At 40.8% G+C, this 144,179-nt stretch overlaps 1 protein-coding gene across 1 annotated transcript; it reads left to right on the top strand.

The window, feature by feature from the left end:
- Positions 1–74,883: 74,883 nt before the first annotated feature.
- Positions 74,884–141,883, top strand: LOC126473328 (protein Skeletor, isoforms B/C). The gene is made up of 13 exons (XM_050100314.1): positions 74,884–75,133; positions 75,708–75,936; positions 81,221–81,495; positions 89,521–89,593; positions 92,487–92,661; positions 92,743–92,848; positions 99,797–99,933; positions 110,370–110,505; positions 110,691–110,880; positions 119,849–119,949; positions 129,628–129,882; positions 135,632–135,739; positions 140,673–141,883. The coding sequence occupies exons 1-13, from the start codon at positions 75,082–75,084 to the stop codon at positions 140,882–140,884; spliced, it is 2,049 nt and encodes a 682-aa protein (XP_049956271.1). The 5' UTR covers positions 74,884–75,081; the 3' UTR covers positions 140,885–141,883.
- The last annotated feature ends 2,296 nt before the right edge of the window (positions 141,884–144,179 follow it).

The raw sequence follows: 144,179 nt of genomic DNA, 5'->3' as shown, positions 1-144,179 counted from the left end.
CCCATCTTGCTTTAAGGAAACAGGGCACTTTTCCGGTACAATATTATATAAAAATCAACATCTATTTCTTTCAGGCACTGTTTATAACGTATATGCTTTACAAATTTTTTTTGTTGATATCAGGTAATGCAGCACACTTTCTATCAGGCACTCTTTATAACGTATGTGTTTCAGGATCTGTTTATAATATGTATGTTTTACAGATTTTTTGTTGATATCAGGTAATGCAGCACACTTTCTAAACAAATTAGAAGTATTTTGAACATTTTTGAACCTGCTTAGGGTTATTAAAAATTACAAAGAACTTGATGCAATTTTTTTTACAAAATGCTTCCTTAAACTGAGGTACCATTTAACCCAATGTTATACATTTGAAGGAGACCAAATTTTTCCCAGATATGCATGACACCATGGCTGAGGTACTAGACCTATTTAATTCCACCTATTGTGTATATTACAAGGATAAAAAATATCATATCTTACATTTTAAGATTTATAATTTATTCCTAATAAAAATGTTATTTTTTCTATAATTTAGTTGATTCTCCAATGAAGTTTAGGTCTACTACATAAGTATGGACTATTGCAAGTTACAGAAAAAAATTAGAGCAATGCTTTATAAACTTTAGGAAATACTTGTACATGAATACTGAAAAATACAATTTGCGGGAAATTGCGAATGAAGATATGAGTCCAATTACACTGTGCCTCAGAACATTCCTGAAGCATAGTCTTCATCCTGCAGCATTTATTCAGCTTCAAGCTGCCTTTTGGCATTCCTTTTAGAACTTCTTGCTTCTTTGGTAACTTGAAGAGCGAATCTTTCAGCTTCATGCACCTGTTGTCTGTCACACGCAAGCAATTGATCTTCCATTTAGAGCCACATTTTATGCCTAAATTTCCCAGGACTTCCAACCTTCCTATCAACCCATCATTGAAACATATCACTGCATCTAGTGCACCAAATTTTAATGTATTTAGTCCTACAAAAAAATTCTTGGGTAATCTTTACGATATGCAATGGTTGAAACTTTCATTTGTATTCTGTGTGCTCCCATGAAGACATTTACTAAGCAAACCAGGGTCACTCAGGTCTCTAAAAATTGGCTTCATTTCATTCATAACAGGCTCAGGAAGAGAATGCTTATGATAGTATATTGGACCACTTTCTTTTGCTTTTTAGTAACTACACCAAGAATTTGCTCCTTTAGGGCAAAGTCCGTGAACAGGGTGGTCATCTGTGGACAACTTATGAAGTAGATGGCCCATACAGCTTTTCTCATTGCTGTAACATCATTCAGTGGTGCAGTTCGTCTAACGGCCAGTCCATTATAACTCTGAAGAAGGTCTGTTTCAGTTTCTGTCAATCTGCCTCGGCCAGATAGAGGTTTTCCAACAGACAGCAACTTTCCTTTCATTTCTCTTCGTAGCTTCCTCAATTTAGCACCCATCCTCTTTTACACATGTCCACAAGACTCCAGTTTTGTTACCTAGGCATCACCATAAACAGTGAACTCATTAATTTTATTGAAAGCTTTAGAGTCCCCGTCGCCTAGGTACTTCGTATATCTAACGTTATAAACTGGCACCGGCCACTGAAATATTTGTAGAGCTCCATCACACTCCATACCTCCACTGTAACCATCATAATTCTTAGAACAAAAGAAAAAGACAAAACCGTAACATGCACATTGTGTTCTAGAAGAAACAGTGAGAGTTTGAAATGAAAAACTAAATTAATATATTATTTAACCAATAAGATTGGGAAGAGGAAAAAAATATTGGAATATTGTGTCTCGCATTTCCAGATGACTTGGCCATACGTTCTGAAAATATGACATCTGCTGTAACACAAATCAATCTTTTAGAAGAAACAGTCGGACCAGTTTAAGAATTTCTGTAGAAAAAACATATTTTTTACAAAAACATTAAAAACCCACCGAAATTTCTGAAAACAGATTTTGCTCAAATTAAAACGTTTGAAAAAATTTAGTTATCTTGGGGAGATAACCCAAGAAAATGGTTTGGGAATTGCTACTATAGAGGAAAGGATACATGAAATGGGAAGAGGACATGGTACAACTGAAGACTTTTGGCAGAATAAATGCCGGTCTAAAAATGAAAACATAAGGCATATCAGTACAGTAGTGAAGTCAGAATGTCAGTATGCAAGCAAATATCCAACAGCAAACTGTATTTAGGTAAACTAGAAATAGTAGGAAGGCGGATAATTAGGAATATATGAAGTGCACGTAAGGCTGTAGAAAGTTGGTAATTATGTAGTAATGATGAAATTTATCGAAACATAGAAAACTTACCAGAAATAATGAGAAAAAGACGGAAGGTATTTTTTGGACGTTTAATCGAATGCATGACAGTAGAGTAACCAAAAAGATTTTCAAATATTTCTGGTATAAGAGGTCAACAACAAGTTGGAGGTTCTCAGGCTTTCCCAGCGATGCGGTGTCCACTTGAAAAGTCGGTTTTCTGCCGGTAATCCGCGTCTTACTTGCACTATGTTTCGATCAAGTACGACGCGGATTAATGGCAGAAAACCCGATTTTCCAGGATGACAACAAGTTCCATCCGTGAAGTAAGAAAGGACTTAGAAAAAAATGGTAGCATAGCTGAAGCAACAACTGATAGAGACGTACTTAGAGGAAAGGTATTGAATATGAAAGGATTACAAGATAGAAATTAATAAAGAATGGTATGAAGTGATCAGAAGTCAGAATCAAAGAACATAGCGAACAGAAGAAAGGTACTGGTAGAAAATAAGAGAATTACGAATGAGGAAATTAAATTGGCACCTGGTCCTTAATTGGCCCACCTTAGAAGAAAAAAAATGCATATGTATAAAAATAATAATCATCTCACATTCCAGGATCTTATTTGTTCCTTCAGTGTTACCATGGCAGGTGTGCCAGTACTTAGATAAGCACTCAAATCAACAATTTTTCCATTCTCCAGAGAAGTAGCACTTACAACACCATTCAAGGAACGGTCCTCGACGCTGCCATGTCCATCAAGTGCTTTAAACACAACCGTCAATACACCTAAAAGTATTTTTATATACTAGCTGAGCCTACTGAGAGAAGGAGGGAAGTCCATCAAACCATAAAACGTTCCAGCAGTCTTTTTTCCTTTTCCTATCGCACACATTGCATACACTAACTTCAAATTCACATCATTTGAATTATGCACAATGTCCGAAGTCATTTTCGAGGTAAATTTACTGCAGGATCTATACAGAACAACTAATTTTGACGCTAAACCCTCCTGCTACTTTGTTGTTCAGTTATTTACAGACAGCCTACACCATCACATTGTTTACACTTCGCCACTTCTTTTCTCAAAGAAGACAAGATGCCCACATCAACAACAACAAATCCACTACAAACAGCGTCATTTTTAACACAAAAATTTGAATCACCAGGAGGCGTACCATGTGGGAGTTTCTTCCCTGAAGAACTGATACACAGGTTACTTTCAACAGTGTGGCTTGCTTTGTTTGTGAACTGATTACCATGGAATTTCCATTTATTGAATTTCTTGATGCGTGGCATAGTTCGTATTTATTGCACACTAATGGATACGTACTTCCACAAATATATGTAGCACTTGGGCAACAAACAGTCAGACTTAGAACTGCTTCAGCGAAACAAAACTAAATACTAGCAAAGGTAATCATTTGCAGACACTAAAAACCTGCACTGTTACCAACATATACAATGTATCATACGTATAATCGCTGAAAACAGAAAGTTCACAGTTCTTTTCGAAATAATACTGGTTTCTGTAACAGAAATAAAGGGGACGTGGCGGTATACAAGACCGTAACTTTAAAACTTGGTATACATAGGTCATTTTTCATTTGAAACCCTGTTATGTATATATCAATGTGATCAGGAAACTCTATAGAATTTAATAACGTCACAAAAAATTTCGATTTTCTCACCATTCATAAGTACCCTGTATCCTTAACAACTCGGTGCCTGGTCGCGTCTCCAGAGCTTGCTGTATGGTGACAAACAGTTCCAAATTTACAACTTAACGTTCACCACTTGTCGATTCTTGCATGGATGCATTTTTTCGGGTGTTGCTGAATAAATCTGGCGATATTTTCAGCAGTACCTACAATTGGCTAGGAGCCAACATTCCTCAACAGATCATTAGCAACATTTCTTATCGGTTCGATTTTTGTGAAGAACTTGGCAAATGGTTTTCGCATTAAGTCATTTTAGAACATTAAATCGTGACACTTGGGCATTGTTGCCGTGATACTGTATTCTACTCTGTGATATTCTGTTACCAGAAAACACACACGCCCAATGAAATACACGATTGCATACTCTTACTTCGGTAAGCTACTTTCACGTTTCTAAGTTGGAAATGACCGTTCAGAACTTCGGAGTACTATTTACGGGCATTGAGTACTGCGATTACAACGATATCCTTTAGCAGTTTTCGAAACTACTACTTTAACAACTGTGTATACATTGTACGCATTGTACTAACAACATACTATTTGTTCCAATCTTCTATCGATCTTTATTTTCATACTGTTTAAATCTGAAATCAGGGCACCCTGTGTAAAGTCTATTCCACTGATATGATGTGTCTGCGAAAAACTATTGTGGAGACATTGTAGTGTACCGGTACGAGGGATGACCTGGAGAAGTAAGGGAAAGCGTCTCGCCAGACAACGAATCCTCAGATGGTTTCTTGAGAACTCTGTTGAAGATCCGGCTCTGACGGACTGAATCTTGTTGTTGGCTTGCCTGTCAGCAAAATTACTCACTCGACGAGCGTGTGGCCGAGAAGATTTGCGACACAACAGGAACACAGAGACTGTAGGTTCGAGGCGTATCATGAAACTTATTCTGGTATGCCTTTAGAATCAATATCGAAATGGAAACTGTATGTTTCTCTTAGCATGGGAAAAGAGTGTTGCACACAAGGGCAACAATAGGTACTGAGAAATGATTCGTTTGGTGAACAGACTTAAAAAACGTAAGGAAACGCTCTCAACGAAGTTAAAGCAACTTATTTTCTGAGAATAAGCAACGATTAACATCGGAATAGCTGCTGTAAATGTCTGATCGATCTCCATCCGAAAGCCGCTCCTACTTTTTACCCCTGACTGCATAATGGGCACTATCCAAGGCTGACACCATTTTAAGATTGATCACCACATGGTAACCCGGTGCACTATAACCCTGCTGGCACCAGCTGCTAAGTAGCAAACAAATAAGATCCTGGAATGTGACTCTGAGATGATTATTATTTTTATACATATGCATTTTTTTTCTTCTAAGGTGGTCCAACTAAGGACCAGGTGCCAATTTAATTTCCTCATTCGTAATTCTCTTATTTTCTACCAGTACCTTTCTTCTGTTCGCTATGTTCTTTGATTCTGAGTTCTGATCACTTCATACCATTATTTATTAATTTCTATCTTTGTAATCCTTTCATATTCAATACCTTTCCTCTAAACACGTCTCTATCAGTTGTTGCTTCAGCTATGCTACCATTTTTTTCTAAGTCCTTTCTTACTTCACGGATGCAACTTGTTGTCATCCTGGAAAATCGGGTTTTCTGCCATTAATCCGCGTCGTACTTGATCGAAACATAGTGCAAGTAAGACGCGGATTACCGGCAGAAAACCGACTTTTCAAGTGGACACCGCATCGCTGGGAAAGCCTGAGAACCTCCAACTTGTTGTTGACCTCTTATCCCAGAAATATTTGAAAATCCTTTTGGTTACTCTTACTGTCATGCATTCGATTAAACGTCCAAAAAATACCTTCCGTCTTTTTCTCATTATTTCTGGTAAGTTTTCTATGTTTCGATAAATTTCATCATTACTACATAATTACCAACTTTCTACAGCCTTACGTGCACTTCGTATATTCCTAATTATCCGCCTTCCTACTATTTCTAGTTTACCTAAATACAGTTTGCTGTTGGATATTTGCTTGCATACTGACATTCTGACTTCACTACTGTACTGATATGCCTTATGTTTTCATTTTTAGACCGGCATTTTTTCTGCCAAAGGTCTTCAGTTGTACCATGTCCTCTTCCCATTTCGTGTATCCTTTCCTCTATAGTAGCAATTCCCAAACCATTTTCTTGGGTTATCTCCCCAAGATAACTAAATTTTTTTAAACGTTTTAATTTGAGCAAAATCTGTTTTCAGAAATTTCGGTGGGATTTTAATGTTTGTAAAAAATATGTTTTTCTACAGAAATTCTTAAACTGGTCCGACTGTTTCTTCTAAAAGATTGATTTGTGTTACAGCAGATGTCATATTTTCAGAACGTATGGCCAAGTCATCTGGAAATGCGAGACACATTATTCCAATATTCTTTTCCTCTTCCCAATCTTATTGGTTATATAATATATTAATTCAGTTTTTCATTCCAAGCTCTCACTGTTTCTTCTAGAACACAATGTGCATGTTACGGTTTTGTCTTTTTCTTTTAGTGAGCAATAGAAATATGCTAGCAATAAAAAGCATAAATGTTTTGTTAATTCCTACAGTGACGTTCGTAAAGGGTAATTGCAATCAGTCTAAGTAGAATCCAAAATAAGACAAGTTTTACGGAAAATAAACGTAGTTGTAATACACATTAATTACATTCCTGCAATTGGCAACCTAATACTTTTGTTTGATATTTGCTACACTTGAATGCAGTTTTATAAATAATAAATTTAGTTGATGTACGTTATAAATTTAAGCTGGATGGTTAAAAAATCCTTCGTCATATAAATTAGCTTCCCAACAGGCATTTAAGAAATTTAAGTATGTAAATTAGCTTAATAAAAGTTCACCTAACTGAATGTGACTACAAAAATTGGGCCAATAGCAACTCCACCAGTAAAACGATTCAATCTTTCGGTCTGTTGTTGATCCTCTGCCTAATTGCCCAGGCATGAGCTATGAACTTCCCAGTTGTTCATCTACCCCCAACCGCAGCCTATTAATTGTGGTAGCGTGTCTACTCGGTTCTGTCAGTTCGTGATGGAGAAGGTAAATATTTGCTACCCGTTCATCTTGAGGTGATTTTCTTCAGAGAGTTCACTAGCTATTTGTGTCTATGTTTACTTGAACAATAAATGCATCTTGAGGATCCTGCCTTGAGCAATACACAATTTCTCCTGTTCATTATTTACTCATACATGTATCATTACAGCACCATCAGTGCGATTCTCTTTATTTTGCTGAAATTGTTGAATGTATGGTAAACACCAAAACTGTGCATGCTATGAATAGAGTATACGAAGGTGATCCCAAAAGTATGGTCTCCTATTTTTTTATAAGTAGATAGACCTGTTTATTTCTACAATGGTTTCAGTTTACAGCTTGAACATTTAGCTATTTTTCGACATAATCACCATTTCTGTCGATGCATTTTTGTAGACGATGTGGCAGTTTTTGTATGCCCATGTCATACCAGCTCGCCGCCATGCTGTTCAGAAAGTTACGAACCTCTTCTTTCACCTCGTCACCTGAATCGCTGGGACCACAATTAACGCTGACAGGTACTGTGAGACTCTAAAAAAACTCAAATGGGCAATTCGGAAGTGGAGAAGAGGAATGTTGAGCAAGCGCGTACACATTTCGCATGACAACGCTCGCCCACATATCGCTCGGCAAGCCGTTGCTCTCCTGCAACAGTTTCAGTGGGACATAATCACTCACCCACCCTATAGTCCTGACTTGGCGCCCAGTGAGTATCACCTGTTCCCTAGGTTAAAAGAACATTGGGCCGGAAAGCGATTCAGCTCCGACGACAAGATGAAAGAAGAGGTTCATAACTTTATGAACAGCATGGCGGCGAGCTGGTATGACATGGGCATACAAAAACTGCCACAGCGTCTATAAAAATGCATCGACAGAAATGGTGACTGTGTCGAAAAATAGCTAAATGTTCAAGCTGTAAACTGATGTAAACCATTGTAGAAATAAACAGGTCTATGTACTTATAAAAAAATAGGAGACCTTGCTTTTGGGATTACCCTCGTATAAAGCTATGTTACCGCGAAAACCAACATCAACATCGACAAAAATTAGTTAAAGTAACAACTAAAAATATTGTCTCAGACTAACTTACTTAACTTGTATAACGAGATATCATCTCACTGACAGGTACGTTTTTGCAAACAGCTTCAAAAATCTTGGAATAAATTAGACAAATGGTAAGAAACATAATAAGTACGTGGTAGAGGGTAGTTAGCGTGGTACTAAATTTCAGGGTTTTTCGCGTACCAATCGCGTGTCGGGCGCGGGAAGAATGAATGCCAAAATGCCTAACGCTACGTGAGAGATATGTTACTCTTCCCGGAAACCTCGGGCCATACGCACGCAAATTCTCACTCACAACTGTTTCGGAGATGTTACAGGGCGGCCGCGAAGAGTTAGCAAAGCGGTCTAAGGCGCTGCAGTCATGGACTGTGCGGCTGGTCCCGGCGGAGGTTCGAGTCCTCCCTCCGGCATGGGTGTGTGTGTTTGTCCTTAGGATAATTTAGGTTAAGTAGTGTGTAAGGTTAGGGACTGATGACCTTAGCTGTTAAGCCCCATAAGATTTCACACACATTTGTACTTTTTTTTGTTACAGGGCAACCCGACGTTTGGCGCGATTTAGTGAGATGCAGTGTGGGCATTGGGCAGGCAGCCACGTAACGGTAAACGGCGGGCAGAGCTTCGACTGACCTTGTGCGTGGCCGCAGTCCAGTTCTCGCAAGGCGACCACGGTCGGACACGCCCGTCGCCGCCGACACCTACGGAGCAGCCGCTCCACTTGCTTGCTGGTCGCTTCCTTCGCGTATCGGCCGCTGGATAATCTCCATAGCAACGCTGGCCGTTGAATCGATTGCGTGCCCTGTGCTGTGCTCGCACTCATAGCTGTAATCCGTTGCATCATGTACTGTGTTTTACGTACGGGCGCAGATCGTAGGGTCTTACAGGGCATGGTGTTCACGCGTTCACCCACCTTCCCACCACCCCCGCCCCTTCCTCCAGGTTTGTCATATTTAGTTGAGACCTCGTGAGGACACTCTGAGATAGAGTGTACAAACGAAGTAAAAAATTTATTTGATATAATTAATTTTTATTTAGAACACTATTACACTACTGACCAGTAAAATTGCTACACCAAGAAGAAATGCAGATGATAAACGGGTATTCATTGGACAAATATGTTATACTAGAACTGACATGTGATTACATTTTCACGCAATTTGGGTGCATAGATCCTGAGAAATCAGTACCCTGAACAACCACCTCTGGCCGTAATAACGGTCTTGATACGCCTGGGCATTGAGTCAAACAGAGTTTGAATGGCGTGCACAGGTACAGCTGCCCATGCAGCTTCAACACGATGCCACAGTTCAACAAGTGTAGTGACTGGCGTATTGTGACGAGCCAGTTGCTCGGCTACCATTGACCAGACGTTTTCAATTCGTGAGAGATCTCGAGAATGTATCCAGAATAGCCCGTACAGGACCTGCAACATGCGGTCGTGCATTATCCTGCCGAAATATAGGGATTCGCAGGGATCGAATGAAGGGGAGAGCCACGGGTCGTAACACATCTGAAATGTAACGTCCACTGTTCAAAGTGCCGTCAATGCGAACAAGAGGTGACCGAGACGTGTAACCAATGGAACCCCATACCAACACGCCGGGTGATACGCCAGTATGGCAATGACTAATACACGCTTCCAATGGGCGTTCACCTCGATGTCGCTAAACACGGTTGCGACCATCATGATGCTGTAAACACAACCTGTATTCATCCGAAAAAATGACGTTTTGCCATTCGTGCACCCTGGTTCGTCGTTGAGTACACCATCTCAGGCGCTCCTGTCTGTGATGCAGTGTCAAGGGTAACCGCAGCCATGGTCTCCGAGCTGATAGTCCATGCTGCTGCAAACGTCGTCGAACTGTTCGTGCAGATGGTTGTTGCCTTGCTCACGTCCCCATATGTTGACTCAGGGATCGAGACGTGGCTGCACGACCCATTACAGCCATGCGGATAAGATGGCTGTCATCTCGACTGCTAGTGATGCGAGGCCGTTGGGATCCAGCACGGCGTTCCGTATTACCTTCCTGAACCCACCGATTCCATATTCTGCTAACAGTCATTGGATCTCGACCAACGCGAGCAGCAATGTCGCGATACGATAAACCGCAATCGCGATAAGCTACAATCCGAACTTTATCAAAGTCGGGAACGTGATGGTACGCATTTCTCCTCCTTACACGAGGCATCACAACAACGTTTCACCAGGCAACGCCGGTCAACTGGTGTTTTTGTATGAGAAATTGGTTGGAAACTTTCCTCATGTCAGCGCGTTGTAGGTGTCGCCACCGGCGCCAACCTTGTGTGAATGCTCTGAAAAGGTAAACCTTTGCATATGACAGCATCTTCTTCCTGTCGGTTAAATTTCGCGTCTGTAGCACGCCATCTTCGTGGTGTAGCAATTTTAATGGCCAGTAGTGTAGCTGAGACCTCGTCTGGACACTCTGAGATGGAGTGGAGAAACGAAGTAAAAATATTATTTATATAATTAATTTTTATTTAGAAAACTATTACATGGAACTTGTTGTGGCAGAAGTAGTGAGTACACCAAATTTTTCGGAAGATTTCATGTTCTTCAGCAAGTCTTTCTTCCCTTTTATTATTTACAAAACTCCGTGCAACCCAGCCTGTCGTTAAACTGGCACTGTAAGTTTGATTCTACAGTTCCTGGCAGCTGTCGATTTCTTTCGTCAGTCCACTGGGTCGACATCAGAGATAATACTCTTTCCATAGTGGCATTGTGTTCGAGAATAGAAAACACATACGCGCATAATTTTAGCAGTTGGCATTTGCGTTCAGGGTTTTCGTTTTTCTTAAGAAAGTAAATCCACCTTTCTTCCACGGAGTGTTTAGACATACTTTCTTCCGAGTCACGTTTAGTTTCTAAAAAGCTTTTCAGATACATATCTTCCTGAAAACAATTGTAGCCGAAGATCTTCACACATTTTGTAGTGAGGTACATAATAGTGTTTTCAGTCGTCACCCAATCTGCGGTTACAGACAGCGTCATCCAATCAAATACTTGATATTTATTAAAAGAAATAACCCATTTCTGTGAATAATCAAATGCTATGGTATAGGAAGCTATTGTTTCTTCCTCAGATTTCGAAATCAAATTAATTATTTCTCGGTTATGGTTCTCATTCTTCAATTTATTGAAATTCATCTTGGTTTGCATGCTAATAAAACTTTGATTCTTTGACTGTTGATTAAATATATTTCTTATTTCAGTTATAGAGACTTTATTCCTTTCCACGCTTTTGATATATGTATAGAGCCGAGTTTGACTGCAGAAACATGAAGTGAATTTCACTGACTGGGCTACTGAAAAAAATCTGAAATCATTTCAGGTGACCTGTCTTCGACATCAAAAAATTGTTTTAATGGAATCTGGAACTTAAGAATTCTCTCAACTGCGGGCGTTAACAACAGCCATCTTGTTTTTGAGTGAGGTAGAAGAGTCTGATGATTGACATCAACGTGTAAGCAGAACTCTTTCAGCTTCTCTGTTCTTAGCGCGTATATTGAAAATAATTAAGTATTTCAATGTCGACTGTTAAGATTCCAGGAGCGTTTGATATAGTGTTGTGAAGAATACAGGCACGGCATACAATTCCTGCTACAGTTTTTCCTAGTTCTTCTTTAATTTGATGAAACACATTCCGCTGGCCACGTTGATGAAGCCCTCCGAAGTTGGTATTGATATTGTCTCCACAAAAAGCGATGATGAGATATGAAGTTGTCTTAAAATGTCTAGTTAAAATTTCGCAGTTGTTTCCAATGTTTCCTTATACAGCAAATCAGACTTCAACATTTTATGTTGGATTCCGACAGTTTCAGTAAAGTATTGAACATCTAAAGGAAATATCTTCTGAGCCTTGTGGTTCGATGCGTCGGTGCCTATGCCCTAAAATGAAAATTCTTGCCATCGTTTTATGCATTCGGGCACGGTATATTTTTAACAACCGCTGTAACTTAGGTCCTGGCTGTAGACTGTTTATCGGCGACTTGGAAGGCAGGACACACAGCGGCGTTAAACGGTAATGTCAAGAGAGCTGCAGGATTGATGATGCTTTGCAACTTTATAAGTTGTTAATTATGCACCAGCAACAAGCAGTTCTTCCTGGCTATCTTCTTTAATCATGAATGTAGAAATAGGCTTTGATGTCTATGCTACCGCGAATCTATCATCATCATCATCATCATTTAAGACTGATTATGCCTTTCAGCGTTCAGTCTGGAACATAGTCCCCCTTATAAAATACCTCCATGATCCCCTATTCAGTGCTAACATTGGTGCCTCTTCTGATGTTGTACCTATTACTTCAAAATCATTCTTAACCGAATCCAGGTCTACCCCGACTCCTCCTACCCTCTACTGCTGAACCCATGAGTCTCTTGGGTAACCTTGCTTCTCCCACGCGTGTAACATGACCCCATCATCTAAGCCTGTTCGCCCTGACTGCTACATCTATAGAGTTCATTGTGGACACCCTCCTGCCATTGTTCCCATCTGCTAGTACCTGCAATCATCCTAGCTACTTTCATATCCGTAACCTCAACCTTATTGATAAGGTAACCTGAATCCACCCAGCTTTCACTCCCATACAACAAAGTTGGTCGAAAGATTGAGCGGTGCACAGATAACTCCCATACAACAAAGCTGGTCGAAAGATTGAACGGTGCACAGATAACTTAGTCTTGGTACTGACTTCCTTCTTGCAGAAGAGAGTAGATCGCAGCTGAGCGCTCACTGTATTAGCTTTGCTACACCTCGCTTCCAGTTCTTTCACTATGTTGCCATCCTGTGAGAATATGCATTCTAAGTACTTGAAACCGTCCACCTCTTCTAACTTTGTTCCTCCTATTTGGCACTCAATCCGTTTATATCTCTTTCCCACTGACATTACTTTCGGTTTGGAGATGCTAATCTTCATATCATAGTCCTTACATTTCTGAACTAGCTCTGAAATGTTACTTTGTAAACTTTCAATCGAATGTGCCATCACAACTGAGTCATCCGCGTATGCCAGACTGCTTATTTTGTGTTCACATATCTTAATCTCACCCAGCCAGTCTATTGTTTTCAACATATGATCCATAAATAATATGAACAACAGTGGAGACAGGTTGCAGCCTTGTCTTACCCCTGAAACTACTCTGAACCATGAACTCAATTTACCGCCAGCTCTAACTGCTGCCTGACTATCTATGTAAAGACCTTTAATTGCTTGCAAAAGTTTGCCTCCTATTCCATAATGTCGTAGAACAAACAATAACTTCCTCCTAGGAACCCGGTCATATGCCCTTTCTAGATCTATAAAGCATAGATATAATTCCCTGTTCCACTCGTAACACTTCTCCATTATTTGCCGTAAGCTATAGATCTGGTCCTGACAACCTCTAAGAGACCTAAACCCACACTGATTTTCATCCAATTTGTCCTCAACTAATACTCGCACTTTCATTTCAACAATACCTGAGAAGATTTTACCCACCACGCTGATAAAGAGATACCTCTGTAGTTGTTACAATCTTTTCCGTTTCCATGTTTAAAGATTTGTGTGATTACTGCTTTCGTCCAGTCTGATGGAACCTGTCCCGACTCCCACGCCATTTCAGTTATCCTGTTTAGCCATTTAAGACCTGACATTCCACTGTATTTGATGAGTTCCGACTTAATTTCATCCACCCCAGCCGCGTTATTGCACTGCAATCTATTGACCATTTTCTCCACTTCCACTTCCTATTTCCATCATCATTCCTATCCCATTGTACATCGAAATCTGAAGCATTACTGATCGTATTTTCACCTACATTGAGCAACTCTTCAAAATATTCCGTCCATCTGCCCAAGGCATCAACAGGATTCACCAGCAGTTTTCTTGACCTGTCCAAAATACTTGTCATTTCCATCTTACCTCCCTTTCGAAGACTGCTAATTACACTCCAGAATGGTTTTCCAGCAGCTTGACCCAAATTCTCCAACCTGTTTCCAAAGTCTTCCCAAGATTTCTTCTTGGATGCTGCAATTATCCGTTTGTATGATTATTCGTAGAAATGCGACAGCTCCAAATCTCACACATCACTTCCTGACACGTACGTCGTTTCTTGACAAAATATCATTCTTTTATGTAATCATCCGAAAAGTGACACTTTCTTCTTCCATCCTTACACATTTTAGTAAGCTATGATAAGTTTACTAGTCAGTAAACAGTCGACAGTAACATTTTAGTCATCGAAGTACACGTCACTATACATTTCACGCCCTATATAACCGCGGTAAACACTTTAAACATTATTTACTTGCACTCGTAGTCTGTATTAGGTTTAGAAAGAATTGTCTTATGAGACCGCTACTGAAATGGGAACTGCCCGATTCTTCCACATATCGCTGCTTTAATACTTCCATTCCCGTATGCCGACGCCAGCGGTTTTCCTGGATCTGCAAAACGGGTACGACAAGATTTGGCAGGACAATCTCGCGAACAAAATGCTTATACAGACGACCATCCGAGACACACATCAAGATCGTGGATGATGTCCTCCACGATAGAACCTTCTTCGTTGCTCAACAAAGAAAACGCTCGAGCTTACGCCATATGTCGATGGGTACTCCTCAAGGCTCTGTGTTGTCTCCCATCCTCTTTAACATTTACGTCAATGATATACCAATCATCCCACATTGCCATCTGGCACAATACGCCGACGATACGGCGCTCTATACGACCGGCCGCAACACGGACCAGCTCATTGCTCGTCCCCAGAGGCAAGTGGACGCAACAATCAACCGATGTCGTTCCAACAAGATTGCCCTCAAAGCCGCCACAACTACGGCGGTCCATTTCACCAAACGGCGCCCAGTCCTCCGCCACAATATCACTATTGCAGGCGTCCAGGTCCCATGGTCCCCGTATACCAAATATCTAGGTGTCCAGACGGACAAAAAACTGCAGAATACGTCACCCAAAAAGGACGGAAGCTGATTAAAGTGTTGTACCCGCTCTTCAGGGCAGGGAACTGACCTTAGACAAAATGGCTCTGAGCACTATGCGACTTAACTTCTGAGGTCATCAGTCGCCTAGAACTTAGAACTACTTAAACCTAACTAACCTAAGGACATCACACACATCCATGCCCGAGGCAGGATTCGAACCCGCGACCGTAGCGGTCGCTCGGCTCCAGACTGTAGCGCCTAAAACCGTACGTTCACTCACGCCGGCTGACAGACACCAAGCTCCGGTTGTACTGGACAGTTGTCTACCCCTCACTCACCTATGGCTCCTTCGCGTGGGCCACGATTACTTTCTCCCGGATGCAGACCCTCGAGCGCCTGCAGAATAAAGTGCTTCGGTGGACCCTGCATGCCCCTCCAATCACGAAGTGTGTTACCCTCCATGAGAAGACAAACATGGTAACTCTAACGACGTCCATTCGAGAGAAGGCAAGGCTTCTCTATGACAAAATGCAACACAGTCGCTGGCTTACACCACATTGCCACCACGAATCCCCGGCACTGGAACCACCACCCTGTTACTCTTACCATCCTTGAAAAATCAGACTCGGACCATGGCTAACGATAACCCTATTACAGTAACTAATAATGTATCAGTCTTGATACGACCACTTAATATGTGACGCCCATGGTACGACCACCAGTATGTAGTTGTGTTCCTTGTTGCCCGCTACCTTGAACTTCCACCGTCAGAGGGTGGTTCTGGACTTCAAGACCCAGCGTCACACCTTCATCGTGCACGCCAATGATGTCATTGCAGTGGTGTGACTGTACGATAGAAAAATTTTACCCTCACACCAAGACAGTAAGACCGCCATCAATTGGTGACGCTATACCTCAAACTACCGCAAAAAAGAAGACTACTGAAAAAGTCTGATATTTTCTCGAATGATGGCACTAGATCTAGAAGGTGCTTGCATTGTCAATACAGGATACGCAACATGCAACGCCGTCTGTGAGACGACCTTGTCAAGATAAACTTGTTGACTTCAATAAGAGTAACTGTGGCTGCATTTACATTTTGCGCTAACAGATGGCGTTACTTCAGTACCTAAGTCAAGCTCGTAACGGTATTTTGCAAAATCGGGGCAAATTTGGGTCTTGGTTGGAATGTCAGAACAAGAAGGTCCATAACGGTGACGATCCGGATACATCGGGACGGTGGGACGGTTGGCAACCCTCCCACCCCCCCCCCCCCTCCCTTCCTCGCCACCCAAAAAAAGGCATTTACACATACATACATAAATTGCATATTTCCCACTAACTTTCGGAGAATAAGTAGCACGAAAATGGCAAGAATTTATAGAGATTGTAGTAATAGTAGTAGTAGTAGTAGTAGTAGTAGTAATATTTGTTGCTGTTGTCGTTGTCGTCATTGTTGTTGTTGTGGTTGTGGTCCTCTGTATGAAAGCCTGTTTGATGCAACACTCCACGCTAGAACCTATATCCATCTGAACCTGGTTACTTAGTTCAAACTGTGGTTCCTCTCTACAATTTTTATCTCCTATACCACCCTCCGTTACCAAACTGACGATTCCTTTCATCCACGCCCTTTTATACTACAGTTGTGCCAAGATTTGCATTATCTGATCAGAATCGAAATGGCAAGAATTGTAAGGTTACTTGTTTTTGGTCTTCAGTAGAAGAGATGTGAGCTCTCTTTTTATTCTATGTCTCCCACCTCATATTTGTACAGTGGATATTTTTCAAACAGAAGTCTACAATGGTTCAAATGGCGCGAAGCACTATGGGACTTAACATCTGAGGTCATCAGTCCCCTAGACTTAGAACTACTTAAACCTAAGTAACCTAAGGCTATCACACACATCCATGCCCGAGGCAGGATTCGAACCTGCGACCATAGCAGCATCGAGGTTCCGGACTTAAGCACCTAGATCCGCTCGGCCACAGCGGCCGGCGAAGTCTACAATAGTCGATATCTCACGCCACAGAGGTTCTGAGTACAAACAGTCATTTTAGTTCGTTAGTAGCAATGTCGTTCCCAGCTAAGCATTCGGTGTGAAGTAAGAGAGATAGTCGAGTGTCAGTCACGTTGTTGAACGGTCTGGGAATAACCAGCAGAACAGAGATGCAAACGCAGAGGATGTCGCTTCTTGGAAATATGATTTTGTAAAGACTGATTCGGGAAATGTGAAAATATTCAGGTATGTTATCGCTGCATTGCTTGCCCGCACCTTAACTTGTCCTTAGTTAAAGGCAAATATTTAGCACGTTTTTTTCCTTCATTGATTCGGGTAGGTTAGTTTGATTGTCGAGACGAGATTAAACAAAGTTATCTGCTCAAATAGCTTGGACTCACTCTTTTACCATTCCAGTAATGTATTATTTGGCAGAGTAATGTTTTTATAAGAAGCGAATTTTGTAAAGATTGTTGTAATTCTCAAGGAATGAGTTTCGTTATTTACAATACAATTTTTAATGCTATCATTCGGTATATCAGTTTCTAACACTGTCGCCTCACGGAAGTGTTATTTTGTAATCGTGTGTTGCCGCATTGCATTTAGCGGAACACACTTACTCAGGCTTAATGTGTGATGTCAGCATAGCTGACTTTCCTTGCATTGCACTTAGGCAAAGTTTTTCTTCTTTCGAACACAATTTACGCTTTCTAATTATTTTTGGTAAAAGTTAATTGAAAAACTGTTATACAGTTTCAGATGGATTTGGCGACTCTTTTTTATCAGATAGCGTTTACGTAACACACCTCTTACATTGTTCAGTTTAACGTTACAACACAGACATACGAAAGTTTAAGGATAGGAAACCAGCTTACATACACAATAACAATAATAAAACAGTTTCAGAATTTGCAGAGATGTAGTAGTAGTAGTAGTAGCAGCAGCAACAGTTGTTGTGGCTCTGATCCTCAGTATGACAACCAGTTTGATGCAACACTCCACGCTAGTTATTACGGAGACGCTTCGGTAAATCAAATGGGAATCCCTGAAGGGAAGGAGACGTTCTTCTCGAGAAACACTACTGAGAAAATTTAGAGAACCGGCTTTTGAAACTGACTGCAGAACCATTGTATATGCCACCAACGTACACTTTGCGTGAAGACCACGAAGGTAAGAGAAATTAGAGTTCGTGCGGAAACTTATGGACCGTCGTTTTTCCCTCGCTTCATTTCCTTGTTGTGAGTGGAACAAGGAAGGAAAATTAACAGTAGTGGTGTAAAATACCTTCCATCATGCACCATACGGTGGCTTGTGGAATATATATGTAGATACAGATGTAGATGGAAGTATCCGAACAGCTATATGTAAAGAGGAATCGATCACTAGGTGTTACGAGGCGGAACCGACAATATATACGAAGGCGGGGACGAGTATTGTGTTGTCAGTAGAGAGGCACTAACAACAGAGTGGATCGGTGAGGAGAGCGTGGGATTGTCATTGAATGTCACCTGAGTACCAAATCTATCAGTCACATTTCAGCTCTTCTAGAGTAGGCCACGTCGACGATTGGTGATGTGATTACGGGGTGGACAAGCGTCGAAACAACCACAACTAAACCAAGAGCCAGGCAGACCCCATGTACAGGGACAGCCGAACATTGTTGCGGGTAATTTTTAAAAAATCGCGTCAAATTAGCGAAAAGAATCACTCGTGAGTTCCAAAGTGCTACCAACAGTCCAGCTAGTGCAGTGATGTGCGTAGGGAATTGAAAACTCACTCATCGTCTCCAAAATCCGGTTCTTCATAAATTAATTAACCAATAAAGCTTCAGGTTGGCCTTGTGAACACTTCAGTACCGATTCTGGAAATGCAGGTTTGCCTGGCGGATTTCACTTATCATAATCTGCTTTCGCTCCATGTAAAGGCACCTAAACATCACGGGAGTAATACAGTTTCGAATACATTAACTGGCGTGGGTAAATTTTTTAAAAATCTCTCCTTAACAGGCCGAATTAGCTGCGTAGTAAGAGTTAGCAAAATGCTACGGGCCACGCGAATTAAGGGACCCCGGGCCTCGGTGTAAAAAATATATCAGATATGAAATATATTCTACCTACCCTCCATTGGGAAGACGGTGGTGTCTGAATCTTCAATTAGTAGTAACAATTTCAGCTTATTTCTAAAAGTGAGAGCTGGCCACACCATAAACTGTGTCGTAAGTTGACAACGCAGCAAAACCTACGAGGGAAGTACCTAACGTTTTCCGGGCGAGTCGTAATAAGCCGCTGCGGAACAGGATTCTATTGATTACCCATGAGGAAGTAATTCATGGATACCATTTTTGTTTTTGTAAGTCTACTATTGCAATCATTCATCATCCTTTCTACAATGTATTGGCTTTTCTTACTTTGATACGAGCCGTCTAGAAGGAAGGTTGCTTTCTTGTTGGTGGACTGTTGCATAACATGTTGTAGTTTCGCGATCCCTGCGTTCCTTTTGTGTCGATGATCCTTTGGCGGTCGGTGTTGACTAACAGGATGCTGTACCACTGAGTAACAACAGTGTAAGATATTAGGAGACAGAAATGTAATTTTATCTAGTGATTGTGGAATTAGCCGATAGGAAAACGAAAAGCACTGAAGAATAAGAGAAGATAACTTTTTTATATATGATCCCAAAATTAAAAGAAAAAAAAACAAATAGGTTCTACATGCAAAGTATGTAACACCGTAGGTATCAATTATTGGTGGTTGATCTAAATGCTATCATTATAACGATTTATTTGACACTGCGACACCAGTGGAGGAACAGTGAAAATACAGGGAGTACATAAAGTCCGGGAACATTTTCAATTATTTATCGCACAACAACTAAACATTCTACAGATGTCATACAAACTGCATTTTGAAGAGAAACTCTGAAAGTTATTTATTTATTTTTTTTACAAATATGCGATATGTGAACCATGAATGTCCCGGTAGACATCAGTACGGTAATGGAGTTCTTGCCATACCCATCCCAGCATGGCATCGTCGACTGTGGCAGTCGCTTCCCCGGAGCTCTGCTACACCACGTGGTAGAGGGGTACATACACCAGATCTTTAATGTGTCCCCACAGAAGAAAGTCACACGGAGTGAGATCTGGTGATCGGGGACGCCATTTCATGAAACAGCTGTCCCTTTCTGTAGCACGGCCGCCATGTTTGCAAATTACCAAACTACGATGGCGCTTTATACATGAAACAAACAAAGTTTCAGGATTTCTCTTCAAAATGACATATGTATGATATCTGTACAAAGTTTGGTTCTTGTGCAATAAATAATTGAAAGCGTTGCCGGGTCGGCCAGCTGTTCTAGGCGCTTCAGTCTGAAACCGCGCGACCACTACGGTCGCAGGTTCGAATCCTACCTCGGGCATGGATGTGTGTGATGTCTTTAGGTTAGTTAGGTTTTAGTAGTTCTAAGTCTAGGGGACTGATGACCTCAGATGTTATGTCACATAGTGCTCTGAACCATTTGAACCAGTGTTGCCGGACTTTATGTACACCCTGTGTATGTAAGGTTCTTGGACATGGAAAGCCATATTGCTGAGGCACTCACGCACAGCTTACGAGGTGTTTTTCTTTTCTTTTTCCTTCCGTGAGAATTACGAATGGTTCAAATGGATCTAACCACTAAGGGACTTAACATCTGAGGTCATCAGACCCGTAGACTCTAGACTAAGAACCACTTAAACCTAACTAACCTAAGGATATCACACATGACCATGCCCGAGGCAGGATTCGAACCTGCGACCGTAGCGGTGGCGCAGATGCAGACTGTAGCGCCTAGAGCCGCTCGGCCACTTCGGCCGGCTGAGAATAACGCTTATATCAAAGATTGTCGTGGGCAAAGCTATGACAATGCCAGTGAGAAGTGAGAAGTACAGCGGCTTAGAAGCACGAATTAAGAAGATAAATACAGACGATGAAAGAGTCTCCACTTTGTACATTCATTAAATCTGGTTGCTAAGTGTGCTGGAGAATTGTGCACAGTCGCGCGGGATTAGCCGGACGGTCTCAGGCGCTGCGGTCATGGACTGTGCGGCTGGTCCCGGCGGAGGTTCGAGTCCTCCCTCGGGCATGGGTGTGTGTGTTTGTCCTTAGGATATTTTAGGTTAAGTAGTGTGTTAGCTTAGGGACTGATGACCTTAGCAGTTAAGTCCCATAAGATTTCATACACATTTGAATTGTGTACAGGAATATTTTTTCTTCAAATTTGTTGAAAGCCTCTATACATTTTTACCGCTTCTACCTGTCACTGGGGTCTTCATTTGAAAGCATTGAAAGAAATTAGATCAAAATTTCTACTTTGAAAAGGTTGTCGGACATTAAGTGGTCGGTCCGAGAAAATGCTACGAAGGCACATGCATGTGGTTTTAACGCTATCAAGTAAGTCTTGGGTAACATCTAACAACATGGATCAAAAGGTAGTGTCGTAATCAAGCTTACGGACTACCGGTACTTTCGAAAGTAGAAGAGTTGGAAATGGGAATAATGGCTATCGCTTCAAGTCCTAGAACGTTTGAAAGCGATTAGCGTTTCGCTGCAGTCGTCTGATCAAGACCTTAACCGGTATACGACCATCATATATCGTTAGACGTATAGGTCCAAGCAATGCGGACCACATTTTCAGATATCGAAGCAAAACCGAGAGTGTTGACCAGCTGTAAACAGTATAAACAACAGACTTCAAGACGACGCCAACGAAATACAAAGTACGACCATTTCAGCTCTACAACCTCGATGAAGTCGGAGGAAATAAAACACCCAAACGACATTTGAAATTCAATTGTTAATTGTCATAACTGATAAAGTGCTGTCCACATTAGCTAAACGCATAGAAGTGTACCATCAGTGACTAGTGTATATGGACTACTTTGGCGGTTAAATTCTTTAACAGTAGAAGAGATCATCAATCATCGTCAGTGCTCATCCAGATGATTTGGAAGGAAGTCCGAATAGCTCAATGATTTCGAACATGGACCAGTCATTGGTTGTCACCTGAGTAACAAATGTATCAGGGATATTTCAACCTTCCTAAAGCTGGCCAGCTCGACTGTTGGTGATGTAGTTATGATGTGGAGACGCGAAGAAACAACCACAGCTAAGCCAAGGCCAGGGAGAACTCATGTGCTGATGGACAGGGACCGTCGAACAATGCGGAGGGTGGTTGTCAAAAATCTTGTGAATTCAGCGTAAGGAGTCACACGTGAGTTCCAAAGTCCTACCAGCAGTCCAACTACACTCATGCTCATAAATTAAGGATAAATGCAAAATGTGGCACTACACACAACGTGGCACTACACAAAACTGGCGCTAATCGCACAGGCACATAGGGAACACACACGACACAGATCTGTAAGTCCACGGTATTGGTGATAAGTTGAGAAAACCGTCCCGAAACACATGTGCTACAAAACGCCACTGTTTCCAGCGCATATACCCCGACATCAATATGGAATATGATCACCATGCACAAGTACACAGGCCGCACAACGGGTTGGCATACTGTGTATCAGATGGTCGAGCAGCTGCTGGGGTATAGCTTCCCATTCTTGCACCAGCGTCTGTCGGAGCTCCTGAAGTGTCCTAGGGGTTTGAAGACGTGCAGTGATAAGTCGACTGAGAGCATCCCAGACGTGCTCGATGGGGTTTAGATCTGGAGAACAGGCAGGCCACTCCATTCGCCTGATATCTTCTGTTTCAAGGTACTCCTCCACGATGGCAGCTCCGTGAGGCCGTGCGTTATCATCCATCAGGAGGAAGGTGGGACCCACTGCACCCCTGAAAAGGCGGACATACTGGTGCAAAATGATGTCCTGGTACACCTGACCTGTTACAGTTCCTCTGTCAAAGACATGCAGGGGTGTACGTGCACCAATCATGATCCCACCCCACAGCGTCAAACCACAACCTCCATACAGGTCCATTTCAAGGACATTAAGGGGTTGGTATATGGTTCCTGGTTCACGCCAGATGAAAACCCGGTGAGAACCACTGTTCAGACTATACCTGGACTAGACTGTGAACATAACCTGGGACCACTGTTCTACTGACCATGTACTGTGTTCTTGACACCAGGCTTTACGGGCTCTCCTGTGACCAGGGGTCAGTGGAATGCACCTTGCAGGTCTCTGGGCGAATAAATCATGTCTGTTCAGTCGTCTGTAGACTGTTCCAGTGGCTGCGGTGAGGTCCCAAGCAAGGCCACCTGCAGTACTCCGTGGCCGTCTGCAGGCACTGATGGTGAGATATCGGTCTTCTTGTGGTGTTGTACACTGTGGACGTCCCGTATTGAAGCACCTGGAAACGTTTCCCGTCTGCAGGAATCGTTGCCATAATCTTGAGATCACACTTTGTGGCACACAGAGAGCCCGTGCTAAGACCTGCTGTGTTTGACCAGCCTCCAGTCGCCCTAGTATTCTACCCCTCATAACGTCATCAATATGTGTTCTTAGAGCCATTTTCAACACACAGTCACCATTAGCACGTCTGAAAACGTCTGCACACTTACTCGCTGCCCCGTACTCTGACATGCACCAACACACCTGCGCGTATGTGGACTGGTGCCAGCGCCACCGTGCGACGACCGCAGGTCAGATGCACCACATGGTCATACCCCGAGGTGATTTAAACCCCCAAACCGCCCACCAGAGCATTGGTTCAGCATGTATCAGCATTTTCCTTAATTTATGAGCAAGAGTGTAGCACAACGACTGTGCTTAGGGAGTTTTAAAGAATGGGTTATACGGTCGAGCAGCTCCTCATAAGCCGTACATTGCTATGGTCAGTGCTAAGCGACGCTTGAGGTGTTACAATGTGGATGACTGGAAACGAGCGATTTGAAGTAGCAATCCGATTGAAGGGACTGAGTGCCACGAATGCCTGGAGAACGCTATCATCATGTGTAGCGTCAAACAGTGAAATACAGGGGACGTGGTGCTATGATATGCGTGTGGTTTTCGCAGTTAAGGTGTGGATCCCTTGTTGCGTTTAAGAAAACGCTAAATGCGAAGGCTTATGGAGACATTTTACAGAGCTGTGTACTGCTTACAGTAGAGGAACGCTTCGGAGACGATGAAGTTTGTATCGGCTGTCATAAAGCAATATTTGTAAGGCAGTGACAGTGGTTTCTGGAGAACAACTTTCTTGAAATGGAGTGGTCTGCCCAGAGTCCCGAACTGAAAGCAATGAAACGCCTTACAAGGGGAGCTCTCCATCGCAACCCCCCCGCCCAGATTTAGTAGTAAAATGGCCCAGTGGATAGCCTGTCAAAAACTAAACAGAGATCAAGCATGAAAACAAGAAGAAGGTGAACTGAACTATGAAAAAAGAAGCAAAATAGAAACAGTTAAAAATGGTTAAAATGGCTCTAAGCACTATGGGACTTAACATCTGAGGTCATCAGTCTCCTAGACTTAGAACTACTTAAACCTAACGAACCTAAGGACATCCCGCGCCCGACCACCCTGATTTAGGTTCTCCGCGATTTCCCTACGTCGCTCCAGGCAAATGCTGGGATGGTTCCTTTGAAGGGGCACAGCCGACTTCCTCCCTCGTCCTTCCCTAATCCGGCGAGACTGATGACCTCGCAGTTTGGCCTCTTCCCCCAAATAACCCAACTCAATCTTAGGATAGCACACACATCCATTACCCAAGGCAGGATTCGAACCTGCGACCGTAGCAGCAACGCGTTTCCGGACTGAAGGGCCTTGAACCGCTCGGCCACAGCGGCCGGCCATAGATACAGTGAACAGTCCAAATTCAAGATGGGCAACATCGAGCTACTCGCGAGAACCATGGTGTCGTAGTTGTATGGTCATGGTGTCGGACTAACAAAACGGGAGATCTGTGTTCAAACCTACCTCGGACTCCTTTTTTTTACCTCACAAATTTATGAACTGCCCATCCTGTCATTGATGTGTCTTTTCTCCTTCTGTACTCTTGGCAACTGTCTACTATACATTGGTTTAGCTTATAAATCATGTGGTAAGAATACATTACCGTCGCAAGTAAATGTGATGAACAGTGAGAGCAGGCGAGATGCCTCATAGACCACTCACAGAAATAAAAACAACAAATAAACGGGTGTGAACTATGTTACAACGAAGGAATTCAAGAGTCGAAACTTCCAAAACGGAGCGCAAGAGTCATAACATGTGGTTCTTAGGTAGGACAAATAGGTGATACGTACGTCTGGAAGTCCCTTCGTTACACGTCAATGTTGTCAACGGACATTACACCACGATGCAGACACAAATTTGAATACAGCGAACAGAAACGTCAATGAGCGGACGGACAGTTCATAATTTGGTGGGAAAAAAAGTTGGACTTGAGGGAGATTTGAACCCGGTTCGGTCCAACACCGTGACCACAATGTCACGGCCATTCATAGTCGCTCAGTGTTGCACATGTTGATCTTGGGCCGTTCACTGTTTCTATTTTGCTTCTTTTTTCCACAGTTTAGTACACCTTCTTCCTGTTCTCATGCTTGATCTGTGTTCAGTTTTTGACGGACTATCCAAGGGGCCATTTTACCACTAAATCTGAGGAGGGTGCGATGGGGAGTTTCCCTTGTTACAACGCCGACTTTGCTCCAGACCCCAGCTTTCACGGTCACATCCTTCTCTGGTTTCGCTCTTTAGGAAGAATGGGCTGCCATTCCTACACATGCATGCACAAACATCACTGATAGTGTCCCCAGCAGATTTCAAACCGCCATAAAGGCGAAGGCCCGACGCATCCTATACTGATGTTAATTAATAGCTGTCTGCATACTTCTTATCGGATGTGCATTCTGAATATTCATAAATCAAATCAGTGCTTCATAGCACAGCATTTACTTCGTAAACTTTAGAACCCCGCCTGGAAGGCGGCGCATGGGTCTGCTCCTGTAAACCGAAGGGTAGGCCAAATGTAGGAAGCGAGTAGGAGCAGGAAAAGGTGAAATGCTTCGGTACAGCATGTAAATTGAAACTCATTTACTACGGTATGAACATATACAACGGATAATACTTAACTTTGCGTGCAGATGAGCACGTAGATGCGAAACCGTACAGGTATCAACGCTAACTGCTACTAGTAGTTGTACAAACTATCACTGAACAAACTGAAGTAACAAAGTCTGTAATGGCTAGCCCCCTATGAAGTAGAAACAATGTTGGTAGGTCGTCTCCTCGGAATGAAATGGGTAGAATCAGGAGCGGCGCTTGTACAGCTGCACAGCGCCGGCTAGAGGGCGCTGTCGTCGGTGTCGGTGTCGTAGTGCCAACCTAAGAACTTGTACCTACTCCGTGGCATCGTAGCTATCGATTCGACATAAACAACCGACGTTCACAGTCACAACTGACATTGTTCATGTTTTTGCACTGTTGCCAATCTACATTTTGCTGGCGTTCACAAAAGTTAGAGGTATCGCAGATCTACTTGATCTACTAAAACATCAATTCACTGTGAAGTGACACTTGGCATGTAGCAAAATCTTCATCTTTTGGATTTGCAGCTCTTGTATTTCTTCCGTGTTTGCAGTTAAAATTATTGGAAATAAGTTCCGTCTTTTATGCAAAACACTGTATTTTCTTGCCATCCAAACATGTTTCAGCGCCTCTGTGACATCATCAGTGAGTTTTGTTTATTGGACAACTGTAACTGATCTGTTAGTTTTTGTTCTTACCTTGATTTCTCATTGTATGATTTTGCAGCACCAGCTGTATAGTGTGCTGCACTGATAGCTTGCCATCTGCAAACCACATTTAATATGTGTGTGCAGTGCCCTCTGAATGAGAAAGAAGAAGTATCGGCCACAATAAAACGTGACTAATAACAAATATGTACACAAAACATGTTGCCACGCCAAAATCACATCTGTAAAAAAACTAGAGATAGGTTAAGTCTCTGTTAAAATTCACATATACATCGTCTGGAATGTATATGGCAAGCCATCAGTGCAGGGCACCAAGCAGATGGTCCTGCAAAACCATTTAATGTAAAATCAAGGTAAGAACAAAAACGAACAAGAACTGCCTTTAGGCCTCATTTTGTTAAATCAGTTACAACCTAAAATATGCTCACGTTTACAGTTGTTCAATAAGCAAAACCCACTGATGGTGGCACGGAGGCGCTGAAACATATTTGGGTCTCAAGATAAAACATTGTTTTGCATTAAACGTGGACCTATATTCAACAATTTTAGCAAAATCTTATATGAATATCCATCCAATTTAAGGAGCATGTATTTAAAAACAGAATTAAAGTAAATGATGGCTAGTGTCTTACATTCTTATTATATTAAAAGAGTTTTCTGTTGTATATTAGATTTGTTTGGATTTATGGTGACGTTGTAGCAACCATACTTCAGTCTGTAAGTAATTCCATGAAGTTTTCTGCCATCTTAGCAAAATAAAATAAATGAATTTTTTACGAAATTTAAAACGACTGAGAATTGATGTTCTAAGTGTCTCATCTTAAAGAAATTTTCTTGCTGATTCCTAAACTTGTCTCAGATTTTGTGAGACTAATATTTCCGAAGTGGGGAGGAGAAAGTAATATTATCATTTAAATTTTGCAAGTATTATTTCAGTGGATGTGTTTGGGTTTTAGCTGTCTGTGTATGTTTTGTACACCAGCATCTCGTGAGTAAATGTAACTTTTCAAAATCTTCGTTTAATTGAATTTTGATATTTTTCAACCAGTCCCTTCGTTAACACGTGATTCAGATTTGGAATTAGCAAATGCGTCAGTCACCCATGAAACCTATTATTCTGTTATGGTCTTTAGTTGTTATTAAGCCTATGGCTGTTTCGATCCTAAGTTCATGGTAACGAAATGTGGGGTAACGTATAACACCCGTTTCACAATTCGAAATATGGATTTGTTCGAGGAGTCCTAAAGCACAATTTCGAAAGAAAAGTAATGTATCAGTTGAACTATCATGTTGTTATAAATGCGTCTTAAATATAAAAAACTGAATTCGCTTGATATAAATTTTGGTTAGGGTCAAATGGTTTGTTATTATCTTGCAATCGACTTCACTTCGATAATCGATAACACATTGTTAAGCAACTTTTGGTGTCTGACATGGACCCTGCGGCGGCTTTCATACAGTCAAAAGAAAAAAGGGTGAAATCATCAAATGGAAATTTAATGGGATAATATAAGGATGGAGGAGACAATTTTCTGAACACCGTCACCATTGATTAGACGTTGTGTAACCACTACAAGCAGGAATCCAAAAGATAGTCAATGGAGTGACGACAAATGTGTTCTCCAACAAAGAAGCCGACTGATACAGCCAACTGGTTGTGGTTTCTTTGGATATCTCGGAGCATTCAGCAATTTTCAATTCAGCACGCTACGAGACGAACTGACTAGCCGAAATAGCTAATTTCCAGATTTAGATCAAAGAAGAACACAAACTTGCGATTGCAGCATGAGAGCGCAAGGACCCACAACGGTTTTGTGACAATGGAACTCACTGTCAAATGTGGTTGGACTGTCGTACCGCATTCACCGTAATGTCTCAGAATAAAGAGTATTCTGAAAGGTAAGCAGAAGGTGGCTCCTCCGATTTGTATGAAGTTGTGCTCGACGCCACATTGAAACCGACTAAACGTGAGACGACAGCTTCCGACCTCTACGACTCGAAGTGGACATTCTTACGAAACGGGATTAATCTAACAGTCTAAATGAAAACTTTTACGAAAGAAAACGTCACGGAAGCAAGTTGTGATAAATTTGTAGTTAAAAACTTATCAAATAAGCTTTTAAAATCATTACTTTTCACATGTGTGAGCTGTGAACGGTCACTGCTTTTAGCTTCAGACAACAATGAAGTTACTTTGTGCTGTAAATACCGGTTCTATCCTTGTGTCAATTTTCTTTTACTTCTTAATTTTTCTTATATGGGACTTCGAGCTGGTAAATAAACTTCATTTCCAACAGAAAAGCAGTTAAGGGACATCGCAGGAATTTCAGTATTCGTATCAGAACTGTAACTTTCATTCACATTTTCAAATTGAAGGTAACACATAGGTATCACATCTGGATGAATAGTCATTAATGACGATTGACAGCCACTCAAATTAGTTCGAAACAAAGTGGTGTGCATAGACAGAAGAAGTTAAGGCGACCGCTCGCGATAAGGGAAAATTCGAGTTCGAAACCCAGTCCAGCACAAATTTTCACATCTCAGTCACAGGGAGTATATCTACACCTAGCACAGCTGATGCCAAGATATTAGCATTAAGCAAATTTATTTCGAATTAACGTAGGTATTACTTTAAGAGAAGACAGTAGGCTGCATTAAAATTTTATTCATTCAAATGTTTTTTGTTAGACCCAGACCTGTAAGTTCACACTATGCAATATGAATCACATTTGTTTAATAAATGGCGACTGATAAGTGTCGCAAAGAAACTTTTGTTAAGCTTTGTCCTAAAATCGTGATTACTACACTCCTGGAAATTGAAATAAGAACACCGTGAATTCATTGTCCCAGGAAGGGGAAACTTTATTGACACATTCCTGGGGTCAGATACATCACATGATCACACTGACAGAACCACAGGCACATAGACACAGGCAACAGAGCATGCACAATGTCGGCACTAGTACAGTGTATATCCACCTTTCGCAGCAATGCAGGCTGCTATTCTCCCATGGAGACGATCGTAGAGATGCTGGATGTAGTCCTGTGGAACGGCTTGCCATGCCATTTCCACCTGGCACCTCAGTTGGACCAGCGTTCGTGCTGGACGTGCAGACCGCGTGAGACGACGCTTCATCCAGTCCCAAACATGCTCAATGGGGGACAGATCCGGAGATCTTGCTGGCCAGGGTAGTTGACTTACACCTTCTAGAGCACGTTGGGTGGCATGGGATACATGCGGACGTGCATTGTCCTGTTGGAACAGCAAGTTCCCTTGCCGGTCTAGGAATGGTAGAACGATGGGTTCGATGACGGTTTGGATGTACCGTGCACTATTCAGTGTCCCCTCGACGATCACCAGTGGTGTACGGCCAGTGTAGGAGATCGCTCCCCACACCATGATGCCGGGTGTTGGCCCTGTGTGCCTCGGTCGTATGCAGTCCTGATTGTGGCGCTCACCTGCACGGCGCCAAACACGCATACGACCATCATTGGCACCAAGGCAGAAGCGACTCTCATCGCTGAAGACGACACGTCTCCATTCGTCCCTCCATTCACGCCTGTCGCGACACCACTGGAGGCGGGCTGCACGATGTTGGGGCGTGAGCGGAAGACGGCCTAACGGTGTGCGGGACCGTAGCCCAGCTTCATGGAGACGGTTGCGAATGGTCCTCGCCGATACCCCAGGAGCAACAGTGTCCCTAATTTGCTGGGAAGTGGCGGTGCGGTCCCCTACGGCACTGCGTAGGATCCTACGGTCTTGGCGTGCATCCGTGCGTCGCTGCGGTCCGGTCCCAGGTCGACGGGCACGTGCACCTTCCGCCGACCACTGGCGACAACATCAATGTACTGTGGAGACCTCACGCCCCACGTGTTGAGCAATTCGGCGGTACGTCCACCCGGCCTCCCGCATGCCCACTATACGCCCTCGCTCAAAGTCCGTCAACTGCACATACGGTTCACGTCCACGCTGTCGCGGCATGCTACCAGTGTTAAAGACTGCGATGGAGCTCCGTATGCCACGGCAAACTGGCTGACACTGACGGCGGCGGTGCACAAATGCTGCGCAGCTAGCGCCATTCGACGGCCAACACCGCGGTTCCTGGTGTGTCCGCTGTGCCGTGCGTGTGATCATTACTTGTACAGCCCTCTCGCAGTGTCCGGAGCAAGTATGGTGGGTCTGACACACCGGTGTCAATGTGTTCTTTTTTCCATTTCCAGGAGTGTAATTTGAGGAATGTGCGTCTACTTGCACGAACTTTTCATGACTGTGCTGCAAGCTTGTGGCATGTTGCGCCGTCAGTCATCGCACTCAAATAAAATTAACCTCCATCTTCTCCATACTATAATGAGATATGGCTGTCCTGCCATCTTTAAAAAAAATTTCGATATGTAAGCTATATTTAGTACGGAGCAACGTATCAACGAAAGAGAACCAAACGCTAAGTAGCCAGCGGCCACACTTTTCACTGCAAACCCTTCAAATTTTATGCTGCTAAATACCATGAAATTAAGTATCACAGTAACTGTGACCAATCTCATTATCGAGCTGTGATATGAAAATTTAGAATAGTTTCCTCAGAATCGATAAACTAGTGAAGAAAACGAGCAAATGCCAAACAAATCATTTTTAATTTGTTACAGGAAAAGAAGAAGAAGCTCTACCGAAACTTACTGCAACGGCTCCAAGGAAGAAGTGCACAATAGCTGGGTTGGAATATTTTAAGTGTTGAAGGAAAAATGCATAAAAGTAAAACACCTACCTAAAATCGTGCAACTTGCTGTATGTGTCCCAGCTTTGAATGCAGGAACTGAGTGTCTGTTCTCAGAAATGAATCAATATTGGATATGCGATAAAGCAAATGTTTTATATAGCACAATTGCAAGTGCACTGATTGTCAAGTGTTAACTCAAGTATTTTATGTGCAGCCTTGTTTGACAGATTCTTATGCAACAAGAAGTTACCTCAGCAAATTCACTCAGGTGAAAAATACAAACAAAATTCTAGTAACATGAAAGATGTAAGTTCACTTCACTTAGGGTACTAATAAACATTGTTCTGATGCAAAGCGCATTTATTTAGTATCATGTTTCCATCGTCCTAATGTTCTGTTAACAAAGTACTTCAGAAATTATGGGCCAATTAATCACAGCTTTTTCAGATGTCCAGTATTTTCATGAGGCTTAATAAGAGTGCAGTTTCAGAAACCTGTACATTAGGAACAAGTGTAAGCATACTGGTAATTCACGTTAAATAGAGTACAACGAAGTCTCTACAACCATGTTGTTGTGGTCTTCAGTCCCGAGACTGGTTTGATGCAGCTCTCCATGCTACTCTATCCTGTGCAAGCTTCTTCATCTCCCAGTACCTACTGCAACCTACATCCTTCTGAATCTGCTTAGTGTATTCATCTCTTGGTCTCCCTCTACGATTTTTACCCTCCACGCTGCCCTCCAATGCTAAATTTGTGATCCCTTGATGCCTCAAAACATGTCCTACCAACCGCTCCCTTCTTCTAGTCAAGTTGTGCCACAAACTTCTCTTCTCCCCAATCCTATTCAATACCTCCTCATTAGTTACGTGATCTACCCACCTTATCTTCAGCATTCCTCTGTAGCAGCACATTTAGAAAGCTTCTATTCTCTTCTTGTCCAAACTAGTTATCGTCCATGTTTCACTTCCATACATGGCTACACTCCATACAAATACACTCCTGGAAATGGAAAAAAGAACACATTGACACCGGTGTGTCAGACCCACCATACTTGCTCCGGACACTGCGAGAGGGCTGTACAGGTAATGATCACACGCACGGCACAGCGGACACACCAGGAACCGCGGTGTTGGCCGTCGAATGGCGCTAGCTGCGCAGCATTTGTGCACCGCCGCCGTCAGTGTCAGCCAGTTTGCCGTGGCATACGGAGCTCCATCGCAGTCTTTAACACTGGTAGCATGCCGCGACAGCGTGGACGTGAACCGTATGTGCAGTTGACGGACTTTGAGCGAGGGCGTATAGTGGGCATGCGGGAGGCCGGGTGGACGTACCGCCGAATTGCTCAACACGTGGGGCGTGAGGTCTCCACAGTACATTGATGTTGTCGCCAGTGGTCGGCGGAAGGTGCACGTGCCCGTCGACCTGGGACCGGACCGCAGCGACGCACGGATGCACGCCAAGACCGTAGGATCCTACGCAGTGCCGTAGGGGACCGCACCGCCACTTCCCAGCAAATTAGGGACACTGTTGCTCCTGGGGTATCGGCGAGGACCATTCGCAACCGTCTCCATGAAGCTGGGCTACGGTCCCGCACACCGTTAGGCCGTCTTCCGCTCACGCCCCAACATCGTGCAGCCCGCCTCCAGTGGTGTCGCGACAGGCGTGAATGGAGGGACGAATGGAGACGTGTCGTCTTCAGCGATGAGAGTCGCTTCTGCCTTGGTGCCAATGATGGTCGTATGCGTGTTTGGCGCCGTGCAGGTGAGCGCCACAATCAGGACTGCATACGACCGAGGCACACAGGGCCAACACCCGGCATCATGGTGTGGGGAGCGATCTCCTACACTGGCCGTACACCACTGGTGATCGTCGAGGGGACACTGAATAGTGCACGGTACATCCAAACCGTCATCGAACCCATCGTTCTACCATTCCTAGACCGGCAAGGGAACTTGCTGTTCCAACAGGACAATGCACGTCCGCATGTATCCCATGCCACCCAACGTGCTCTAGAAGGTGTAAGTCAACTACCCTGGCCAGCAAGATCTCCGGATCTGTCCCCCATTGAGCATGTTTGGGACTGGATGAAGCGTCGTCTCACGCGGTCTGCACGTCCAGCACGAACGCTGGTCCAACTGAGGTGCCAGGTGGAAATGGCATGGCAAGCCGTTCCACAGGACTACATCCAGCATCTCTACGATCGTCTCCATGGGAGAATAGCAGCCTGCATTGCTGCGAAAGGTGGATATACACTGTACTAGTGCCGACATTGTGCATGCTCTGTTGCCTGTGTCTATGTGCCTGTGGTTCTGTCAGTGTGATCATGTGATGTATCTGACCCCAGGAATGTGTCAATAAAGTTTCCCCTTCCTGGGACAATGAATTCACGGTGTTCTTATTTCAATTTCCAGGAGTGTACTTTCAGAAACGACTTCCTGACACTTAAATCTATACTCGACGTTAACAAATTTCTCTTCTTCAGAAACGATTTCCTTACCATTGCCAGTCTACATTTTATATCCTCTCTACTTCGACCATCATCAGTTATTTTACTCCCTAAATAGCAAAACTCCTTTACTACTTTAAGTGTCTCATTTCCTGATTTAATTCCCTCAGCATCACCCGATTTAATTTGACTACATTCCATTATCCTCGTTTTGCTTTTGTTGATGTTCATCTCATGTCCTCCTTTCAAGACACTGTCCATTCCGTTCAACTGCTCTTCCAAGTCCTTTGCTGTCTCTGACAGAATTACAATGCCATCGGCGAACCTCAAAGTTTATACTTCTTCTCCATGAATTTTAATACCTACTCCAAATTTTTCTTTTGTTTCCTTTACTGCTTGCTCAATATACAGATTGAATAACATCGGGGAGAGGCTACAACCCTGTCTTACTCCTTTCCCAACCACTGCTTCCCTTTCATGCCCCTCGACTCTTATAACTGCCACCTGGTTTCTGTACAAATTGTAAATAGCCCTTCGCTCCCTGTATTTTACCCCTGCCACCTTCAGAATTTGAAAGAGAGTATTCCAGTTAACATTGTCAAAAACTTTCTCTAAGTCTACAAATGCTAGAAACGTAGGTTTGCCTTTTCTTAATCTTTCTTCTAACATAAGTCGTAAGGTCAGTATTGCCTCACGTGTTCCAACATTTCTACGGAATCCAAACTGATCTTCCCCGAGGTCCGCTTCTACCAGTTTTTCCATTCGTCTGTAAAGAATTCGTGTTAGTATTTTGCAGCCATGACTTATTAAACTGATAGTTTGGTAATTTTCACATCTGTCAACATCTGCTTTCTTTGGGATTGGAATTATTATATTCTTCTTGAAGTCTGAGGGTATTTCGCCTGTCTCATACATCTTGCTCACCTGATGGTAGAGCTTTGTCATGACTGGCTCTCCCAAGGCCATCAGTAGTTCTAATGGAATGTTGTCTACTCCTGGGGCCTTGTTTCGACTCAGGTCTTTCAGTGCTCTGTCAAACACTTCACGCAGTATCTTATCTCCCATTTCGTCTATATCCTCTTCCATTTCCATAATATTGTCCTCAAGTACATCGCCCTTGTATAAACCCTCTATATACTCTTTCCACCTTTCTGCCTTCCCTTCTTTGCTTAGAACTGGGTTGCCATCTGAGCTCTTGATATTCATACAAGTGGTCCTCTTCTCTCCAAAGGTCTCTTTAATTTTCCTGTAGGCTGTATCTATCTTACCCCTAGTGAGACAAGCCTCTACATCCTTACATTTGTCCTCTAGCCATCCCTGCTTAGCCATTTTGCACTTCCTGTCAATCTCATTTTTGAGACGTTTGTATTCCCTTTTGCCTGCTTCATTTACTGCATTTTTATATTTTCTCCTTTCATCAATTAAATTCAATATTTCTTCTGTTACCCAAGGATTTCTATTAGCCCTCGTCTTTTTACCTACTTGATCGTCTGCTGCCTTCACTACTTCATCCCTCAGAGCTACCCATTCTTCTTCTACTGTATTTCTTTCCCCCATTCCTGTCAATTGTTCCCTTATGCTGTCCCTGAAACTCTCTACAACCTCTGGTTCTTTCAGTTTATCCAGGTCCCATCTCCTTAAATTCCCACCTTTTTGCAGTTTCTTCAGTTTCAATCTGCAGTTCATAACCAATAGATTGTGGTCAGAGTCCACATCTGCCCCTGGAAATGTCTTACAATTTAAAACCTGGTTCCTAAATCTCTGTCTTACCATTATATAATCTATCTGATACCTTTTAGTATCTCCAGGATTCTTCCAGGTATACAACCTTCTTTTATGATTCTTAAACCAAGTGTTAGCTATGATTAAGTCATGCTCTGTGCAAAATTCTACAAGGCGGCTTCCTCTTTCATTTCTTCCCCCCAATCCATATTCACCTACTATGTTTCCTTCTCTCCCTTTTCCTACTGATGAATTCCAGCCAGCCATGACTATTAAATTTTCGTCTCCCTTCACTACCTGAATAATTTCTTTTATCTCGTCATACATTTCATCTGTTTCTTCATCATCTGCAGAGCTAGTCGGCATATAAACGTGTACTACTGTAGTAGGCATGGGCTTTGTGTCTATCTTGGCCACAATAATGCGTTCACCATGCTTTTTTTAGTAGCTAACCCGCACTCCTATTTTTTTTATTCATTATTAAACCTACTCCTGCATTACCCCTATTTGATTTTGTATTTATAACCCTGTATTCACCTGACCAAAAGTCTTGTTCCTCCTGCCACCGAACTTCTACAGCCATATAAACAATTATTAGGGACACCGAAAGGTGTGAAAAGCAAAGCTTTAAAAGTGGTTAAAGGATAGACCACTTCAAGGACATACTGAAAGTACACAGGAAATAAACACAACTTTTGAAAATTATATCACATTTATTTTTAAATTCTTTACTCACTCTGGGAAATTACTGGTATTGTGACGAGACATTCACATCTTTTTACATAGGCTTCATCATTTTTATGCTACAACTGCAGTACTCTTTATTTATTAATATAACTTAAAATCAGAGCTGATAATGCTTCTTCAGTACAGTTAATAATTTTAATTAAGTGATATGGAAGGACTCAATGGCTTCATAGAAAAGGGCAAAGAGATGAACGAGGGCCGCCCTTTCATATACCGAATACTTTCGGCAGGGTTTAATCCTCTCCAAGCATAAGCTAGAGGACTCCTGAAAAAGTACACGGGAGTTGAAAGCATCAGTTTGAAAAATAAAAGGAATCCAAAATTTGGAATCCTCAGAACGAGAGGATTTGTTTAAGCTTCCTTAATACACAACAACGAATGGCAGCACGATTGTTTTCTATTTTATGCCAGTTAACTTGGAAACGGCCAACGCATTTGTGTCAGAGTCGTATCTAGACGTATCAAGGGTCCCATATCACTTCAACTGCACAAGCCCACACCGTACAGAGCCTCCACCAGCTTGAACAGACCTCTGCTGACATGCAGGGTCCATGGATTCATTCGGTTGTTTCAATACCCGTACATGTCCATCCACTCGATTAAATTTGAAACGAGACTCATCCGTCCAGGCAACATGTTTCCAGTCATCAACAGTCCAGTGTCGGTGTTGACGGGCCCAGGCGACGCGTAAAGCTTTGTGTCGTGCAGTCATCAAGGGTACAGGAGCGGGCCTTCGGCTCCTAATGCCCATATCGATGATGTTTCGTTGAATGGTTCGCCCGCTGACACTTGTTGCTGGCCCAGCACTGAAATCTACAGCAATTTGCCGGAGGGTTGCACTTCTGTCACGCTGAACGATTCTCTTCTGTCGTCGTTGGTCCCGTTATTGCAGGATCTTTTTCCGGCCACAGCGATGTCGGACATTTGATGTTTTAGCGGATAACTGATATTCACGGTACACTCGTGATATGGTCGTATGGTAAAATCCCCACTTGATCGCTACTTCGGAGATGCTGTGTCCCATCGCTCGTGTGCCGACTACAACACCACGTTCAAACTCACTTAAATCTTGATAACCTGCCCCTGTAGCAGCAGTAACCGATCTAAGAACTGCGCCAGACACGTTTTGTCTTATATAGGCTTTGGCGACTGCAGCGCCGTATTCTGTCTGTATACATATCTCTGTATTTGAGTACTTAGGGCTATACCACTTTCTTTGGCGCTTCAGCGTATATTCTGCTGCAAGATACATTACATTCTCTTCAGAAACACCATCGCTGACGCAACTCGTGCCAACAACAAAAGTTCATTTGCAAAACAGCACACCGATGCTCTCTGTGCTGCTAGCGTAGAGCATGAGGAACGCCATCTTCCTTTGACAGTTCGCTGAAAACGGAGAACCAGCGGAAGACGAATGAGCACGTGTGAATGCGAACCAAACACGACCAAATGGTGTCCCCTCGCTCTGGGCTACTGCTTACACCAGAACAATTACTTGTTCACTGGTGCTGTGTAAACCATACTTTAGAACTAGTTTTCGCTTACTGTAGTTCGATCCACGAACGATGGCGGTTCGCGCAGGTCGACAAACGAACGGGGATAGCACTGTTGCCAGTTCCAAGTGAAAGGTACTGTAGGTGCATAAACGTGCTTTGCGCTTGATGTAACTGTGTATCACGTAAATTATATCTGTCACTTGCTTGTGTAGAATTTGTCGCTTACCATGATAACTCGCAACAAATGGAATAAAAATTCACTAAATAACTTGATACGAACAGGTTTAATGTTCACATTAGGCAGAGCGCCCAGAACATTACTGAACACTCATTGGCTGTCGGAGGATGCGTGTTGTAGGTGGCAGAAAAAGACTAAACTCGACCGCCATTGTTGGTGACTCCAACTATAACGCAACATCTAACTGCAAAATCTAATGGTTGAAACATTGAATCTGATTCAAAGGAAATCCTCAGTAATGCCACATGTGAAAATTCATACCTATGCGGGGGAGGGACGAACTCGCGACCTTCGCTAGGCTAATTTCTTACGCTATCCCCTTTCTTTTCTTTTCTTTCTTTTTATTTGTTTAGTTCCTCCTTTCACTCAACATATTTTGCCTTCTAGACCCGGTTTCATTGCCGTTACCGGATTTGTGTGTTTTCTCTTTCTAGTTTCAAAATAATGACCTCTTTTTATAATAATAAAATAATGGTGCTCTGCCAAAAATAAAAAGTTTTCTTCAGTCCTTGAACGGAAAAAAACTGTACGACTATAAATAAACTTAGCTCCTTTGTAGTAGGCTGCAATATATTTGAAGCCCTCTTCTGCCTTTGATAAACATCTCCTTCTTGCTCTAAAATAATGTTATTTTCTGAGCTCTACTAAAATTTCTTTGTGTCAGTAAAAATGCCAGTCTTCATGTATATCTTCTCTGTTTGCTAGTTATTGTAGCCTTCGTCTTTTGAATCAGCGATTTATAAATAGTAAATAACAGAAATTTCCTAGTGTGAAATATCTCAGAAAAATCATAGAAATAAATGGCGCCTACATAATTAGGAAATTAACATCTGTATTCTTAATCGAAGCTTCTTGGCCCAATTATTTTGGATTGTTGGCCTTTTGCAAACAAACTTGGGCTGAAATACTTCATGTGGGCCTTGGGTTTACAAGGTGAGAGAGTGATTGCTAGGAAGTTTTGACGCCATTTTCTGTATACTTTTCCCGCAGAAAGTCTTAGATGTTGTTCTCTGATGTATAATTTGTAGGGGTCTAAAGATCGTGTCACATTAAATATTATGCAATAAAAGCCGTGCCCCATTTTTTGATTTTGTAAACTGCAATCTGGTAGTAGTGTGTGATTTGTGTTAATCGTATGTTCCGCTTTTCTGTTTGCTACTGCCAGTGTATTTCGGGTGCAGTCCCATGTTTCTATTTTGTTCCTGTATGTGAATAAGTGCTCTAAACTGTTCTCGATTTGGCAGTTCGTGGAGTTCGGCGCGGGTATCAGTTTTATTGTATGTACTTTTTCGCCAGTCTTTATGACGTCGTACACCGCATCGTTCCAGATGGAGCGTATTTTTGTTAGGAGTGTCAGGTTATTGATGTTTTGCCAGATATTTGTCCAGTTATTTGTGAGGCACCTTCGGGTAATGACATTCGGGAAGTCAAACGCCATGAGTGTGATATGTATCTTTTTAATCTTTATGTTACGTAGGCTCGTTAGCTTAGCTTCAGTATAACTGACTTGACTGTAATATCTTCTCATGTAATCCATGTTTTTATTTATATGATACGCATGTACGGGGATTTCTTTGTTTCCTGGTTCGAGGCAGTTGAATAATTTGCTCGTTATCAAATTAGGACAGCTTTCAATTATCTGTAATGTTCTGTTAATGACTAAGCACTGCATTGTGTGGTGTCACCGCCAGACACCACACTTGCTAGGTGGTAGCTTTTAAATCGGCCGCGGTCCATTAGTATACGTCGGACCCGCGTGTCGCCACTGTCAGTAATTGCAGACCGAGCGCCACCACACGGCAGGTCTAGAGAGACGTCCTGGCACTCGCCCCAGTTGTACAGCCGACGCTCATAGCAATGGTTCACTGATAAATACGCTCTCATTTGCCGAGACGATAGTTAGCATAACCTTCAGCTACAATTGCTACGACCTAGCAAGGCGCCGTATTCAATTGATAATTAATATTATGAAGCACGTACCGTAACGAGAGATGTTCTACAATTGTGGATTAAAGTTAAGTATTATATCATCAACGTACTTTATTTGCAATTCTCAAGATATTGTCCTGTTCCAGACCTCACGCCAGTCAGCGTGTAATTAAACGCGTGCGTTTCGGCCTCCTCTAGAAACACAGTGTTGGCTCTTCTGCCAACACTACACATTGTGCTTGCGCTTGTACGTTTCGTAGTCCATCTTTGTGGCGGTGTAGACGGTCCATCTGGTATGGGATCTTAAATATGTTACCTCTCCATTTATACAATCCGGCGCGTTGGCCATAGGTAGCGTTCGTACGCCTATACCACAGATCTCTGCACAGTTGACGACTGGGGACTCATGGACCGCAAGTGACCCAACCCCTGTTTGCTGGGCACCCACACAGATTGTTGCCGCTTCCTATATCATTAGTCGTACAATAACTTCATTATTTTCATCGTAGCAGAATACACTGTAAGACACAACTACGCACCGCGAAGTAGTTGTGCAAATTGGTCACAAACTGATTTTCACACAGGTATCAACGACAACAGTTGGACAGTAACTATGCCTCTCAGACAGGTGCGTGAACAATATACGCATATATATCATCATCTGAGAGAGGATGTGTGGTTGGGCTCAAAGAAGCTGGTTGGAGTAAACGTCGAATTGCTCGACATTTTAATGGGAACGATGCCACTCTTCGACGATGTTGGCAGGAATGGGCGAACCATGGTCTAACACAGCGTCAAGAACGAAGCTGTCGACCTACATAGACGACAGAACGTGAAGACCAAGTAATCCTCCAATGGAAATGGAAATGAGCGTTTGGCGTCATTGGCCGGGAGGCCCCTTGCAGGGCAGGTCCGGCCGTCTTGGTGCAGGTCTTATTACATTCGACGCCACATTGGGCGACCTTCGCGCCGGATGGGGATGAAATGATGATGATGAAGACAACACAACACCCAGTCCCTGAGCGGAGAAAATCCCCGACCCAGCCAGGAATCGAACCCGGGTCCCTTAGGACGGCAGTCCGTCTCGCTGACCATTCAGCTATCGGGGTGGACAATCCTCCAATCAGAGTCACCGATTCATCATTGTCATCGATCCGATGTGCAACTCGTGCTTCAGTGCCATAAGGACTATTAACAGGTGCCTGGCACAAAGGGAGCTGAGTTCACAGCGCCCCTTGTGCCAACAATCAGTTATCTCTGTACATCAACAAGCCCGTTTTCAGTGATATCGGGCACATTCAGCCTGGAGTCTCTTCAGTTATGAGTCCCGCTTCTAACTGAACCCCGATGACCAGCGAAGACATGTCTGGAGACGCCCGTGATAGCGGAGGGGTACCAACCGGACTGTTGCCCGCGATATGGCCCGACAACCACGACTGATGGTCCGGGGTGCCATTTCATTTCATTGCAGTAGCTCTTTGGTTGTCATCCGCGGCACCGGTACCTCGGCGATATTCTACGCCCCTTTTGTTGTCCTTCGTGGTGAGCAATCCTGGGCTTACATTTCAGTAAGATAATGCTATCCCTCACATGGATGGAATTTCTATTGCTTGTCTTCGTGCTTGCCAAACCCTACCTTGGCCTGCAAGGTCGCCGAATCTCTCCTCAACTAAAAAAAAATTGTTCAAATGGCTCTGAGCACTATGGGACTTAATATCTGAGGTCAGCAGTCCTCTAGAACTTAGAACTATTTAAACTAACCTAAGGATATCACACACATCCATGCCCGAGGCAGGATTCTAACCTGCGACTGTAGCGATCGCGCGGTTCCAGACTGAAGCGCCTAGAACTGCTCGGTCACACCGGCCGGCTCTCCTCAACTGAGAACATTTGGAGCATTATGGGGAGGGTCCTCCAACCAGCTCAGGATTTTGACAATGTAACGCGTCAATTGGACAGAATTTGGCATGATATCCCGCAGGAGGACATGCAACAAATCAACCAATGCCAGGCCGAATAACTGCTTGCACAAGGACCAGAGGTAGACTAGCGCGTTATTGACTTGCCAGAGATGTGAAGCTCTTTCTCTTGAATAAATCATCCAAATTTTCTTAAATTTATGGTCATTTGTGAAAATTCCTGACCGCTTAAAACTGTGTGCTGGACTGAGACTCGAACTCGGAACCTTTGCCTTTCGCGTCAAGTGCTCTAGCAACTGAGCTACCCAAGCACGTCTCACGACCCGTCCTCACAGCTTCAATTCTGCCAGTACCTCGTCTCCTACCTTCCAAACTTCACAGAAGCTCTCCTGCGAACCAGAAGAGCTTCTGTGAAGTTTGGAAGGTAGGAGACGAGGTACTGGCAGAATTGAAGCTTTGAGGACGGGTCGTGAGACGTGCTTGGGTAGCTCAGTTGGTAGAGCACTTGCCCGCGAAAGACAAAGTTCCCAAGTACGAGTCTCGATCTGGCACACAGTTTTAATCTGTCAGGAAGTTTCATATCAGTGCACACTCCGTTGCAGAGTGAAAATCTCATTCTGGCATGATCATTTGTTGTCTGCACATCACATCTACCTATTTTCCTCCCATGCGGATAATTCCTTAGTGGTGCGCCGCATTTTGTTTTTAGAGTGTATTTTACCCACTTCCATTTTCACAATCATCTTTGAAATATAACCGAATGTTACGTTCGTAGTTTTATGTTTTTATTGTTGCAGATAGTCGTATTTCAATTCAGTGTTTTAATTTGTTTAAGGAATGATGAAACCATAACGTTGCCCAAATCCCCGTAGTAAAAGGCAGCAAGCACGAAGTGGAAACAAATGCAAATCTGTGAAACCGCAAACTTTGGTCTCGTTTTGGTCAACGGGAACGAATACATAGCCGAGAACTGAAAAGAGATAACCAAGAAGAGAGGACAAAAAACGAAAGTTGAGAAGCTAGACTATTATTATTTCATCAAGTGCTAGCAGGATTGTCTCGATACGGCAGTGGCCAGGGACGGTACTGTTGACTGTGTTGGGTCGGTATTTTGTTTTTCTGTTGTTTCTTTAGAGCACTCTGTAGCCTTTTCAAATGCTGTTGGCAGTGTCTGATCTGTATACCCGCCTCAACTAATGGTACCTCCTACTGACTGCTTCTCCTGTGTTATCAGAGTGGTCTCATACTCAGCAAATTACCGTAGGGAAGCAGATGCAGGAATCCTGCACTGCCGTTCTAAGCGAGATCCTAGTGGAGATGACTTGCTGTTCCCGGCCTCCGCTTTCTGTACAGTGTTAGGCGCGTATCTGTGTCCTGTGGATGGCCGCTTCTAGAGTGTAGTGTTGGTTATGTTGTTATGGTTGAAGCAAAGTTAAACGTTGAAACCCGGTGCCGGCACATAGCCTAGCCTACTCCTCGTGAATAGCGCCAAGGGGTCCACCCAAATGATGGACGACGGTTCAAACCCGCGGGTGGCCATCCAGATTCAGGTTTGCACTGACTTCCCTAATTCGCTTAATGGGGGAAGTTGATGAAATTGACCAAAAATGTCAACTTTCGATTTATTTTTTATTTGTTAGTACAACTCATGGACAATAAGTTCCCAATGTTTCAATGTTGAACTCGCATCCGAAGTGCCTGAAAATTAATTAAAAGTGTGACACGGCCTCCCTACCACGTCAAGCTCAGAGGGATAACAACCCCTACATTCACAAGGAGAGGCTTCCAAATAGTATCCTGGATCTTGTCAAGCCCACTTACAAGTTTCTGGCCGATCCTGCACTTCTCAAAAAGTGTGTTCATGGCAAAACTCAAAATCCAAATGAGTCTCTAAATTCACTCACATGGAAACGGTGCCCTAAAAACACATTTGCATCTGCTACAGTTGTCAGAATTGCAACTTATGATGCAGTTATTGTATTTCATCATGGGAACGTCGGGAGGATGAAGGTAGTAGAAAGCATGGGCTTCAAGATAGGAAAATTTACTCAAGACATCCTGAGAAAAATAGATTTACAGCACGTCTCTGCAGCTTAAAAGTCAGTTTAAGACCTAGTACAGGAAAGAAGACAGACAACAAGAAACCAGAAGAGAAGCCTTGAAGGGAAAGACGACCCAGAGTACAAATGTGGTGCCTTCTGAAGAAGTGACATAAGGGAAAATGTTAGGTTGAACTTCAAATTGTGTTTCCTGAAAAGTTTGTTTTTTAAAGTTTATGTACCTTTTACTCAGATTCTATAAATGCTAGAATTATGAAATTTTGTACACATATTTCTGTGAACCTAATAAATGTTGTCTCAAGAGCAAATTTTGAAATTCTGATTGAAAGCTGAGATATGGGGCAAAGTACTTGGAATTTTACATGAATTTAAAATTGTACTTGTGGAATTATAATGAAAAAATTATGAAAATTCTCCTATTTTACCTATTCCAAAAACCTCATGAGAGAAGCTTATAACATATAAAGAGATGAAACAGAAATTTTTGTAGAAATCTCTTGAATACTTTCTGAGAAAAGGAACATGCGCTATTTTTTGAAAATAAAACTTCAGATTTCATTCAAAAAAGGTTGAATATGCATAATCAAAGGATTTTATTTGTAAATGTGTTACTTTCATGTAAAGTGTGGTTCAAAATTTCATCGCGATATCTCCAAAACTGTGGATTTGGTGCATTTTTGAAATAGTGTGTATTTTTCATCAACGTCCCCCCTTAAGGGAAACGCTGTGGTGGTTCCTTCGAAAGGGCGCAGCCGCTTCCATGTCCCATCCTTCCCTAATCCGAGCTTGGGCTCCGTACCTAATGACCTAGTTGTCGACGGGACGTTAAACACTAATCTCCTCCTACTCTGACGGATGGATCGCCATCAAACAGCGTCACATGGCCTCACTTCATTAAGACACTGCAGCGAGGTTTGGCATTTAATCCTTGACATTGACGCAAAGACAAGGTATCAGTAACCACTTCTCCTCCTGATGCCGGCCAAATACTGGTTGTGAAAACTTTCCACCATCAAGATTCGAACCGGCTTATTTCTGAGTCTAGTGCCACCGCGCAGGCGTGAGTTTTAGCGACGTGGTCTACGTGGGCGGGTTTCGTTTGTTACAGTTACGGGCAATTAAGATACCGTAGGCAGCGAAATGACAAATAATGAACTCCTTATGGGTGTCAGCAGAGACTGAGAACTATCTAATATAATTAAGAAGAAGCACACTGTGCAGTCACGATCATGTGGCCATCTGTCCAAAGCCTGAACAATCACCTTTTGCACCGCGGATCGCTGTGAGAAGTGGAGGAAGAGACTCATTGAGGTTGTGGAAGGTACTGACTGGGATGTGCAGCCATGCCGAAGACGAAGCAAATATTCCAGGATTCGAATCGAGAACAGCTGCCAACGTGAGTAACGTAGAAGTAAATATCCTCGGAGTAGTGAAGCAACTTAAATCACTCAATAAAAGCAAGTCTTCTGGTCCAGACTGTATACCAATTAGGTTCCTTTCGGAGTATGCTCATGCATTAGCTCCATACTTAACAATCATATACAACCGTTCGCTCGACGAAAGATCCGTACCCAAAGACTGGAAAGTTGCCCAGGTCGCACCAGTATTCAGGAAAGGTAGTAGGAATAATCTACCAAATTACAGGCCCATATCGATATGCAGCAGGATTTTGGAACATATATTGTGTTCGAACATTATGAATTACCACGAAGAAAACGGTCTATTGACACACAGTCAACATGGGTTTAGAAAACATAGTTCCTGTGAAACACAACTAGCTCTTTATTCACATGAAGTGCTGAGTGCTATTGACAAGGGATTTCAGATCGATTTCGTATTCCTGGATTTCCGGAAGGCTTTTGGCTCTGTACCACACAAGTGACTCGTATTGACACTGCTTGCTTATGGAATATCATCTCAGTTATATGACTGGATTTGCGATTTCCTGTCAGAGAGCCGGCCGCGGTAGCCGAGCGGTTCTAGGCGCTTCAGTCTCGAACCACGCGGCTGCTGCGGTCGCAGGTTCGAATCCTGCCTCGGGCATGGATGTGTGTGATGTCCTTAGGCTTAAGTAGTTCTAAGTCTAGGGGACTGATTACCTCCGATGTTAAGTCCCATAGTGCCTAGAGCCATTTGAACCTGTCAGAGAGGTCACAGTTCGTAGTAATTGACGGAAAGTCATCGAGTAAAACAGAAGTGATTTCAGGCGTTCCCCAAGGTAGTGTTATAGGCCCTTTGCAATTCCTTATCTATATAAACGATTTGGGAGTAAATCTGATCAGCCCTCTTCGGTTGTTTGCAGATGACGCTGTCGTTTATCGACTAATAAAGTCATCAGAAGATCAAAACAAACTGCAAAACGATTTAGAAAATATATCTGAGTGGTGCGAAAAGTGGCAGTTGACCTTAAATAACGAAAATTGTGAGGTCATCCACATGAGTGCTAAAAGAAACTCGTTAAACTTCGGTTACGCGATAAAATAGTCTAATCTAAAGGCCGTAAATTCAACTAAATACCTAGGTATTACAATTACGAACACCTTAAATTGGAAAGAACACATAGAAAACGTTGTGGGGAAGGCTAACCAAAGGTTGCATTTTATTGGCAGGACACTTAGAAAATGTAACAGACCTACTAAGGAGACTGCCTACACTACGCTTGTCCGTCCGCTTTTAGAATATTGCTGCGTGATGTAGGATCCTTACCAGATAGGACTGACGGAGTGCATCGAAAAAGTTCAAAGAAGAGCAGCACGTTTTGTATTATCGGGAAATATGGGAGAGAGCGTCACAGAAATGATCCAGGATTTGGTCTGGACATCATTAAAAGAAAGGCGTTTTTCGTTGCGACGAAATCTTCTCACGAAATTCCAATCACCAACTTTCTCCTCCGAATGCGAAAATATTTTGTAGACACCGATCTACATAGGGAGAAACGATCACCACGATAAAATGAGGGAAATCAGAGCTCGTACGGAAAGATATAGGTCTATAGGTCTTCGTTCTTTCCGCGCGCTATATGAGATTGTAATAATAGAGAATTGTGAAGGTGGTTCGATGAACCCTCCGCCAGGCACTTAAATGTGATTTGCAGAGTATCCATGTAGATGTAGATGTAGAAGAGGTCCCACAGATTCTCGACTGGGTTTTAATCTGAAGTGTTTGGCGACCAGGGGGGGGGGGGGGGGGGTGCGCTAAACTCATCTTGGTGCTCTTCCAATGACCCATGGGTCTCTTATAGCATCACTTTGTTGTCCATTTGTCTGTCTGTCCAACTGTTAAACGACATTTTTCTCAGAAACGGATTGATATATCAAGTTGAAATTTATGCCACGTACTAAAGTCTACGGTTCCTTAGTGGTGTAAAGAAAACAAATTCAAGACCTGTATGTATCTTGGACTAATAACACGGAATTTGAGCAGAGCTCAAATGCTGTCAATTTCCTTAGAATCTCAATTGATTCAAAATTATACTAGGGCAGCCATATAGAAAAACTGGGAACCAACATTAGCAAATGAATATTTGCTCTAAGGAAGCTTCGTCTTTGTCTAAAAGTGCCAGTACTTAAAGTGGTTTATTTTGCTTTAATACACAGTCACATTTCCTACGCCACAATACTGTGGGGACATCAAAGTAAGGCAGCTAATGTCGTCAAACTACAAAAGAAGGCAATAAGACTGATATGTAGCTTGGCACCCAGAGCTCACTGTAGGCCAAGCTTTAAAAAATTACAGATTATAGCCCTACCATCAATATTTACACTAGAGTGTGTAATTCATATTAAGGAAAACTATTCCAGTTATCAACAGTATGACATGCGACATAATTATAACACAAGAAACAAGCAGGACATAGTTTCTTTCCAATGTAACTATAAAAATACACAAAAGTGCTTCCTGTACAAGTCCATAAAATTTTTAGTGCCATACCCCAACATATCAGGGATCTTCCAATTCAACGATTCAAAAAAAAGTATAAGAATTTCTTCTTGAGCTCAGCATTTGTGAAACTGATGAATTTTTAAGAGAGGCAAAGAATGCCTTTATATGATCAGTGCTTCTATATCTGAGTAAGTCTGTAATTGGCTAAATTTACTATGCAATATCAATTTGTACCAGAAGTTTCTCTGTTTTGTATTTGTGTGAAGGTACTATAATTATTTGTGTAATATTTATATTGTGTAATATTTTTCTGCCGGCCGGAGTGGCCGAGTGGTTCTAGGCGCTACAGTCTGGAACCGCGCGACCGCTACGGTCGCAGGTTCGAATCCTGCCTCGGGCATGGATGCGTGTGATGTCCTTAGGTTAGTTAGGTTTAAGTAGTTCTAAGTTCTAGGGGACTGATGACCTCAGAAGTTAAGTCCCATAGTGCTCAGAGCCCTTTGAACCATTTTTAATATTTTTCTTGTTTTTGTAATTATTTGTGTAACATTTATACTGTGTAATATCGACTTTCGTAATGTCTCAGATGATCTCTGCGGTCTCTACAACAATAAAAATCAAATCAAATAAAATCAAATCAAACTCACTCATCGAAACCTAGAGAATAGGTCTCGTTGATCTGGAGTAATGAGATTTAGCAAGAAACAAGATTTCATAGTACAACCAAAGGAAAAAAAATTGATAAAATCGTTGATCCCGTCTGTTAAGACCCCTTTTTCTCAAGAATGGGATGACGAATCAAGTTGAAATTTATGTCACATACTGAGGTGTAAGGTCTCTTGGTATCGCAATAAATTGCACCAGCTTCAAAGTCAGTGCAGTTAAAAGATACGGCGATTTATGTCACATATTATTCACAGTGGAACCAAAGGAAAAATCTAAAAATTGTTAATCTGTAATTATATCACACGAAAAAAATATTTCTTTGTCATCCAACTAACTGTCTCTACGTTTGTTAACACCCTTTTTTCTTAGGAGCGGGTGGATTTATCAAGTTGAAGTTTGTCACTTACTGAGGCCTGTGAGAAATTTAAGCTTCTAAGTCAATTATGATACTCGCAAACTCACTCACAAAACCTCTAGTGTACTTCCCGTTGACTTAGAATCATGAGATTATGCAAAACGTAAGGTTTCCCAGCTCAAGTAAAGTAAGAAATCCGAAATAATCCATTTGTAATTATACTTATATGGATGTGGTGTCTGTTCTTTTGGACTTCGGACATGTCGGAAAGCACAGACACCATTGATGACCTGCAGCCATCTAGAACGAAATTAGAATCATATTAATACCTTCACCTGCTGACGGGAGACTCGAACTTGGGGTCTCCTACTTACGTGACAGACGCTCTATCCATCTTTCCTTTTTTTTTTTTTTTTTTTTATCCGTGTGAGTCACCGAGGGCACGGAGGACAATGCGACTTCAGGGACTATCTTATGCACGCCTCCCGCGAGACGCACATTCTCACCTTGCATGTCCACACACTACATTCGTAGTGTCCCACCCCAACACACTCATTACTCGTGGCAGACAGTCTTACCAAGTCCCGTAAAGAGTTCGGGGAATATGTGTGCATCCGCACAGAAGAAGAAGGTCATGGCCGGAATTGCCAGAACTATATACTTATATGGGTATGGTGTCTATTCTTTCGGACATGTCCGACAGACAGACACCATTGAAGACCTGCAGCCGTCTAGAACGAAGAATGGTGTCTGTTATTTCGGACATGTCCGAAAGAACAGACACCATATCCATATAAGTATATAGTTTTGGCAATACCGGCCATGACCTTCTTCTTCTGTGCGGATGCACACGTATTCCCCGAACTCTTACGGGACTTGGTAAGACTGTCTTTCACGAGTAATGAGTGTGTTGGGGTGGGACACTACGAATGTAGTGTGTGGACATACAAGGTGAGAATGTGAGTCTCGCGGGAGGCGCGCGCGAGATAGTCCCTGCAGTCGCGCTATTCTATGTGCTCTCGGAGGGTTGCAGGAATTGTCGGCGCGGTAGCTCAGCGAGTTCGGTCAGAGGGACTGACAATTGCAACGAACTATAACGATCAAAAATGAGATTACAAAAAAGAGATGGTAGAGCGTCTGCCATGTAAGCCTGAGATCCTGGGTTCGAGTCCCAGTCGGGACACGCATTTTCACCTGTCCCCGTTGATATATATCAACGCCCGTCAGAAGCTAAAGATATTAATACAATTCTAATTTGCAATTATATCTCATGAAAACAGATTTCTTTGTCAGGTGTCATTCGATAGTTTGTCCGTCCGTCTGTTAACACCGCTTTTTCTGAGGATCGGGCAAATGTATCTCGTCGAAATTTATGTAACATACTAAGGTCTACGGTCCCTTGGTATTGGAAAAATGTTAAACGTCTAAGACGATACAACCAAAAGATACGGCCATTTATGTCACTTATTCTGATAGCAGAAACTCACTTATTAAGACCTGTATGGCCAGTATTGTAATAATTGCGTGCCCTGGACGCGTATAATAACAAATAAATTACGTTGTATATACTGGTATTTTATTGTTACTGTTCCTAAAACCCTAGGCATCTACAACACGTGGTGATAACGGCAAATTACGTTTAGGTGGAAGGGAAGGGAAGTGAAAGACAGTGGAAAACGGACACCTTCCCCTCACCCAGAACCGAACCCTGGATCCGCGCCTGACTAAATTAGAAGAGAGAAATCGTTCATTGTTTAGCGTTTGAAATGTTGGTGAACTTTTCCCGAAAAGCAGAAGTTTGCATGAGTCACGTACCGCAATTAAGTCCTTACATCTCGGGATTGCCTTAGAATATACTATCTTGCAGATATTACGGGTTTTCCTTGATCTGCATCTACATCTATACTCTGCAAACCAACGTGAGGTGCATGGCAAAGGGTAAGTCCCATTGTACCAATTATTAGGGTTCTTCCTCTTCCATTCACGTAAGGATAGCGGGAAGTATGTTTGAATGCCTCTGTGCCTGCAGCAATTATTCTAATCTTATCCTCACGATCCATATGTGAGCGATACGTAGGGGATTGTAGTGTATTCCTAGAATCATCATTTAAAGCAGATTCTTGAAACTTTGTTAGTAGACTTTCTCGGGATAGTTTATGTCTATCGTACACAGTCTTCCAGCGCAAGTCCTTCGGTGTCTCTGTGACACTCTCCCACTGATGGTACAAATCTGTGACCATTCGTGCTGCCCTTCTCTGTATACATTCAATACCCTCTGTTAGTCCTATCTGGTATGAGTCCCACACACTTCAGCAATATTCTAGAACCGATCGCACGAATGATTTGTAAGCAATCTCCTTTGTAGACTGATTGCACTTCCCCAATATTCTACCAATAAACCTAAGTCTACTATCTGCTTTACCCACGACTGAACCTGATCATTACATTTCATATCCCTACAAAGTGTTACACCCAGGTGTTTGTACTAGTTGGCCGATTTCAGCAGTGACTCGTTGATATTATAGTCATAGGACACTACGTGTTTCCGTTTTGTGAAGTGCAAAATTTTACATTTCAGAATATTTAGAGCAAGTTGCCAATCTCTGCATCACGTTGACATCTTAAGATCTGAATGAATGTTTATGCAGCTTCTTTCAGATAATACAATACTAGAAGAAAGGATTATATTCACTATTCTGGATTAAATCTCACTTTAGCACAGTAAGGGGTGAATTATGCAGCCATAAAAATCGTTGGTCATTTGCCAAATAGTATTAAAAGTCTGATAGATAGTCAACCAACATTTAAAAGCAAATTAAAAGAGTTTCTGGATGACAACTCCTTCTACTCAATAGATGAATTCTTAGATATGAAGTAGTAATTGTAAAAAAATTAATTAATTAATTAATTAAATTGTGTAAAGAAAACTTATGTTACAGTGACACGTTCCACATCATTACAAAATGTCGTATTCATGATCTATGGAACAAGGATTAATGTATGTACACTCTATGACATAAAACTTGACCGGCGGCCGGCCGCTTCAGAGGCTAAGTCCGCGCCGATCGCGACATGGGACAAAAAAACTGGCCAACTCGCTAATTCTCGAAGTCCGGTTATCTGCACAATCTGGCAACACTGTAGACTGCGGCACTTCCTGGAGGAAAACTTGTCCCACGATAGAGTAACTCTAGGCTGGTTACGCCTGTGGTCTAGCGATAGCGTGCGTTGTTTCTGTTCATAAAGTCAGTGGATCGAGAGCAGCTGGCATAAAATATTTTTGTAGCCTCTTCTGTCTGAATGCTGAAGACGTGAATGTAATGGTAGCGTAGATTCAATCTATTTCGCTTTGTGACACACCGATATCAAAATTTTATCCAGTAACGATTTTGCGGCAGATTTCCTGCAGACTGTCCTCCTCTGGACGCCGTATGCGGCAAAGCTCCGGGATCCATTTGCTGGCTACTGGCAGCGGCCGTGGCGACAGCAGCGGCGCTGCACTCCCCCGTTCTTTATCGAAAGCGCCTGCTACCGCTCATCGCTTTTGATGATTTAAAACGCTTTATTATTAAATGTTGCTCCACAGAAAATTTCTACAATTTCCATTCACGCTCAAAAGCAACGGAGACAGACGCCCTGATTAGTAGGCGGGTATTATATTACATTAATCGGCAAGAGCTGAGTATGGCCCGAAATTAATTTTATAGACTGGGACGAAATGAAACCACCTCACTACATTCGATGAATTTATAAATGCTTCATACCTCGTTTCTTTTCCTTTCAAACTCAATTATTTGTGCAACTTTTGGTCAATGTTTGGATGTTTTCGTCAAGCCAGAGTGAGCGTCTGTGGTGTAAAGTGTATTACAGTTCATGTTTCATTCCTTATAGTAAGTCTATGCGATAAACTGTGTGAACCTTGCAATGCATGCTCTGTAGCAGTGCAGGAACACTGCACATTTGGAGTTCATGAAGTATTTATTGTTGATCGGAAGTGATAGTTAAGGTCATCAGATTTAAGCCAGAAAAATTTGTCGTTTTGAAGGTTTCAGAGAACGGAAAGGAATTGCTAACGCCGGTGTTAGAAAACGTCTACAGTTAAATGCTATTGCAAAAATTTAGAAGAAGGGAACTGTATTAATGAACATGTGCACTTCATAAACAACCTTCTGACATGTGAGACCTATACGACGAACAAAGCTCAAATTTATATCGTTGACAGTCGGTTTGAATCTTTTCAGGGTCTATTTTACAGTGTAGCACCTTGGAATTTGTAATGCAGAAATCCATGATATTAACTTAATTTACTAAGTCGAAATCGGACGAAGATTGATGTTTAAAGGCATTCTTCAGATTTCGCATAAGAAATTTTTACTAGCAGTTTGCAACTCCATTAATTAAAATGGAAAATAAAAGGTTGTAGTCAGCGGCTTCTACCGTGATTCGAACTGCCATGTCTTATAGTACAAGCACTGCAACGCACAAGGAAACCTCTGAGCTAACGACACACTGGCTGCCAGAGGCGGAATATAGTCTCTGCGATGTTGCCTGAGCCTCAAAACGCAACCTTAAACACACGAACAGAGGAGGTGGAGATTACTGTTTTAACGTCCCGTCGACAACGATGTCATTAGAGACGGAGCACAAGCTCGGATTAGGGAAGGATGGGGAAGGAATTCGGCCGTGCCCTTCCTAAGGAACGATCCCGGCATTTGCCTGAAGCGATTTAGGGAAATCATTGAAAACCTAAATCAGAATGGCCGGGCGCGGGATTGCACCGTCGTCCTCCCGAATGCACACACAAACAGGTGTTACTTATGTGAAGAACGCCGTTCTTGGAGTCCAGAAATTAAATATACTTTCTAATTGTGTCATCTTGCAGTGGATTATATCGTACGAGTCTTCGATGTGGAAAACGAATGTCAAGAGAATTTAGCGAGGTAACGCCGACCTACACCCGGAAGTAAATGCACTATCAGAGTGTTGACAAATACTTGCTACGACGCTGCCATTTCTAGGCTCTCTGACGAGGCAGCTCTTCAGCGAAATGATTGCCGTGATTCTCCGATACGGTTCTTCAGAGTGGAGACGCGCGCGCACGTTTGGTTTGTATGCGGCGTTCTCCCCTGATGGTTTCTGACGTCGCCTTGTGGGCTATGTATACATATGAGACATTCAATTATCATTAATCCAGAATCATACAAGTTTCAGCTTCCGGCGTGGAAGAAGGCTGTTGACGCCGACATTATATCATTTCAACGTAGGGAAAGCAAAACGGATCATTCAATGTTTCTCATTCAACATAAAGCATGTGAGATAATTTTCCGTAACGTTCATAATCATCTAAAAATACAAACGAAGTAAAAATACACCGGAAGCTTATTCGAATTGAATATAACGCTTTGCACCTCGATGTCGAATTTGTCCACTTGCAATCTTTTGCAGCATACACATAGAATGTCATGATTACCACGAGAATGAAGAAATATGTTGGTAAGGATGGAAGCAAGAAGAGACGCAGTCAACAAATATTCTATTCCTCATGGCATTCATTTCATTTGACACGTAAGAAGAGGTAAAGCGGGAATTTACTTTCGTTAACACGAAAGATATGCCGCACATATTGATAACGAGGAAGTCTGCGTCTTCATACGTTTCCTCCTTGAAATCTGTATGCTCTATTATATACTAAGTAGCCCGATCATTGTTTCAGTAATGTTACCCTCTTGTTTGACCCCGTAACGATGAACAGATTCCAAATGCATGTCTCCCTTCCTGGGTTGTTTTTTGTGTTTTATTGCTTGGAATCCCTGAAGCAGACCACTGTGCCTTCTCCCCTCGTGGGTTAGGACTCAAAACTAAACCGCTTTGTATCCAATGGCATAATTTATTCAGACAGCATCAGCATAAGACTATCAGACAAAGCCTTCCATTTACAGTTGCAGCACTCTAACCAGCACTGACCAAAGTGTAATCCACGGTCATGGTCCTAAACTACCAGCTGTCTGCTACTGTGGCAAAGTCCGTACTACACATTCGATTCCGCAGCACCATTTTATCTGGTAACACTGCGTAGTTGCATAGTTGTGCTACCAGGTCTGTCCTCACACTGTCAACTTTATGTATCTCACTTCTCCTGTAGCGTAGATCACGAGGAGCCGAAGTAAATGAGTGTATTCTGCATGACGTAACATTGAGTATTGCCTTCTTTCATAGCCACTCTTCATGTGCATCGATACCAAATAGGAATGCGAAAACTCTTGCGAGTGAGAGAATGACAATAACAATCGTAACAAGAACAAGCAAATAATGAATGATGTTTATTCCAACGCAGAACGAGAATGGCTTTAAATATAAAAATCTGTATCTATATCTATATCCATATCTATTGATCTTTGAGTTGGCACAATGCAAATATATTCTTAGCATTTAGTTACTGAATTTAGTTCTGGATGTTTGCAGAGAAAAGGAAAAGTCGGTACTTCTCGCTAGTGTAATATAATGTGAACCAGCAACTACCCTTTCCTTAGAACACGACTCAAGCAGGTCCTCAAGTAGGTAGCAAGGCACTGCTGCATTCTGTTCCCTGACATTGCTCTGATGACGGTTAATGCAGATAGTTCCGATTATGAAATACAAAACGTATTGCAGGTTAGTTCCTAGGATAGTAACATTAAATTTGCGTTGTAGACGGCACATGAACGTGACGACTATCCATATTACTCATCAATATAAAAAGACAATATTTTGGGAATTTAGCAGGATTACTCAAAATGAATTCTGAAATTGGGTGACTGACTGCACAGGTGCTAAACGTCGTCAAGAGTATACGATGTCCTAATCGCATAAGGAATATGAAGATCGTCTTCGACAGCTCGCAACTTTCACATTGCTATCTCCACCCTACTCCAGACAGCCCTCGGTGGAGTTGCACTACGTTGCCGATGTTATGGAAGGCCTTCAAACCGACAACAGACCACATATTGAAAACTACAAGCGAATTCTCTTGCAGCGTAAGCTTATTGTAACTAATCTGAAAATTATTGGGGAGGAACATTGTCCTATTCAAAAAAAGTAAAATGTTAAACACTGTTGACGTCAAACGGACATTATCTATGTCCTGTCTTGTGTCCTACTCATCTATAATATCAAGTGTACTATGAAAATGATTATATATAATGGATGATAGGGTAATGCATTGATACCAGATGGTGGGGGCCGGCCGGTGTGGCCGTGCGGTTCTAGGTGCTTCAGTCTGGAACCGCGTGACCGCTACGGTCGCAGGTTCGAATCCTGCCTCGGGCATGGATGTGAGTGATGTCCTTAGGTTAGTTAGGTTTAAGTAGTTCTAAGTTCTAGGGGACTGATGACCTTAGAAGTTAAGTCCCATAGTGCTCAGAGCCATTTGAACCATTTGAACTATTTAACACAAAATGACATTAAAAATTAAAGTTATTCACGAGCAGCTAGTTGCGAATATGTATGAACATTAAATGACACGACGAACTGAAATAATATGACGAAGAGTTCAGCGCTCACTGGGAATAGAGCCCCACACATATCGTTGTTGACTACACACAGAGAGACGTCAGCTACCGAATTTTTCTCCACCAGCTGCTCAGAATAGCATCTTGAACTTACAGTCATCTCGCAAATAGTTCTGTGTCTCACTGGGAGTTAAAAGCGTCAGATATCGTTAGTGTTGACAACGAATGAAAATACATTAAAAATCAAAATTATTATCCACCAGCAGATAGGTGTTCTCCTGATAGAGCTTGATAATACATAATTAAATCTTTAGTGCCGGGCCAGGATTCGATCCCATTCACGCGTAATATGTGAAGGTGTTGAGGAATCTGCAGTTTTGAACAAACAACAAATTGTAGCCGAGCTGTATTGCCACGAAGGGATCAAATTCCGCGTTAAGGGCATTCCCAGTTCAGAACCAATTTTATCGACATACAGAAGCTCAAATAAAAGATGGAATAAGTGTCCTGTGACCATACATAGCGTTTGTGTCGTCACTTGAAATAAATAACTAGTATAAGAAAGGTTACTGGTGATAGAGTTTCTACATGTCGCCACTCCAGACTTTATTGTGGTTCAACCTACCGTCTACGTGGTAAAGAAGGAATATCATCTTTAATGTGAATTTTCAGACCACGCAGCCATTATATCTCCTTCACTTGGAGTAGCCAGGAGAGAATGGAATCTGTCTCTCCCTATCTAAAATCATTGACGGAAGTGGGAATCGAACCCAGACCATAGGTATAACAACCTACCATCCGTCCAACAGACCACGAAATCCTCTTCTCTGCGAGTCATTTTTCTATCGTAACGCAGTTGCGCCACACTGGATGAGAATTCTGACACACAGGCTCCCTGTAGTAATTTGCAGCATGTTCAGCAAATTCATTTACTTGGTTGACCGAATCACCATGAACTAGCTGCCTCGGCTACCCAGTGCATACATTCGACTATTTTGTAATCACAGAAATAAAATCACATAACTGCCACCTACACACAACTGCCAACAGTGTAGGATGCAGAAGTTTAAATAGGAAGTGTTCCTTTCCACTTGAGCTATTCTATTGCGCTATCTGTTACTAGAAAACGTCGTTCAGTCCAAAAGAAAAGCTGTAACTGTTTGTCTCTCAGAAGTCAAGACCTGGCCATATGCATAATCTCACAGTGCTGTGGAATCCAAAACTTCTGGAGGAATAGTTGCCGAGCTCTGGAGCTTATGTAGCTACGTGTCAGCTTGTAGCATAGATAAGATGTCGCGAGTTCGAATACATTCAGTGCTACATTTTTTAAAACGCAATTCTGCTCTCTGCTGAAGGTATCAATCTAATGGAACTTTGAACATAATTCCCTTCACTTCTCAACCCAAACTAGTCGCATGTGGAAAAAGGGCTAACTACTGTGACATTTTGTTCTATTCAGGTTTAATAGACAGCAGGCAGCAGATGCATCTCGAAGATGTGCAGGGAGAGCGCATCGTGCCATAATATGTCAGAAAAGTATTTTCTACATTAGCCGTCGTGTGGTAGTGATATTTTATTCTTCTTCAAACTTTGTTTGACAGCTTTAACTCAGAACAAGTTTTCTACATGCATGTAATCAATAAACTGCATGTGCTTTGTCAGACTGTCAAAGGTAACATCAGAGAATTCGCATATATCGTTGATGATTAATTTCTCTCTCATGTTTACTATTGTTTTAACAACACTAAAGGAAACCTTACGAAAATTGTGCACTGTATTATAAGAAATGAAATAAAACTAACCATGATAACCTTACGACGAAAGTATCTGTACACAAGCATGCCTCTATCGACACGAATTAGTAAAATACTACTCACTTAGATTTTGATTGGGTCTGTGTTTAATTGGTATGCCGTGTCATACTCAAGAGGTATGCAAATGTGGCAATTCATAAATATAGTTATGTATTCCTAGAAACCCAAAATTCGCTTGGCAGCAGCGGAAAGAGGCCTTACCTGTTGTGCAGCATTGTAAGTTTTTCAACATTGCACTATGAGCTGAAAGCATTTTCTTGCGATTTCCTTATTGATGTTTGATCTGACTGCTTGTAGCTCTTTCACAGAAGGGATAAGAACGTTACAGTCAGTGAGACTGGAACTGCGAACCGTAACAGACGCTTTTTCACAGGTCAGCACGTTACCACAGAGCTGGCGAGGAGGTATGGGTCTGAGCTTCCTATTACGAGGGCAATAGGAAATCGAATTCGTAAACCGCTATTTGAAGGTCGAGATTAGTTGCGGTTTCCACCTGCAACGACTTTCCTGGGCTGAAAACCGTAAATTTTCAATCTTTTGTTACCCTTCAAGCGATAATAACTCAGATTATTCAATGGAAATGACAGGTAAAATCAAGTGAACTTTGAGGCTTAATTCCGTGCACACCAGGAAGTAACTCGTCGATCACAGAGTTGCCAAACATACGTTGCCTTGTTGCCAAATCTCAGTTACAGTACCAGCAGGAAGAAGACGAACCGATGTGATCCTACAGCGGTCTGGGAAGTGACCATAGCTGGTGTCTCCAAGTCGCGGCTGCTACGGCCTGGAATACGTAATGCGTCTGATTCGCTTTCTGTAACTAGGTTTAGGGACTGGAGCGTAGTTACTAATAATACTCAGAACTGACTGCAAACTGAGCATCATAAATCAGTAACTCTCATTGTTGTTGTTATATTTCTTTCGTAAGTGTACTCAAAACTAAGAAAGTCATTCACAGGCCTTTTCGTGCCTCGCCGATAGTCGAGCACAACATACAAATAAAAATAAAAAAGAATGTGTGTGTGTGTGTGTGTGTGTGTTTGTGAGAGAGAGAGAAGGAGAGAGAGAGAGAGAGAGAGAGAGAGAGAGAGAGAGAGAGATAAATAAAAAGCAATGAGAGAGAGTGTAAAAAATTGTTGTAAAGAAATTGAATCATGGTATTTAAAGAAATCTTTCATTAAAATGACACGTTCCACATCATTACGAAATGTCGTATTCATGATCTATGGAACAAGAGTTAATCTAATCTAATCTAATCACATCATATTGATGATTAGCCATGAAGAGTCATGAATTACCGAAATTTTGGCCCATACCAGTAACCAAATCTAAACTTGAAAATAAAAGACGACAATTTTTGTAATAAACCGTGACTCCTATCAAGACCCTTTCGTCCCTGTTATCTAACCACGAAAGATGTCTGATATACCTCCATTCTGAAGTAACAAAGTGTGCGTGCATTTAAAGATGAAGTGCATGATGTGAAGTTCTGTGACGGAGATACGAACCCAACACGTAATCCGATTGTTAACTAAGAAAAATCAAATGTTACGTATCGGTTTTTCTTACGAGCCGCTAGGTGTCTGAATCTAAAATAAGGATACAAACTTTTGTGCCTAAGCGACAATCGAACTGCACACCTACCGTGCATCCACGAATATAGCTTAAGTATCAGTTGCTTACTCATGAACAGTAAGATGTGTGCGTGTTTGACCAGAAATAACGACACCTGTTGCGATTGTTGGAAACACATGAACAGACATTGAAATTGCGCGTTAATTTTCACTAGCAGGTGGGTGTGCACTTGATAAAGCTAGAAATGAAATTATGAATATTTTTGTACTGGATCAGGTTTCAGACCCACATACTTACCTTTGGAGGAGACCTAGAGAAGATTGCAGTCTTGGGAAAAGGAACGAAATGACTGAACTATACTGTTCCGAGAGATTCAGATCCTCGAAAGAGGAGATACGAGTTCGAATCACAGTCCAGCACCAAATTGTTAGACGTCTCTAGTTCAATCAAGTACAAGTAAAATAAGAGCCCTGTCCCTTTAAATGGCTATCGGTTCATCAAATAAAATAAAATTTTCTAATGTAAGTAAGCTTACTGGCGACTGTATTTCTGTTTACCATGACTTCCGCTGTGTCATTTCCCAACGTAAACCGGCTCTGCCCAGTTGGTAATGAAGGAACATGATGTTTAATGCGGATTCTGGATTATAACGTCTTTCTCTTGAGCTTACCACAGGTAAAATAAATCTGTTTGTGCCTCTTAAAAGTAAATGCCTGAACCCACGCATTGCACCTGTGATAGCTCGTTCCACCATACCATTGTGGCCACATTACCCAGCCCCAAGAGTGTGCTGTAACGGATGATGTGCTTAGCTTACAAAATTAGTCACGGTGGAAAAAATGCGAGTCTATTAAATGGTCAAGTAGAAGCAAGCTTCTGACGCAGAGATTATGCTATTCTCATGTCAGCAGGATGTAAAGACTCTTCTAGGCATCATAGGCTGGATGTGAAGCCATTTTGATTTTTCACAAATTCAGCAAATTTCTTAGTTCGAGAAAATCCACTGTGAAGTGTGAAGTTGCCGGATAATTCGATTATTACTGTTATTATTACTATCATTTTATTCATACCGCTGCTGGAACACGACCGTAGTCTTCAGGTAAAACGCGAGACCAGCTAAAATGACGTCTGGCGACCGAAAGCACATATCGACAAAATTTTTATCGCCCCTTTCCTCTCGGTGCTGAAGCTATGAGTGTAATTCAACCGAATCTACAATATCATATTAGCTGGTCTCGCGTTTTACCTCAAGACTACGGTCGTAGTCAAGAGTAATGTACTAAGACTGGAGTCAAGACTTCCTCTGGGAAGTGCCGCAGTCTACATGTTGCTAGATCGAGCATATTGCCAGACATAGAATTCTGAGAGGAGCACGACTGTATTGTCCACCTTACGTGAACGACTCGGCGGTCAATTTTTTGGTCTGAGACTGTATCTACAACACATATTGCACGCTGAGGACCCAGAAGAATTTAAAAAAAAGTAGTTTATGAGAGCAACGTTAACCATAGCGTTCGAAGTATTCATCGTATTGTATACGTGTGTGTAAACGCCTTCCAATGACCACTCAAGAAAGACAACGACACACAGTCTAGCTCCAATATTATAAATACGCCTCAGTTTGTGGATGAACTCAGACTTAGGTTGATAATAATTGTGAAAATTTAGCAGCAGTGTACCCATTGGTGTTAAACTCGTTTTCAACCAATGATTCCCACAGCTACAGGGATACTACTTGTGATACCTCTTAGACAAAATACTTAAGCAGTGCTATCAGACGAAAAGATCAACCTGACACAAACTGTGGGAAGTTTGTTTTACAACCTTCGTACCTGGATATTCAGCTTTTTCCTATTTGAGATATCTGTGAACGTTGCTGCTTAAGACGTTTTAAGCAGAAACTAAATTCCCTCAGCTTCGACAATGTTTAAAGAAATCGTCTTATTGGCACTAAATCGTGGTTTGTGAATTGTTTACCGGCCGTACTCTGCCGTATTTTGCCGGTTGGAAGGCAAAAGCTTACTGACAAATTTCACACAGAAATTACTGTTACAGTGTACTTATGGAGCCAAATGAGTGAATTGCGTATTTTCCGGTGAGAAAGAGAACTGGCAAACAGTCTTCGCTACATTAGGTTATTTAAACTGGTGTCACTCTGAGCTAGAATTTATGGTCAGCGACTAAGTGTAAGGTCAACGTTTCGGATGCGAGTTTTGCGACTGTGAAATACTTTCCTACATTATAGAAGCGAATATTAAATTTGAACTAATATTGCGAAAATTTTGTACTTGGACAGCTTAGATTGAAAATACTTCTGTTTATTTCAAAGGGAACCCAATAGATTTTCTAAAACACTGTCTGTAATACACAACTTGAAACAGGTCATGTCGACCAAATCATGTGGAAGAACTAACAGCAACGTATATCGGAAGACAGTAAGATCTCTTGCCTTTTGGTTTGTCAGTACTCGATAGCCATTTCTAGGCAAAAGTAAATGAAGAAAGGCAGTGCGTTTTTGTTACCAAGTAACGTCTTCGTCAATTACTTTAGTTTTAAAGTAATCTACGAGTAATTGCTGGTGTCTCATATTAACATGAAAAGGATTCCGTAGACAGGGAAAGAACCTGTTCTTGGGAAACTACATCTATAGTGACCAAAAGGCATTAAATGATGTTCAAGCACTTGTGTTACAGCAGCGGTATGAATAAAATGATAGTAATAATAACAGTAATAATCGAATTATCCGGCAACTTCACACTTCACAGTGGATTTTCTCGAACTAAGAAATTTGCTGAATTTGTGAAAAATCAAAATGGCTTCACATCCAGCCTATGATGCCTAGAAGAGTCTTTACATCCTGCTGACATGAGAATAGCATAATCTCTGCGTCAGAAGCTTGCTTCTACTTGACCATTTAATAGACTCGCATTTTTTCCACCGTGACTAATTTTGTAAGCTAAGCACATCATCCGTTACAGCACACTCTTGGGGCTGGGTAATGTGGCCACAATGGTATGGTGGAACGAGCTATTACAGGTGCAATGCGTGGGTTCAGGCATTTACTTTTAAGAGGCACAAACAGATTTATTTTACCTGTGGTAAGCTCAAGAGAAAGACGTTATAATCCAGAATCCGCATTAAACATCATGTTCCTTCATTACCAACTGGGCAGAGCCGGTTTACGTTGGGAAATGACACAGCGGAAGTCATGGTAAACAGAAATACAGTCGCCAGTAAGCTTACTTACATTAGAAAATTTTATTTTATTTGATGAACCGATAGCCATTTAAAGGGACAGGGCTCTTATTTTACTTGTACTTGATTGAACTAGAGACGTCTAACAATTTGGTGCTGGACTGTGATTCGAACTCGTATCTCCTCTTTCGAGGATCTGAATCTCTCGGAACAGTATAGTTCAGTCATTTCGTTCCTTTTCCCAAGACTGCAATCTTCTCTAGGTCTCCTCCAAAGGTAAGTATGTGGGTCTGAAACCTGATCCAGTACAAAAATATTCATAATTTCATTTCTAGCTTTATCAAGTGCACACCCACCTGCTAGTGAAAATTAACGCGCAATTTCAATGTCTGTTCATGTGTTTCCAACAATCGCAACAGGTGTCGTTATTTCTGGTCAAACACGCACACATCTTACTGTTCATGAGTAAGCAACTGATACTTAAGCTATATTCGTGGATGCACGGTAGGTGTGCAGTTCGATTGTCGCTTAGGCACAAAAGTTTGTATCCTTATTTTAGATTCAGACACCTAGCGGCTCGTAAGAAAAACCGATACGTAACATTTGATTTTTCTTAGTTAACAATCGGATTACGTGTTGGGTTCGTATCTCCGTCACAGAACTTCACATCATGCACTTCATCTTTAAATGCACGCACACTTTGTTACTTCAGAATGGAGGTATATCAGACATCTTTCGTGGTTAGATAACAGGGACGAAAGGGTCTTGATAGGAGTCACGGTTTATTACAAAAATTGTCGTCTTTTATTTTCAAGTTTAGATTTGGTTACTGGTATGGGCCAAAATTTCGGTAATTCATGACTCTTCATGGCTAATCATCAATATGATGTGATTAGATTAGATTAGATTAACTCTTGTTCCATAGATCATGAATACGACATTTCGTAATGATGTGGAACGTGTCATTTTAATGAAAGATTTCTTTAAATACCATGATTCAATTTCTTTACAACAATTTTTTACACTCTCTCTCATTGCTTTTTATTTATCTCTCTCTCTCTCTCTCTCTCTCTCTCTCTCTCTCCTTCTCTCTCTCTCACAAACACACACACACACACACACACATTCTTTTTTATTTTTATTTGTATGTTGTGCTCGACTATCGGCGAGGCACGAAAAGGCCTGTGAATGACTTTCTTAGTTTTGAGTACACTTACGAAAGAAATATAACAACAACAATGAGAGTTACTGATTTATGATGCTCAGTTTGCAGTCAGTTCTGAGTATTATTAGTAACTACGCTCCAGTCCCTAAACCTAGTTACAGAAAGCGAATCAGACGCATTACGTATTCCAGGCCGTAGCAGCCGCGACTTGGAGACACCAGCTATGGTCACTTCCCAGACCGCTGTAGGATCACATCGGTTCGTCTTCTTCCTGCTGGTACTGTAACTGAGATTTGGCAACAAGGCAACGTATGTTTGGCAACTCTGTGATCGACGAGTTACTTCCTGGTGTGCACGGAATTAAGCCTCAAAGTTCACTTGATTTTACCTGTCATTTCCATTGAATAATCTGAGTTATTATCGCTTGAAGGGTAACAAAAGATTGAAAATTTACGGTTTTCAGCCCAGGAAAGTCGTTGAAGGTGGAAACCGCAACTAATCTCGACCTTCAAATAGCGGTTTACGAATTCGATTTCCTATTGCCCTCGTAATAGGAAGCTCAGACCCATACCTCCTCGCCAGCTCTGTGGTAACGTGCTGACCTGTGAAAAAGCGTCTGTTACGGTTCGCAGTTCCAGTCTCACTGACTGTAACGTTCTTATCCCTTCTGTGAAAGAGCTACAAGCAGTCAGATCAAACATCAATAAGGAAATCGCAAGAAAATGCTTTCAGCTCATAGTGCAATGTTGAAAAACTTACAATGCTGCACAACAGGTAAGGCCTCTTTCCGCTGCTGCCAAGCGAATTTTGGGTTTCTAGGAATACATAACTATATTTATGAATTGCCACATTTGCATACCTCTTGAGTATGACACGGCATACCAATTAAACACAGACCCAATCAAAATCTAAGTGAGTAGTATTTTACTAATTCGTGTCGATAGAGGCATGCTTGTGTACAGATACTTTCGTCGTAAGGTTATCATGGTTAGTTTTATTTCATTTCTTATAATACAGTGCACAATTTTCGTAAGGTTTCCTTTAGTGTTGTTAAAACAATAGTAAACATGAGAGAGAAATTAATCATCAACGATATATGCGAATTCTCTGATGTTACCTTTGACAGTCTGACAAAGCACATGCAGTTTATTGATTACATGCATGTAGAAAACTTGTTCTGAGTTAAAGCTGTCAAACAAAGTTTGAAGAAGAATAAAATATCACTACCACACGACGGCTAATGTAGAAAATACTTTTCTGACATATTATGGCACGATGCGCTCTCCCTGCACATCTTCGAGATGCATCTGCTGCCTGCTGTCTATTAAACCTGAATAGAACAAAATGTCACAGTAGTTAGCCCTTTTTCCACATGCGACTAGTTTGGGTTGAGAAGTGAAGGGAATTATGTTCAAAGTTCCATTAGATTGATACCTTCAGCAGAGAGCAGAATTGCGTTTTAAAAAATGTAGCACTGAATGTATTCGAACTCGCGACATCTTATCTATGCTACAAGCTGACACGTAGCTACATAAGCTCCAGAGCTCGGCAACTATTCCTCCAGAAGTTTTGGATTCCACAGCACTGTGAGATTATGCATATGGCCAGGTCTTGACTTCTGAGAGACAAACAGTTACAGCTTTTCTTTTGGACTGAACGACGTTTTCTAGTAACAGATAGCGCAATAGAATAGCTCAAGTGGAAAGGAACACTTCCTATTTAAACTTCTGCATCCTACACTGTTGGCAGTTGTGTGTAGGTGGCAGTTATGTGATTTTATTTCTGTGATTACAAAATAGTCGAATGTATGCACTGGGTAGCCGAGGCAGCTAGTTCATGGTGATTCGGTCAACCAAGTAAATGAATTTACTGAACATGCTGCAAATTACTACAGGGAGCCTGTGTGTCAGAATTCTCATCCAGTGTGGCGCAACTGCGTTACGATAGAAAAATGACTCGCAGAGAAGAGGATTTCGTGGTCTGTTGGACGGATGGTAGGTTGTTATACCTATGGTCTGGGTTCGATTCCCACTTCCGTCAATGATTTTAGATAGGGAGAGACAGATTCCATTCTCTCCTGGCTACTCCAAGTGAAGGAGATATAATGGCTGCGTGGTCTGAAAATTCACATTAAAGATGATATTCCTTCTTTACCACGTAGACGGTAGGTTGAACCACAATAAAGTCTGGAGTGGCGACATGTAGAAACTCTATCACCAGTAACCTTTCTTATACTAGTTATTTATTTCAAGTGACGACACAAACGCTATGTATGGTCACAGGACACTTATTCCATCTTTTATTTGAGCTTCTGTATGTCGATAAAATTGGTTCTGAACTGGGAATGCCCTTAACGCGGAATTTGATCCCTTCGTGGCAATACAGCTCGGCTACAATTTGTTGTTTGTTCAAAACTGCAGATTCCTCAACACCTTCACATATTACGCGTGAATGGGATCGAATCCTGGCCCGGCACTAAAGATTTAATTATGTATTATCAAGCTCTATCAGGAGAACACCTATCTGCTGGTGGATAATAATTTTGATTTTTAATGTATTTTCATTCGTTGTCAACACTAACGATATCTGACGCTTTTAACTCCCAGTGAGACACAGAACTATTTGCGAGATGACTGTAAGTTCAAGATGCTATTCTGAGCAGCTGGTGGAGAAAAATTCGGTAGCTGACGTCTCTCTGTGTGTAGTCAACAACGATATGTGTGGGGCTCTATTCCCAGTGAGCGCTGAACTCTTCGTCATATTATTTCAGTTCGTCGTGTCATTTAATGTTCATACATATTCGCAACTAGCTGCTCGTGAATAACTTTAATTTTTAATGTCATTTTGTGTTAAATAGTTCAAATGGTTCAAATGGCTCTGAGCACTATGGGACTTAACTTCTAAGGTCATCAGTCCCCTAGAACTTAGAACTACTTAAACCTAACTAACCTAAGGACATCACTCACATCCATGCCCGAGGCAGGATTCGAACCTGCGACCGTAGCGGTCACGCGGTTCCAGACTGAAGCACCTAGAACCGCACGGCCACACCGGCCGGCCCCCACCATCTGGTATCAATGCATTACCCTATCATCCATTATATATAATCATTTTCATAGTACACTTGATATTATAGATGAGTAGGACACAAGACAGGACATAGATAATGTCCGTTTGACGTCAACAGTGTTTAACATTTTACTTTTTTTGAATAGGACAATGTTCCTCCCCAATAATTTTCAGATTAGTTACAATAAGCTTACGCTGCAAGAGAATTCGCTTGTATTTTTCAATATGTGGTCTGTTGTCGGTTTGAAGGCCTTCCATAACATCGGCAACGTAGTGCAACTCCACCGAGGGCTGTCTGGAGTAGGGTGGAGATAGCAATGTGAAAGTTGCGAGCTGTCGAAGACGATCTTCATATTCCTTATGCGATTAGGACATCGTATACTCTTGACGACGTTTAGCACCTGTGCAGTCAGTCACCCAATTTCAGAATTCATTTTGAGTAATCCTGCTAAATTCCCAAAATATTGTCTTTTTATATTGATGAGTAATATGGATAGTCGTCACGTTCATGTGCCGTCTACAACGCAAATTTAATGTTACTATCCTAGGAACTAACCTGCAATACGTTTTGTATTTCATAATCGGAACTATCTGCATTAACCGTCATCAGAGCAATGTCAGGGAACAGAATGCAGCAGTGCCTTGCTACCTACTTGAGGACCTGCTTGAGTCGTGTTCTAAGGAAAGGGTAGTTGCTGGTTCACATTATATTACACTAGCGAGAAGTACCGACTTTTCCTTTTCTCTGCAAACATCCAGAACTAAATTCAGTAACTAAATGCTAAGAATATATTTGCATTGTGCCAACTCAAAGATCAATAGATATGGATATAGATATAGATACAGATTTTTATATTTAAAGCCATTCTCGTTCTGCGTTGGAATAAACATCATTCATTATTTGCTTGTTCTTGTTACGATTGTTATTGTCATTCTCTCACTCGCAAGAGTTTTCGCATTCCTATTTGGTATCGATGCACATGAAGAGTGGCTATGAAAGAAGGCAATACTCAATGTTACGTCATGCAGAATACACTCATTTACTTCGGCTCCTCGTGATCTACGCTACAGGAGAAGTGAGATACATAAAGTTGACAGTGTGAGGACAGACCTGGTAGCACAACTGTGCAACTACACAGTGTTACCAGATAAAATGGTGCTGCGGAATCGAATGTGTAGTACGGACTTTGCCACAGTAGCAGACAGCTGGTAATTTAGGACCATGACCGTGGATTACACTTTGGTCAGTGCTGGTTAGAGTGCTGCAACTGTAAATGGAAGGCTTTGTTTGATAGTCTTATGCTGATGCTGTCTGAATAAATTATGCCATTGGATACAAAGCGGTTTAGTTTTGAGTCCTAACCCACGAGGGGAGAAGGCACAGTGGTCTGCTTCAGGGATTCCAAGCAATAAAACACAAAAAACAACCCAGGAAGGGAGACATGCATTTGGAATCTGTTCATCGTTACGGGGTCAAACAAGAGGGTAACATTACTGAAACAATGATCGGGCTACTTAGTATATAATAGAGCATACAGATTTCAAGGAGGAAACGTATGAAGACGCAGACTTCCTCGTTATCAATATGTGCGGCATATCTTTCGTGTTAACGAAAGTAAATTCCCGCTTTACCTCTTCTTACGTGTCAAATGAAATGAATGCCATGAGGAATAGAATATTTGTTGACTGCGTCTCTTCTTGCTTCCATCCTTACCAACATATTTCTTCATTCTCGTGGTAATCATGACATTCTATGTGTATGCTGCAAAAGATTGCAAGTGGACAAATTCGACATCGAGGTGCAAAGCGTTATATTCAATTCGAATAAGCTTCCGGTGTATTTTTACTTCGTTTGTATTTTTAGATGATTATGAACGTTACGGAAAATTATCTCACATGCTTTATGTTGAATGAGAAACATTGAATGATCCGTTTTGCTTTCCCTACGTTGAAATGATATAATGTCGGCGTCAACAGCCTTCTTCCACGCCGGAAGCTGAAACTTGTATGATTCTGGATTAATGATAATTGAATGTCTCATATGTATACATAGCCCACAAGGCGACGTCAGAAACCATCAGGGGAGAACGCCGCATACAAACCAAACGTGCGCGCGCGTCTCCACTCTGAAGAACCGTATCGGAGAATCACGGCAATCATTTCGCTGAAGAGCTGCCTCGTCAGAGAGCCTAGAAATGGCAGCGTCGTAGCAAGTATTTGTCAACACTCTGATAGTGCATTTACTTCCGGGTGTAGGTCGGCGTTACCTCGCTAAATTCTCTTGACATTCGTTTTCCACATCGAAGACTCGTACGATATAATCCACTGCAAGATGACACAATTAGAAAGTATATTTAATTTCTGGACTCCAAGAACGGCGTTCTTCACATAAGTAACACCTGTTTGTGTGTGCATTCGGGAGGACGACGGTGCAATCCCGCGCCCGGCCATTCTGATTTAGGTTTTCAATGATTTCCCTAAATCGCTTCAGGCAAATGCCGGGATGGTTCCTTAGGAAGGGCACGGCCGATTTCCTTCCCCATCCTTCCCTAATCCGAGCTTGTGCTCCGTCTCTAATGACATCGTTGTCGACGGGACGTTAAAACAGTAATCTCAACCTCCTCTGTTCGTGTGTTTAAGGTTGCGTTTTGAGGCTCAGGCAACATGGCAGTGACTATATTCCGGCTTTGGCAGCCAGTGCGTCGTTAGCTCAGAGGTTCCCTTGTGCGTTGCAGTGCTTGTACTATAAGACATGGCAGTTCGAATCACGGTAGAAGCCGCTGACTACAACCTTTTATTTTCCATTTTAATTACTGGAGTTGCAAACTGCTAGTAAAAATTTCTTATGCGAAATCTGAAGAATGCCTTTAAACATCAATCTTCGTCCGATTTCGACTTAGTAAATTAAGTTAATATCATGGATTTCTGCTTTACAAATTCCAAGGTGCTTCACTGTAAAATAGACCCTGAAAAGATTCAAACCGACTGTCAACGATATAAATTTGAGCTTTGTTCGTCGTATAGGTCTCACATGTCAGAAGGTTGTTTATGAAGTGCACATGTTCATTAATATAGTTCCCTTCTTCTAAATTTTTGCAATAGCATTTAACTGTAGACGTTTTCTAACACCGGCGTTAGCAATTCCTTTCCGTTCTCTGAAACCTTCAAAACGACAAATTTTTCTGGCTTAAATCTGATGACCTTAACTATCACTTCCGATCAACAATAAATACTTCATGAACTCCAAATGTGCAGTGTTCCTGCACTGCTACAGAGCATGCATTGCAAGGTATTCACACAGTTTATCGCATAGACTTACCATAAGGAATGAAACATGAACTGTAATACACTTTACACCACAGACGCTCACTCTGGCTTGACGAAAACATCCAAACACTGACCAAAAGTTGCACAAATAATTGAGTTTGAAAGGAAAAACGAGGTATGAAGCATTTATAAATTCATCGAATGTAGTGAGGTGGTTTCATTTCGTCCCAGTCTATAAAATTAATTTCGGGCCATACTCAGCTCTTGCCGATTAATGTAATATAATACCCGCCTACTAATCAGGGCGTGTGTCTCCGTTGCTTTTGAGCGTGAATGGAAATTGTAGAAATTTTCTGTGGAGCAACATTTAATAATAAAGCGTTTTAAATCATCAAAAGCGATGAGCGGTAGCAGGCGCTTTCGATAAAGAACGGGGGAGTGCAGCGCCGCTGCTGTCGCCACGGCCGCTGCCAGTAGCCAGCAAATGGATCCCGGAGCTTTGCCGCATACGGCGTCCAGAGGTGGACAGTCTGCAGGAAATCTGCCGCAAAATCGTTACTGGATAAAATTTTGATATCGGTGTGTCATAAAGCGAAATAGATTGAATCTGCGCCACCATTTCATTCACGTCTTCAGCATTCAGACAGAAGAGGCTATAAAAATATTTTATGCCAGCTGCTCTCGATCCACTGACTTTATGAACAGAAACAACGCACGCTACCTCTAGACCACAGGCGTAATCAGTCTAGAGTTTCTCTATCGTGGGACAAGTTTTCCTCCAGGAAGTGCCGCAGTCTACAGTGTTGCCAGATTGTGCAGATAACCGGACTTAGAGAATTAGCGAGTTGGCCAGTTTTTTTGTCCCATGTCGCGATCGGCGCGGACTTAGCCTCTGAAGCGGCCGGCCGCCGGTCAAGTTTTATGTCAAAGAGTGTACTTCATTATAGATAACTGCAAAAAGCCTGATTTTACTATTAATATTATCTGCAACCGTCACTAATATACAATATGAACAACAAGGGTCTTAACACACTTCTCTGGGGCACACCCGAAGTTACTTCTACATCTGTCGATGATTCTCCATCCAAGATAACATGCTGTGTCCTCCCTAGTAAAAGGTCCTCAGTCCAGTCACATATTTCACTTCATACCTCATAGCTAACACGTGGTTCAAGAATCATAAAAGAAGGTTGTATAGATGGAAGAACCCTGGAGATACTGGAAGGTCTCAGATAGATTATATAATGGTAAGACAGAGATTCAGGAACAGGTTTTAAACTGTAAGACATTTCCAGGGGCAGATGTGGACTCTGACCACAATCTATTGGTTATGAACTGTAGATTAAAACGGAAGGAACTGCAAAAAAGTGGGAATTTGAGGAGATGGGGCATGAATAAACTGAAAGAACCAGAGGTTGTAGAGAGCTTCATGGAGAGAATTAGGAAACCATTGACAAGAATGGGGGAAAGAAATACAGTAGAAGAAGAATGGTAGCTCTGAGAGATGAAATAGTGAAGGTAGCAGGGGATCAAGTAGGTAAAAAGACGAGGGCTAATAGAAATCCTTGGGTAACAGAAGAGATATTGAATTTAATTGATGAAAGGAGAAAATATAAAAATGCAGTAAATGAAGGAGGCAAAAAGGAATACAAACGTCTCAAAAATGAGATCGACAGGAAGTGCAAAGTGGCTAAGCAGGAATGGCTAGAGGGCAAATGAAAGGATGTCGAGGCGCATATCACAAGGGGTATGATAGATACTGCCTAAAGGAAAATTAAAGAGACCTTCGGAGAAAAGAGAACCACTTGTGTAAATATCGAGAGCTCAGATGGATAGCAAGTTCTAAGCAAAGAAGGGAAAGCAGAAAGGTGGAAGGAGTATATAGAGGGTCTATACAAGGGCGATGTTCTTGAGGACAATGTTATAGAAATGGGAGAGGATGTAGATGAAGATGAAATAGAAGATATGATACTGCGTGAAGAGTTTTACAGGGCACTGAAAGATCTAAGTCGAAACAACGTCCCGGAGTAGACAACATCCCATTAGAACTACTGACAGGCTTGGGAGAGCCAGGCCTAACAAAACTCTACCATCTAGTGAGCAAGATGTATGAAACAGGCAAAATACCCTCAGACTTCAAGAAGAATATAATAATTCCAATCCCAAAGAAAGCAGGTGTTGACACATGTGAAAATTACCGAACTATCAGTTTAATAAGCCATGGCTGAAAAACACTAACACGAATTCTTTAAAGACGAATGGAAAAACTGGTAGAAGCTGACCTCGGGGAAGATCAGTTCGGATTCCGTAGAAATGTTGGAACACGTGAGGCAATACTGACCCTACGACTTATCTTAGAAAATAAATTAAGGAAAGGCAAACCTACATTTCTAGCATTTGTAGACTTAGAGAAAGCTTTTGACAATGTTAACTGGAATACTCTCTTTCAAATGCTGAAGGTGGCAGGAGTAAAATATAGGGAGCGAAAGGCTATTTACAATTTGTACAGAAACTAGATGGCAGTTATAAGAGTCGAGGGGCATGAAAGGGAAGCAGTGGTTGGGAAGGGAGTGAGACAGGGTTGTAGCCTCTCCCTGATGTTATTCAATCTGTATATTGAGCAAGCAGTAAAGGAAACAAAAGAAAAATTTGGAGTAGGAATTAAAATCCATGGAGAAGAAATAAAAACTTTGAGGTTCCCCGATGACATTGTAATTCTGTCAGAGACAGCAACAGACCTGGAAGACCAGCTGAACGGAATGGAATGTGTCTTGAGAGGAGGATATAAGATGAACATCAACAAAAGCAAAACGAGGATAATGGAATGTAGTCAAATTAAATTGAGTGATGCTGAGGGAATTAGATTAGGAAATGAGAGGCTTAAAGTAGTAAATGAATTTTGCTATTTGGGGAGCAAAATAACTGATGATGGTCGAAGTAGAGAGGACATAAAGTGTAGACTGACAATGGCAAGGTAAGCGTTTCTGAAGAAGAGAAATTTGCTAACATCGAGTATAGATTTAAGTGTCAGGAAATCGTTTCTGAAAGCATTTGTATGGAGTGTATGGATGTGAAACGTGGACGATAAATAGTTTAGACAAGAAGAGAATAGAAGCTTTCGAAATGTGGTGCTACAGAAGAATGCTGATGATTAGATGGGTAGATCACATAACTAATGAGGAGGTACTGAATAAGATTGGGGGGAAGAGGAGTTTGTGGCACAACTTGACTAGAAGAAGGGATTGGTTGGTAGGGCATATTCTGGGGCATCAAGGGATCACCAATTTAGTATTGGAGGGCAGATGAATACGCTGAACAGATTCAGAAGGATGTAGGTTGCAGTAGGTACTGGGAGATGAAGAAGCGTGCACAAGATAGAGTAGCATGGAGAGCTGCATCAAACCAGTCTGGACTGAAGACCACAACAACAACAACCTCATATGATTGTACTTTTGACAATAATGTAGGTGCGGTACTGAGTCAACTGCTTTTCGGAAATCAAGAAATACTGCATATACCAGGTTGCCTAGATCCAAAGCTTTCAGTATTGTCACCTGAGAAAAGTGCAAAGTGGGTTTCACATGATCGACGTTTTCCAAATCCATGCTGGTGGGAACTGAGGAGGTCATTCTGTTCAAGATACCTCATTACTGTTAACGCCAGTTTCAACACCATTCTCCTGGTAGCTGAGTGGTCAACGCTACGGAATGTCATGCCTTACGGCCCGGGTTCAATTCCCGGCTGGGTCGGAGATTTTCTCCCCTCAGGGACTGGGTGTCCCCATCGACACGCAAGTCGCCGAAGTGGCTTCGACTCGAAAGACTTCCACCAGGCGAACGGTCTACCCGACGGGTGGCCCTAGCCACACGGCATTTCCATTTCCAACACCATTATGGAGACAGACATGTCACCAGATGTTTGCTATTAGCGTCGCATGCACATAATTGCAAAAAACATGAAAAGCAGTCTCACCAGCATTTTCAAGAAATACTGCATCTACCTGGTTGCCTTGATCCAAAGCTTTCAGTATGCCATGAGAGAAAAATACAAGTTGGGTTTCACATGGTCGATGTTTTCGAAATCCATGCTGGTTGGCATTGAGGTCATTCTGTTCAAGGTACCTCATTATTGTTAACGCCAGTTTCAACACCATTTTGAAGACAGACGTGTCACTTGTTCTTAGCCGTTAGTGTCACATGCACATAATTACAAAAACATGAAAATCAATCGCGCCAGTATTGAAAAGTACTTTGCGAAGGTTCTCAATCACCTTTGTACTATTTTTTACGACCTTGAACTTAATCCAACAATCCCACACGCCGTGTGCAGCGGTAAGGCAAACATAGAAAGTGTGCTTTCCCACGACACTGACGCATTGCATTAGTTAAGAAACGTAGTGCGGCCGTTAGGTGCTGTACGTGACTTTTACCTTCGTTGCTTTAGTGGTGGGGTCCGAGACAGGACAAAGTGGGGGAGTTGAGTGACCCCCTTTTTCTCCGGCTGCAGCAGTACAGTCAAGAAAAAGGAATGCCAAGGCAACAGTCGGCGGGCCTAGCGGTACACTGCTACAGCGTTTTCAACAGCTGGCTAGCTGAATGAACAAAGAAATGCACGTGTTAGCAATATGAAAATTACGAGCATTTTCCCAGGAGCATGTATTCTCGTTATACTTACGGGTAAGAACAGTTTAATGCAATATTAGCAGCGTGTGACAAAAATTGTAATGTTTGTTGTCCCGTGTGATCTGTCATAGCAGACTCAGGATTTTTCTTTTTTTCCTTTTTTATTACGATTAACTGTATTCTCAGTCACAGAGAAGTTATTTAGTTGGCCTGTGCTAACCTGTATTTTCTGACAACAACCTCATCATTCGTCTAAGGCTTTAACTTTTCAGTTGACATTTCGAAACAGCGAACGTGCATGTGGTGATTTCAATGATAGGTTGTGACAGCAACTGAAATGTAAAACGTAAAGTTAAAATATTTTTGTAGTATAGCCGACATTATCAGTTTTCATACGATGGTCAATGAACTAAATAGTGTAACGACTGACAGTTAACTATAGCAATAATTTTCCAGTCCTATTACAAGCTTTCGAATCCGGACTTTACGCGTGTAATTATCAGAAAAGATTGTATAATGCTAAATAGAGAACAAAAAAGCTGTCATTCGGACAGTACACCGTTTTGGACATGAATTAGGCCGTGAATAGCATTAAATTAATTCTGTTTCTTTCCTTATTTTGCAACAGTGATCTCATCCACTGTATCTGAAGAGAAGGAACCATACCAGGGAAAATACCTTGGAAAACTCAACCCTTATCACCACCAAGTTTCAGGAGATGTGTATGCTGTTGATGAATATACACTTCTATTCGTGAATTTTAACTATGATGGGAATGGAGCAGACACATTTTTCTGGGCAGGATCTGCCAATCGGCCAGGTCCACAAGGTTTCATTGTGCCAGATGAGTATGGAAAGTAAGCATACACCATCTTAAGTACTGGTATATTAGTACAACGAATAATTTTACTGAAGCCATTTAGCCAAGTTTCGTTGTTGTGAATTATTCGAGCAATTTCATTTAGTTATTCAATCCAAAACATATAACTTCTGTATTCTGCATTGCTCCAAATTACATTCTCTTTTTGGTTTACAAATTTTTGCTTTATTCACCTTCCTGTCTCTCTCATTTTTGATTTTCTCAGTGCATTGTAAATCCTCTCCAAGAATATTACTGCTTGTCACTATATCCCTGGTACATTTTTAATCTGTTGTTACTAGTATTTTGTTACCATTACTGCTAGTTTGATTGATTTATTGATCCATTTTCATCTACAGCTGCACAATGTGCAACAGATATTTGGATTTTTTTGTTAATATTAACAGTTTTACATATAATATACCTTTGTACATAATAACACACATTACTATATCAATTAATGATGAATACTTAAATAAATGTTGTTATAACTACAGAGCGATAAAATACAAATGTTCTTCTGAATGAGACTACATTGGGTAAACACACAAAAATTTAGTTTTGTAGGTATTCATTTACTGTGTAAAAGCAGTGATCAACCAAGTATGACTTCAGTTTAGATTTGAAGTAACCAATGTTTTGTATGTGTTTAATGGTATCTGGTAAGGCATTGTATAGTTTGATACTAGGATGGATAAGGCTGTTTTGAAATAACTTTGTGTTGGCCCTTTGAACGTGTACATCCAATTTTTGTCTTGTATCATAGATGTGTATTGTGTGATTTTGAGTGATGAGTGGTCTTTTTGTATGTTTTGTATGTTTTTAAAAACATTTAATGTTACTAGATTAATCTCATTTTCACACATACGCTATACATAGTGCATTGCAAACTAACCTGTCCACCATCCCTGTACCGTTTTTAGGTGTTTCCTTTAGTTCATGAAGAGTGGAGTGAGTGGAGTGAATTAACTCCACCATGCCTTTAAACTGCTACAGGGAGGAACAAGAAGTGGATGGGGTAATGCAATAATGGCAGGCAAAGAAAAATTTTAGGCCCTAACTTTGTTTTGTTCTTTATTCAGAGCAATTTTGCCTTGCAGTGATAACAAATGGTTTCATGTATCGCATTGAACGAAAGCTTATTTTCAACTTTCACACAAACCAGACAGCATTTCTAAGAGTCAAAGCACACAGAATGGGGGAAGTAATAGAGAAGGGAGTGAGACAGGGTGGTAGCCTATTCTTAACTTTATTTGGTGTGCAGCAGTCAAGTAATACAGAAAACCAGTGAGAAATTTGTGAAAGTAATTTAATTTCAGTGAGAAGAAATATAAACATTTAGGTTTGTTAGTGACAGTAATTCTGTCAGAGGCAGCAAAGGACTTGGAAGAGCAGTTGAATTAAATAGATAAGATGTTATAAAATGAAACTAAACAAAAGTAAAATAATGGCAATGTAGTGTAATCAGATTAAATCAGGTTGTGCTGAGTGAAAGGCTAAGAAAATGGACTAAAGGTAGTAGAAGGAAGGGGGTAAAAATCATAGAGGAAGATCAAGTGTGAATACAGTAGGCAGTTTCAAATAGTTCTGGGTACAATGGTTATACAGAGACGAAGAGACTAGCACAGTATAGACTTATGATGAGAGCTGCATCAAACCAGTCTGTTGCCTGGAGGGCACCACCATCACCCCAGTAACAGTTACTACAACAACAAACTGAAGCAACCCCCAAACATAGCACTGCATAATGACTGAAAGCATTCAACAATAGTCGCAAGCTGACATCTGTTGTGCCATTACATTGCAAATATTGGAAATAATTAAAGGAGTGTACTGTTTCAGACATGGCTGACTTTTGATGAGTGTGATCTAGATATAATGAGAACAAACAATTATTGTCTGGTATGTTTTACATACTAAGCCTATTTATTCCCAATTTGTAATTGCTAACTAAACTTTATGCAATCTTATTTTCCGAATAGTTGGTGTTTCAAACCTCATTTCTACATCTAAAAATGTAGAGGTAGCACTGGCACTGTGCAAGATGGCATATAATGTTGTTGTTGTGGTCTTAAGTCCAGAGACTGTTTTGATGCAGCTCACTATGCTGCTCTATCATTTCTGAATAACTGCTGTGACCTACAACGATTTGAAGCTGCTTTCTGTATTCATTCCTTGTTCTCTCTCTACAGCTAACCCCCTCCCCTCACTTACTTACACATGTACCTCCAGTCCGAAATTGAAAATTCCTTGATGCCTCAGCATGTGTCCTATCAACTGATCCCATATTTTAGTCAAGTCATGCCATAAATTTTCTTTCTCCCCAGTTTGACTCAATAGCTCCTCATTAATTACCTGATCTAACCATCTAATATTGAGTTAACACCGCATTTCAAAAGCTTCTGTTGTCTTCTTGCCTGAAATGCCCACTGTCCACATTTCAATCTGTACGAGGGTGTTCTTCAGACAAATATCTTCAGAAAAGACTTTTTAACGCTTAAATTTATATTTAACATTTACAGATTCTTATTTTCCAAAAATGCTTTCCTTACTGTAGCCAGTCTGCGTTTATATACACTCTACTTTGATCATCATCATTTACTTTGCTGCCCAAACAGCAAAACTCATTTACTAGTTTTAGAGCCTCAACTGCTAATCCAGTTCCCTGAGAGTCACTTGATTTAATTCAATTACATTTCATTACCCATGTTTTACTTTTGTTGTTGCTCACCTTGTAACTTCTATTCAAGACACTATCCATTTCATTCAGCCACTCTTGCATGTCATTTGCTGTCACTGAAAAAATTATAAAGACACTGGCAAATTCAACTTTTTTACTTCTTTTCCCCGAATTTTAATTTTTCTTTGGTTTCCTATACTGCTTGCTCATTGTACATATTTTTCAACAACTGCTTCCCTTTCATGTCATTTGACTCTTATGACTGCAGTTTGGTTTCTCTAGAAGCTGTATATAACCTTTTTCTACCTGCATTTTATCCCTGCTACATTTTGAATTTTGAAGAGTTTAATTTAGTTAACATTGTCAAAAGCTTAAGAAAAGTTTTGAAAAATGCTGCCATGATTGCTAGAGGCATTTGTTTAGGTGAGATATTCCCGGTTAGAAAACAGGCCTAGGCTGCCTTCTGCATATGTCATTTTCATATGCAGCAGTGTGGTTACCTTACTTTACTTAACGTAACCAACTCTGAGGGTTGTAACTTTAATAGTGGCAACTATTTATTTACAGCTTGTACAAAATAGATACGTGTTTCAAAGTAGTCACCAGCATTGTGTATAACCTGTTGCCAGCGATGTGGAAGTCATAGGATACTCTTAGCAGAGCCAGTTGTATTGACAGTTCAAGCGGCGCGGTCTATTGCCCAAGGAATTTGTAGCAGTTCTGAAGTGAATGCCGTGAAGTGTTTCTTTCAGTTTAGAAATCAAGTTGAATTTACGAGGGCTTAAGTCAGGGGAGTATAGTAGTTAGTATAGCACTTAGCAACCCCATCAATCAAACAAATCAGTAACAGCTTGCACTGTACATGCTTGAGCATTGTCCTACAAAATGATGGTCAGGTCCTGCAGAAAGTGTCATCATTTCTGTCTCTAAGCTGGTCATAGGTTGTGTTCCAAAAATGAACAGCATAGAGACAGAAGTAATGACACTTTCTACAGGCACTGCTAAGAGTATCTTACGACTTCCACATCGCTGGCAACAGGTTATACACAATGCTGGTGACTACTTTGAAGGTCAGTAAAACTTTGAAACGCGTATCTATTTTGTACGAGCTGTAAATAAATAGTTGCCACTATAAAAGTTTCAACCCTCGTATTTAACCTAATCTACTTTCTCTGTTTTTATTCTGCTCATAGTGATGTATGTCCTCATTAGGAATGTTGCTGTTATTTTAACAACAGTGTTTACTTTTTGTGTGCTGAATGAGAGAAATACTATCTTTATCTAATTTACTGTTTGATTTAGTTGTATATGACATTATTCATTTTGCTCCCTGTGCATGTGAATCAAAGTTTAAATCCATTTATAGAAGTTGAGACACACAAATGACCTCTAATTATAAAAATGTATACCTTTTTCCTATGTTCTCAGTATTTTTTTTAGAATGTAGCTTATAACAAAATATTTAACCACTTTCTGAAATAAACTTTTAATAGTTATTCAATTTGACTTTTCATATAGGCTACTCTACGAAGAAGAGAATATATATTCAAATTACATGACAAAGCGAACTGAAGACCCAGCAAGGGTGGCATCACTGTCATATTAATGCCTGACATGCAGAGAGGAAAGACAGTAACAGTGTACACTCTGGAATTTTTCCAAGTAGAGTGCTGTCACATGCTACACATCTGTATGCTAATGTCCTACACAACACCAAAGTTGAGGAGTGACAGACACATTTGATTGACAAAATCTATACTTTACCACTTTGAAAACATTCATACACAGCATAATGTATATGAATTCACGTTTTGTCTGTGGAAACCCCTGGTCATTTTGTTCTGATGCTTCAGATTTTCATAAACTGGGTCATCTCATCACATGTGATGACTCATTAAGTCTGACACCTCTTAAAACAAAATCTTAATAGACAACATTTTTTCTCAGATGTTCCTTGCTAGCCTTGAAGTCCACATTCATGCAACTAAAGTTTTGAACTTATAACAAAGTTTGAATTTCTGTGTATTGTTCATAGTACCACAGAAACTTCTACCTAACAATGCATTTATTAATATTTTCAATGATATATTTATTGTGTATACTTTGCATTTTTGTGTTAGGGGCAAACATTTGAATTCCACCCACCATTGTGTCCTCTCTGCCATTGAATTACTAAACTTTGTAACATTTTGCTTTCATATCCTGTCACCTTTTCTGCCAGCAGTCTCTTTCCTTTCTCCTTCACATCATCAATAAATTTAATTACATTAGCAGCAAGCTGTCACAACTTCCCCTGGAGGCATTTTTCATGCTTGCTTTCCTTACTTGCATGGCAGGGTAGCAACACACAACTTTTAATTGGAAGCTAGTTCTACTTAATCACAAGACCAAGTTAATTCCCACTATTGCCAGGTCCATGTTCACTTTCCTGGTTAATACATACATAGCAGTAATAAATAATGATAATGATAATAATAATAGTAATAATAACCTTCAACCTTATCTCTACTCACTTTCTTATATTAAAAGTTAGTTATAATAATTATTCTAGGTATTTATTTTTCTTTCAATGCTTCTTGTAAACTGAACATTACATTTTCAGGACAAATGTCTTGCACAGTTACTTGAACAAGGATTTCACACTGAAACTGCCAGATAATAAGAAAATCACGGAAATAAGGTGGTTTGCTGTGTATGACTTGTCAAGCCAGAACACCTTTGGTGATGTATATGTACCAGAAGAATTCGAGCCCCCAACTATGCAGAGAATATCACAGCTGTCTGGAACAACACACAATGTTTCATCTGAATCTGTTGAAATTTTAGACTCGAAAACTATAAGACTGAAGCAGTTCTCATATGATGGACAAGGAAAAGGTAAGATTATAAGAAATTTAAATTACTAACCAAATGCTGACATAAATGCTTTACAATTATTGTTTGTGTAAAGTAGATTCTTGACTATCTGGCGTAATGTGGTGGAAGTTCAACTCAGATAGAAAAAAAGCCGGATAGGCCAGAGTTCTATAAATTATCTCTTCTGACCCCAGCTGTACCATTCAAAATACCCGTTTTTGTACCAAAATCTTGTTTTATTAACATGTTCTGACATCTTATGTAAGACATGCTAGTTATGTGTTTCTTATGTACATATTGCACCATTTAAAAATTATTATAGGAAACAAAAACAATCTGCATTTTAAAGTATGAATGTATGACTATACACTTTTGAAAAGCCAGACCAAACAAAAAATATGAAACTTACTGGTTTGAGGTTTTTAAGTCATAGATGACTGTTGCTTTGCTTTAGCCCTCTTTAGTGCAGCAATATCCCTCCACTTACACAGACAGATGAAATCAGCTAGTGTTGTTTCCTCCTGCTCACAAATACACAGCAGGCAGCCTCAGTCGTTTTGAAACCTTCCAAACATGGTATGAGATTGCTCCTGTCATCTAAATGTGCCTCATTCTCTTGTGTTACTTCCCCCTTTCACCATTTCCACAGTGTCGTCATCAGTGAGTCCATCAACTTCGTCATTTGCCACCCATTCTGTTTTGTCCTCCACAGTGACATTCTCACAACTCGGTAAATTTTTGAGCAACGAGACGATATCATCATTTCCGTCTTTGACTTCAGTTTCACATGTGGATACAAATTTAAAATGTCCACCCTCATGGTCTGAAAGAGTTCTCCAAGATCTTACAAGTGATATGTTCAGAATATCTTCCCATACTTCGGCCAACCACCTTATGAATCTAACAAGTCAGTCCTCTTCAGAATGGTTGCACATTCTTCATTATTATTAATAATTGATATTAATGAACTGAGAAGATGGTGATGATACTTCTTCTTTAGTATTTCAAGGATGCCCTGGTCCATCGTCTGACAAAGAGCAGTCACATGTGGTGGTAAAAACAATGCTTTGATGTCTTCATCTGTGAATTTGTCAGTGGCAGGAAGTGAAGGCATGTTATCAAGAAGCAGCATAGCTTTCCTCAGTAGACTGTTGTCTTTCAAGTATTTCTCCACAACTGGTACTAATTCATTTTGGAACCAGGTTTTAAGTATTTCTTAATTCATCCATTCTGTCTTTTGATGAGTGTAGTGTAGGGACAGAGATTCCTTATTTTTCAGGTTTTTAAGGGCTCTAGGTTCCCATGTTTCTCTATCACTCCAATTCTAAGCTTTTGGTTGTCATTAGCATTACTGCAAGCCAATATGGTAACTCGTTACTTACTTTTCTTGTATCCAGGTGCTGCAGTTTCTTTTTTTGAAGCAAGCTTTTTGTAGGGAGCGTCTTGTAATTTAAACCACTCTCATTACAATTGTGCAGCTGTTTGCCAGAAATTACCTCCTCGTTAACTATCTTCATAAGGTAGTCATTAAACAGCGGCACAGCCTCTTTGTCAGAGGGTAAAGCCTCTCCACTAATAGTAATCTGGTGAATATCGAAACATTTTTTCCACTTATCCAACTAACCATCACTGGCAGTAAATTCTAAATCTTCTTCTTCTATTTGCTGCTGAAATTGCAATGCTTTTTCTTGCAGTATTGGCCCAGTAACAGGCAAACCTTTTTCTCTTCAATGTTCATGCTGTAAAAGTAAAGTTTCCCCTACTTTTTTATGCTTACCTTTTGACATTGTTTTCCTTACTTTTATCCCACTTCTACTAGCTTGGGAAGCAGAAAACTGTTCAATTTCTGCTCAATTTTTCTTCTGGTCTCCAACAATACTTTTTCCTACTGCTACAGCATGTAGTTTCTGATCCAGAGTGACTACAAATATTTTTTTCACCCATTTTGAATTCTGCTGTTAAAACACATAAGGACTGCACAAAGCAACAATTTAACAATGCATGCACTTTAGACATCTGATATGCCTGAAAATCGGAATCACATCCGAGATCTGTTGCAAACAGTGACGCAAAATCGGAGCACAGATCGTCCAATTCCTAAAAAGGAACAGCTGTGGAAACAGCCTTAACTTCGTCGGAAATTGAAAAGCCAAACAGCTGAAACACATCCAGGCCAAAAACATTCGAAGCTGATGGATGGTCGACGACAAAGAGGATAAGGAGCCGGAGAACACGCTTGTACGTCGCCTGGACGACGAACTGCCCACGAAGGTGAATGGAACCATCTCCGTAGGCGACCAAATGGTGAGAGGGAGCTGACAGCTCAGGAGAGCCCAGCCGGGTATATGTTGCCATATTAATCAGGTGAGACGGTGGCCCCAGTGTCGACCTGAAAACTGACGTCCTCAGTGAAAAGGCGGACCGTGAGGAAAAGCTTCCGCGCTGACGGGTCATCCTGTGGGACGACCAACTGCAGAGCATGGACAGTATCTTGAGGCCCAGGAGGGGCAGGACTGGAGTGAGTCGAGTGAGTACGACAATTCAATCGGATGTGGCCCTCCTTGTTACACAGCGTGCATGTTTTCCAGCAATGGGGACAATCTGCTTGAGAATGTGCAGTAAAGCACTGTGGGCAACATGGAAATGGATCGCGTGAACGACAACGAGGGGCGATCGGAGGTGCTGATGTCATAGAGACATCGGACAATGAGGAGCCCCGACGACGCTGGCCCTTGTTGGCCAGGCCACATCGACGTCGTGGCTCGTTAGCTAATGGAGCAATTTTAGAGGAGAAAGGAGTTGGGAATGCGGAGAATCTCTTCCAAGGAAGGGTTATTGAGTTTTAACACCGGAGTACGGACCTCAGGATCAGGAGCCAGCGGGACCACCACATCCCGGATCAGGGAGTCCGCATACGAAGCCTTACGCTGCAGATTGGTTCACGTAAAATAGCATCGACGGCTGAGACTCTGCAAGTCCGTGACCCAGGAATGATACGATTGGCCAGGCTTCTTATGGTACTGGTAGAACTCCAGCCGAGAGGAGTTCAGAATAATAGTTTGTCAGCAAAAGGCATACCTCCTGGAAAGAGAGAGCCACAGGATTGGACAATGGTGTTGACTTGTGGAGAAGAAAGAACATGTCTGGGGGTGACTTGAAAAGCCGTGAAATGTTGTTTCAGCCGATGTAAGTAGATTTTTCCCAGTCCCCTTTAGTGTCATTAAAGGGTGGGAATGACGGCGGATGTGGGAAAGCATCGGTCACCCAAGGACTCAGAAGCTGTTGTGGTAACGCTTCCCGGGCATCGACTTTGTCTGTTAGCAACTGCAGCGACCATTGTAAGATGTCTAACTGGAGCTGCTGCTGCTGCATGAGCTGCTGCTGTTGCTCCAGAAGACAGACCAACTTTGCCTCCATGCTAACAACTACCACTGTTTACCTCGTCACCAAAATTGTTGTAACCGTTCCGGTCGCGGGGTGGCCGAGAAAGTGCGGTGGGACCAAACGGAGAGCGGGGCACGAACAAACAAACGAACAGAAAGGACAGACACGAAAGAACAATGGACGATCGAGAGAGACCTTACGACGACAACACGCAAGAAGCAACGGGGTTACAAAGACAACCTAACAAATCCAGGATGTCCACTAGTAATGAAAACAAAGAACGGTAAACACGCTGTCTGTTGTTGAGGTGATATGTCAATACGCACGCAATGATAAGACTCACTGGCTGAACGAGAGAGGGGCGCTTAAATACACGATCGGGGGCGCCGCTGTTGGCCGCTGTGGCCACATGTTCCACTGTGGTGCCCTCACACTAAATGTGGGCCAGGAGGCGCACACTGCCACGGCTTACGGTGTGATGGTGCAGAGACCTCTAGGGGTATTCGATGTCCATGACGTCTGGAGTGGATTCAAATTCCGCAGCACGCAGTACCAAATTGATATACCCAGACTACAATGTGAGACTGCTGCAACTGTTCAGTTGCTACATCAAAGACTGCTGGCCAACCCCAACCCGGCATTCTGTGTGATACACAGCTAGTTCCAGTGCAACGATTGTACCAATAATAATAGTTCGTATTTGATGCCATGGCTTGCAATATTTAGTACTGAATCGTCTGTACAAAACAAAACCATAGAAGCAGATCTGGATTCATGTAACCATAAACAACGCTATGCACACACTGCAACGACTCCAGGATGACTGTTGGAATAACTCATTTGTGCATGCCACCTAGTGGGAATGTTAGGAACTAACAGTGTTAGATAAGAATAAAATTTGAAGATATACTGCATTCAATGCTGTATCCAACATTTCTGTAAATTATTTACCCTTTTCTCAATTAAAGGTTATTAATTTATAAACACCTGTATGTTTGCTATGTGATATTGTTCCTAGTACACACCTTCTGCTGCGTGTCCTGGCAGTGGTGTGTGAATGTGAGATGTCATCCATTGTTACTTATAAGTGGTGAAACTCTTGCACTGGAGTAATTGGTGGTCATCCCATGGTACAGTCTCTCTGTTCCTCAAATGAAATGCACGGAATTCCATTTCTTCAGGATTTGGCTCTAGGGAGGTGAATACTGCTGCAAAGGTGCTGGTTAGATTATTTACTATTTTGAAAAGGTTCTCCTGAGCAATCATTGCAGTATCATCTGCTTAAAATAATGTTGTGGTTTCAAGGTTAATCAGCTGCTTATTAGCATAAATGTTGTGTAGCAGTGCGTATAGTGCTTTCTTGGGGAGCGAATTTTTTCTACATCTGCATCTACATGATTACTCTGCTATTCACAATAAAGTGCCTGGCAGAGGGTACAATGAACCACCTTCAATGTGTCTCTCTACCGTTCCACTCTCTAACACCAAGAATACCTATTTCTATGTTTCTCATCTTGGCAGTTGTTTGTGATTGGAATTCAGGAATATTTACTTTGTCTTCTTTGATGAAGTAGTTTCGAAACACCATGTTTAATAACTCTGCTTCAGTGGCACTGTCATCAGTGACTTCACCGTTTTTATCACACAGTGAAGATATTGATTGCGCCTTGCCACTGGTGTGGCAACTGAGTTTTGTTGTGGAAATTATTGAAAGCATCTCACATTGAAGTACATGCTATATTTCGAACTTCTTCAAAACTTTGCCAGTCTTGGGGATTTTGCGAGCTTTTAAATTTGGCATGCTTTTTTTGCTGCTTCTGCAACAGCGATCTGACCCATTTTGTGTACCATGGGGGATCAGTACCATCATTTATTAATTTATTTGAGATATATCTCTCAATTGCTGTCAACACTATCTCTCTGAAATCATTCCACAACTTTTCTATGGTTGCATGATCAGATTGGAAGGAGTGCAGACTGTGTCTTCAATTGGTGTTAAGAGCATTTTTCTCAGATTTTTTAAACAGACATACTTTGCATTTCTTTTTGATGGTTGTAGGAGTTACAGTATTCAGCGTAGCAGCTACTGCCTTGTGGTCTCTAATCCCTGTATTTGCCATGATACTCATTATTTGTCCAAGATTATTTGTTGCTAAGAGGTCAAGTATGCTTTGCAACCATTTACACTTGGAGTGGGCTCATGAACTAATTGTTCAAAATAATTTTCTGAGAAAGGATTCAGTACAATTTCAGATGACTTTTATGCCTGCCGCCAGCTTTAAACATATAATTTTTCCAGCATATTGAGGGTAGACTAAAGTCACCACTGACTATAATTGTATGAGTTGGGTACCTATTTGAAATGAGACTCAAGTTTTCTTTGAACTGTTCAGCAACTATATCTCCTGAGTCAGGGGTCGATAGAATGATCCAATTAATAGTTTAGTCTGATTGTCAAGTATGACCTCTACCCACACTACTTTGCAGGCACTATCTACTTCAATTTCACTACAAGGCAAACTACTTCTAACAGCAATAAATACTCCACCACCCATTGTATTTAATCTATCCTTCCTGAACACTGTTAGGTCGCCTGGAAAAAATTTGGCTGAACTTGTTTCCGGCTTTAGCCAGCTTTCTGTACCTATAACTATCTGAGCTTCAGTGATTTATATTAGGGCTTGGAGCTCTGGTTCTTTTGCAACACAGCTACAGCAATTTACAATTACAATACCGATTGTTTCTACAACTAACTTACTGTGTTTTACCTGCCCCCTTTTGGACGGATGCCCTTTTTGTGGTTCCTTGAGGCCCTCTAACCTAAAAAACCGCCCAGTCCCTTCCGCACAGCCCCCGCTACCATTGTAGCCACTTCCTGTGTGTAGTGGACTCCTGACCTATTTAGCAGAACTCAGAAACCCACCACCTGATGGTGCATGTCAAGGAATCTGCAGCCTACATGGCCAGAGAACTGCCTGAGCTTCTGATTCAGACCCTCCACTCGGCTCTGCACCAAAGGACCACAATCTGTTCTATCGACGATGCTGCTGATGGTGAGCTCCACCTTAATTTCGCAAGCAAGACTGGCAGTCTTTACCATTTCCGCTAGCCATCCGAAACCAGAGAGAATCTCCTCCGATCGAAAGCGACATTAGTCATTCGTACCGACGTGAGCCACCACCTGCAGTTGGCTGCAGTCTGTACTCTTCATGGCATCTGGAAGCAGCCTTTCCACATCCAGAATGACTCCCCCCAGTATGCACATGGAGTGCACACTGGCTTCCTTCCCCTTCTTGGCAGCCATGTTCCTAAGGGCCCCCATTACGTGCCTAACATTGGAGCTTCCAGTTACCAGCAAACTCACCCTCTGTGAATGCCCAGACCTCCATCAGTCCTGTAGAGTGACAAAACAAAAGTATCTTCTGTACTACACATTCATCAAATGAATCATTCAGTATTCCCTTGTAGTGATGCACACACCTCTGTTACCAATATTGTTGTGATATAATGTGTCTTACACTGCTTCTAGAAATATAAGAACCATTTCTCATATTTGTTCCTTTAAAACCCAACATCTGTATGTTGATTTAAGTTAATTACCACAGCACAGCATGACAGTTCCATTCGGAAGTCTACTTCTTCTTTAAGAATTGCATTGTCAGCATCCCCAGGCTTCCTGTTTAGAAAAAGCCTCTTTGAGGTTCTGAAAAGATGACTGAGAAAGGTCACATATCTGAAATTCTTTGGATCAGATGGTTCCTTCCAAGTTCCTGGTGTAGAAAAATTTAGCCTTGTACGAGGCCATAGGTATATAAAACGCAGTCACACATTTGTTCATCAGTTTTCAGATCCAGTTGTTGGTTTCATATCCGAAATGTTTATTTTGCTATGTCATAGTATTCTTTAAAACTGCTGCTTTATTGCTTTTCATTTTTGCACCTACTTTCTGAAACATTTAGCTGTTTATGTGTTCAAGTAATGTCTTAAAAGTTGTGTTGTAAAACATACCTGTCAGCTGGTTTTAGTATAATTGTCGTAGTGAAGTGTGAGACTAAATTTTTAGGTGAAACCCTGTTCCTCAAAATCACAGTTAGTGAGATTAATACATACACATGCAGATGGCCTTGTAGTAGCATTAGAAGCAGTGACTAGATATTTTACAAGGATGTTAAAAAAACCCTGAAACTGAGTCAGTTGAACAATGAAAGAAGAGTAATGTCTGCAAGTACAATTCCTATTGGAAAGAGTTAGAAGTGTGAACATATCTCACATTAAATTCTACTGTATAATTATTTTAATGGAAATCCTGAATTGAATCTAAACAGTGGTTGTAGGATAGCCAACCACACACTATATAGGACCACTGTTTATAGATCTGTTACTACTGAAGCAGCAATGGATGGCACATAGGCCTAGATGTTTGTTAACAGTGTATATATTTGATCAGCATATGTATAACATTGTCATGAAGTTAAACTCTTATAAGTCATTTTAGTTATAATGCCTAAAGCTTTTGACATATTTTAACAATAAAAAGCTATTTATCATTGTACAATTTTTCATGAGAGCATGTAATTTCGTATTGACAGTTACCAAAACCTTAAATGGCTTGTAATATTGCTTAAAGAATTTTATCTAAGTGACTAATTGAAATAATTTCAGATGCTTACTTCTGGGTTGGTATTGGTCCCCAGCCATCTTCAAAAGGGACAAAAGTTCCGGATGAATATGGATAGTAAGTATGCCAAACGAAATTTATGATTTATTATATCTGATTGGCTGAAACATTCTATTTACTAACTTTAATGCCTAAAAATTTAACTGCAATTTCCACCCCATTTAAAAAAAAAATACGGTGGTATTCTGTTTATGACGACATGAACATTACATTGATTGAAATAGTCATCAGTTGAAATTAGGAACTACTGTTGCAAGTGGCATCGGAAATGAAGAGAGATGAAACGTAAGAATAATACTAACATTATAGAAGTGATTTTTGACCTGTATATAATGGTTTTATGTTTAAAGATGTAACACAATACAATATAAATGATTGGCTGTTTAGTGACTGTTTCTTCCAGGCTGATTTAAGAGGTACTATCGTAAAATAATATCATGTGTAATCTCTGCTAAAATGACAAAATTTGCAAAGTTTCTCTGCACAGTTATGAAGAAAGAACAGTGGAAGAATCATGGATGAGCAGTCATAATTCTAACAATATGCTCTGATGAATGTCTTAGTAACACGATTCAGCAACCTGACTTCATAAGTTTCCCTGAAATGCCAAAGAACTGGCAGAACAAAACTGCACACCTTCCGGTGGCCACATGCTGACAGTTTAAATCACCCATCATCTCTCCTTCAAAGTCCTAATCTACCAACAACTCTATGGAATTACTAAGGACATCCACATAGAACCATCCAGTGCTAACTTGTTTAGGGGCCACCAAGAGGAATCATTCCTATCCACATAACACCTAACACCCTTATCTGATTTGTTTATGACATCCTCATGATGTGGAGCTATAGCAAGGAGAGCCTCTCCTATTTCCTCCATAACTCAGCATTTATTCCTAAATACATTTCACATTGTGCTTCTCAATTCACAAACAATGACAACAGCACCTTGATTTCAATGGCTAATCCATTCTAAGTAAGTTGCTCCCATACAGTCATGGCATCTATGGGTGTCATATATGTTGTGGGAAATGGGAGTTATTAAAACTTAGCTAGAGCTTTCACAGACAGACAATATCCTGCCCAACCAATACAGATACAGTTCTCCTGTGCCATTTCTTCCTGTGGCACCTGCAGATCTGTCTCCACTAGGACCAGTTGACTGTCAGTATTCATATCTCTCGATAGCATCCAGGAGGTCTTCAGAATCTCAACCATACCCTTTGCCAGGGTGTCATCTACCTCACATTGTGTCCTAAATTGGGAGATCTTCTACCCAGAATCCTACCCTCACCACCCAACCTACACATTGCCTTAATCAGTCACTACGCCAGTTCTGTTCATACACCCTGTGTGTCATTCACTTGTGGAAAACCAAGGTAGCAGTCATATTCCTCTCCTCCCCTGCCCCACCTCCTGCACGCACACACACACACACACACACACACACACACACACACACACACGACATTTTCTACTGCAGTCCAGTCGCAGACATTTCCTTTCCTATGAACGGTAGAGCTGCATGCAAAAGCAGACACATTCTGTCCTCATTATTGTGCAAACCATCTCTCTGTCTACATAGTGGTCACTGCCACTCAAAACATGACCACACAGTAGTGGAACATGCAGCATGCCACTGTGCAAAAGACTATTCAGATGAAAACCCTTTTTTCAGTGCATGCTGCGTCCTTGCAGTTCCCCTGTAATCTTCACTGATCCTCTTCTCACTTATTTACCTTTGCCCACATACTTTCCTCTCCTGTCCTACTCTAAACAGTCAGCATAGCTGCAGCTGCATTTAGTCGTGTTTAGATGTCTGGTTGTGTGTTGTCGAGTGCATGCTTTGACTATATAAAGAGTGGTAGCTGAAAAGCAGGTACATTTTTCTTTGCACTGAGTATCAATCAGCTTTAGGTGGATGGTTGCCTTTGCTCATGTTTGTGTATAAGCACAATTCTCACATATATACAGGGAATAATCTTGTACTCATTGATAAATCAAGAAAGTAAGCAATCATGGATTTGCTGCTTAATCGTAGTTTTTAAACAATGACATAATGTAAACTTAGAAATGTGTATTCATTGCATGCATCATATTACCCACATTACGTAAAGGGAGATGTTGTAATTCATGGAATCTTTTAATCAGTGTTGGAGTTTCCTGATAGAAACAAATGAGGCGTTCCTGCTTTGGTTCTCTAGCAATGTAGGAGTTAACTTAATTAAAAAGCTTGTGACTGCTGAACTTGTTTTGGCAGTTTTGTTCAAAATGTCACATCTAAAACTCTTGAAATAGCAGACATTAATAAAATTAGGAGATTTGATGAACTTCTGGAGGTAGAGAAAATATACAGCCATAGGGCTACAAAAGGCTGAAAGGTTTGCCATACAATCTGCACAACACATTTGACTTAGAAGTAGAATATGTGCACATGTGAGTACTTTTAGTAGATTCTGTATATAAGTTTGTTATATAACTTCAGAGCTTGGACTACCATTAACCTGTGAAGCAGAACTTGAGCATACTTTTGGCTTGCTGTTTCATTTGTTCTTTAAAATCTTTTGCAATACTCCAGACCATCTTCATTTCCATCCTCACAGGTTTAGGCCAGTACAGTAAAGAGACAATGGAGATCAGCACAAATACTCCTTTAGGATGAATCGATACATTACTGGTAATTTAATGGAGGCTGGCCAAAGGAAAACAAATATACTAATCCTTTTGCAAAATAATTATTGGAGGAGTACTTATTCCACTTTAAAAATGTGACACCTTAAAACTGCAGTGACTTTTTGAGAATAAGCACCAGAATCTGAAAATTCTGTTTCTGCTGATGGATCTAGTTTCCTTATTTGGCTACAGTATTTTAATGTTGTTTATTCATTCTGATATTCATAAGTTTTGAGGAGCCAAGTTGATTTCAACATTTAATATGTCTTTCTTGCAGCCTTGATCCACTAAGGGCATACAAGAATGAAGATGTAACACTACAGCTACCTGGAGAACTAACTATATTTGATATAGAGTGGCTCAGCGTTTTTGATCTGGAGAGTAAAGAAAAATTTGGTTTTGTCAGAATACCAGATGGCTTGAATGTCCCACCATCACTTGTTAAAGTTGTGGTTAGTTATTTACCCTAATGACAATATTTTTTAGTAGACTGAGTTATAATTTTTATTTTGCTGATGGTTTGTTTTTTACAGCCTCAGAAGAACAGTTTGCCAAACTGTCTTCAGTTACATAAAGATCTCCAAGTTAGTTGGGAAATATTTGGACCACAGATAACAATTCAATTGGCAGGACAGGTTGGTAAGTATATCAAACCTACTTCGTGTTAATTAATTTGGCCACAACATAGTGTATGTTCTTCCTAAATGGGTAAAAAGAGGTGCAGATAAAATTACTATATGAATTACTGACTGATAAAAGTGTTCAAACAATTAAAGTAGTAAAAGATAAAGAAACATAGTAAAGTTAGGTTGTACTGGTGAATCTAGTTCATTTTAAATATTTTCTTCTCATCATGTATTTTTCAACACATAATATGAGAAATATACCGTATCACTCATTGCTACTGTTCCATCATCTTGCTCACCATCAACCGACTCCCTTTTTCCCTTTTAGCTATGGATTTGAAATACTTGTATCTTGAAATTTTGTGATTTTTGCCTTATTTTTTTGTATTCTAAGATATATTTGTGGTATGTGTAAGTAGTTTGTATTTTTAGATTTAATTGGCCTGCTTTAAGCTACATATTCACATTATGTTTTCATCAGCATTCAATTAGAAGGTGATGGGAACATTAGGTGGTGTCTGACTCATTTATGATGCACTGAACTGCAAGTTAAAACTTCTGTTGTTGTAGCAATATTATTTGTATCTGTGCATATATAGGCTAACACTGGTGCAATGAAGTTACTCTTTCCTTTCATAATAACAGGTAAATTACAGTAATTGCTAGTGTTGAGCAAGTAAGTCAGAAAGATGTTGAGGTAATGGATCTCATAATACAATAAACATTCAAACAATTATGCTCACATTGAGCTGCAGAATTATCTGATTATATAATGAATTTAGAATAAATCGTTTATGTAACTTTTTTCTCTTGGCGCAAATTCTAATCATCAGTTCACTGAGCTTATATACCTAATCTGACTTTAATTTTGGTCCATCTCTAATGATCTCATGTTGGCAAATACATAACATCTGTCATGATTACTACAAATAAACCCATTCATAGTTTTTGCATACTGCTTTGAAGTTGATCTGTGGAAATACTTACACAACACCACTGTAGCATTTCATTACCTGTGACAAAACTGTGTTGACTGCAACTTAAACAAAATTACAGCCTTTCCTCGTCATTTTATGATAGGGATTGTAATCATTGTAAAAAATGTCAGTGTTTCTCTTGTCCTCTACATCTAGTCTGCAAGCCACTGTGAAATGGAAAGCAGAAGGTACTTCCAGTTTTCACACATTTTATCATTTCCTCTCGCTCCATTTACATGTGAAGCATGAAACAAATGTCTGTTTAAATGCATGTATTCATACTGTAATTAGTCTAATCTTGTCTTTGTGGTCCCTGAGAAAATTATATATGAGAGGATGTAGTTATTCCTAATACTGATTCTTGAAACTTCATGGGCTAACTGATGCGTATCTTCAAGTGTCTTGACAGTTCAAGTTTTTCAGCATTCTGTGACACTGAACTGTGAGTCAATCAAACCTGTGACCATTCATGCTGTTTTTATTTGTGTATGTTGAACATACACAGTTAGTCAGATGTGGTGTGGGTCCCACAAACTTGAGCAATATTCTAAGATGATAGAGGCAAGTATTTTGCAAGCGATCTGCATTTCAGTGTGATTGCATTTTTCCAGTATAATACCAATGAACTGAGTCTACCTCTTATTTTACACATGACTGAGTCTATGTGTCATTTTATTTCATATTCCCACAAATCCTTACATGCAGTTGTTCACTAATTCAAGTTGTGAGTCACTGATATTATAGTCACTGGTGTCATAAAGCTGTGATGTAGTAGTCAGACAATACTATATTTTTACTTTTTGTGGAATCAACAATTTTACTTTTCTGGACATTTAAAGCATGTCCCCAGTCTCTGCACCACTTTCAAATTTTATCAACAGCTGAATGTCACTGTGATGTTTCAGTTGCCAGAGACTACAGTCAAGTGTGCGTGCTGCGTTTGTGTGTGTGTGTGTGTGTGTGTGTGTGTGTGTGTGTGTGTGTGTGTTTTGTCTATTGTTGAGGAAGTCCTTAATGGCTGAAAGCTTTAATTGTGAGAGTCTTTTTGATGTGCCTATCTGCAACTCAGCATCTTCACTGTATGGTAATTAGCAACTTCCCTTTTCATAATACTGATACATTCCATCCTGGATTTTCCATTGTTCAATATTTGTGTGAGCTTTTTTCAAATAATGCTTCAATAGAGATAACTGCAACATCAGCAAAAAGTCTGATTTTATTTTTAATATTGTCTATCAGGTCATTTGTGTGTAACAGGAATAGGAAGAGTCTGAAAGTATCTACATTTATCACTGACTCTCCATCCAAGATCACATGCTGTGTCACTCATAGCAAGAACTCCTCAGTCCAGACACAAATTTTGTTTGATACACCATAAGATCATTCTTTCATTTAACTTCCATATCATCTTAAAATAGCTAAATAGCATTATGACAGTTATAATTCCTGCAGAATACAATATTACATCACAACAGTTGATTTTGTGAGAGCTGTGTTCACATTTCCTTAGAACAAACTGTCAGTGAGTGGAGAAAGGTGGAAATATTGTGTTACTTACGTACCTGTAAGTACTGGCACTGCAATTAAGGGAAAGTTTTCCAAATCAGATATTGCTACAAAAAAAGTGTAGAATATGCAGCTGTAACATGCAATCATTAATTACTATAAAATATATTATGTACGACACTTGTAAATGTCCTAAAGTTCTCAGAAACATACCTTTGTTCAAGCAGTGGAAGCTCTTGGGTGGAATAACAACAAATAGCATGTGCAGTTTGGAAGGCGAAATAAAACTTGGGAAGGGAGAGGAAAAGGTCTGACACTGAGTAAAGTAATGCATTGGAGAACAGTAACAAAGGAAAACGGCAATGGGTTGTGGCATGGAAGGAAAACCACTAGGCAAAATTAAACAGTGGAAAGTCATGAATGGAATAATACCAAACAATTGTTATTCCATCAATGACTTTCCATTGTTTGATTTTGTCTAATGGATTTCATTCCGTCCCACAACCCAATGTTGTTTCCCTGTGTTACTATTGTACAGTGCCTTATTCTACTCTGTGTCTGTCCTTTACTTTCTCTTCTTTCCTGCATTTCATTGTCACCTTCCAAACCACACATGTTCATGTGATTAGCTTTTGTTCATATAGATATACAATCAAATTAGGGGAAATGTCTGTCTAAATGATGGTACAAAATCAGTAGAAAGCACAAGTACAGTTCGTAACTGATGATATAATACAAATTACATTCTTCATAGCACTCAACATTTAGAAATACACAATAGAGAATATATTGGAATATATGCTTGAGTTTTAATGTAATCAGCAAAAGATAATGGGGAAAGAGAACAAACAGCACATTCAAATCGTACATTAAATGTTAGAATGTAGATTTTTGAAACAAATTTATCTATATTTTGCAAAAACAGACATAATGTCTTATGGGACAACCGCAATCAGTGATTTTATAATGTTACTTAAAATCCGTCTTGATTGCAAATTTTTTTTTATTATTCATATGACCGGTTTCGGTTCATTCAGAACCATCTTCAGATCTGATATTTAAGTTACAGGAGTAACCCGTCCAATTCAGCAACTTTCACATGCTATAATGTTACTTAAAATCCGTCTTGATTGCAAATTTTTTTTTATTATTCATATGACCGGTTTCCCGGCCATATGAATAATAAAAAAAAATTTGCAATCAAGACGGATTTTAAGTAACATTATCTATATTTCTTGGAAACAATTGAATTACCGAATGCCAGCTTATACCTGTACATAAACATTTAAAAGGCAAGGATTTTGCACTTAGCTATTTTTGTGGCACTTTCTACACAATTGTGCTGAAGGTGAACACTGTAGCATCCATTTATCATAGTAAAAACAATGAAAATCATGGCTTGTCTTCCATATAAAGTGACTAACAATGCATTTTCCAGCTTTTGTAAGACTGCTCCCATTACCGAGACAGAAGTGAGTGTAGAGTGTGTCCATGTACTGTAAGTACCTATGTGACATTTTAGCTAGGGCCATGTAGTCTATGTTGTAAGTCTGTTTGATGAAGCATCAGATGTGGTGTCCCCCCCCCCTAATAACAGCACTGAATGTCTTCCTGTAATTTGTGAGCTCTGAAAACTGCATTTGTCTTCTCAGTATGTAATGTCTATTTGGAAAACAAATTGCGTACATATGTGTTGATAGGTAAGCTGTACGATTTATACTGTTAATATTAAGACATCTGTACACAAGAACAAATCAATTGCCAAGTTGCTAAAGAAGAAGAAAGTTATGTCCTTTATGAGCAGACATTTAGAACTCCTGTGTTAGGGAGTTTGAGCCATGTCTATTTCAGCTTTGGTGGTTTGATATGCATATTATATGTTCAATAGTTGTGATTACTAAATATGAAAGGTCAATGAGACGATGCCTAGTGAAATACTTGGAGTTGTGTTGAGTAGTATTGGTAGACTTGTAGAAAGCAGAGACAGTTTTCCAACATAATGCCTTTTTCTTGGATAGGCAATGAAAGGAAGATATCCATAAAACTATTCTTGTAACTCAGCAGGACATATCGCTGGAAGACATGAAACTGTCGATCTCTGCATTGGGTGAGACTGCTGCCAGCTAGGAAAACACAGCATCACCAGCCAATCAATCTCACCAGACCAGCTAGTTGCCCATTTATGCCTAAGCAGCCACAAATCCATTGTCATTCTCTTAACTAACCAGTGACACCATTATATTGGATTCTGCCAGATGCTCCTAACGTTATGCAAGTTGTCTCTGTCTGCATATGAGATTGACAGAATGAAGTGACACTTTGAACTCAATAACTTTTACACTCATTTCCACAGCCATCTATTAATGTCATCAGGCTTGTGGCACTAGGCTCAGGACAACTGTTTTGTTATGAACTTAATGATTAATGGAAAATCTCATATAAAGATGTGAAACAAATACTAACAAAGAGATAGAGGGGCTGGCCAGTACTTACCTCAGCTCAGTACAGCCGATAGATACACATAAAACAGAACCGAAAATTTACGTTCCTAGCTTTCGGAACAAATGTTCCTTCATCGGGGAGGAGAGAGGGGAAAGAAATGGAAGAAGGGAAAGGAGATTCAGTTGCTCACAACCCAGGTTATGAAGCAACAGGGAAAGGAAAATAGGGAGGGTAGCAAGGATGGAGGCATGGTTGTCAGAGGGAAGCCAAAGATATTCTACTGTAAGTACTGTGCCAGCTTCAAACCAAAGAGGATGCATACAGAAGTAAAGAGGTATATAGTATAAAGCAAATACTAACAAAGAGATAGAGGGGCTAGCCAGTACTTACCTCAGCTCAGTACAGCCAATAGATACACATAAAACAGAACCGAAAATTTACGTTCCTAGCTTTCCAAATACTAACAAAGAGATAGAGGGGCTGGCCAGTACTTACCTCAGCTCAGTACAGCCGATAGATACACATAAAACAGAACCGAAAATTTACGTTCCTAGCTTTCCAAATACTAACAAAGAGATAGAGGGGCTGGCAAATACTAACAAAGAGATAGAGGGGCTATACTATATACTATATACCTCTTTACTTCTGTATGCATCCTCTTTGGTTTGAAGCTGGCACAGTGCTTACAGTAGAATATCTTTGGCTTCCCTCTGACAACCATGCCTCCATCCTTGCTACCCTCCCTATTTTCCTTTCCCTGTTGCTTCATAACCTGGGTTGTGAGTAACTGAATCTCCTTTCCCTTCTTCCCTTTCTTTCCCCTCTCTCCTCCCCGATGAAGGAACATTTGTTCCGAAAGCTAGGAACGTAAATTTTCGGTTCTGTTTTATGTGTATCTATCAGCTGTACTGAGCTGAGGTAAGTACTGGCCAGCCCCTCTATCTCTTTGTTAGTATTTGTTATGAAGTTACTGGGTTTCATTTCCTCTTTTCATAAGTGTTGCCTTAGAAGAGCAAATCATGAAAGTTATAACTAGTGCGCATTCATTAAACACTTCCATAAATTGGGAACATTATAGAATTTCACATATACATCAATAGAGAGTGATGTTTTGCCCTTTGACAACAAACTAATTAAGCTTTGGATTGTAACACACAAGTAACATACTGTGTATAAAACTTAGATGCTACTAACTGCTACCAGTACCATCAGAATTGCACGCTCGATTAAACAGATACTGACTCCCACATAATGTTCCATACATTCTGTAATGAAGGCTAGCCCTCAGATATGTGAAAAGAGTCAAGCTATACATCAACAGGTGGAAGCATCCACTGCTGGTCACTTCTGTGAAGCATGCTGGCAACAAATTATGTCTAGTGTTAATGTGTTCACACTGATAATCATGGGAATTATTTTATATGTGTATACTAGAAGAAAAACATCCACTTTGAAGAGAGCCACTGCTCCTTTTATACTACTTGGCCGCTGTTTTCAACTAATGTTTCAAACACAGCATATATGTAACTCAGCACAAAGCACCATTAGCTGTCCATGTACTGAACTGGCAAAGTCCAGATCTATTTAATACAAACACTTCTGCATTGTTGAGTAATTAAGCTGTGTCACAAAGGAGATTTCAGTTCAGCAAACAAGCCATCAGAGGGATATGTGGTGTTACAAAATGAAGGCTACTGCTGAAGATGTGAGGTATTCAAAATTAAATCACATGTGCTTAATCCAGTGAGTAATCTGTTATCAGTAACATGGACTGGTTCAAAACAACCTACTGCCCTTAGTCTGTAAATATGAAACAGGATGCCTGTCTGCCTTTAGCCCTGACTTTCTTATTATATGAAAGAAAGAGTCCATTACTTTAGTGTACATTGCCATGGTACCATCAGTAGGGGTAGCATGGTAGTGCATAAGCTTGTGGCCTTTTTCACTGACAATGCACTTACTGATACTGCACGGCTGTATTCACCTACAATAATTAATACATATCTAAGGAAATGTGTTGTTTTTGTTTCTCACAGCTGAAGATGAATATATGGCTTTTGGACTTAGTGGCTCTACCGACAGAAGTCAGATGATAAATTCTGATGTTGCAGTGACATATGTTGAAACTTACCTCGGTCATGCTGATGATTACAACATTACTGCACAGTCTCCTGTAAGTTCTTTAGTTTACTAGCAATCTTTGACTCTGTATAAGTGTGCTAATATTTTAGTACCATTCATTGATAAGGGTAAAACATTTTATTCATGCTGCCAAAAATTATCTTTGTATGAAGAAGAAAAAATACATGACATTAGTCTCAGGTGCCAAATTAGTCTCAGGTGCCAATTATCTGTAGTTAATGAAATCAGAAATTGTAGATCAAGAGAAAAATAACACCATTGTGTATTTATCAGTAATGAAGTAATGATGAATTTGCCAATCTTAGTGTTCTCAGTTCATGATAAACATGTGGTCATATCTATTTACTTTCTGCTGTGTTCATTTTTAGTCAATACAGTGGCAATTGCTCATTACAGAAATTAATTCATGGACATATGGCTGGATCTCAGTTCCTAGTTGGTACATTATTTCTGCAAATGACCAAAATTCCATTATCATGAATGTTGAGAAACAGTTCATGTTCAAATACTATGCTTGTTCGACATGAAGATCTGAACTGTATACCTGTGAACTTATTTCTAGAAGAGTCATAGTTACTCGTGTATTTAGCAAAAACCATCAATGACTAGTATAATCTGTCATTTAAAAGGTTGGTCATGTCTTTTGATCATTCTTGTTCTTTTGATAGCACTTTCATTTATTTAGATGAACAGAGGAGAAAATAATACAAAATATTAATTAAAATGAGCAACTCTTCTATTTAATTGGAATTTGCTTCTGAGTAATTGTTCTTGTTTATTATTATCCCATAGACAGTTCTAGAGAATTTCAAATATTATTGTGTTAGAAATCTTTCTGGTAACTGGTTTTCATCCAAGTGAAGTAAAAGTAGGTAGATTGTTCCATTAAGAAACTCAGGGCATATACACCACATACACAATGAAATAATATCTACAGAACAAGAAATTATTACTGCAAGGTGTGCTCTTTTTGGTGCTCTGTATAAGTGATTTTTCATCAAATACACTGATGAGCCAAAACATTATGACCACCTGCTTAAGAGCTTGTTTGTCTTTCTTTGGAGAGAAGTGCCTTACTGATTGTGTGTATCAGGAATCCGACAATTTGTTGGTAGGTTTGTAGAGATGTGTGGGATTAGATGTCTGTGCACAGGTCATATAATTCATGTAAATAATGAACTGCTGATTTGCTTACTCAATGATAGTGCCTGACAGCGACCCAGATGGGCTCTACAGGATTTACATCTGGCAAATTTGGTTACTGAAACATCAGCTTGAGTTCATTGTAATGCTCCTCGAACCACTGTAGGACGGTTCTGGCTCTTAGACACAGACAATTATACTGCTGAAAGATGACATAGTTGTCGAAGTAAACAACAAGTGTGATGTGTGGAGGTGATTCGCAGCTGTCAGTGCATCAGTCATTACTACCACAGGTCCCGTGCAAACACAGGACAATGTCTCCGATAGCATAATACTGCGTCCACCAACCTGCGTCTGGCGTGCTGCACGTTTTGAGCTACCATTCACCTCAGTGATAGTGTTTGTGGAGACGGCTATTGACATATTGTAGCAAAAATGTGATTCACCCAAAGAGCTGACATGTTTCCCTTGATCAATGGTCAAATCTCAATGGTCTCATGCCCACTGCAGTTGTAATTGCCGATGCCATTGGGTCAAGGTGTGAACACATAGGGTTCAGCAGTATAAAGAATTTAATATATGATAAACAATAAACTTCAAACAGAAACTGAAATCATATCTACTTGACGGCTTTTTCAGCTCCATAGAAGAATTTCTGAATGTGTAGCAGTGTGATGTGTGTGTGTTTCAGAGAGGGAGAGAGATATATTGAACATAGTTAAGTATAAATCATGGTATGCATTTGATGAGAAAATGTGCTGTTATAGCCCAGCACTAACTGGGGGAAGAATTTTGTGTAATTGCAAAGTTTTGTACAGTGGTAGAGTGGAGTGTCATCAGCAACATACTAAAAAGCCATGTGGACAGAATCTATGTGAGTGTGGGTCTGGGGGAGACAGGGGGTATATGTAAGGGTCACATTATTAGGTTTTTCTTGAATATCTTGAAAGCCACTGCATGTATCAAAGATGTTTCCCAGTACAAAATTAAACTGTATTACATTTAGTACAAAAATGTCTTATTCAATTATTCTCTAGGACTAGTAGTTTCATGTTGCATAGGATGGAAAAAATCACAGATTATTAAAAATAGTATTTTAATGGTATAAAATTGATGTTTATTGTTAAACAAAGTTGTCTAAGAAGAACAAATATTAAATGTGTTTACCACATTTAAGCGCAGTAGAACCATATTAAGGGATAATTGTTTTGTAGGGGTGAAACATTGTGGAAAGGTGGGGCACGAGGTTAGAAGCACAAGGGAAGATACAACACCAGATTTTTCACGCAGTTCCCTCCTTCATAGGTCTGCAAAATGAAGGGTGAGCAGGCGATTCCCCTTCAGCTTTATCACACTACGCCACAATAAGCAACTACAGGGTATTTCATATAGTTATACTGATACTTTTGCAGCTCACCTTATGAACCAGTGGTGACACAGTGTACAGACAATCCTGTTTTTTCCCCCATGAAGTGCATTAACACTACATGTAATACAGATATGAATTACTAATTATCCAAATACAGGAAAAGCATATATACAGAACCTATGTAAATTTCTGGACACTGTTCCCTAGTGCTGGAGGAAAATTGAGTCTTTGTCATCCTGCATGGCAGCTGTAGCATTTTTCTGGAAATGCGATATTCTCCACCGTGAGTGCTGCTTGCATTTCAGTTTACAGACAGACTAAGCCTCCCCAGCATTTGCTTTGCCCTTCTCTTACGTAAGTAGGCAAAATAATTTCACTGAGCTCGTACTTATACATGGGTTGTCACATAAGACATTACAACCCCTTTTGTGAACGGTTCCAGATATCAAATGACGTTTTCAGCAAATGATAGTACACTAGTGATACTAAAATTGGAAAGCAATGCGGCCAAAGTTGGCCATTTCTGTGTAAACATCACCAAGCAGACCTCTAATGCCATACAATGCTACACTAATAAGAAAAATCTAATTACCTATATGGCATACATAAAGGGTTAACTATGATTTTTGTGTATGGATCTACAGCATATGCTAGCTTCTGGTGCATCAGATGGGGCTTAGAAAAACAATCTATAATGTGTGTATGTATCCAGGTTTTTGTGGAAACAGCTATAGTTTCATCAGGCAGTTTTCCATTTAAACTGTCCAAGTTGCTGCTTACTTTTAAAAGCCAAAACGAAAATGTCGGTCATTCATGCTTACTGCTGATAGCCTTATTCACAGAAAATAAAACTAGTTTATTGGCTTTGTTAGATTTAAAATAATAATAATAGTAATCACTACTTAGTGTCTTCCAATCTGGGAGCTTCGTGACTAATAATAATAATAATAATAATAATAGTACCTTACCTCCCTTTGTTGGAGATGCCTGAATGCTTCTTAAAAGTAAAACACGTGCTAGTGAACAAATATGTCTATAGACACTATTCAAAATTTTAATTAGGTGGAATTCACTTTAAATAAACTAAGAAAATATTTTATTCAAAATAACTGATGACATGTCACCCTCAAAATAAATGCTTTTCTTAAGGAAATGTAGTTTTACACTTTACTCAAGCATATGCTCCAATTGTATACCATCGACTGCAAAGCATATTTGAAATCACTGTTCAGGACATAGATGAACAGATGAAAGTAAATTGGATGATATACTGTTGCATGCTATGACGATTCAATGGCGCATACTTCCTGGTGTAGGGGGGGAGAGACGCTTGATGGTAGACTGCATTTTTCAGTGCTCCCCATAGAAAGAAATCAAGAGAAGTCAGATCAGGGGACCTGTGAATGACAATTGTCTGATTGATCCCACATTCTTTGGCAATACATTTTATGCCATCAAGTGGACTAATAAGTACCATAGCCACAACAACTTCTTCGTGTGCTCTGTCAGTTGCAGTTTTCATTCTCATCCTCTGATGTTGAAGCTGCCTGTTCACACTAGTGATTTAATACACGAATCAAAAAAAGTTTTGCATCACCACGGTTCCAAGAGTTCTGGAACCTGTACAGAAAATTGGAATAGGGGTCAACATAAACATCATTTCCACCCTTTTTATTGCCCATGAAAACCACACATTGCATGTTGTACCACCATACAGGAGACCTTCAGAGGTGGTGGTCCAGATTACTGTACACACCAGTACCTCTAATACCCAGTAGCACGTCCTCTTGCATGATGTATGCCTGTATTTACCATGGCATACATTCCACAAGTTCATCAAGGCACTGTTGGTCCAGATTGTCCCCCTCCTCAACGGTGATTCGGCGTAGATACCTTAGAAGGGTTGGTTGGTCACGTCATCCATAAACAGCCCTTTTCAATCTATCTCAGGCGTGTTCAATAGGGTTCATGTCTGGAGAACATACTAGCCACTTAAGTTGAGGGATTTCATTATCTTGAAGGAAGTCATTCATAAGGTGTGCATGACGGGGGTGCAAATTGTCGTCCGTGAAGACAAATACCTTGCCAATATGTTTCCGATATGATTGCACTATTGGTCAGAGGATGGCATTCACGTGTTGTACAGCTGTACAGCGCCTTCCATGACCACAAGTGGCGTACGTCGGCCCCACATAATGCCACCCCAAAACATAAGAGAACCTCTACCTTGCTGCGCTTGCTGGACAAGGCATAAGGCAGTCAGCCTGACCAGGTTGCCTCCAGACACGTCTCCGATGATTGTCTGCTTGAAGAAATATGCGACACTCATCGGTGAAAATAACGTGATCCCAATCCAGAGCGATCCATTCTGCATGTTGTTGGGCCCATCTGTACCGCACTGCAAGGTGTCATGGTTGCAAAGACGGAGCTTGCCATGGACGTCAGGGGTGAAGTTGCGTATCATGCAGCCTATTGCGCACAGTTTGAGTTGTAACACAACGTCCTGTGGCTGCACGAAAAGCATTATTCAACATGGTGGTGTTGCTGTCAGAGTTCCTCTGAGCCATAATCCGTAGGTGGCGGTCATGTCATCGACAGTTCCTGTCTCTCTGTATCTCCTTCATGCCTGAACAATATCACTTTGGTTCACTCCGAGACACCTGGACACTTCCCTTGTTGAGAGCCCTTCCTGGCACAAAGTAACAATGCGAACGTGATCAAACTGGGGTATTGACAATCTAGGCATGGTTGAACTACAGACAACACGAGCCCTGTACCTCCTTCCTGGTGGAATGACTGGAACTGATCAGTTGTCGGACCCCCTCCATGTAATAGCCGCTGCTAATGCATGGTTGTTTACATCTTTGGGCAGGTTTAGTGACATCTCTGAACAGTCAAAGAAACTGTGTCTGTGGTACAATATCCACAATCAGTGTCTATCTTCAGGAGTTCTGGGAACTGGGATGGTGCAAAACTTTATTGATGTGTGTAATCTGGGCAGTTCCCTGGCACGGGATCGTGACGATCAGGGTAGACATCCCTATACCACTTTAGAGCTTCGACATCATTTCTTTGACATTTGCTGGATAAAAATAGTATGTATAACTTCTCATTGGTGTACACGTTTGCATGCAAAGGATGTTCAGGCAGAAACGACTTACTGATAGGTGACACAGTCCCTGCTAGTTTTGGATTGCAGACAAGTTAACAGTTGAAAGGCTTCATACAACAATGTAGCATGGCATGAGCATGTTTACAACACAATAGCCTGAACTCGCATTCGGGAGGACGACGGTTCAATCCCGCGTCCGGCCATCCTGATTTAGGTTTTCCGTGATTTCCCTAAATCACTCCAGGCAAATGCCGGGATGGTTCCTCTGAAAGGGCACGGCCGACTTCCTTCCCAATCCTTCCCTAATCTGATGAGACCGATGACCACGCTGTCTGGTCTCCTTCCCCAAACCAACCAACCAACCAACAACACAATAGCCAAGTCCAACTGACTTGCATTTCAATTTTAGAATATTTCTCAGATTGAAATTTCCTGGCAGATTAAAACTGTGTGCCTGACCGAGACTCAAACTCGGGGACTTTTTCCATCCGTGGGCAAGTGCTCTACCAACTTGGCTACAAAAGCACAACTCACACCCCGTCCTCACAGCTTTACTTTTGCCAAGTAAAGCTGTGAGGACAGGGCGTGAGTTGTGCTTGGGTAGCTCAGTTGGTAGAGCACTTGCCCGCAAAATTCAAAGGTCCCGAGTTTGAGTCTCGGTCCGGCACACAGTTTTAATCTGCTAGGAAGTTTCATATCAGCACACACTCCACTGCAGAGTGAAAATCTCATTCTGAATTTCTCAGATCAACTGGGCTACCCAAGCACAACTCGCATCCCGTCCTCACAGCTGTACTTTTGCCAAGTAAAGCTGTGAGGACAGGGTGTGAGTTGTGCTTGGATAGCTCAGTAGGTAGAGCATTTGCCCGCGAAATTCAGTGGTCCCGAATTTGAGTCTCGGTCCGGCACACAGTTTTAATCTGGTAGGAAGTTTCATATCAGCGCACACTCCGCTGCAGAGTGAAAATCTCATTCTGAATTTCTCAGATTGCATTTTAAGGAGTTTCAACCTCAGAATTAACAAGTATTATAATAATGAATTCATATTTTCAAGCACTTATGGATGACATTAAAAAAGTATATTTTTCCATTACAAAAAAATCATACTTGCTTCAATAACTTGATCAAGACAAGAGTTCAGACTTATTATCGCACACTAAAGTATGTACCATTAGCACAGTATCATTTGCTGAAAACCTTATTTCGATATCTGGAACCATTCACAAAGAAAAAGGGGTGTTACTTCTTACGTGACTCACACTGTATAGTGGAGTTATTTTAAGTGTATCAAGTGAGTACTTCTTTGCAGTTGTTAAGTGAGATTTTATTTAAAATATATTCCTATAAATAATGACAATATTATGAAAAGGATAGTTGCTACTCACCATATAGCAGAGATGCTGAATAGTCACAGACAGGCACAACAAAAAGACTGTCAGCAAGTAAGCTTTCGGCCAAAAAGGCCTTCATCAGAATTAGACAACACACACACACACACACACACAAACACACACACACACACACACAGGCAAACACAAAGCACACATACATGACCAGCTTTGGATGCCAAGGCCAGACTGCAAGCGGCAGTGCATGATGGGACAAGCAAACTGGGTGGTGGGGATAATGAGCAGGCGGGGAGTGGGAGCAGTAGCAGGGTAGGTGTGTGGGGTACAGTTAAGTGCTCCTTGTGGGAGTGTACAGGGAGGTGGTGGGGAGAGGATAGGGTAGCTACTTGCAGTTGGGAGGTTAGATGGACGGGGGGGGGGGGGGGGGGGGGGGGGGTCAGCGGGAAAGGAGAGAAGTAAAAAAACTGTGGGTGTATTGGTGGAATAAGGGGACTGTGTAGAGTTGGAATGGGAACAGGGCAGGGGATAGGTGGGCAAAGGAAAAGACTATCAAAGGTTGAGGCCACGAGGGTTACAGGAACGTAGGGTATATTGCAGGGTGAGTTCCCATCTGTGCATTTCAGAAAAGCTGGTGTTGGTGGGAAGGATCCAGATGGCACATGCTGTGAAGCAGTCATTGAAGTGAAGAATGTTGTGTTGGGCAGTGTGCTCAGCAACTGGGTGGTGAAGCTGTTTCTTGGCTACAGTTTGTCAGTGGTCAGTCATGTGAACAGACAGCTTGTTGGTTGTCATACCAATGTAGAATGAAGCACAGTGGTTCCAGCTTAGCTTGTAGATCACATGACTTGTTTTACAGGTTGCCCTGCCTTTGATGGGATAGGTGATGCTCGTGACCAGACTGGAGTAGGTGGTGGTGGGATATATGTGGGATGGGTCTCACATCTAGGTCTATTACAGGGATGTGAGCCATGAGGTAAGCGGTTGGGAGCAGGGCTTGTGTGGGGAAGGACAACGATATTGTTTAGGTTCAGTAGGTGGGCGAGTAGCACTGTGGGAGGGGTCGGAAGGATACTGAGTAGGACATTCCTCATGTCACGGCACGGCGACAGGTAGTTGAAACCTTGGTGCAGAATGTGATTCAGTTGCTCCAGTGCTGGGTGGTATGAAGTAACAAGGGGAATGCTCCTCTGTGGCCAGACAGTGATACTTTGGGAGGTGTTGGGTCACAAGAACTTGTACCTCATGCTACCAACTCCCCCCCACTCCTTTTCCTCCCTACTACAGTTCACACCTAACAACTTCACTTAATCTAGTCACATTTGCCATCCCTCTTTCTCACACTTACCCACCCAGACAACTGCAACCCACGTTACAATCTTTTATTTATTTTGTCTTTGATCTCATTGTGTTTTCACGTCAGTGTCAGTTGGTTTTTGTGTATGACTACCAGCCTACTCCCTCAGATTTCATCTGGTTTCCTCCTACCTCATCCGTTTCATCCTTTTTATAATTTTTCTGATGTGTTTTGGTGCATTTTTGCCAATTTTTTGGATGTATTTCTATGTTGTTTAGATATTTTTATGAATTTTGTCCTCCACCATGGATCCTTGCTCCTTCCATCTGCATCAATACAGAAAAGCTTCACCTACATCAGTTCAGAAAAGTTTCCTTATCCTTAGCCAGAACCCATCCCACATACTGTTCCTGCATTATTGCTTGGCTCATGGAATCCCCGCAAATGATCTTACCATCAAATTACCCATATCTGGCTGCAACTCTTCCTTCCACAGTGACATCCATCTGTTCAGATTCCATGAGTCCTCAACCCTCACCGACAGAGTCCTGCCAAATCCTATGCATCAGGCCCAAACCTCCTTGCAATATCTCCTCCCCATTCGTAAAATTCTCCTCCTATGTAATCCCAACTTCCTGAATCTCATGTCACACATTGAAACTCTAGCCCTAGAGGTATTAGAGGAGCATGCATAATGCCACCTCAAAAGATTCTCCACTCTGTTCACTTTTTACTCCCATCTTGGACTACCACTATCCACCACCTCTAAAACATCCCCAAATCTCCTCGTACCTGACAAACCCTGTCTCACAGACCTACTACATTTATCCCATCCTCTAAAACTTCCTCCAACCACCACACAGAATCCAGAATCCAAACAGACCCAAAACACGGTCACGAACATTTCCTCCAAAAGCCTTAGCCCCACAGAAGTATCAGTCCTTTCCAAAGGCCTCACTTTTTGCCCCACTCCCAAAGTCAGTCCAGCAGAACCTGTTAGTTGTGGTGTTATGTTGTCAGTACTGTTTGCAAACACTCACAGCAGAACAATGCGTATAACTGTATGTCACTCCATGAAGAGCTATGTGTCACTGTGGTTACATATCTAGTAAACAAGCAAGTATTTTCTAATTTGCTTTGGTGGCATGGTATTTATTAACTACTGTTACTTAGCCATTGAGGCAGTGTTTGTTTATTTGTAGAGACAACTAGAAGCATGCCAAAACACAAAGAATACTCAGTTGATGCAAGACAAGCTGTTCTGCATTCTTTGCAGAAGGGAAAGTCATAGACTAGCGTCGCTAGGGAGTGTGGCATAATATAGTAGCTAATAAGTGTGTGGAGTCGACAGCAAAAAGAGAAAGGAATAGTAGCCAATAAGTCAGGGTTAGGTGGCCCTAAAAAAAGAACAGTGGAGGAGGATCAAAATGATTTGCATGCAGTTTGCTGCTGATCCAAGAAAATAGACTAGGCAAATTAGGGATGATGTGTCTATTTTCTTGTCATTCCTTAGATGACCTTTTTTATGTAGCCTAAAATCTTTGAATAGAAAATTATACTATTTGTAGTGACTGGATCAAACTATGTATTTATACAGTTTTTGCAGTTAAATGAATGGTATTATTTAAGATGTTCATGTCGTAAACAAGACCAATCAGTCTTCTCAGTATGCTGTTCACGGGATTACTTCGTGACATACTTTTATTTACTACTACACTAAGGAATTTGGCACTGTTTTCAGTGTTCAGTTTTTTGTCCATATAGCTTATTTTAAGTACTCATTGCATAGTTGTTGCATTGTTGTAAATTTTACATATCTGATTCATAAGTAAGTTCCTTAATGTTTTAACTGTTGTATAACAACGAAAATTATCAATTTTTGACAATATAACGTAACTGAGTGGATAAAAAAATCTACTCACCAAGCGGCGGCAGAACACACACATAAAAAAGAGCTTGCATAAGTAAAATGTTTTGTTATGTGTGTGTTCTCCAGCCCCCGCTTGGTGAGTAGATTTTTTGTCCATCCAATTAAATTATAACTACCATAAGAGTAAGATAAGAATTTTTCCCTTCATCATGCAAACTTATTCAGCATAGTTTTTGTTATTCATCATGTCTGATGTGGTAAATAAATCCATTTGTTTTTTAATCTTGGTTGCACATATTCTACATTTATATATATTAAATTTAATTACAGTGCACTAAAGTACTCGGCCAGTACAAAGGTGTTTGTAAAGATGGACTTCTTGGTGGAACTGATGATAATCAACTCCATACAGCAGTGAGGGAAAATGGCATTAATATAATAACATATAGGAGATCATTAAAATCAGGTGTGTTCACAGTGTACCATTTGTGGTATTACCACAAGGAACTGTTGTTACAGTAACTGTCTGTTGTTATTATTCTGTAGTGCCATGATAAAATCTTACTTCATGTTATGATTCAAATGCATTCTTTTCTCTGATTATGAATTTAGATTACCTTTATTCTAAAAAAAAATGTGTGTCATGAACAGCTGACGCAGGAGATAAGGAATTTCCTTTGGAAGGCACATCATACCTAGTGTGGGCCATTGGAAGATTGGATAAAAACAAGGAACCTATGTTTCATGATCTCTATCCCAAAGGAGATATTAAAGTGGAACTCAACCGCAAGGAGAAGGAGAGTAATTGTTTTGCTTTCACAAGAACTCACGAAAACTTTAGGTAAGTGTCACAATGAGAATCACCGAAACAGGATTGTTTTAGTGTGTTGTATGCTGCCACAGTGACAAAACCATGTTACATGTGGACTTCACACGAGATACTTGTGCCTGTACCTATTATGGATTCCAAAACTCTAATTAGGAACTCCAGCATATGTTGCTTTCCCCGCATAGATGTGGAGAATATATCATACTGTACACAAGGGCTGTTCCAGAAGTACCTGGCCTAATGAAGAAAACAAAGAAATTCTGGGAAAAAACATCTTTAGATACACTGATGAGCCCAAACCTTATGACCGTCTCTTCAATAGCTTGTTTGTCCATCTTTGGAATGAAATACACTATTGATTCTGCGTAACAGGGATCCAACAGTCTGCTGGTAGGTTTGTGGAGATATGTGGCATTAGGTGCCTATGCACAGATCATGTAATTCGTGCAAATAACGGGCCACCGATTTGCATAAGCAGTGATAACGACCCGGGTGGGTTCCATAGGATTTACACCTGGTGAGTATAGTTGCCGAGACACCAATGTGAGTTCACTATAATGCTCCTCAAGCCATTGTAACCTGGTTCTGTTCTGAAGACATGGATAATAATACTACCAAAAAATGACATCACCATCAGGCAAAACATCATGCATGTCATTTGTAGCTGTCAGCATGGCTTTGATTACTACCACAGGACCCATGCAAGTGCAGGAAAATGCCACCCATACCACAATACTGCTCCCACCAGCCTGTGTCCATGGCGGGCTGCACATTTTGAGCCACCATTCACCTGAGTGATGGGGTTTATGGAGACTACCATAGGCCTAGTGTAGCGAAAGCATGATTCACCCGAAGAGTCAACATGTTTCCATTGAGCAATAGTCCAATTACGATGGTCCCATGCCCACTGCAATCGTAATTGACAGTGTCAACATTTGAACACGTAGGGGTCCTCTGCTGCAGAGCACCAATTTCAATGATATACAGTGAACGGTGTGCTTTGAAACACTTGTGTGTGTAGCAGCATTGTGCTCTTTCAGCAGAGATCTCACAGATCACCGTCTATTCAACTTTACAGAGCAGACAAGCTGTCCACATTCTTTGAAGAGATGTGGACATCTAATCATTTAGTACCTAGTGGTAGTTTCACTGTCCTTCTACCTCCTTCTATAGAAGCTCACAACAGTAGCACATGAACATTCGACCAGATTTGTCATTTTCAAGATACTTGTTCACAGGCCCTGCATAATAATGATTTCCCCTTGTCAAAGTCACTTATATCAATGGATTTCTCCATTTTTAGCCCATATCTTTGCTAGGGTGATCCGCCTTATGTGTTTGCTCTGCTTACATACTTTTGTTACCATGTCACATGCCTGCAACGCCACCAGGTGGCATCCAGGATTACGGTGAGCAGTGGTCATAATGTTTTGGCTGATCAGTGTATAGTCACCTTTCAATTCAGTACACTTTTCCCAGTAATGTTCAATAGTTCAGTACCTCGTTAATAGTGGGAACCTCTGACAAAAATAGACATCAACTGCAGACTTCACATCTTCATTTTGGCAAATCTTTGACCACCATGCCGTTTCTTCGAGTCTAGAAACAGAAAATAGTCAAAGGATGGTAAATGTAGTGAATAGGTTGTATGAAGAAAGGATCTGAACTTTTAACTCATTGATTTCGGCCAAGTTGATAAAGGATGTGTGAAGTGGTGCATTGTTGTGATGAAACAAAACTTTCTTTTTAACCAAATATGGCCTTGTTGTTTGACCTAACCATTCAATACATTCACATAATCCCCACCATTGTTCGCATTTCATTTTTGAAGATAATGAAAATTATATCATGTGTACTGCAAAAAACTGACACCATGACCTTGCCTACAGATGTGAGTCTTTGTTTTCTTTGAAGCTGATACTCCCCTTTTAGTCCACAGTTTTGATTATTGCTATGTCTCAGGTGTGAAGTGATGAACCCATGTTCCATCCGTGGTTATGAATTGAAGCAAGAAACTCAGCTTCATTGCAGCAAAAAATTGCCCAACTTCCTCACGATGCTGTTTTTGTTCCATTGGGAATAAACACAGCACCCATATTGCATGCAGCTTCTCATGTCCAGATTTTCAATCAGTATGCAGTGTACAGCATTTTGAAATGCCTGTGGTGTCTGCTAGCTCACCTACTTTCAGCTGGTGGTCATCCAGTACCATTTTGTGGGTGTTCTTCGCAATTTATGACTTGGTCACCTCATTTGGTCAACCATTGCGATGTTTGCCCTAGCAGCTCACATGGCCTCACGTAAGCCCTGCCATCCAATATTTTACTGTTGTTAATTGAGGAGCAGACACCACCAGAGTGGAATCTAGCTCAGCTTTAATATTAATTGGACTAAAATCTGTCAAACAAAAGTATTCTACCACATAATGATGACCACTTTAATTAATGGTTATAAATTCGCTGAAAGCATTCACTGTTGATCGTTACCACACAAATTCCAAACAGAGTAACATTGTCAAATTCAAACTAGATCTTTATAAGGTTGATACTTTCTACCATAGTCATTTGTTTGCAACAACAATCAACATCTATACCTCGTGTTAGTACTTCCAGGACAGCCCTTGTACATAACAGCTTTTACTTTAATGAAGCTTGACAAACCTCAAGGATGTGAAATTTACTAATTGCTAAATTATGAAATAAAGTGTTTATTTCAAAATAAAACAACAGGCTACACACAAAAATGACTTCCCCTCAAGATAGGATGAATGTTTTTTGTATACTTAAATGAGCTTCAGGTATACAATTTACCAATATTGCTTAACTTGTGTCTAAGCAGGCCTTCATGAGATACTTGCTGTCTCTGTTCAGGCATCTTCTAGTTAAATTGTTCAGTATTTCAGTGATGCTCTACTATGAGTCAAAGAAACCTGTGACCAGTCACGCAGCCTTTCTTTGTATATGGTTCAGTGTCTCCTGTTAGTTCTATTTAATGTGCATCTCACAAACTTGAGCAAGATTTTAGGATGGGTTGCATGAGATTTTTGTAAGCAATCTCTTTTGCAGAGTGCATTTTCATAGCATCGTACAGTAAATGAAAGTCTGTCATCTGCTTGATCTACCATTGACCCAAATGATCATTCCACTTCATGTCCCCACTAACTGTTACACCTAGGTATTTGCATGATTTGATAAGTGCATAATTTTCAGTTTTGAATATTTAAAGCAGGTTGTCAGTCTTTGGACCACTTTTAAATTTATCAAGTTCTGATTGTATATGTGTGCATTTTTTTCCTGTAGTATTCAAGTATAGTCAACTGTATCATTCTGCTAATAGTCTGAGGCTATCGTTGATAGTCTGAGACAATTGTTAATAATGTGTGATAGGTTGTTAATGTACAGTACATTATGAATAGTAAGAATCATAACACACTTCCCTGGAGCGCGCCTAAAGTTACTTTTACATCTGTTGATGATTCTCCACCCAAGGTAACTTGTTGCATGCTACTACGAAATACTCAGTCCTGTCACAAATTTTGTTTGATACCCAATATGATCACACTTTTCATTAATAACCAATGATGTGCTACTGAATCCAATAGTTTCTGGAAGTTGAGGATTACTGTGTTCACCCATCTGCCTTGATCACAATATATTATAAGAAACCTCGAGTTGAGTTCTGCATGACTGATGTTTACAGAATCGATACTAGATGGCTGCAGTTGAGGTAATTCTGTTTGAAATAACTTGTTATGGTTGAACTCAGAATATCCTAAGATTCTACAACAGATGGATGATTGTTTTGCGTATCACATCTGTTAGCTGTCTCGTACATGGATGTGATCTGTCCTTTCATTCAAGTATTGGGCACAGTTTTTTTGTTCAAGGCATCTACAGTATATTGTAGCTAGAAGAAGGTCTAACTTGCCCTCAAATTTTATATAGAATCTGATAGGAAATCCTTCAGGACTTGGAGCCTTGTTCAGTTTTAGTAATTTGGACTGTTTCTCAACACGTCTCACACTAGTATTACTATAACACAACTTTTCAGGGCTACAAGAATTAAACTAATGCAGTTCCATTGGGTCATCCTATGTAAATAAATGTTTGAAAATGGAGTTCAGCATTACTACTTTTGCTTTGCTACATTCATTTTCCATTCCTGTTCCAGCCATGAGTGGCTGGACTCTAACTTTGATGGCACTGACAGCCTTTAGACATGACCAGAATTCTTCAGGTTTTATGGGAGGTCTTTTGACAATTTTCTGCTGCAGTAGTAATTGAAGGCTTCACTCATTGTCCTTTTGGCAGCCAAATGTGATTCATTTAGCATCTCTCTGTCTGTAGCCCTATGGCTTGTTTTTGCACATGTTTTGCAGTAGTCACCATTTCTTTAGGACTTTTTGTGCAAAGACTGTACACCATGCAGGGATCCTCCCTTTATGACCTGTTTTCTTTGTGCATAATCTATACAATGCTTGCTATTATTGAGCCACTGCATCTCAGCATTCTAGAGCCCAGAGCCAAATGTTTCATGTTCTTCCTTGAGATATGATACCTCTGTCTTTTTATCCAGTTTACTTACCATCTTTGTACATACGTGAATGGTGTGCTGTTGTAATAGCTGCTACAGAGCACTCATGGTCACTGGTACAAGTTTCAGTGTGGACATTGTCAATGAAGTCGGGGTTATTTGTTGCCATTATAACGAGCTTCTCGTTCAGGCCTTGAAGACCCAATGGATGTACCATCCCCAGCCTTGCAGAATCATGTGGATGAGGTATGGAGGGTCATGTGGTTAGCACACCACTTTCCCAGCCATTTTTCTGGCTTTCCAGACCATGGAGTTACTACTTCTTATTCAAGTAGCTCCTCATTTGGCATCACCAGGCTGAGTGCACTTTGTACCAGTCATTCCACCAAGGAAAAAGTCCTTGTCAGTACCAGGAATCGAATCCAGGTCTTCTGCTTTGCAGCATGTCTATGCTGAGCACTAAGCTACGGAGACATACATTTGGAGTTATGTCTAATATATTTCCATTATGAGTAGGAGTGGGCAATTAATACTGTTTTGCATTTTTTTTAACTTCTGCTCCTTGCAAATATCAATAAAGTTTATAAGATCTGACACAGTCAAGAATGTGGCACACTGATCTTAAATTTCAATGTAACCTTCATTTGTCTAGATCACGAGTTTATAAGATGGAATGACTGGTTTCAGTTGTGCTAGCATTAATCTTCATATCGTAAAATACATGCACAGTGTAACTATAATGTAATTGACAAAGTAGGGAAAAGATAGATTGCTGCTTACCATAAACATGTGACATTAAGTTGCAGACAGGCACAATTAAAAGACACTTGCACATTAGCTACGGCTACAGCCTTCATCCGTATATGTTACAGGGCAGATAAAAAAATCTACTCACCAAGTGGTGAGAGGAACCCCTCTTCCATCCCCTTCAACTCCTCTCTCAGAAGAAGGAGCCACTGACTGCGAAAGCTTGCAGATTTTGATATTTCTATATGTGTGTTTCCTGCCACTGCATGAATAGATTCTTTTTCAATTCAATTACAATATATTTTCAGATATTGATTATTTTCATTGATATACAAAGTGTAACATGTCACATGTTGTACAATCAAGTACTTTTAATGACCCAGTACTTGACAATATATGTGATGGGATACACTTTGTAATGATATTTTATAATCTGAAGGTGATTGATAGCACAATTGAAACTGGTCATATCATTTTACAAACTCTTGATCTAGACAAGTAAAGGTTACAATACCAGTTAAGTGTTGGGGGATTAAAGTCTCCTTCAGTAATGACAGAATGATTGGGGAACATAAGTACTAGTGATCTGAGGTTTTCTTTAAAGTTTTCGGCTACATTTGGGAGTGAGTGTAGTGGTAGACAGAAGGCCTCAGTTAAAAGCTTTTGCCAATCCTTGATACTAACTCTTTCCCAAATGACTATGCATGCAGTGTATGTTTTCTGTCTCAGTGCATTTGAGTTGCTTGTCCACTTCAGTGAATACCCACCTCCATTTCACATTAGCCTTTGATTACCCCAAAAACTCTCAGCTGTCATTCTTGTGTTTTAATCAGCTGTCTGTGCCTGTCATCATGTTAGCTCTACTCTTTTTCAAGTGCTTCAAACAGTGGTTGTGAATGCTTCAGCAGTAGATATCTAGGATTTTAATGCTGCCACAAATAGAGGGGCCAGTGACCTTGCCACAGTGGTAATACTGGTTCCCATCAGATCACCAAAGTTAAGCGTTGTCAGACTTGGCTAGCACCTGGCTGGGTGACCATCTGGGTCTGTCGAGGACTGTTGGCAAGTGGGGTGCACTCAGTTCTTGTGAGATCAATTGAAGGGCTACTTGACTGAGAAGTAGAGGCTCTGGTCATGAGAACTGACAACAGTCGGGAGAGCAGTGTGCTGACCACACGCGCTTCCATATCTGCAGCCAGTGATGCCTGTTGGCTGAGGTCGACACGACAGTCGGTACTGTTGGCCCTTCTGAGGCCTGTTTGGACAGAGGTACATATGGAGGGGGCTGGGAGTGGTGGGCATTTCTGTGGGTGTTACTCCAACACTTCAGAGCGATCTAGAGTAATCATTATTAACTGGTTCAAATATAGGTTCTTGTGTTTTGAAAAAACCTTTGTGTGTGTGCGCACCACATACTCTTAGCTATCTGTGTGGCACCCTCTGAAATGTAATACTCCCCTGACCATTTTAAGGCATCCTACAGTTTGCAAACTGATGGCACTAGACTAGGAACTCACAGCTTAACTTGTCACAGAACCTTTATAATCTTTGATTCAGGAGTTCTATTTGACTTACAACCAGAGGAGCCATGATCAGATCTGAGGATAATGCTGCAGATTGTGTGTTTCATTGAAATCTGTGAGCAAGGCTGGTCTTCTCAACCTTCTCTGTCATTCACTGGAATGATCAAAGTATGACCTTGGAGCCCATGCAACAGGCATTGTTTGTTCCAGTGTTTGCCACAATCTGCACGTGATCACACCCTTTTCCTTCAAAGACCATCAGCACGGTGTCTTCAACTGGTTGATTGGGGGTCCCCAGGTACAAACACCGAGTGCCCCAGATGATTCTTATTATTTCTTTTTGCCATTTTCCTGAGTACCATTATACATTGTACATTCCGACTACCGACGGTTAAAAGACTCACAACCTTCTGCACTTGCTACCTTATGTCACAAGACACAACAGGCTTCCCAGTGAGTAAAATATGTTGCACTGGCTCAGTTTAGTGTCTGTAGGAGACAACACTTCAACTTTTGCTAAGTGGGGTGGGGGATGTGATCCCCATCACCCATGTACAGAACCACCAGGCCTGTCACTGTCATGCCAATCAAAACCAAGTTGACAAGTAGTTACAGGTCCTGTATTTACTGAAGAATAGACAGTATTTACAGGAGAGGATAATACTCGAGGTATCTTTGATATCTGTAGTATATAACGTAGTAGTTCGGCTAACATACTCATTCACAGTAGATTCCAATTTCTCAGCAGCAGTCAGTATGATTTCCAGCTGTTACAAACAGCAAGTAACTCATTTCATTCCTGAGAGAAGTGTTCACTGTGGAGCTGCATTGTCTCGGGAACAATTGTTTGTCTGAACAGAGAATAAATGTCTTTAAATTGGCCTCAGTGGTTCTCTTTTGATTTCAGGATCTGTTTTGCTATAAGAATAACAAGTTCCTTTTAAAAAATAAAATTTTAACATCCAAGAAAATGGCTTATTTTATAACAACAGAGAAACTTGGTGTAAAATGTATTGATTCTCTAAAGCTACCTGGAACTCTATTTTGAATTTGTGTTTTCTCACTAAAACAAAACCACATAAAAAACTTTAAAATAGCAGAAACTTACAACAAACACACACAGTATGCACTTCTGATAGAAGTGGAAATTAACTGGAAGATGATAGGCATGATATGACAGTTGTAATATATACAGAGCACAATATTGCATATAGCTGTTGACTATGTAACAGCTATTTTAATGTCACAGTCATAATTTTTGAACACCTCTTTTGAAGAAGAAACTGGTCAAGGAGAAAAATATATGGAAATAGTTTACCAATCATATATCTACACTGCAATTAAGGGGTAACTATTTGCTGAACATGATACTCCTACCAAAATTTGTAGAATACACAACTGTACCTCACTGCCAATGATTTGCTGTGAAATACATTATGCGTGACACTCGTAAGCTTCTGAAAATTCTCAAAAATCACATTTGTATACACTGGAATTATAGGGAATGACTGAATGAAGATACTACTGTCAAAATTTGTAGGAAGATTAAGTGTAGTTTACAGTTGATAATTGGTATGTGTTAGGTCTTGAGCATTACTTGAAACATACCAAAATTTTCAAATATGTGTAACATATCACAGTACATAAAGCTTTTGATAGAATCAGTGAAGGGTAACGGGGAAGAAGGCTAATGGGGAAATGATGCGAACACCATGTTTAGTTTGTATGTAAGAAGTTATAATCTAGGATCTTGATGCAAATTTCTCTAACATTCATGGTCTTACTTGTATATAGATATATAAAAATGTATAAATACATGTACAAAATGCATGAATTTTGCACTCCACAATTTAGTGACACCTTCTGCACTTGCTTGTCAAAGATGAACATTGCTGTGTTTGTATATCCAATTCAAAACAGTGAAAACTGTAGAGCAGTATCACAACATGCCTTTTGCTTGTGGTAGTTAACAATGCAATGAGTTCAGCTCAGTTGATGCAGTGTCTGATAAACAATGAATTTAATGTGTGGCATGATATGTTACTTCTACTGCAAGTGCAATTTTGTATTATAGAAGTCACAGAACTAGTTGAAGATGAATTTCGTGTTGTGCCTTAATTTAACTCACAATAGCCTTTGACACTTCATTAATGACTTTACTTTCTTAATTGTTCCAGGGAACCCTGGGAGAAGGCACAGATATTTGATAGATCCATCAGGACATTCAGGGCAATTTTAGGACCAGCAGGGGGTAAAAGAGGTTATCAAGGAATTACTGGTAAGTGTACTGTTGTAATTTTTTATTAGTTTGTAGGTATAGCTTTCTCATATTTAAAACTGTTATTTCATGTGTTGGTAAATATTGATTTATATATAAAAACAAAGATGAGGTGACTTACCGAAAAAAAGCGCTGGCAGGTCGATAGACACACAAACAAACACAAACATACACACAAAATTCAAGCTTTTGCAACAAACTGTTGCCTCATCAGGAAAGAGGGAAGGGGAGGGGAAGACGAAAGGAAGTGGGTTTTAAGGGAGAGGGTAAGGAGTCATTCCAATCCCGGGAGCGGAAAGACTTACCTTAGGGGGAAAAAAAGGAAAGGTATACACTCGCACACACGCACATATCCATCCACACATACAGACACAAGCAGACATATTTAAAGACAAAGAGTTTGGGCAGAGATTTCAGTCGAGGCAGAAGTGTAGAGGCAAAGAAGTTGTTGAAAGACAGGTGAGGTATGAGTGGCGGCAACTTGAAAATTTCAACAACTTCTTTGCCTCTACACTTCTGCCTCGACTGACATCTCTGCCCAAACTCTTTGTCTTTAAATATGTCTGCTTGTGTCTGTATGTGTGGATGGATATGTGCGTGTGTGCGAGTGTATACCTTTCCTTTTTTTCCCCCTAAGGTAAGTCTTTCCGCTCCCGGGATTGGAATGACTCCTTACCCTCTCCCTTAAAACCCACTTCCTTTCGTCTTCCCCTCCCCTTCCCTCTTTCCTGATGAGGCAACAGTTTGTTGCGAAAGCTTGAATTTTGTGTGTATGTTTGTGTGTCTATCGACCTGCTAGCGCTTTCGTTCGGTAAGTCACCTCATCTTTGTTTTTATATATAATTTTTCCCACGTGGAATGTTTCCTTCTATTATATAAATATTGATTTAGCTATATACATGATATTAGACACATAATAAATGTTCCACAATGGGATAGACAAAAAACCTACACACCAAGCAGCGGCAGGAGAAAATAAATACAAAGATACTAAAATGTGTAAGCTTTCAGAGACAGGGGTTCCTCCTTCTGGCTGAACAGGTGAAGGGGAGGGAAGAGGAGTGAAGGAGGAGGACTGGTGAGGTTTAGGAAATGGAGAGAGTTCGGGAAAGTCGCCCAGAGCCCTGGCTCAGGGGCGACTCACCGTATGGGATGAGAATGAAACACTGATTGTTGAGGACAACACCAGATGAGATTTTAAAACCGGAGAGCTTAAAAGTGGAAGGTGGGGTAATACACAAAATATAGATTACTGACAGAACGTCATGTACGAGTTAATAAGAGTAGAAAGCCAAGTGCATTATAGTGGCAGGGGTGGGGAGACAGGTCAGATAATAAAAGATATATAAGACTAAAAGGGAGTGAAGAAAGGAACAGGGGACAGATCCCGCCTGTGGAGTTCTGAGAAACTGATGTCTGGGGGAAGAATCTAGATGCCATGTGTGGTAAAACATGCACTGAGGCAGGACATTCTCTGCAACAGGATGTTGTGTGTTGCCAATATACACCCTGTGCCTATGTCCACTCATCCTAAATGATAACTTTGTGGTGGTCATGCCAATGTAAAAGGCTGAACAGTGTTCACATAACAGCTGGTACACAACATGTGTCATTACACAGGTGGCTCTCCCTTTTATAGTATATGTTTTGCCAGTTCCAGGGCTGGTATGAGTGTTGGTAGGAGGGTGCATAGGGCCAGTCTTATAGTGGGGTCAATCACAGGTGTACAAGTCATACATTAGGGAAAAGGATGCAGTAGGTACGTAGGGTGTGACAAGTATATTATGAAGATTAGGGAGCTGATGAAAAGCCATTCTAAGTGTAGTGGGCAAAATGTTGGACAGAATGGACCCCATTCCAGGGAGTGGTTTTAGTAAGTTGTAGTCAAATGTTAAAGCCATGCTGATAGTTTTCTTTGACTTTGAAAGATTAGTTCATCATGAATTCATGCCAGAGGGACAAATTCTTAATTGATGGTACCATTGGGACATGTTGTGATGCCTACGAGAAAATGTGGGAAGGAAATGGCTTGAAATGTGGTGAGACAATTCACAGCTCTTGCATCGTGATAACACACCCGCACATTCATCCCTGTTGGTGCATGACTATTGCACAAAACATGAAATCACTGTGCTGTTTCTTCCTCCATACTCACCAGACCTGGCCCCTGCGGACTTTTTTTTTTTTTCCTTCAAAGTTGAAAACCCCATTGAAAAGGATGAAGATTTGTGATGATAGATGAGATAAAAGAAAATTTGCAGACGACACTTCGGTGATCCAGCAAGAGATGTACCAAGACTACTTCCGGAAGTGGAATTGTCATTGGGAGCGGTGTATCAATTGTGGAGGAGAGTATATCGAAGGAGATCATGCACAGTAAGTAAAAGGTAAGCATAGAAAAGTTTTGTGGACGAAGTTCTGGAATTTTTTGAATGGACCTGGTACAAAATTGATTAAGGTGAGCAGGAAGAGTGTCATAGGATTGAAATCAGGTGGGCACCAAATGAGGAAATGTCCAGTAGCAAACAGACCATGCACATTGGAGATGTTGGTACACAGGGCTGTGGCTTCGATGGTGGCAAGCAGTATGTATGGAGGTGTGGGGAACACAAATTCCAGACAACAGACAATCTAGGAAATGGTTGGTGTTTTTAATACAGGACAGTCTGCGTACTATAGATCGCAGGTGTTGATCAATTAAAGGAGGTATACATTTGGTGGGTGCTTTGAAGCCAGCAACTGATGACTCCATCATTATCCTCCCAGTGGACAAGGGATCCTTGTCATGAATGTATTAATCAGTTACTTCCACAAGGCTATGACTTCCTAGAATCATACCCTGAAATGAGGTCCATTCTGTTTGAAATTTTGCCCACCACACCTAGAATAGCTTTTTTGTTGCCAATTCAATCTCTGCAATGTCCTTTTCAGACCCTATGCTCCTTTTGCACACATTTCTCTACTCTGTGTCTCCTATACCTTTGACTTACCTCATTGAAACACCTGCCCTATGGGTCCTTCTACCGACACCTATATTGATGAGCCAAAACATTATGACCACCTGGTTAATAGCTTTTCTGCCCATCTTTGGAATGAAATACATCACTGATTCTGCATATCAAGGATCTAGCAGTTTTCTGGTAGGTTTGCGGAGGTATGTGACATTAGAGGTCTATGCACAGGTCATGTAATTCACATAAATAACAGACCGCTGATTTGCTTATGTGATGATGGTGCCCAATAATGACCCAGATGGGTTCCATAGGATTTACCTCAAGTGAAGTTGGTCACCAAGATATCAATGTGAGTTCACTATAATGCTCCTCAAACCACTGTAGCTTGGTTTTGGCTCTGAGACAAGGACAATTATACTACTGAAAGAAGACATTGCCGTCAGTGAAGGCATCAAGTATGAAGGGATGCAGGTGGTTCACAGCTGTCAGCATGTCTTCAATTATTACCACAGGTCCCATGGAAGTACAGGAGAATGTCTCCCATACCACAGTAATGCTCCCACCAGACTGTCTCTGTGGCGAGCTGCATGTTTTGAACCACTGTTCACCTTGATGATGGTGTTTGTGATGACCATCAACCTAGTGTAGCCAAAAATGCAATTGACTTGAAGATCCAAAATATTTCCTTTGATCGATGGTAGAATCCTGATGGTCTCATGCCCACAGCAATTGTAATTGATGATGTCATTGGGTCAACATGTGAACACGTATGGGTGGTCTGCAGTGGAGTTGCATGTTCAACAGTGCACAATGATTAGTGTGATCCAAAGCACTTGCGCTCTTTAAGCAGAAATGCCACAGATCACCATCTATCCTACTTTTCAGGACAGATAAGCCTCCAAACCCTATGTTCTATGATGAGTCATGGACATCCAACCATTTAGCATCTGACGGTATTTTCACTGTCTTTCTACCTCTTTTGGTTGAGTTCACTTCAGTAGCACGTTAACATTCAACCAGCTTCGCTGTTTTCAAGATATTCATTCACAGGCTCTGTGTAATAATGATATTCCCTTAGTCAAAATTGGTTATCTCAATGGATTTCTTCATTTGCAGCCCGTATCTTCGCTAGGATGATCCCTCATCCATGTCTGCTCCATTTACATACTTTTGTTACCACGACATATGCCTGCAATGCCACCAGGTGGCATCCACTGTCGTGGTGAGCTGTGGTCATAACAGTTTGGCTTATCAGGATATACCAATCCAGTAACTGGCAAAACTTATACTATCAGAGGGAGAGCCACCCAGAAATGACACGTGTTGTATACTAGCCATTTTGTACATACTATTTGGCCTTTTACATTGGCAGAACTAACACCAAGCTATGAGTTAGCATGAGTGGGCATAGGCAGAGGGTGTATACTGGCAACACACAGTATCCTATTGCAGAGCGTATTCTACAACACGACAGTCATAACCTCAGTGCCTATTTCGTCACACATGTCATCTGGGTTCTTCCCCAAGACATCAGTTTCTCAGATCTCCATAGGTGGAACTGGTGTTACAATATGTCCTTTGTTGTCGCCACCCACCTGGCCTTAATCTAAGCATTTCTTCTCTGTAACTATTCCTTTCTTCACTTCCTTTTAGTTTTCTGTAGCTCTTATTTTCTAACCTGCCTATCCACCTCCCCCCCCCCCCCCACCTCTACCACCTACAATGCAGTTGGCTTTCTGCTCTTATTAACTCATGCGCAATAATTTGTCACTAATCTCTATCTTGCGTATTACCCTACCTTCCACCTTTAAGCTCTCAGGTTTCAAGGTTTTCAAATCTCATCCAATGCTGTCCCCAACAGTCAGTCTTTCTGATACCGACCGGTCAGTCTTCCCTGACGTATGGTTCTGGACGACTTTTCCGATCTATCTCCATTTGCTAAACCTAACCAGTCCTTCTCCTTCACTCACCTTCTTTTCCTTCAACAGTTCTGCCAAAAGTAGCCACTGTCTGCAAAAGCTTGCAAATTTCAGTATCTTTGTATGTAGTTCTAACTGCCGCTGCTTGGCGAGAATGTTTTTTGTCCATCCAATTACATTACATTTTCAAAAATTGATTATTTTCATAGATATAATAAATGTTCTGTTAAAACAAGAGCCGTATATGGCATAAATTGATTTTAACATTGTACAAAACGTAAAACTATGTCCTTAACAATGGAAAAGTTAAAACACATATAGAAATATATTTTGATGTCTGACAATGATAGTTTTCCTCCGTCAGTGATATCTTTCCAGAGTGACTGCTTGTTCAGAATTACTCCATTTATCGGTCATTGACTAAGTACGACTGACGCTACCAAATTTGTTGAAGATTTTTGAAATTTTATTAGATACATCAACATAGCACAAAAGCTAACTTTTTACAACTTTCCTTTTTTAATGTATACTTAAAAACTACTGTGCTAGTAAACCCAGAATGTGTTTGGGTAAATTGTTGCATCCATATTCTGAGTCATTATTAATATTCTGAGTAATTATTTTGGTTCTGTATGTGCTTGCACCAAAGCAAATGACAAAAATAGTGCAAGATTGTGAAAAATAATGTACAGATCTGTTTTGAGGAGTGGGAGAAGTGGATGCAGATGTTTGTATGTTTATGGACTGAAGTCAATCCTACATTGAAGGTAACCACCATTAACTATATATAAAGGATATTTCAATAAAACTGCACAATTTAATGTTTAAATAAAACACATAAGTTACTTGGAAACTTGAAACAATTTTATTTTGAACTCATCAGTGTACAGTGTGGTTACATGTGGAAAACAGTATCAGACAAATGCCAGCCAAAACTTTGATGTTGAACTGTTACTCTTCTTAGTGAGATTTTCACTAATTTTGGGGTTCATTTCTGCATGATGCCCTCAGTTTACATGGCGTCATGTCGCAGAAACTTTGTGGCCAATACTGGTCTCCATTGTGTGAGATGACATGACCCTCAAATTTCTGCAACAATAAATGTGACTTGTGTACATAATGAAAGGTGGCATCATCTTGTTTCCTAGGTCCATCCCCTCCAGTTGGTATGGAAGAAATTCATGTATTGTGTTGCGATAACATACATCATTGCATTATCTACAGCATTATTGAAGAAAATTAGGCCCAAACACCATGCCTGCCCAAAATTCACACCAAAAAATGGCTCATTGTATGTGCATCATTGGTTGAAGTGTTATGTGATTGACAGTGAATAGAGATTCAGGGACTTGGTGCTACACTCTCATTTACTGAGGCAATATTCTCAGCAAATTGGGTGGTACGAGATTGCTTTGGTATCTTTAATATCAACAACTAAACCACTCTTACTATTTTCTTCTGGGTGCATGCATCCGTGACCTCAATAAATTTGAAAAATGTTGTTATTCCACCAGGCTGTGTTGTAAATTACTTTATCTGCACTACTATTTTCAGACACTGTCCATTTTCCAGTGCATGCAAAAACAAACACCACCTCGTAATAAAAAATAAGAAAGAGAATACAAACATGTACGACATTTGTGTTTTTGCTCTCATTCTTATTTTTTATTATAGCGTGTTGCATGTTTTTTAGATGCACTTGGAAATGAACAGTGTCTGAAACTATTAGTTCAAATAAAGTAATTTAAAACACATTTTGGTGATATGTCATTTTTCATTTTTAAACCACATTCCACAAACTTTTCAGTTATTTGCTGAATTTTCAGCAAATTTTATGCAGTTTGTGAAGTGTCTCTAGAGAATATTTCCTGTATTTTCAATAAATTTTGACAAAGACAGTGCATTCTGTCATGGTGAAGCAATTCATTTTCAATACTGGCTATGCCTGTAGATGATAACTGAGGAATAACAAGTGTTGCCAGCCAACTGGAACGAAAGCTGTGCACAATTTAAATTGTGCATTGTTATTGGGACACCCTCTATTTGACAAGTACACAGATTTGCAGCATCAGTGTTGTGTAGGACCTGATATAAAACATTTTCTGGCTGAGTCCAAGAAAATGTCTGTACCAAAGTCCTCATCCATTCCCACTGCTACGGTCGCAGGTTCGAATCCTGCCTTGGGCATGGATGTGTGTGATGTCCTTAGGTTAGTTAGGTTTAAGTAGTTCTAAGTTCTAGGGGACTGATGACCTCAGAAGTTAAGTCCCATAGTGCTCAGAGCCATTTGAACCATTGCCACTGAGTTGATTCAAGTTGAAGCTTGTCACAGCTCCAGGGCACAGTTCAAGGTCAGAAGGCAATTGTACGCTAATATACAATGATAAATAGTCCCTTAATCTTGTGAGCTGTGTGAGCTGCCTCGTTTCTTATTTGTCAGACCGACCTGATGTCCACTGGTAACCTATTATAGACTTTTGCACCAGAACGTAGAACTCCCTTTTGAACTCTTGAGTAGAGTCCATAATTCATATAGAAATTATTTTCACTTCTGCTGTTGTGGTTATGAGTTGCACAGTTAATCCTAAATTCACTGTAGTTGTTAACCACATACACCATTAAGTAGTAGGTCCCTGAAAAGTTGTCTGGTGTTTTATTATCAAATGTTCTTACTGCACACTGCTGTAGAACAATTTATTTATTTATTTTTTACCTGAGGTGCATTGCACTAACACATAAAGCTACAGGGCAACACTGAGTGAAAGCATGTTAGCAATCCTGTCTGCAGATCAATACAATCAAAGAAATTTCTATGTGCAAAACATAGTTTCATCGAGTGTATGTCCATTGGTATATACTTCTGGTACCTGTTAGTCATTCTTATTTTTAATATTGAGCTGTAAACCTGTTGTAAGCCTGTTCCATTATATGTCCTGGGTAAACCATTAACAGCAAGAAAATTAGATATGCAGAAGAACATTATTAGTATTTCATCAAAATATTACTCTCTTATTCAGTTTTTCATATCCAATGTCATAAGTTGTATACAAAATAACTCATTTACACATCATTGATGGTGACAATGTCTGTTTATACAGTGTCTATAACTTCATAATACGATGTCCCTCAGTCATGCATGTATGTGTGAAGGAACAAGCACTGTCACTGACAATTAGAGCTGTGGTAAACATTAAAAATAGATTAACATTTTGTGACTATGCATTGATGTCAGCTGTTTGTGACACATGAAAATTTGATTGAGACTCAAATCTAGATTTCCCATTTATCACGAGGGGTTGCCTTAACCACTTCAGCTATCTGAGCAGGCCTCCAGGACCAATCCAAACTCTCATACATCACATAGTCAGAACCCTTATGCTAGCACAGTTCATTATTCCTGGACAGGGAGACAAATATTATATCATCATCTTATTCCATCGAGGCATGGATACGTCATTGATGGTTACAGGTCTATGTTTATATTGTGTATGCAGCATCACACTACAATGTTCTTCAGACATACAGGCATGTGTAAAGAACATTTTAATGTGAAGATACAGACACTGTATAAACACAGATATTTTAACCATCAATAATGTATCCATGCTGTGTCAGGTTCAATTGACAGTAAAATATTTGTCACTCCCTATATGGGAATTGTGAAATGTGTGAATGTCAAGGTTGTGTACTCCGTGACATGGGGAAGTTTGAATCGGTCCTGGAAGCATGCTCAGCTAGCTGATGTGATCAAGGTGACCACTCACATTAAGTGGGAAATCTGGGTCTGAGTCCCAGTCTGGCGCAAAGTTTCATGTGTCGCAAACAGCTGACATCAATCCAAATTCACAAAATGTGAATCCATTTCATAATATATCATTTCATCCTCATCACTGGCATGCAAGTCACCCAATGTGGTGTCGACTGAAATAAAACTTGCACTTGGCAGCCAAACTTCACTGATGGGGCCTCCCGGCCAACAATGCCATATGATTATTTTTTACCACACTTGTAATCGTCAGAACAGCGTCTTTGTATTGTGAAGACACAAACACGGTATAAACACAGACATTGTAATCACCAGTAATGCTGCTCCGAATTTGTTCATCTCCTCGTGAACAGATTATAGAGTGTACTGTTTTGTAGAGTTAACTGAGAGGAGATAGCAGAATTTGGTGCTAGCACATACTCTTTCCTTTCTTAATAGCACTAAGAAGGTCACTAAGTTAAATGCACATTTTGTAAAAGAAAAATGGCACAAATAAGAAACTATAACGTCAGTGTATACAGAAAATGAGAGACAGAGAGAGAGAGAGAGAGTGTTGAGGATGAAAGGAAAATCAGTGTCTAATGCTCCATTAACAATAAGTGATGAGGTCAGTGTAGATGGAGTATAAGCTTGGAGAGAACTAGGCTGGTATGGTTTTTCTTGGCATTTGCCTTAATCAGTTTAGGGAAACAGTAGGAACCTAAATCTAAATGGCCAGACAAAACTCAAATTGGTATCTACTAAGTTCTGGGTTTCACACTGGTATATGCTCTGCTCTTCATTTTGTTATTATCGCTTTAACCTTTCATCTTTATTTTTATTTTTTTCACAGTCAAGTAGCTTTTGGCATTATTCTGTATGTTGTTAATTGCAAAGTATATTTATATTCATGGCATTATTAGTTTTACACTTTTCTTCTGCATGAAGATTTGCTGTCTTCATTAGAGCAGAGGCTTTTTCTTATACTTCCCATATGTTACACTGGTCATTTCATAAATTTAAAAGCTGAATTATGTTTAACTGTTCTTTCCTCTTCCAGGTATGACTTCAACTGGACTAGCGTGGTACATCAATGGTTACTTAGTTCCTGAGCTGTGGTTAAGACGGGGTCTGACATATTCATTTAGCGTATATGGAGGCAACAATCCACATAGTGCAGAGACATATCATCCATTCATTATAACCGATGAACCACATGGAGGATATGATAGACTTAGTGAACAGGCACAGAGGAAAGTTAGAGTACTTGCAGGGGTAGAATTTACAAGGAGAGGACAGCCAAAACCAACTACAGGTAAAAAATAGATTTATATCAACATAACGTTTAATGCGGTTGTCACATTTCAAAGTGGTTTACATCTGCGTTAATACAATGTTGTCAACATGCAAAGAACGTTTCATCCACCATTTCTGAAAAGCCATGGGTGATTTGAGGGACATGTGTATGTATCTTTCACTCAGAACATGTCTGATGTATGAGGATTTGATGTAGACACGTGACATTAGGTAGTAATTATCAAACGACTAGAAAGCACACAATTACATTTGATGCTCATGACCATAACCGTATCCATCTAAACTAGACAGCCATTTTCCCTGTATGTCTGGTATGGGGTGAGGTGTTAACTATTTTTGTATAATCCTTATAATCTATAGCTATAGACTTGATCCTTGACAAAATAAATGCCAAGGAAGACAGTTCTATCCAACACACACCTTAAGGAATATGCAGCAATTGTTGTTAGCATCTGTGTAATTTTCCAAAGAGGTAATAATGACTTTTTTTTTTTTAATGAGATTTTTGCCGTCTGGCTGTGCAAACATTTTTATTTTATATTACTATCATGATTTTGCCATTATCAAGTACAACAATGTTGTGTATAATTACACTTTGATTGGTGAAGTCATTGTCAAGATCTATGAACTGGGTGTCCCAGCATCAAGATAAGTACGAAATCACCTAAATGTATTTCGTGCTTATCAACATGTTGGCACAGCCAGTGCAGTAGATCTTGATGATGACCTCACTTAACAAAGTCTTAATTATACCCAACATTGTTGTATTTGATAATGGCTTAAGACCAAAATCATGATAGTAATATAAAATAAAGAAGTTTGTAACATAAAATGGCAAAATATCACTTCAGACGTTGTTACAGGACTGTCTGCCAAAAATATGAAAAGATAATCAACTGCAGTTTTGTTTGTTAATGGAAGTGTTCAGATGAAATTGATATTTGTGAGTGAAACCATATTTTCATTATTTCATATGATGTATCACTGTTAATTGTGTAATCGACTTAGTTCAGTGCCCAGTAATTCATCTCGCTAAATTTTTCTTGTGTCTTTGGCGTTCTGAAGTTCAGTGGAGTCTCACCTTAGAGGGAAGGAAGGACTTTGTAAACTGATCCTCTGCATATTTTACATCAAATCACTGCTCTGATACTCTGCACATTTTCCATTGTATGCACTGTTCATAGCAGCCCTGATACAATTTTTTCGCCACCACTAATGATGTGTGCACTTAATAGATTATTTATTCATTGAGAGAGTTTGTTCTAACTTGGTGTCAAGTCATGAAAGAGGAAACTGTTGCACTTTATTAGAAAAAGACTTCTAATGATTGTTATGGGACTATTCAAAGTGTATTATGTAATTACTCACCATATATCAGAAATGCTGAGTTGCAGATAGGCACAACAAAAGACTTTCAGAAAATTAGTTTTCAGCCAACAAGACCTTCATTGGAAATAAATGCACACATGCGTATGCAAACACACACACACACACACACACACACACACACACACACACACACGCGCGCGCGCGCTCGACCACAGTCTCTGGCTACTGAAGTCAGACTGTTAGCAACAGCAGATGATGAGAGAAGCAGCTAGGTGGTAGGTGTAAGGAGGAGTATGGGACAGATAGGGGGAGGGATAGCAGGGTAGGGGTGGGGGACAGCAAATTGCTGTTTGTGGGAGTGTACAGGGACGAGGTGGAGAGAGGGTAGGGCAGCTAGGTGCTGTCAGGAGGTTAAACGGAGGGCGAGTGGAGGGGGCTAGCAGAAAAGGAGACAGATAAAAAGATTTTGTATGGGTGTGTTGGTGGGATGGAGGACTGTGTAATCCTGGAATGGGAACAGGGCAGGGGCTAGGTGGGTAAGGACAATGACTGGTTAAGGTTATAATTGGGAGGGTTACAGGAACATAGGATATATTGCAGGGAGAGTTTTCACCCGTACAGTTCATAACAGCTGGTGTTGGTAGGAAGGATCCTGATGGAATAGGCTGCGAAGCAGTCCTTGAAAGTAAGTGGGTAGGACATTCCACATTTCTTTTCGTGATTTTCCCCACATGTTTGAGTGTACTTTTGTAAACTCTTTCAGATGTACTTCTAAGTTATTTATGTATTTTTACACATTCTTATGCATCATCATGTATCCTTGCTCCTTCCATCTGTGTCGTTATAGAAAAGTTTCCGTATCTGTAGCCAGACTCCAGACCCACATACTGTTTCTGTGTTGTTGCTTGGGTCACAGAATGCTCCCAAATGACCTTACTATCAAATGACTCATCTCCGGATGCTAACCTTCCTTCCACAATGACCATCTGTTGAGATTCTGCTAATCCTTAACCCTCACCAACATAGTCCTGGCAAAACCACAGCAATCAGACCCAAACATCCTTGCACTACCTCCTCTCCATCCACAGAATTCCGTTGGTATGCAATCCCAAATCCTGAAGCCCATATCACACATTGAAACTCTTGCCCTTCAGGAATTAGAGTAACATGTACAACTCCACCTAAAAATACTCTCTACTCTGTACACTTCCTACTCCCACCTTGGACTATGACTATCCACTAACTCTACAACAAACTCCCCCACATCTCCTCATAGCTGACAAACCCTGTCTTGCAGACCTACTACAGTTACCCCATCCTCAAAAACTCCCTCGCCCCACCACATAAAATCCAGAACATAAACAGACACAAAAAACAGTCATGAACCTTTCCTCCAAAAGCCTTAGCCCTGCAGAAGTATCAGTCCTTTACAAAGGCCTGACCTTATGCGCCACTCCCAAATTCAGTCACGCAGATATTGTGAAAGACCTTCTCTCCTTCTCCCAGTCCCAACGGTGGAAACACTTTTTTGCCACCACCTTACCAATTACACTCAACCAAAGACCAATGTTGAACCCTGCTTGAGTCAGTTCAGTTCTGCATCCATCTGTGATCCACTCCCAATGCCCCCAAATCACACCCTGTTAACCTTGAACCTCATCTCATCAACATTCCCCAAATCCTTCAACATGCAAACTAACCTTACACCTGCAGAAAGAAATGAAATACACCACCTAAAAATTGACTTTATAATTGTACCTGCTGACAAAGACTCCACTGCTGTTGTTTTGAACTGCAAGGATTACCTGGCAGAAGGACTCCGCCAGCTGTCAGATTCATCCACATAAAAACACTGCCACAGTGACCCATTTGAGAAATCCAGCAAGATCTCTGGTCTCTCTTCAGATCCTTATGCCCATCCCAGAACCTCTCCCCAGAGTCTCTATCTCTCCTCCTACAGCTCCTCGCATTCCTATATCTGTGATAGACCAGCACCTTCAGCCTATTACCAGCAGCCTACCCTTCTCTATACAAGATACCAACCATTTCCTCAGTTCCTGTTCCTTTACCACATGGTACCCTGCTCGTCACTATTGATACCACTTCCCTTTACACTAACACACTAACATCCCTAATGCCCATGGCCTCACCGCTATTGAACACTACCCTTCCCAAAGCTCGACACATTCAAAACCTACAACCTCCTACTTAGTCCTCATCCACAATTATTTCTCCTTTGAAGGTATTATCCACATACAGCCGTGCGGAGTGGCTGCACTGTTTGAGCTGCCATGTTACAGATTACGCGGCCCCTCCCACTGGAGGTTCAAGTCCTCCCTCAGGCATGGGTGTGTGTTGTTCCGAGCATAAGTTAGTTTAAGGGGTGTGTAAGTCTAGGGACCGATGACCTCAGCAGTTTGGTCCCTTAGGAATTCACACACATTTACCTACAAACAAATGCAGAGTACAGCAGTAGGCACCTGCATGGCACCATCCTATGCCAACCTATTCATGGGCTATCTAGAGGAATACTTCGTAAACACCAAGAATCCCAAACCTCTCACCTGGTTCAGATTCATTGATGACACGTCATGATATGGATCCTATGTTCCTGTAACCCTCCCAATCATAACCTTAACCAGTCATTGTCCTTACCCACCTAGCCCCTGCCCACTCTATCCATATTCCTCCAGGACCTCAATACCTTTTCCCCCATTTGCTTTACCTGGCCCTATTCAACCCAACAAGCTGTCTTCCTCGATGTTGACCTCCACCTCAAAGATGGCTACTCCAGTACCTCTGTCCATATCAGACCTACCAACCACCAGTAATACTTCCACTTTGACTGCTGCCAACCATTCCATACAGCCTAGCCACATGTGGCTGTCGCGTCCGTAGTGACGAGAGGTCCCTCTCGAAATATACCGATGGTCTCACTGAGGCCTTACATACCATAATTACCCTCTCAACCTCGTACAAGAACAAATCTCTCATGTCTCATCTCTCCAGTCTCCCTCCATCTCCCAAATCCCTACTATCCGGCCACAGAGGACCACAGTACCACCAAGGACTGGAGCAGCTGAATCACATTCTCTGCCATGGTACTGACTACCTCTTATCATGCCCTGAAATGAGGAATGTCCTACCCACTATCCTTCCCCCCACCCCCACCCCCACCCTCACCCCATCCCAACCCCCTTATCCCTCCTCCCAAGCCCCCCACTGCAGTATTCTGTCACCCACTGAACCTACACAATACCGTCGTATATCCCAAACGACCCCTGCTCCCAGCCTCTTGCCTCATGGCTCATATGCTTATAATAGACCTAGATACAAGACCTTCCTCTTACATCCCCCCACAACCACCTACTCTCAATCCAGTAACATGCATCATCTAACCTATTAAAGGCAGGGCTATCTGTGAAACCAGTCACGTGATCTACAAGTTAAGCTGCAACCACTGTGCTTCATTCTACTTGGACATGACTGCCAACAAGCTGTCTGTCCACATGAATGGCTACTGGCAAACTACGGCTTAGAAACAGCTGGACCACTCTGTTGCTGAGCACACCATCCAACATGGTATTCTTCACTTCAGTGACTGCTTCATTTCAATGACTGTGCCACCTGGATCCTTCCTACTAACACCAGTTTTTCTGAATTGTGAAGGTGGGAACTCTCCGTGCAATATATGCAATATCCCCATAACTCTCCTGGCCTCAACCTTTGTTAGTCATTGTCCTTACCCCTCTAGCCCCTTCCCTGTTCCCATTCCAGCACTACACATTCCTCTATCCCACTAATGCACCCACAGTCCTTTTACTTCTTGCTGCCCCCCACTCCCACCCCCTCCTCTCTACCCTCTGTCTAACCTCCTAACTGCACCTAGATACCCTACCCTCCCTCCACCTCATCTCTGTACGCTCCCACAAGCAGCACTTTACTGTCACCCACCCATACCCTGCCATCTTCCCCCTACCTGCACCAGCCTCTTCCTTACCCCCATCACCTGGTTGCTCCTCCCATCAAGTGCTGCTGCCCGCAATCTGGCTTCAGTAGCCAAAGACTGTGGACATGTGTGTTGGAGTTGCAGTTGCATGAATGTGTGTGTGTGTGTGTGTGTGTGTGTGTGGTGTCTATTTCTGACAAAGGTGTACTGAGCCGAATGGTCACTTTCTGACAGTCTTTTTGCTGTGCCTTTCTGAGACTCAGCATCTTTACTATGTGGTGAGTAGCAAGTGTCCTTTTTCTGATATTGTTACATTCCATTCTGGATTTTCCATTGTTTTATTTAATTACTGTAATTTTAATTTAGCACTGAAATTAATTAATAGTTCTAGCACATTTATATGATGATGTACTACAAAAGGTCACTACTTGTAAAACAGTAACTTAAATTGTCTTATTTTGTATTACAGCTGGCCCTTTGTGTATTGGAAAACACAATAATCGAGATAGAAGACTGGATGATGATTTTGAAACCTTTAAAAAATTTAACCGTTCGTTGATGTTCACTTGTGAAAAAGGTAAATACAATTTCTATAAGAAATTAGTGCACTACAGGAAGTGAAGTGTCCATAAAAGATTCATCACTTTGCAGTTTTACATAAAAAGAGTATTTGAAAATGTAAATAAGTTTGGTGACTGTAGTGGAGGAAGCATGTCTCAAAGTGTTGTGCTTGTGGTTGGCAATACTCAGTACCATTATGCATTGTAAGACAATAGTAAAAACTGCGACCATCCAAGAACAGGCAAATTTTATGCTCTTGGGTTGTGGAAGAAAATCTTCTGTAACAACTCAACATTGGCATGGGATGGACTTTAACAAGAAGCTATGTATATGACAGTTGAAGTGTTGGTCAATGCAGTTTTTAAAAAAAAATCCTTTCTGTTAGGTTTCACACAAATGGGGCAGAAACCTGCTCAAAAAACTGGAGTTTCTGGCAAATATGTATGTGATATTCATCATCAGCAGGGGCAGGCCTTTTGTACCATTCCATAGCCATCAAAATTGGTCAAGCACTCTCTTCCGTGATCTTCCTGAAGATCTTCTGCCTCTTTGTTTGGATCTGAAACATGTTGCATCATTAACAGTTTGCTTTAGACTGTACTAATGTGAAAATTGTTGTTGTTAGCAAACATGAGAGCATACCTTCCCTAGGACCAAACCACAAAGATGAGTGTGATAAGTCTTTCATGAGAAAATGAAATTGTAATAGATTAGTGCACTTAACAATCTATAAACAATATTATTACACAAATGAGTTATGAAGTTTAAAATTTATGCATTTACTTGGTGAGTGGTGGTATATGCAGACACTGGGTGTTCGGAAACTCCCATTACAAACTTCTAGGGCCTGTAGAAGGAACTGAGTACATAATATTTTGAATAGCAACCCATGTCTGGAAACCTACTGCTTCCACGCTGCAGCCGTTTGAAAACATTTGTTTTGTAGGTTTGCAACAGGGTAGTTATGGTGGAGCATGCCTACGTTGGATTGCCTGATGTCATTTGACATATATCCTACCTCTCTCACCTGGTTCTAGTCTCATTCACGTGTCTTGAGTGTTAGAGGTAGTATGGAGTGTTGGAATTGTTGAGGATGTAGTTGATGGTTATCCAAAACATACTAGATGGTACAGGAAGCAACGTCCATTGCACACACAACTGCTCATTTACTTGTTGACGGGTTCTGTTTAACATGATGCAGTACAGCCTCTTCCAGTTTGGGTGTGGGTCATCTCCTTGGAGTACCACAGCCATGCCTGCTGATGGTGAAGGGTATCCCTTTCTTGAAACCATTGCATAATTGTGGCATAAAGGGTATATGATAGAGTTGGACATTGTGCATAACAATCTAGGTAAAGGCAAGGTACAGCTTTTCCATTACTGCTAGCTTCGCCCTACGGAAGGATCATGTCAGTGTATTTTGCAAACATTTACTCTGCCATGTTGCTCTAGCATAGAGATCTGAATGTGGCTCAAACCAGGTCAGAGAGGTAGAATAGATGACATCAGTTAATCCAACTGAAGCACCCCTCCACCATGATTGCCCGTACCTAGCAAACATGTTTTCAAATGGTGGTAGCATGAAAATGATACATTTATAGGCATGGGTTCCTATTCAAAATATTATGCACTCACTCCCCTCTACAAGTCCTAGAAGTTAGTAATGGGAATTTATGAATACCATGAATAATTAGCACAGAATATGATTACATGCTGCTGACACAGTTATTACACATCATCATCACAACAACCATCACATTCACAACTAATCAGAGCCTCTTCTTTTCTTGGCAATGAGCAGACACTTATATACTGGCAATGGAGAAAAATATAGAAACACCAAAAGCACAACACATTGCTGGGCCTAACACAGTGTAGGAAACCAGTTGGTCTTCGAAACTGCTTCCAGTCATCTTTCAGTAGCTAAATACAGGTCCTGTATGATTTCAAGGGAATCTTACACCATTCTTTCTGCAAAATAGTGAAAAGTTCAGGTAATCATGATAGACGTGGATAGTGATCATACACTCTTCTCTCCAGAGTACCCCACAAAAGCTCGCAGTATTGAGGTCCGGTGACTGTTGTGGCCAAGGGAGACGTAAGAATTCACCCTCATACTCACAAAACCAGTTCTGGACGATGTGAACTTTGTAAATAGGGACCCTGCCATCTCTGAATGCAGCATCACCAATGGGGAACAAACATTGCACCATGGGATGGAATTGCTCAGCCAAAATGATCACATAATCCTTAGCAGTGATCCGACCTTGCAGTTTAACCATGGGGCCCATGGAATACCATGATATGGCAGCCCAAATCATCACTGAACCCCCACCGTGTTTCACTCCTGGCATGTAAACTCAGTTATAAGTTGGGAACAAGGCTCACCTGACCAAAAGACTTTCTTCCATTGCTCAATAGTCCAGGCATTATGGCTTCAGCACCATGTTTTCCTGTTGTATCACTAGTAAGTGGTTTGGAATTCCAACTCACTCTACAATCCCCTGCTTCATATTGTTTTGGTGCTGGCAGTGTTCACAAGTGTGACATTCAATTCTGATCCTTGTCAATAACTGTCTGTCGTGATCACTCAACACAGACTATCATCCACCTTGTGACTTAGTGGATGATGTTTTTCTGTTTACCTTGTATATGGTATAAATCTTCAATACAGTGCCTCTTGAAACACTAAACACTTTGGCTCCTTTGATTACAAAAACCACCACCACATGAGCACCAACAATTTGCACACATTCGAATTCACGTAGCTTCAACATAATGCACTCACAGCTACATGGAACACTGTTTTGACCACGACTGACACTTGCAAAGTATTGAGGATATTATATTGGTCCAGTTCATGGTCAGATACAGCAGCACAACCTGCAGGCTTGGCTAGCATCAGCATTTCTGTTCAGGCATGCATTTCTTTCGGTGTTCCTGTATTTTTGTCCAACACATGTATATATCCTGCTGGGTCATAGCATTACAGTGCTATGTAAGTATTAATCAGATGTTAAATCTTAAGCGAATGAAAAATTAAGTATCAATTCTTTCCTGAACCTGTACTGTTGTCGTATTACTGTCTCCCACTTCTCTCTTCTAATTGGGACAAAGCGAAGTGTTAATCAAGTTTAGATTTACATTAATTGTGCAGAACTATTGTGTGTGTTTTCTGTGAAGATCTTCCTTGTTTAGCTGGCATCTTAATACCGTAAATTTAAAAAAAAATTCTGTAAAGCATTCCTCTTTTGCAATTATTACAGCTTTGGTACATAGTGCATGCATACCGTATTTACTCGAATCTAAGCCGCACTTTTTTTCCGGTTTCTGTAATCCAAAAAACCGCCTGCGGCTTAGAATCAAGTGCAAAGTAAGCGGAAGTTCTGAAAAATGTTGGTAGGTGCCGCCACAATTAACTTCTGTCGTCGAATATATGTAGCGCTACGCAGGCATGCTTCGCAGGCACAAAGACAAATACTGGCACCAAAACCTCTGCGTCAGTAAATAAATAAAAAAAAGGTGGAAGACGAGCTTTTTTTTCTCCGCCCCGAGTTTCGACCACTGCATTTTCATACATTATCCAACGAAGTAAATACAAATTCCGTATTGTTCCTCTTCAAACGTAGCAGCATTTCAATGTACTACGAAAATCCGACTGGCAAGACTGTTTGGGATATTTGTCAATATGGCCAACTCTGCTTTCTGAATTTTTTCCTAACTGTGAGAAGAAATGGTTGCTAATAGGAACTTTTATGAATTGTGAATCACATACAGTATTCTCTTCACCATAAGAATAATATGAATATAAACATTTTGCCATGTATTCTTTCGTGTTTGCTGCTATCTCATTTAAATCCTGTCCGCCTAATAAACTATGAAACTAGAGTGAGACAACAGCAGACGCGGAAGAATATACATACCATGTCATGTTTATATTCGTATTATTCTTATGCCTAATAGTGATACAGTCAGAAATGAAGCACGGCAATTGACTAGATTTTTAAATCTAAGATGACTCTAATTTCTGTGCATAATGTAATGTACTAAAGAGGCGTCTGCAAAGATTTTCAAACGGAAAAAATTTTCGCTAAATTCTCGTTCAGAACATCTTCTATCATACGCAGTCTATAATTTGGTTCTTGTTGATCATTATCAAAGAAAGCAGCAGTGTAAGTAGCAACGAACAGCAGTCTCTTGCCATTGTTTCGCTAATGAGACGATTCCTCTCTTTGTTTTTTTTAATTGTAAGCGGCGGTAGCATACGGCGACAGATCGTAAACCCTCATTTTCAGAATGTGACAAACAATGCATGACACAGTACAGTAATGCATTTTCAGCTTTGAGTGACGGAAACACCTATAACAAAGAGAACTGCACTTGTCAGATCAAAGAAAAATAAGCAATCAATTCAAACCAGACGAAGCACATGAAAAAGGAAGGGTACCCATATAAATACGGACGGAGCGCCTGACGCATAACAAGCTGGTAAAGCTTAACTGCTAAGCTTACGACTCGAACCAAACTACTACAGCTGTATCGTCATTCATTCAACCTAAATTGTGTCTCATATTACAATGGACCAACTTTGTTTCGATTTGGAAGTGCGGCCTAAAACTTTTCTCTCCCCTTGAATTTCGAGTCTCAGGTTTCAGGTGCGTCTTAGATTTGGGAAAATATTTTTTCCTCGATTTCGAGTCTCATTTTTCAGGTGCGGCTTAGATTCGAGTGCGGCTTAAATTCGAGTAATACGGTATACTTTATGTATGAGTAAAAGATTATGTTTTGGTTTTCAAATGCCCCGTGATGCTCCCACTTATTCTCTTCCATTAAAATAAGCTTTAATGGCTTGAGTGAGTTTAAGAGTCTCAGTAAGAAGAGAGAAAAAAACACCTTACAGAGAAATTACATTTTGTTTGCATATCTATTACCAAATTTAAATTTTACAGGTGATCCAGCAGTTCTGAAAATAACACCAAATACATCATGGCCTGATGTTGTGTACTACCACAGTTATACTCACCCTAACATGGGATGGAAGATACATATTGTAGACAGCTACTACCCACCACAAGCTGCTGGTACTGCGAGAGCTACTGCAGACTTTATTTATTTAGTTACTGCACTTATAGTACTTTTGTGGACTGTGATGAATAATTAATGTTAAGGTATATATGTAGGTAGATAGATGCTTGAAAGAAAAAGAAAATGAATCAATGATAGCAGAATCAATTTTTAATTAATTTTATTTTCGATGTACTTGACTGTTATTCCACATTTTTAAAAAACTATTTCTGTATTCATTGGCGTATTCAGTATACTGCATTTATATTAGAGTTCCTAAATATGTGCTTCAAATAAGATTGTTCACATAAGAAACAAAATTCAGTGCACTTACTCTATTTTTTTACTTTTTTATGAATTAACTAAGATTGTACTGACTTTTGTACAAGAAGTAACTAAATGGTATAAAATTTGTGATATGCAAAACAAAGGTGAACAGAAAAGTCAAAATTAGTTGCAGCATTAAAATGAAACAAAAAACCTAGGGCATAAATGGGAAGTCATCTTCAAAAATTTCAGTTGAGGACAAATAAGCACTTCGCGCAGAATAAAGCAAAGAGGCTATCATCCATACACATCACATTGAGGAAAACCACGATGACAGTTGACAACAGTGAAATATTCTAACAAAGTACTATTACCTCTTGTGAGGCACATCATTGTAATGACTGAACAATAATTGATTGATTTGTGATGCGTAGATACAAGTAACAGTTCAGAGGCTTTACAAGCTTTTGAGTTACCACTTTTTCTTTAGTTTATATACATACTCTGACATAAACTATACAGCCTTTCTCTCTCTCTCTCTCTCTCTCTCTCTCTCTCTCTCTCTCTCTCTCTGTGTGTGTGTGTGTGTGTGTGTGTGTGTGTGTGTGTGTGTGAGAGAGAGAGAGAGAGAGAGAGAGAGAGAGAGAAGAAAAGCAGCTCAAAAGCTAGTAACCTATGTACTGTTAGGTATGTGTACACTCGCCATACATTTAACAGCTATATGTGAGTGGTTGCTTTTCTTCATGGAAATTAGGTTACTATAACAGCATGTAATGACATCATGTTTGTGTGGAAATGGAACACCTGAAATAAAGTATATTACTTTGGATATCATTACTGTAATTTGCCCTGATATTGTATCAAACATGTCTTAGTAATCCCTGTGGTAGGACGACACCTATATTTATGTTCTATTTGATCTTGAACAGGTGCGGCTCGTGGTTTCCATACTGGGGAAGGCTGTGATGTTTAGCACTGTCACCACAACCAAGATTTCAGGCATGAGGGGGGGGGGGGGGGCAATTTTACACTCTAGCCAAACATTTACATACTGTATCTTCTTTCATAACCAACTACTAAATAGCATCAAAGGCTAACTCCAAGATAAAATCTATTGGTATCTTATTTATCCCCCAACATCACATTTCGTGACAGTTTACCTCAACAGATTGTACTAAAAGTCACATTTTGGAGAGATCTTTAATGTGGTTTATGTTAGCTTCATTGGGTGCTTATAGTTTTTGGTATTTTCATTTCCAAACATCAGATGTGTAATGTTTTGTACCCTCAAACTGTGGTGTTTATGAGTTTGCGTGACGAAACAGTGATGTTTCCATGATGTAACAGATCTTGTGCTGTGATTGGCTTACATGAATAACTGCCATGGAAATGTACAGACTGTATTTGTCATGTTTACACTTGTGTGTCACAAAAATATGCACTTTAAGTGATATAGCATATACAACCACTCAGCTGCATTGTACATTGCTCCATTAAAATTCTGTGTATATCCTTGTCTGGATTTACACTGTCTGTGTTCTTGATTCATCTTTACATTGAATTTGGGTGCACCAAGTGCCTTCACTTTCATCCTAGCTGCATGTTCCAAATTTTACATGATAAATTGCACAGTGAGGTCATATTGTGTTGCTTTCGAATGTTTAGTACGCTGCTGTGTTTCACAAGAAAGTAAAATTCACTAAACTCATGCATAATACGCTCATGAGGAGAAATGTGCTAATAATGCACAATACTCACAGTCAGCAAGCAAGGACACTAAAGTAACAGGACACTCCGGGGGCACATTTCGCACACTTTTTGCTCTAATCATTCACGAAATTCTCGCTAGGTGGTGATACATTACCATACTCTCTGTCGAGATATCTGCAAACTCATTCCAGCGGTGGATAGAATAGGCAGTGGCAGAAATGAAAAAAAAAACTGTCTAAAACACTATCAAAACAGTAACACTAAACTTCAATTAAGGACACATCAAAGCATAATAGAGATATACAGAGATACGGATTCAGTAGTGAAGTTTCAGCAACTCTGTTCATTCCATTTTGATGTAAGAAATGGAACATAAGGATTGTGTGTGGGTTGGTTGGACACCCTTGGGCTGAAACAACAGAGTCTTTGGGTTGTCCATAAGAGCTGTACTCCAGGAAAACCACACCCCCAAACCTTTGCTACACTGAGCTAAGTGGGATTTCAAGGCACAGTCTCCAGACTAGCCACTATCTGTTCGATGAACATCATGTGACATCACATATCAACAGTTCCAAAAATTTTGACCGGCGTTATTTAAATCCCTATGCGAAATGCTTCTGATACTTTAAATTATTTAATGTGTTATTGAGAAATTTATTATAATATATATTTGGGGGCAGCTCCATTTCAGAGCTTTTAATTACGAGCTGCACCTGATCTTGATAAAGAAGTAAATGTTTGGGAATGTAGAATGAAACAAAGAACTGACTAAAAGACTGAAGCAGCTATCATTACTTACACTGATGAGCGAAAACATTATGACTGCGTGATTAATAGTCTATTGATCCACCTTAGGAACTCAATACAGCTGCTATTCTGCACGGCATGAATTCAACAAGATCTTGGTAGTTTCGGGAGGTATTGGCACCAGATGTCAATAAACAGGTCATACAATTCCCATAAATTACAGGACAGAGATTTATGGCCATGGAACTGGTGTCCGGTAGTGTCCCAGGTATACGAGTATTCCATCGGGTTCGGATCAGACAAATTTCATTGGCAATACATCAACACGAGTTCTCTGTCACACTCCTCAAACCACTGTAGCACGTTTCTGGCATTATGACCTAGGCAGTTATTCCTCTGAAAGATGCCTTCACAGTGATTGATGAAGTTGTTGTGGCAACATGGGAGCATATAGGGGTCGTCTGCTGTGGAGCCCTATATATAACAATGTGCTCGTAATGGTGTGGTCCAAAGCACTTGACCCTGCGCTACCATTGTACTCTGATGTCAGATTTGCTGTGGATTGCTGTTCGTACTGCTTTATAAAATGGGCAAGCCTCCATGTCCTGTGATGGGGCACACACTTCAGACACCTTGATGCTGAAGTATTGTTTCAATGTCTTTCAGCT

This window comes from Schistocerca serialis, chromosome 4, assembly GCF_023864345.2.
Source record: "Schistocerca serialis cubense isolate TAMUIC-IGC-003099 chromosome 4, iqSchSeri2.2, whole genome shotgun sequence".
NCBI classification, from domain to species: Eukaryota; Metazoa; Arthropoda; class Insecta; order Orthoptera; family Acrididae; genus Schistocerca; species Schistocerca serialis.
The sequence above is the reverse complement of the archived record's forward strand: the minus strand, read 5'-3'. Positions and strand labels throughout refer to the sequence as shown.

Excerpts from the sequence above, each read along its gene's own strand:
- LOC126473328 (XM_050100314.1), top strand. The coding sequence starts at position 75,082 with ATGAAAATTACGAGCATTTTCCCAGGAGCATGTATTCTCGTTATACTT. Across the intron at positions 75,937-81,220 it reads GTGCCAGATGAGTATGGAAA|GACAAATGTCTTGCACAGTT; the intron begins GTAAGCATACAC and ends TTACATTTTCAG. Across the intron at positions 81,496-89,520 it reads ATATGATGGACAAGGAAAAG|ATGCTTACTTCTGGGTTGGT; the intron begins GTAAGATTATAA and ends AAATAATTTCAG.